Source organism: Neodiprion fabricii, chromosome 1 (genome assembly GCF_021155785.1).
Source record: "Neodiprion fabricii isolate iyNeoFabr1 chromosome 1, iyNeoFabr1.1, whole genome shotgun sequence".
NCBI lineage: Eukaryota > Metazoa > Arthropoda > Insecta > Hymenoptera > Diprionidae > Neodiprion > Neodiprion fabricii.
In genome coordinates, this window is record NC_060239.1 from 31,271,738 (window position 1) to 31,372,704 (window position 100,967).

The 100,967-nt window shown below is 42.3% G+C and overlaps 5 protein-coding genes across 20 annotated transcripts; 4 read left to right on the top strand and 1 right to left on the bottom strand.

Moving 5' to 3' along the window:
* Nucleotides 1-2,778: 2,778 nt before the first annotated feature.
* Nucleotides 2,779-29,598, bottom strand: LOC124180845 (dorsal root ganglia homeobox protein-like). Of its 4 annotated transcripts, none has more exons than XM_046566735.1 (5): nucleotides 28,674-29,598; nucleotides 15,010-15,241; nucleotides 10,882-11,087; nucleotides 7,791-8,131; nucleotides 2,779-4,238 (listed from the first exon to the last, which is right to left on the bottom strand). In XM_046566735.1, the coding sequence occupies exons 2-5, from the start codon at nucleotides 15,110-15,112 to the stop codon at nucleotides 3,758-3,760; spliced, it is 1,131 nt and encodes a 376-aa protein (XP_046422691.1). In that variant the 5' UTR covers nucleotides 15,113-15,241; nucleotides 28,674-29,598; the 3' UTR covers nucleotides 2,779-3,757. The 4 variants fall into 4 exon arrangements, with proteins under 4 accessions (XP_046422691.1, XP_046422672.1, XP_046422682.1 ...); XM_046566716.1 differs by having other exon boundaries at nucleotides 2,779-4,262; XM_046566726.1 differs by lacking the exon at nucleotides 28,674-29,598 and adding an exon at nucleotides 15,965-16,316 and having other exon boundaries at nucleotides 2,779-4,262.
* Nucleotides 29,599-40,223: 10,625 nt separating this feature from the next.
* On the top strand, nucleotides 40,224-72,437 carry LOC124188173 (cGMP-dependent protein kinase, isozyme 2 forms cD4/T1/T3A/T3B). Of its 3 annotated transcripts, none has more exons than XM_046580674.1 (10): nucleotides 40,224-40,717; nucleotides 51,472-51,638; nucleotides 65,725-65,944; nucleotides 67,682-67,745; nucleotides 67,963-68,135; nucleotides 68,315-68,461; nucleotides 69,304-69,750; nucleotides 69,866-70,165; nucleotides 70,352-70,414; nucleotides 70,501-72,437. In XM_046580674.1, the coding sequence occupies exons 1-10, from the start codon at nucleotides 40,260-40,262 to the stop codon at nucleotides 70,664-70,666; spliced, it is 2,205 nt and encodes a 734-aa protein (XP_046436630.1). In that variant the 5' UTR covers nucleotides 40,224-40,259; the 3' UTR covers nucleotides 70,667-72,437. The 3 variants fall into 3 exon arrangements, with proteins under 3 accessions (XP_046436630.1, XP_046436633.1, XP_046436632.1); XM_046580677.1 differs by lacking the exon at nucleotides 40,224-40,717 and adding an exon at nucleotides 46,388-46,951; XM_046580676.1 differs by lacking the exons at nucleotides 40,224-40,717; nucleotides 51,472-51,638 and adding an exon at nucleotides 52,447-53,652.
* A 2,612-nt stretch (nucleotides 72,438-75,049) lies between these two features.
* On the top strand, nucleotides 75,050-82,041 carry LOC124188172 (piwi-like protein Ago3). 4 transcript variants are annotated; one of them, XM_046580670.1, is made up of 13 exons: nucleotides 75,948-76,220; nucleotides 76,389-76,477; nucleotides 76,579-76,945; nucleotides 77,092-77,247; nucleotides 77,390-77,588; nucleotides 77,668-77,981; nucleotides 78,082-78,361; nucleotides 78,520-78,867; nucleotides 79,166-79,416; nucleotides 79,542-79,692; nucleotides 79,805-80,005; nucleotides 80,188-80,379; nucleotides 80,523-82,041. In XM_046580670.1, the coding sequence occupies exons 2-13, from the start codon at nucleotides 76,435-76,437 to the stop codon at nucleotides 80,850-80,852; spliced, it is 2,832 nt and encodes a 943-aa protein (XP_046436626.1). In that variant the 5' UTR covers nucleotides 75,948-76,220; nucleotides 76,389-76,434; the 3' UTR covers nucleotides 80,853-82,041. The 4 variants fall into 4 exon arrangements, with proteins under 4 accessions (XP_046436627.1, XP_046436628.1, XP_046436626.1 ...); XM_046580671.1 differs by lacking the exons at nucleotides 75,948-76,220; nucleotides 76,389-76,477 and adding an exon at nucleotides 75,050-75,071; XM_046580672.1 differs by lacking the exons at nucleotides 75,948-76,220; nucleotides 76,389-76,477 and adding an exon at nucleotides 75,188-75,468.
* A 389-nt stretch (nucleotides 82,042-82,430) lies between these two features.
* Nucleotides 82,431-91,637, top strand: LOC124188171 (insulin receptor substrate 1). Of its 5 annotated transcripts, none has more exons than XM_046580664.1 (10): nucleotides 82,431-83,595; nucleotides 83,685-83,830; nucleotides 83,988-84,282; nucleotides 85,816-85,932; nucleotides 86,996-87,262; nucleotides 88,188-88,597; nucleotides 88,781-89,202; nucleotides 89,336-89,744; nucleotides 89,880-90,114; nucleotides 90,330-91,637. In XM_046580664.1, exons 1-10 carry the CDS (start codon nucleotides 83,211-83,213, stop codon nucleotides 91,310-91,312), a joined length of 3,669 nt encoding a protein of 1,222 aa, XP_046436620.1. In that variant the 5' UTR covers nucleotides 82,431-83,210; the 3' UTR covers nucleotides 91,313-91,637. The 5 variants fall into 5 exon arrangements, with proteins under 5 accessions (XP_046436620.1, XP_046436622.1, XP_046436623.1 ...); XM_046580666.1 differs by having other exon boundaries at nucleotides 82,432-83,595; nucleotides 88,784-89,202; nucleotides 90,330-91,636; XM_046580667.1 differs by lacking the exon at nucleotides 85,816-85,932 and having other exon boundaries at nucleotides 82,432-83,595; nucleotides 90,330-91,635.
* Nucleotides 91,638-92,511: 874 nt separating this feature from the next.
* Nucleotides 92,512-96,904, top strand: LOC124188174. Of its 4 annotated transcripts, none has more exons than XM_046580679.1 (7): nucleotides 92,512-92,796; nucleotides 92,877-93,032; nucleotides 93,492-93,641; nucleotides 94,265-94,425; nucleotides 94,528-94,630; nucleotides 95,920-96,362; nucleotides 96,565-96,904. In XM_046580679.1, the coding sequence occupies exons 2-7, from the start codon at nucleotides 92,882-92,884 to the stop codon at nucleotides 96,781-96,783; spliced, it is 1,227 nt and encodes a 408-aa protein (XP_046436635.1). In that variant the 5' UTR covers nucleotides 92,512-92,796; nucleotides 92,877-92,881; the 3' UTR covers nucleotides 96,784-96,904. The 4 variants fall into 4 exon arrangements, with proteins under 4 accessions (XP_046436635.1, XP_046436636.1, XP_046436637.1 ...); XM_046580680.1 differs by having other exon boundaries at nucleotides 92,881-93,032; XM_046580681.1 differs by having other exon boundaries at nucleotides 92,922-93,032.
* Nucleotides 96,905-100,967: the final 4,063 nt, after the last annotated feature.

Below are 100,967 nucleotides of genomic sequence, written 5' to 3' on the forward strand. Positions count from 1 at the left end.
CCCCCCCCCCCCTCCCTAGCTGATAGCGAGAAAGCAGGCGATGGGGTAAAAGTGAAAGACAGAGAAGAGCGCGGGGAGGGATAAACCATGATGTCGTTGATTAATACGGTTTACCAGTAAGTGTAACGGAGTGTGTAGATCGCGTGGACCACCCTCGAGTTTCCCCGCGTCATCCCCCCCTGGGGCATCCCCCACCCCCGACTCCCCCGAAAGAGGGCCAACCGGAGCCACGTGCCGATCAATGGCGTCTTGTCTCTGGTTGGTGGATCCCGTGCCGCGGACCAACCCCTCGATTCGCCCTCGCTTCAACCCCGTTGAACTCCGGTGGGAGGACGTGCCGCCGCGCCGCATCTCACTTTTGCGAGGAGCATTGATTCCCAACAACCCTCTGTACCCGGAGGACACGGGGGCGCAGACCGGAGGAATTCGATGGTGGAATATCTGCCTGCTCGTGTCCTCGCTGGAACCAAAACGTTCTTTGGGGTTCCGGGTGCGGAAGAGAACTTTGATGTAGGATCCCAACAGCAGAATTACGTGGGATTAAAATTAGGGTGGCCACACACCTGGAAAACCTGGAAGTATCGGGGTATTTCAAATGGGTCGTGGAAAACCTGGGATTGTGGGTGGATTTTTAATTTGGTTGTGGAAAAAACTGAAAATATCAGTCTTCTATCGTGGGAATTAGAAATAATTTTTTGAGGTAGCAGGTTAACTTTGTTTCGTTGGGAAAAACAATTGGCTTAAACTGACTTTTTTACACATCATATTTTTCGTCAATTAGATTTGAATTTGAACTGAATATAAAGTTTAAGCTGAACGATTTAGATTTCAGCGACTTACTAGAACTAGAAAAATGTCACCGAAAAATTGGATTTAGTTCCTGGAAAAGTCATGGAGTTTTTTTCTCAAAAATTTATGGCCACCTTAGAAATTAAGTGGACTAAATTTATCCAGATTTACGCTCGACTCCTGGAAGTATTGGATCATTTATCTGTTTTCTCTTGAAATCTTCTCGTTGCATTTTTTTCAATTTCTTTCGTATCTGTATTTATTGTGGTTTCTTTTAACCGAACTTTTATGCGTAACTTGATATGCAAATTCCTTTTTTGCATATCCCTGAGAGCGCAGCGTTATCGGAATAGCAAATCGTAGGGCTGTAACGTAATTAGGTCTGCAGGCATTCGAAGCAAAATATTTCCAACATGAATTATCGGTGGGCTAATCGTGTAACAAACTTTCGTTTTAAACAAAGTGATTGACGTTTTGGCAAAATCGTTTTTCACATAGGTGTGCACCGTGTATTTTTATAGTGCCAAATTCGATTTAACTAACTATTATAAATATACAGTTTTTACTAAAGCAATATACCAGACACAGTTCCAAACGTAAAAACAAGCCTGGGGGTCTCGGTACGTAAATTTCGATGTGTATAATTCGGTAGACTTCTCGCACATGCAAGAGTTAAATCTCACAAGCATATGATAATGCGAATCGTCGTCTTGCATCTTATTTAGAATGAAAAAAAAATTCCAACAAGTACAATCTGCCGAAGATTCAATCTGATGGAAAAAATTTCATCCGATAAATCTAATCGAACCATCATATCGCCGAAGGCGTGATTTCCTCGTTCAGCACTCTCGGGATTAAAATATTTCCGAATAATAGTGTACTGTTTCAAAAAATTTACACACGTTTCGTAGATCCCAGCTAACGTGAGGCGGTGAGGGATAACTCGGATGTATAATACGCAAATTCCTGTGACCATGAGATTAATCCGTTCTAGAAAAAATCGATTTAAGATAATTGGAATAAGCGCGTGCGTGTGTGATGAGATGTACACACTTCAAAAGCTGGCAGATTGTTTATGCAATACAGATGTACAACGATTTTGGACTAAAGATAAACCTTGCGGTTCCGACTGCAGCGCGAGGCCAGAAAATTATTCGATGGAAATCTCGATTCGATTGTTTATTTTTACACGCGATTTACATTCAAAGAGAATACACGCGCGTTTCGAACGTGGGTGCCTAATTTGACAGCGATATTTACGTACGCGTCACGGATGCAAACCTATTAACGACGCCCGACTGATCGGAGGAGGTTAATTCATGATTCCGTATAGACAAAATCGAGGACGTGACTCTAACACGCGGTGGTTTCGTTGCCGAGAATCTCATTAACACCACTCCAGCAGTTAAGGCTGCCAAATTACAATATTATAATTGTTACGAAGCAGAACCTGTTCGATCATGCACAGTTATTCGTAACATGCGGCCAGCGTTGAATTTCGATGAGTGAGTTAACTTATTTATACATTGCGCTTCTGAATCTGCTTTCCATACGAAAATCGACTTGGACGTGACAGTGAAGGCTTGAACGTGCTGATCGAAGATCAACGTACGAAAATTTGGCGAGTTTAATCTAGAAATAAATGGAATATACTTCGTTTGTGTTATTACAAATTTCTTCTTCTCACTTCAGATTATCGACTGCTGGAAATTGATTATAATTACGCGGAAACAAATACTCGGTCAAATTTCAATCGAATCAACCAAATAACAACCGAATTAAACTGTTGATTCATTTATCTCAGCATAATTAGAATCAACCACTCATAATCGGTAAGGTAAATTACGTAATTTCAGAAACGGCAACCTTGATTCAGAAATCAACTCTGAGAACCAAAAAAAAAGAATAAAAAAAAAAACGTGTAGTGGAATGGAAATGATTTGTGACTCGGGTACATAATAATATTAATAAGTAATGAAATTGAAATCGTTTATCACGAGAACAAGTTTATTCAACACAACTACCTTAATAATCAGCTATAATATCACTGCCTATATTCATATATTTTAATATATTTTGTTTTAAATATATATTATTGAGTTATTCTTAACTTTATGCATTTACGAATACAGTAATACAATATACAGGTTTATACGTGTGTAGATTTCCTACAATCTTTGGCGGCTATGCTATATTGGTTGTTTACGATACGTGTGCCGTGCCTCCGGGCAGTGAAGTATAGTATTATATATTTAACTTTGATTATATTGAATCTCATTTCGATTAACCTCACTTCGTTCTTGCGGAGAAATTAATACAATTTCGAACGGCGATCGACTCCGTTGTCAACATCGATATACTATCATAATCGTTTCTATTAGTGTTATTATTTTTATTATTATTATTATAACTATTATATTAATATTTCTTACGTATCTCTACATATTACTATCACGTTTCTATTCGTTATACGAACCTATGCGAGGTTTCAATCGTATTGTTTGTAACTTTGCAATTTTTGATCGGATAGGTACTGTACGCACGATCATCGACAAAAAAGGTTGGCAAGTATCACGGAATGATTCATATTTGCCAAATTGGAATTATTTCTTCGCTATACATATATATAGTCGATCGGTTAATGCAAACCTTCTAATTGCGTTGAATTTTCGTTGAAAGAGAGAAACATCGTTGAAAAACAAATCAATATATACAATATTGTCCGTCTCTGAAATTGTACATGATAATATATAAAAATCACATTGAAATTTCTTTACGAAAATCGAGACGTTTTTTTCTCTTTCAAAATATTATAAAATCGTGAACGCGATCATTTTTCGCGACGGGATGTTAAATTCTTTCGTTCTCATGCGATTCATAATTGGTTTACGGAGAATGTTATCACTGTACAGTGCATCCCGCGTACAAATCGTGGGAAATCGTGGGATTCGGCGGTGGGATCTACGATCTACGGATCTTCTTTGGTCGACGGTTGTATTTGGTGAACGACCGAGGGTAGGTGATGGTGTTCCGGTCGTCTTGAGAGACCCAGCAACGGGGGCAGGAGGGGCAAAGGCAACGGTAAGGGGAGTCCGCCTGGGAACCCGGCGAGGCCCCCCAAAAGCGCGGAGGCGGTCGAGTGTTCCTGGGCCTTCCTTCTCAGCTCGGCCAGGCTGCTGCTCCTGTGGAGATCGTTGCTTCCGGGCTTGCAGCATCCGCACAAAGAGGCCGGCCACCCGGCCGGGGACCACGATAGCATGTCCTGAAGGCTGCCTGGCCGGTGATCGCCGCTACTCCACAAAGACGGGGTACCGGATGACAAGGAGGTCGGAGTGCTGCCGATTTTCGTACCGAACAACGGCGGGGAAAATTGGGCCGCCAAGTGTGGTGGGAAAAATAATGACGGGGGTGGTTCGACCGGCCTGAAACCGGCGGCTGATCCTAGGTTACTGAAAAACAGAGACAAGGGGAAACTTTTTTTAGCCAAATTAAATTATGTCTGCTTCCGATATTGTTGAGGCGTTCGGATTATTGTATGAAAAGTATTTTCCACCGTTATGCAAATATTTTTTGTATAACTTTTTTTGTCGTTTATCATACAGCGTCACGTGGCGGGTGTCGCGTTGCTTGAAAAGCTTTTCAGGGTGCGCTGCGGTCGGCTCGTCTACCCGGGGATGGTCCTCGTCCTTCGGCTCGTCACTCGCCGAGTAGCTGGGTGAAATTTATACTCGCAACGAGGTCTGCTTCGCATATATAGATGTACGTGCGCAGATATAACAGCGATACGCGGCTCGTTGGTTCCGCGGAACGGTTTCCAACCGAGGCCGCTTTGAAGCGAGGGTGATTTTCTCAAATATTAATCGCAAATATTGTTTAATTAATGTAACGAGGCAGGTAGGTGGCAGCTAACGGCGACCCGAATCGCGGTTCCTGTACACAGAGGGACGGGCTAAGACCGAGGAGGCGAGGCTCGTGGCGCCCAAGTGGTCGCCTAGGAACGGGAAACGGGCGGAAGGTGGAATTCCAGAGTCGGCGGAGCTCCGAGGCTCGAGGGATGCGAGGATGAGTAGACGGGAGGATAAGGGAGGCTGGGACTCTGAGCCGTGGTAAGCGCGATAATTACAGGCAATTAGCCGCGTTCCGTTCGTGAGCTTGTGCCCATTTTCACCTCGCGAGTATACGTGTGTTTGTTACCGTGGACTCGCGGGGCCCAATCAACCCTCTTGTAATTAGGCATGGAAAAGGTACAAAGACCCCGCTTGCGTAAGTTTCAAACTTTGCGGACACATAGTTTTCGTTATCATTTGTAACCGACACCTTGCATTGGTTTCTAATTGTAAGAAAATCAGCACAGTCCGTAATTCCATCGTTTTAAAAAGGATACAAGGAAATCATTATTATTATTATTGTTATTATTATTATCATTATTGTTGTTGTTGTTGTTGTATTTGAAATTGGGTTCAAAGATGAAGCTAAGGTTTCGAGACGTTATTTGTATCGGTTGAAGATAATTATTCCTTTCAGAAGCCTATAAAAATTAATTTTACACGGAAGATTTCATCCTCTCAGGATTGCGGAATATACTCGAAAGTACGTCGTCGTTGGATTATCAGGATTTATCTTTGAAACGGAAAATTTGGTACCGGCATCGAGATTTACGAGTACAAACGGTGTATTAAAAGTCGTACGGCGAGTGGAGATCGTAGGGAGAAGGGAGGAGAAGAGCGGGGGAGAAAAGTATATTTGAGAGACGAGAGAACCGATGTAATGACAATCCATTAAAATCTTTATTTAAAATTCAATGATATTAAACCACCACGAGTCGGCGCCGGGTGGGTTGGTGGTGCCTCGCCGCGTGCTCCACCAGGGGGCAAGTTACGAAGGGTCTGCTTAGGGGAGAGCGTATACACGTGTACGCGAAGATGCACAGATGTGTTATAGGTGTACGGGAATATTTACTCGAATTTCGTTGTGGTGGTGATGCGTACGAGAAAAGTGGCGAGAGACCGAGTGAAGGAGAGAGAGAGAGGGGGGGGGGGGGAGGTGGGGGGAGAAAAGGAGAGGAAAAGTACCCCCAGTCCGCAAGCTCCGGGCGCCTGAATAAATGACGAGGATATATTTACGGCGGGTGGTTTTAAATAAATTACACCCGTGGAGACGACGGACCGGCCTCTTCTTCAACCTCAACCTCCCTCCCCTTCTTCTTTTCATCCTCTCCCTGCACCTCGAGCTATGCTACCAGCGACCGCATCCCTCGCGGTTTACCTACAGGCTCCAATGTGAAACTTATTTGGGATAGGAATATTCCTAAAATTTTTCACCAAATTCCGTTAGCCTCAAATTCCAGGGAAATTAAAATTTGAATCAGAATTGATATTGGAGATTTTTTAATTTCATAGAGAAAACCAAGTAAACCACCTTGATTGCATTCATTCGCAAGTACGTAAATTAAATTCGTACGTACCTTGTCCCGGTAAAATTAAATAGGGGGAAAAATAAGAAAAGAAAATTAGAAAATAAAATCAGGGTAAATTAAAACAATATATATGTATGTATATATATACATATATACATATATGTATACATATATTCATATTATATATATTTTACTCGACTTTTGTGGAAATTGTTTTCACACGTTAACGTAATCGGTAGATGCGGAGGTCTCGACGAGGTGAAATTGCAAGATTTAAACATCGCGATGTAAATTTGACAAAGACTTTCGCTCCGAGCGTCAGGAAAATTTCCGCCGCTTACACACGGCCCCTCAGTTCTCGCGCGCCATCCGACGCCCTCCTTCGTCTCCGACACCGATTTACATGACGTCGGGATGCCATTACGTTTTCGTATCTCGCTCGATTCGTATTTCACCCCGGTTCAGACGGGAGACAAACCACCTTCGGAAGTTCGAGACAACGACTTATGGCCTTTCTTCGATTGACTTTTTTCCTTACACTATTCATGCGATCTCGACGTCGAATCGATAGAGTCAACCGTATCCCATTGGTACAGAGGTATACGTGCCAATTCTTTCAAAACTTTAAACTAATTTTTTAAATCATTGCCGCGAGCTGCGAAGTAAAAAAATTGTAAAAATATTGTGTGAACAAATGAAATTAGGACTTGGCATCGCCAGGTTTATAAAGTTCAGATTAATGCCACCGTGCAGCAGAATTGGGTGCACGCGTAAAAAAATTTAATACGTGAATCGAATAAAAGAGACACCAAAAATAATTGGATCGTATGTTGTTTTTTTTTTAAGCTAAACGTTAAATGGGCCAAATATGGGAGGTTGAAAATCGCAGCAATATGACGTTACACGTATCAAGGTGTATCCATGTGTTGTGTATTCTAAAAATCAGTGAAATTCAATTGGTATTGTAACATCTGCAATTATCGTTTTAGATTAAGATTGAGAAACATTATTTCATTATTCCGTGACTCTTTGGCGTAAAAGAAATGAAATTTATACAGAATCGATATGTTTTATGCATACTGCATTCTCACAAAGTATAAACGGTAATATTTATAGGTTCTACGATTTATATCAGTGTTAAAAATCGTGGAAAATATTTCCAGTATTATCCACCCCATCGAGCCGTGATGATGACAGATTTAGAAGGTCAACCGCGCGGCCGTCGGTAGGCGATGAAACACGATACAGGGCTCTGACCGTTCTTCCGGAAATGAAAAGATCCGTACATTGGTACATATAATACACATAAACCAGGCAGAGGGAGACTAACGAGGCGTCAATTACGATTGCCTGGCAAGGGTAGAAGTGCGAGGAGTATGAAGAATAAGAGGTGGCGGTGCGGATTACACTGATATCCATACAGCGTATCAACATCGGTTCTTGGATCCGTTTGGCGGGGGGGTGGAACGCCAGGAGACGACGTGGTTAATGGCTCGGAGCGCGTTTCCGGTCTCGGCGAAAACGGAGATGGTTTAAGGCCGGTGATATTTCCTAAAGACGTATACGGACGGGGATAAAGGCTCACCTCTCAGTCGGGGGTCCAAGGACCCCGACGGTGCCGACGGTGCTGGGGGGCGCGGGCTGCGCCCTGATCGACGTCGGCGTCGGCGGCGGCGTCGCGGCGCCCCCTACGGACGACTGACTCTGGGGCTGCTGGGGCCTCGGGCTGACCGACGCCGAGGTGGTGCTCGGACTCCTCGAGCCTCCGTCCGGACCGACGTCCTCGCCCTCGGCGCTCGCCGCGTCGGGCTCGTGGCTGGTGGGCCGTGGTGGCAGCCCGGGATCCGAGCCGCCTTCCCGCTTTCTCTGCTCTTCCTTCAGCCGCTCGCTCTTCCGCCATTTTGCCCGTCGGTTCTGGAACCAGACCTGGGGACACGGGACAATTATGAGAACCGTTTAATCCGCATCCTCCTTATCCAATTGTAAGAATTTGCCGATCTCCTGACTCTCTCTCTATCTCTCTCTCTTTCTCTCTTTCTCTCTGTACGTATGCCTAAATAGTTGGACGTGTGTGGTTATCTTCGTCGGGCGAAGCCGGAGCAAGGCTCACCTGACGTCGACTGCATGGTTTAATTGCACGCCTTTCGGTATATAATACGAGCCGCACATGCTCAACGAGCTGAAACCCACCGCTCGCTCTTCACTCGTGAGTCTTCCTTTAGATTCCCGAGTCTTTTTAACGAGGCTAACTTGACGTAATATCAACTGAAATAGACTTTTTATTATACGAGTCAGGATCCTCCACTTTACACGCGGAGAATGACAAAAAGAATTGTTATTCAGCTGCTGTTAGACGCCACGGCAATAGGCTTCTTCTCCGCATCGACGCTATATTCGGACAATCTATACGGCCGCGTTGCATGCTATCTTGGAAAAGACATTGATGTTTGCTTCAACTAATTTGTTTTCCCTCTAAGAAGTATCTCAAAAAATAATACGGAATAAGTTTTGAAAGTTACCCCCATAAACCGCAGTCTCGAAAACTTTACACAAGGCGTTGTACTATATTTGAAATCTCACATATTGCGAATTCGTTTACGACACGCTTTGATGAGTTGTGAAAAATCAAAATTTGCTAGTTTTTGTTTATCGTTGACTCTTCAATGCCTCTAAAATAAATTTCAAATTTAGGAAGAGTAAAGTTACTTTTACAACCTGCAGGCAGCTGAACCCTCTTGCGGCGTTCGGTCTGTGCCGAAGAAAATTGCGCTTGAAAGTAAGAAAGAGAGTAAATGGGGCAGGGAGGTGAAAAAAAATGTAAGGAAAAAAAGTTAGGCCAAGTTGAATTGCAGTAAATGCGAGAGCTTTTTTACTTTACGAAGAGGTACTATATTATTCCGAGAAACTCGCATGCGATCCCGTATAAGTATATAACTATAATGTAGGTACGTATAAGACCTCTGTCTGATCGTGAACGTCCGTCTCTCTCCAGCTTGGAAAATTTATCGGACGGGTGTTCACCCGGCCGAATCGAATGTTTCAAACGTAATGTCTTCTCAAATTCTTATTTTGTTTTCTTCTTTCTCTTAAACCCGTGCAGCCTCGAAATGGTTTAATAAAATAAACACGAGAAGCGGGGGTCGGGTGGTCGGACTCTCCGCAGGCAGCATCGCAGACTGGGAATAGGGGTGGGGGTTATAATAATATCCTAAGGGTTACGGGGCAGAAGAGTAATACCCGGGAACAAAGCCGCGGTTCCCCTGGGATCTTCGAGAACCCCTAGCTCCATTTTTTTCAATACGAATTTAATCCTAAATATGTCAATAACGGCTTGGCTTGCCGCCGAGTCTATCCACGCGCAGACACCATCCCCGAAGCAGTCTCCTAAGAAGATTTCTTCCCGTCAGTTTGCAGTGGCAAAAGAAACGAAAAGATATTTGAAACAACAAACGAAGAGAAAAGAAAAAAGAACCACACCTGCAATTCGACTAACGACGAATCGACTCGTTGGCTCGTATACGTATACACGAGTTGAAAATATACTCTTCTTCGTCGCGAAGCGGCTGGATGAAGTAATTATTTTAAAAAACTAGGGATATAAACGAGTGGATGAGGTCGTGAGAGGCGCTTTGGACGGATTCGAGTTTGCGTCACTCCTGACGCGAGGAACGTGCCTCGTCGGCCCCCAGGAGGTTCTAATTGGAGCGGGAGAGTCCGCGTCGCGAATGCAGGAGCCGCGCAAACCCGACAGCGCTGGCGGTGCACGCCACTGTTTGCCCATTATTCGAGATTCCCTTTGTCTCGGCTAATGAAACAATGAGGCCGCCCTTCCCCGCCAGCCTATAAACCTGCAGGGACCCCAGGCTGGAGCCGCGAGGCTGCCGCCGTCATGCGGCCGTGCGGGATTCCGCGTGTGTACGGAACACGCGAGAAGCATATCGCGATTTTCATTCTATTTACAACCCGCCGCATGATACTCCGACATAATTGGCAATTGTACGCCTGTTGCCAACCGCCGATCGAATCAGTATATAAATTCGCTGCAATATAAATAAACGGCCGGCCCCAGGAATGATAATATTGCGTTGGTTGGTTAATCGCGGTGGATTCGCCGGCGAACGTGTACGCTTTACGAAACAGCTCGCAGCACGCGAGCTGTTGGCAAAAAGGTGAAAATCAACGCCGCGGTAAATAAGCTATTCAACAAACGTTTTCTGGACTTATTGCAAAATTCATATCCATTTTATCGTTGCGAAGAACTCGTTCCAAACTAGTGGTGGAAATTTTCAGAGCGTAGACGTAACGACTTTAGTTCGTTCCCGAGTCGGCAGACGGTATTTGGATTCTGAGTGTGGGGATAGCGAGGGACGTCATCTCCTAGAGTGCGAAGCCCAGCGTATAAAGTAATCCGGAAGATTACCGCGGCTTACCTCGTCAAGAGATTACGTCGGGTCGAGGGTGTCAGCGACGTACCCCCGGGGGTGCCACGTCCCCGACTGTACCTCAGTCGATTCGTGCGTTATACGCTCGAGACGTCGCGCGTCGCGACGCCGATATCGGCGTCTGAATTTAACCAACTTGAATAAGCTTCTCTAATTACAGATGTCGAGGACTGCGAGCGGCCTCGGAGTTTCCTTGTTTTTCAGAAATTAACCTTTCGAGGATGCTCGACTCACCTGGACCCTGGCTTCCGTCAGGTTAATCTTCATCGCGAGATCCTCGCGTGTGAAGACGTCCGGATAATGCGTCTGGGCAAAGGCCGACTCCAGCTCCTCCAGCTGTTGCAGAGTGAACGTCGTCCTGTTTCTCCGCTGCTTTCTCCGCACAAAAGAATCATCCCCGACACCGTGAAGCGCCGGATGATACGCCGAGTAGCTGGTGTCTGCAACAGAGGTTTAGAAATAGTCATAAAGCGTGGAATAATCGCTCCTGCATAAACTGGGCTTTCATTCTTGTCAAGAGGCGGAAGAGTCGCGTATTCGCCCGTCGACAGCCGCGGGATGCGTCGATGGGGGGTTTTAACGGGCAATGAAAACGCGTGTGAAAGGAATGAAGAAAAAATTTACATGGTAGAAAAGGCGAATCTGCAAAGCCAAACACGCACCGCGGGATTGGCCAATCGCCGGATTCGAGAGGCCGCAGCAAACGCAAACGCGAGAGAAGGGCGGACGCGGCCGCGTTCATCAATGATGCAAGGCAATCAGCGCAATTAATTACCGCCCCGCTAAGCCCAGCTTAGCAAAAAACACAAATTAATTTCCTAAACTCATAAAAATTCATGACTCTTTCCCGACCAGTTCTCTCTGTGCAACCCTCAATCTCTGATCTTCATCCCCGTGCCTATTTTTTCTGTCATCGCACAGCGTGTCACGGTAAAATTATACACATAACGCGCACTTCTGTTTTTCACAAACCAAGTTCATCAGCGATTTGAAAAGCCAGAATTCTTAACTGCCCTGCGATTCTCCGTGGCGTTAAATTTGCACATCACTACGCTTGAATTATAATCTACCCGCGTGTTTATTTTTTAAATACGATGTTTTTTCCCCCTTCCGTAATCGAAAATTTTAGATTCAAACCGGTTCTTGGAGTGATTTGATAAAGTATTCAGGGGCGTTGATTTCCAACGCTTATTAGCCATCCGTCGAGCTGATACCGGAAACGGAATTCGCGAAGTTTACAGCGTGCGTATGTATTGTGGTAGATATAGATATACCTTAGTTTCTACATAGAAGCGGTGAGTACCGAACACGGTGGATACGATTACCGGTGTTTGCTAAATATCTACACTCAGTAGCGTTTGGGCTTCAATTAATTAGGATCTGTTTACTCAATTAGGCAACGAGTAAACAGAAATAAAATTAAGCAGCTTTGGTATATACAAGTAGATATTTCGGTGTCGTTATAAATGAATCTTCCCCGGAGTACTCTTATGTATGGATACACGGACGTTTGTGGGTGTATGGATATACATATACATATATAATTTTCCGCAAATATTGTCCTCTACCCTGACACTCGCGTCGTTCTCCTTTTGACGACGTTCTCGGCATAATTAACCTTCTAATTAATTGCCTAACGAATTAATTAGCTTTATTTTCAAACGTTGAGTGGCGTTGCTGTTTTCCACTCCGTATCGAGCTTTAAAAATTATTCTCCCAGACATATCGCAGGTTGGTTTAAACGATCGACAGAATGTAGAATCATAACGAACGTGACTAAGAATAGTAAACAAATCAGGTATAGACAATTATCGTTTCAGATTACTCGATAAGAAGTGTTTTTCTAAGACTCGGCGATACCGACAGATGTAGCCAGCATCCTGAAAATCTAATATACTACAGAAGCAAAACAAGGTTGCACCCATGCCCCGAGTGATAGATGTTAGATTAGAGTTTCGAGAGTAAAGCTCCACCGGGATACGGACAGCTCGTGGTACTCATCAAGAGTCGGTTTGATCCAATTTATTAACCAACAGGGTGGTGCGTCCCGACCGTTATCTGCCATCCTGTACGCATCTTTACAGCACGTTCAACAACAACTGGCCTCGCTAATGTCGACTCACGGATTTATCATCGAACGTTTCAATCGAAGGAAGGGTACATTTGGCGATCATGACCCAGACGTCACCCACCGCAATCTGGCCCTTGCGGGTAAATACCTTTTAAATCGTAACCAGTTCTATCCATTTTTCCCCCTGTGAATACGGCGAGAAAGGTCGCGCCGCGTTTGGAAGAACCGGAAGGCTGAACCAACCGGAGGCTAGGGTAACATTTGGGGTTACTCCGGCCCCATACCCGAGTCCCGAGTAGCGAGATCCTCGACGCGGATCATACGTGTCTGTCTCGATTTGCCCGGAGGAGGATATACGGGTAGTATGAGGATGACGTCGTTCGTCAAGAGGTCCTCCTTCACGTCGCGGTAGAACTCCAGCTCGTCTTCCTCGACGTCTGCAGACTTTCGGTTGATTTAGTGCATACGCCGCGTCGTCGCTGGTCCGGATTCCGCCGAACTTCGCAACGCCTCGTAATTGCCTTCCGGCATGGTAGTAAAGAAGAGGCCAAGTCTTCTTTACGACCAAACTTGAAAGTGAAAACCTGAACAATGCAAACAGCGGGTCCCGAATCGAATGGTAACTGTGCGGGCACCATGCAGGAGCAAATCTAATGATACCCCGACGCTCCAGGGGTACTAATAGCACTAACGATGTAGTTAGGCGTCGGTGTGTACGTCGGACGGACGGACGAGCGAACAAGCGAACTCGGGGCCGGGGGGCAGGAGGGCGCACCGAACGAACCCACTTACCGACTTATCACGTAGTTACCTAATCTGTTTATCCCGACGGGGGGTCCACTACGCGGCCCGAGGGTGCCTCGACGTCCCTGAGGGGCCCCTCTGCAATCGTCGCCCGGTGGCTGACGTCCTGGCCACCACGTCCACCGCGTTTTCGCCCGTCCATCGGTAAAGGATGCCATTTTTTATCGGCAGCCGGGTGCCGATGACGTTGGGTAACCCGGGGAAAATTTGTCCTTATTTACTCTTGTCGCTCCTGTGCGGTTGGTTTTCAAGGGTGATGTGGGAACGGGATTTTCGTGACGAACAGGACAGTTGGATTCCGGCGAATCAGACCTAGACACTACGTACGATAGGCTTGTATGTCGGTGGAAACTTGACGAGTGTTAAGTCACTCGAGCAACTTCGGCTCTTAAGTAAACTGTAATTACACAGTCTGCAAGGTGCTCGAAGCTCAAGTTGTATCAGTCGTTTGGTGATCAATCTTGCGTTATACCGCCAATTAGCCTACAGGCTAAAGAGCCTGTATAGCTCGTTCAACGTAATCCGTCCAAGCATCAAGCGGATCAAACCGTTCCTACTTCACAACGTTGATCGTAGAGACAACACCACCGCGCAAATTCTGTAATTCAATTCACTGTTCGAAAATAGTGAAAAGCCCTGCTTCGCTACACTTTCTTAACGCCTACCTACAATCCTTCTGCACTGGGAACGCATAATCTTATTGTTGCAGAACGAGCAAGTCGCGAATAGCCAAAAGTACCTTTTGGGACCATAAATGGGACCGTTTACCTACGCGTTGCGGATTCGAATTAAGGTAATTTGAAGTTCAAACAGCGTGGTACCTTTGACCCGGGGCAAATAGACTTGTAAATGATCGCTCCTTGAACGGATGGCGGTGGCCCGAGCTAACCGGCATTTCAGTCCTGAGAACCGTGGTTGCGCCCAGGACGTACACACATACCTACCTAGTTTGGGAAGAAGTTAGTTTCAAGTGTAAAACTAAGTTTGCGATCGTCCAGTTTGCACCAGCCACTTTGAGTAACTCACTCGACCAGTAATGTGACTTGCCCGATGTGTTTCGCGGGCAGCAACCGGTTGCCATTCAGCTATACATACACCACGTTATACGCACACGAATAATATTCTCCATCCCCTGCAAACTTTTTATTCCGTGAGTGATAAAAATTGAAAAGTGGTTTGACTCTCGCCTTTTTCGTTATAATCTTACGAACCCCCGCAGCATCACCGAGTCAGGCTCACCCTCGTCCAATTATCGATTATAGAATTGGAAAAATTTGAACCCGAGTATCGTAGTTATGTACACAATGTACAATGTACGATCTACATACACACATATAAGCACGGGAGATTAGATGCACAGATTACACACGCGTATAACAACACGCGTTTACAGCTTCGCCTTACACCGAGAAAAGAAAAAAAACAACAAAAAAAAAGCAACTAACGGGATGGTAATGCAGTCCCACCGGGGGGTGTGAGTTACTTACAGGGATGCGTCGGGGCGAAGGGGTATTCGAGGGACGGCGGCAAACGGGGGGCCTGAAGACCCGACGGGCAGTGGTAGCAGAACATCCCGCCGGCCCTGGCCATCGCCACCCCCGTCGCCCCGGCCCCCGTCCCCGCCCCCGCCACGGCCACCTGCGGCTGCGGCTGGGGTGACGGCTGTTGCTGCTGCTGTTGCTGGTGGCTGACAGGCTGATGAGCTTGAACTGAGCCAATCTGAAACAGCGGAGGAAATAGCATCCGGTTATCATTGTTACAAATTCTCGCGTCATTGTTATTTATCAGGTTAAATACGTCATGTACACGAAATCGGCGAGGAACGCCGGGCACGCGCGGTTCGGTTATGCGGAAAACTAACGACAAGCGCTTTGCCTTCTTTTAAGAATTATCGCGACATTCGTTTGCCAAACTTGCAGGGAATTTTCGTGCATAAAAAACTTGGTCGCGCAACTTTTTTTCCATGTGATATCCGATAGACCAGATTTTGTTTCTTAAGTTTTGTAGTATTTTTTTTTTAATTTTTTTTTATGAAAAAATCAACTTTGGATTGATTTGGGATAATATAAACTGTGATCGCATTGTTCATTGTTCCTGTATCGAAATGTTTCGCTCGAAAGGACAGTGAATTCATAAATCAGAGTTATTGTTCACTTGGTTACTAAATACGTTTTTGTAATACGGAAAAAGACGTGAAAAATAATGAAACCCCGTATACAGTGCCGTAATTGAAAATAGGGCTATTTTTGATAAGATAAGTAATACTGTAGTAGCATTCTTCGTTTAGTTACTGTGCAATAATTAATTCTGATCAGTAAGTTTTGAGTCACTTTTCTCACTTTTTTGAAACGACTTGACTACTATATGAACTGGTATAGAAAATTTTTGGATTCGCGATAATTCATTCATTCATTCAACAAATCTATTTACTATGATACTCACAATCACAAACTATATCTCCTTCTTTTCTTTTTATCATCTCGTCATAACCGCAAGTCTCGTTATTCAGAACGAAGAGAGCCATAGGCGGAGAAGAAAGAGGAAGCGGAATCCACGGTGGCAATGAAATATCATAAATACTAAATACATTATCGCGGGTGGTGTGAAACAGTTGCGGTTTGTGAAACATCGCGGTAGATTATAATATCGTCAAGGAGCATCGCTAGTGAGTGACGGTTGTCTGAAATCGTGCAATTACATTTCGCGGATGAAATTCAACGTGAAATTAGCGAAGTGAAAAGGGTTCCTAGATGGTAAAATTTTAAGTGGCCTAGTGCAGAGTAAAATATACAGTGAAAAAACTCGAGTGGTCGCGGGTTGAATAATTATCCTTTGTTTGGATCACTCGAAGGTACTGGAAAAGGATAATAGAGCGTGTCGCGAGGTTCGATAACCTCGCCCATCTTTACTGCGATGATCGCAAGCGTAATAATCGGCACGTGAATTCACGACGCTGCGGTTCACCGAGAATTCCTCCGTGATTATCCGCGTCATTGTTATTGCAAGAAAATCCTCTGAGATGCGAAAAATGTGGACCAGGTAATCCATCAATATTGTATCCTTATTCATTCCCATGTTTACTTTTTATGAGGAACCGAGTTCCACCAGTTGAAAACATTTTTTTACATGTCAACTTTCCCTGTGCAATAAATTACTGCATCAGAGATCCTTTATGACTGAGACAAATTTTGCATCGTTCAGGTATTCAATTATTGCTTGTGAGATTTGCTACGCGTAAGGCTGGGCACAACTAACTGGTCCAGCTGGAATGGTTATAATTTTAGACAAACGACCAAAAATTGACGTTTGATTATTTGCGGTAACACCATTTGTTGGAGCTTACCTTCTACGCTAAAGTTTGCAATTTTCAAATCTGCCTAGATGACTGCGAATGAAAACATGCGACCGATGTATTGTTTGTACCTAATAACGTTCGCGAAAAACGATACCGCGTCGGTATATTCAGGCGAAGTAAGGAAACCGTCGTTATACGTATAATCCCAGGACACATGTGGCGATGGTAAAAAATTGCGAACTCGACAAAGACGACGACGTTGCAGGGATCGTGCTTCGGTAAAAATCCATCAGCCCAACAAGATAGTGGCAATCTCCGTTAGAGGATTGTAAAGCGAAGCACCCGCCTGAATAATGGATATCCAAGCTCTTTGCCTAAGCAGGCATCAGTTATGAAACTTAATAAACGACGAGTTATCAATTTATAATGGGCAGGCGGTTCGCTCTTGGCAGGCAGGGGCGTGCGGAGCAACGCGACGAGCTTATTGTTGAAGCCACACGCAAACGTTTTCAAGCTGCTAGTGCTGCTGCTGCTGCTGCTGCGGGAGAGGAGGAGGAGGATGAGGATGAGGACGAGGACGAGGACGGGAGCTTCGCCGTACACGCATACATCCAAAGTAACGTAACGCAACGTAACCCAGCGTAAGTTGGCCTAACGTCGAGCGGACACATGATGGTTCACGGTGCAGGCAACCTGCGCAAGTGCGAGGAGCCGCGGAAATTCGGAGATGCCCTGCATCCTCCGCTTGTGTACAGCTCCTGTCGAGCATCCGTACAACACACTTGCACACTTACACACACTTAGACACGACTAATGCCAGGCTGAGCTCTCATCCCGTGTGGCAGCGGCAGTAGCGGTGTTGGTGGCTGTGGCGGCGGTACGAAGGGACAAATTGAATTTCAGATCGCAGCATGCTCCGGCAGGGCGAGGGAGCCGCGCTGAGATGATACTAATTGAAATTTGAAATTGACATTAGCGAATTATTGCCTCCCTCTTGCGCAACGCAATTAGGTCGGCGTGTCGGATATCAAAAGTAATTGCTCCTAAACTTAACGAAATCTAACTACGATTTCTATATCAATTTCGGTTTGTGAGGAAGAAAAAGTAGGAGACTTTAAACACGGTGTGTGGGACGCACGGCACTTGAACGGCATAATTTTGCGGATTCTGGATACGGTTAGGCGGTGATCTTTACGCTGCTCGCAGTAGAAAATTCAAGCGTTTATTACGGTGCTGCTACAGTTTCTTTAGAAGAAGGAATTAATCGTCGCGGAACTCCGGTACGCTCAGTTTATTTCGCAGCCGGAAAGGAAGTGTAAGAGCTTGTCGCGTCAACGAGGTTTCAAAAGACCAAAAAATAGAGGGACGAGACACTCGGCTCATGCCCCTATGCATAAAGGGGGTTTATATTAGCTCCATTACTCCACCGGCATTACCATTATACGCACAATCCCTTAATTATCACCCCGGCCATTCTAAGCACTCTCGAATCCCAAATTTAAAAAACTTATATTTCATTCAGAAGTATAACGGCCTTCGTACCGCGCGATGTAGAATGATTATTCGCTTCGAATGCTTCGTTCGGAAAAAAAAAAATTAATTAATAAATAAATTCCAGAACCGAGTGACATGCAGAAAAATCGTTCTCTAGAACTTTTACGGCACTGCAAAGTCTACCGAACTAACATTGTGCCAATAATGTCGATAGCGTTGCAGATACACGTATCACGATTCAATTTTTGCGATTATTTCAGGGAATCGATTTCTTACGGAATATAAATATACGGTATAAAACCCGGCGGCATAGATCAGAATAAATTCAAAAGCACGCAATGCTTTACAAATGAGGATAACATCGTCATGTGTATTAAACATTCCCCAGACCGTTCGTACAGATCTTGCAGTAAAACGATTTCTCTGCATCGATCATCGCGAGTTTTTCACCCCTCGTCAGGCTTACCCTGTAAAAACATGTAACGAGTGCAGGAACAAGTTGCCAATCGAATCTTTCCGGATCACGCGGAGCCCCTCAGGGTGGCCGTTCGGGGCATGTATGTACAGCCAACGCTTTACACCGGAGAGAGAAACGTCGAACATACGCGCGACCAGAAGGGGGAAATGTAGCGAAACTAATCCGAGCACCCCGGGCACCCCGGGCACCCGGGGTCCCCCCCGACCGAATCCCTTCGGGGCCCCTCGCAACCCCAACGCAACTTCTAAGTGCACAAGAATATAATAGGCTCGGCATGTGTTCCTCTTGTGTTTGCGGTTTTCAACCACTCGAGCGAATCATTATGCCAGTGTTTTATTGCGCGATCATCCGATTGTTGTCAGAGATCAGGCGGAAGGGTAGGTTTCCATTTTGTTTCACTGTTTACTCTGCAGGTCCCGCTAAAGCAAATGTATGCTCCCAGAGATTTGTTAATTCGTAGCGGTTTGCGGCTGCGCTTGATCCGGTGTATAACGTACATATATGTACCTACCTGCTGCTGAAACCTTTATACATTCATTTGCCAATTTTCATTCACCCCACGCGGCAAGCCGACATTTGTAGATAAAGCTAAGGATGATACGGGGTGGAGTAAAAGTAAACGAATATAATATTGCTAACAAATAACTTTGTATGTGTAGTTAAAACCGATGTCGATTGATTTGCAAGTTTTTTACTGGATACAAACACGTAACAACAAATAATTTTTTGTTCTCGACGGTCTTTGAGTTATCAGTTTACTTGTTTTATTGTGTAATTACTTCAGTTAAATTGGATCGTCTCCACACATCGGAATTGTCTTATTGCATTGCGTCGCGATGAGTATAACCTACAGGTCGCCGTTTTGTCTCAGTTGCAAAAAATTGATCGGCTTGCGCGGTAATTTCCCTGGTTTCGGGATTTAAGAAGCGAAAGTGAACTCCTTTCGCGGATGACTGTGAGAGCCGGCGAGTCGTGTTAAGATCGTGCTGCGGTCATTTTTATTAAATTGTGTCATCAGAGCGCGCGCCAAGCGTGCGCTACTCGCTGGGGCTGACATGCTGCATCCAATTCCATCCATTCATCCATCCAACTCAATTAATTCCACTGAACGCGGGGCCGGGTGGTTCCTGGTTAATAAAAAGACGGGCCTTAATTAACTCGAAGCTACGTTGTTACAACAATATTGGCTCTAATGAAATCTTGGTTAATCTCGTCGAGAATTTCGTACAATGAATATATAGAAATTGATTTAAAACTTTCGGCACGGTCGCGTTCGCGGATACATACCGACGTTGTACATATTATATATTATATCATCAGTCGCGGTAAAGTTGATTTTGCGAAATTGGCAACTCGGGCGAAAACTTTCTCCCGAGCCTCTCTCTCGCCGTTCTTTTCACCGTTCAACTTTTTCTCCTCCACCTCCCCCTCCTTCTTAACGCCCGACGCGCGGACCCGTCAAACAATTACACGGAATTATAGTTTTAATTAATATCCGAGACGTTTACGCAACACGCCCTGTTTGTTTAAACCTGCGGTGAGCACCGCGACAGAGATGAACGTGGCGAACGCGCCCGTCGCATTTGCCATCGCGTGCCAAATTATTGAATGCTTACGTCATCGGGCGTTGCTTTGCTCCGAGCCGACGCCAATTATTCAATTAAAACGGTGCTAATTCACGCGACGCGGAATCTAAACTGATACACGTCGTTCTCGTCAGTCGCTTGACATACTACATCTCCTGCCGTAACATACCGCATATGAAATTACCCGCACTCCGTGCGCAGCCCTCAATTCGTGCATAAAATCATATCGTCCCGAATGACTAGACGTTGTAAGCTAAAGCTACAGACAGTTTCGCACAGGAATTACAATTTCTAAATTTACAGGATTACGCATGATGGTTTATAACGGAATCTCCGCTACGCGTTGCAGATTTTACAATTCATTCTGATTGCCCACGCGGATAACACAACGCAAACCGGTATTTTTTTTTTTTTTTTTTTTCTGCAACATAGTTTTCGACCAACTAAATGCAAGTCGGCGATACAACGCGTGTTTCTTCATGAGCTCCGATTCTCCGAATCCGAAACAGCGCTTAGATAACTCTTCATTATTTTTCTATCTAATTTAAAGATTGGGGATTTCTTTCTTCAGATATGGATAGTCATTCTCCAAAGACGGTTGTATACAAATATCTCGACAACGAGAAGAATTGAGATTAGCAGTACTTCCTGGGACACAAATTGTCGATAACAACGCGTAAGTAATGCCGGCGCTATACCGTGACATTCGTCAATCGTCACGAGTATGTACGTTATTTACGATCCTTTAATCATTTGGCTCAAAGTCGACACTATGTAAAGTCGTATATGTAGAGGGCTTAACTTCTTTATCTTATCTCTACAGACGTTGTATTCTGGTTCGAGCGATAAGGTAATACGCACGAACCGACGCGGATGTATAATAGATGTGAAATTGAGAGTCTGTATCATTCACTCACGCCCCGATTGTTTGCCAAACGGCATTACTAGCCGGTTTTTTGTACGATGCACGCACACATAAGTGTGCACGAATGTATTTATTCAATGCCAGCGACCATAAGTGAAAACGGAAGGGGATGAATGGCCACTCCAGCATTCGCGAGATATTCATCTATTGTTAAATCGGGCAGAATCCTATTTGGAAAAACAGCGAACGACGACACGTGACCATCCGCTATGCGTACGAGAGTTAAGTTTCGCGTCATTAGGAGGAGGGTGCATCGCATTAGGGCGCTATAAATGTATGGGCGAGTTCGCAGGGACGGAACCGGAAGCGGAACCGGAACAAGATCTCTATCCAGCGCACCCCATCAAACGCAACGTTCCTCGATGTGTCGTCCTCGCCTCCGCGAGTTGATACCAGTCAAAGCTACCCTTCGACAATTGCCGCCACTTCGTTCCACTGCATTACGTCCGTTGCCCATACGTCAATGGACACTCGAGCTCGAATGATCGGGCATCCATGGGGTGGCCCTGACGCTTCGTGGGGGACACGCAGCCTGTAATATGACGTTCGAACACTTGACTCCCGCTCCATTAAATCTCGCTCGCGGTAAAATTCGTGTGGCTTTTTTCATCGGATTGTGCTTCGACTACGGGAAAGTATAGGATGGGAGAAAAGAGAAGAGGAGAGGAGAGGAGGGCTTCGAGAGCCAAGATACCGATTCCAACGCCAACCTTTACTTTACCAATCACACCAACGCCCGATATAAGCGCAGGTTCGTATACATGTGATATGTTTATCTACTTGAACGCGGGCTATTGATCGGATTAGTCTGTCAATTTACCAATTTGTAGAGATGAGTTTGTTTGGTGGACCGCCAGCAAAACTGCACTCTGCGCCGTGCAAAATAACCTCCCGATCTTTTTAAATTCCACGAGAAGATACGTCCGAATGGTGTTGCACACCGGTGGATCGCGCAGCCTCTTCTCTCCAGCATTGCTCTACGTATATAATACATATACCTATATACATAGAGAGAGAGAGAGAGAGAACTGGGCTTGTCAAACGCGAATGGCTTGAGGCAGAGATTCAATGAGCTCAATTGACGCAGCGAGCTGATGGGCACGCTGATCGTATCGGTTCGATGATTACGCGCTCGGTCGCGATGATTGAGTTACGAGTGGAGGCAGGATCGTTCTCTTCATGCCACGAACTTTTCGCGACCGATCGAGAATCGCCGGCGATTATTCCGGACAAGCCTAGTTCGGACCATCAAAGTCCGGACCTGATTACCGCCGATCACGAGTATAGGAAACAACCTACGTAGACTGCAACAGCGTAAATCAGTAGCGTCTACCTACGAACAAAAGCTCCGCCGGCACCAAAGCGCAAGTTCCTGACGATTCCGTGTCTTCGAACCGACTGATTCGACCCCGATCAATGGGTTGTTTAAAGTTGAAAGTGCTCGAGATCCTCCTCGCGTTTTCTCGTCCCGGTCTTCCGGAGGCGCGGGGCTATCCGATATACCGAGATATTGACTCGGTTCTATGCATATGATAGTATTACCAGGTGTGGCGGGAACACACAGAGATGAATATATTTGGATCGAGGGTTGACGGGTGAGAGCACGGCAGCAGCTACGGGGGCGAGAGGACCCGGACGCCTTTGCCCCGAGGGTATCATCCATCGAAGCCTCGAGCGCGCTGCGCCGATCGCTATATTCCAATTGCCAGTCCGCCGCTGCCTCTGCCTACTGTTTGATATGCGCCAATTCCGACCAATATGTCGCCTTCTCCTACACACATACATGTGCCGCGGTATCGAGGATGCCACTCTACCCGCCGACCGAATTCTCGGTGCAATCCGTGGCCGATACATTCTCCGTCCTAGGTCTCTCGAAATGTAGAAATGCAGAAATGCAAACGCCCCAGCGTTAAGTCAAACGATGCTAATTGAAAATGTACATTTTTTCATCGACGCTTGACCTCTGCCGATTAACGGAATATACTTTCATTAAACTCTGACATATACGCATATACCTTGATGTTTTTGGTCCAGAGAGACTGAAATTCCAGCAAAAACCGAAACTGGTGTGTGTGATTTGTACGGTGTAAGGATGACGTGGCTCGTCAGTGCGCAGAAACTGCAGACGTACGAAGTATCTTGATTTCCGAAATGCGAATCAATGTTCGTAGTCTTTAGCTGGTCTTGCAATGGTTTAACTTTTTCTATAAAGAGAACTGCGATGTACATTGCGTGGAGTATCATCGTGATCCGCTGTTTCAAATTCGGGAAACAATTTTTCCATGCAACGAGTTCAAGTCGTTGTAAAACGTGAAAGAAATTTCAGCTACGCGTCATGTTTGATAAAAATTAGGACATAATTTAATTGTTCAAACCCTGTAAAATGTCATACAAACTACCGAATGAAAAAGAACTCGCGTTCAAAGGGAATTACAAGGATAAATTGACGGAAAGTGGAGGACGTGTCGCACGTATGGGAGACGGTCGATCCCCGTTCGGCTTAAGTTTCTCGCGCGTAATACGTGAGATGTAAAGGGCGGGTAATGTAACGTCGAATTTCTTGCAAAAGGTGAAGCAGGCGGTCAGGTGGAAGCCCGAGAACGTGCCGGGAATGAATGGGGCGTCCATTCGTGAGAGTCTTCTCGCGGGCCGTCAGGGTGGCTGGCTGCCCGCTATGTTATTGCACGCCCGTAAATTTCACCCGGAAAGCGATTTAGCGAGGAAGCGGGTACGATAAATCTTGGACAAGTCGAAAAGCGTAAAACAGCCAGCTAGGCAGGCCGACGGGGACCTGGTGGGGGATCCTCCTCGGGGTTGGAGGCGTGGCGGGATTCCCCGAAGTGTACGCCGCACTATCCACCCTGTTAGGGGTGGATATGTGTTCGCTTAGCAGGCAGGTAGTCTCGTTGAGGTGAACTTACATTCTTACGCGCTACCCCATCGCCTAAATTTCCTACCGTTTCGCTCCGTTGCCCTATCATAAGGATTTATTCCATATCGTCCGTACGAGGGTCTGCGTATAATGTACCTAAAAGCAGTCCGCAGCGAACTAATGTTATCAGCTTTTTGGTTTTTTACTTCGATTATTTAAAATTTTTCTTTTTCTCTTGTTTGTTCAACCGTTTATCCTTAGCGCTTAAAAAGTCGTCCGTATTTCCAGATCAGATAACAGGAGTGTATAAAATCGATTTCTCAATAATGAAGAGAAAGGAAATAAAATTTCGTACCAACAGTTCCCTTGGGACTATAGACTAGCTGGCTTCGCTGTCAATCAATCGCTGATCCGAACGCCTTATTCAATTCCTGTCTTCGATCTTTGTCCAACCGCATAATTCACCCTGCGTATTATATTTTCTTACTCTCGTTACCTGCATTATTGTTAGTTGCCCGAGGTGTTCGATTACTGTTCTGTCCTTTTTTTTCTTACGAAAACGTATGTTTCGTTAATACTTTTTATTTCGTCAGTTCTTCCCAATGCCCTGCTACTATGATATCGCGTTGCCACAGCAATACAACGTTAATAAAATGAAGCTTTTTCTACGAAAAACGTCGAGCAAATAAATTTCCATCAGACCACACAAAGAGCACATCATTGTATGCTGTAATATCTTACGGTCGGGCTTACGGCGTGTCTCTGCTAATATTATCCATGTTTATTCAAGTCCACGCCTGGACATCTTGCCCACTTACAGTAACTACATTTGTGAGAACAAATCAACCCTTTAATTGTAACGGTGCTGACCAAGTTACCGCTTAATTCAATGTATAATGATGACGCAACCGCTGAATTCGTCGGCAGAGCGACGCGTATCACTCTCGTCGATAAATTATACTTGACCCAAAGGATTTTTAGACGTGTATTACAGTCAAGTAGTGAATCAGTACATCTGGCGTGATGGACGAAATAGAGGGTCTCGTAAAAGATGAGAAGATGGAGATCACGGTAGAAGGTTTTCAGCGGATCGCTGCGGAGTTTGAATGGACAATCTCGTCTCTCGGAACTACAGATATATTCCGTGAAATTTACTGCCTGTCAGCCTGCAACACCGCGTGGAAGTAAAACAAATTTGATCGCTCTTGGTATATGAATGACTAATTGACGACCACCCGAATTGATTTTATGTCTGTTTTTGGCGCGGCCACAATACACGTAATTTCGTGGAAATGTTGTTCTAGCGTATTCACGTCGTTGCTAATTCACAGGGATGACTGTACATTCTGCATCCATGCCGAAATCTTCGTCCATGCCGCAATTCTCCATCCATGTGTCTACAAATTCATATAAATTACACTCGCATCGTCGCCGCGATAAACAAAGCGAAGTTATTTCACTGTCAGTAGAAATTATTATTCCAGAATTTCCTGAATATTATACTTCTGCACAGAGCATTTCAAACGAATACGTTCTACAACATATTACGTATATTGGAAGCTCGAATCGCGCTTTACAAAATCGCGTAAAATTGTACAAACATGGTATAATTGTTGTTGACATACGGTACGAGATAGGAGGGAGAGAAAGAGAGAGAGAGAGGCACGGTAAACTTTACGAGAATCGTCAATGCCCAAAGTGATTTCTTCATACATACGATGAATAAACAAAAGCACTTTGCCTCACAGTGCCGGATAGATTTTATATACTTGCTACGAGAAACGGCGAGTGGTCGTACATCTTTGATCGGCAATGAAAACGACATCTTTACAGCGTGTAATTGGTCTCGGGATAATTTAAATAATAAAGAGCGTCCGCGAGGCGTTGACACGCCCAGTACACGATCGAATCGCGAAGATAATTCGCGTTGTTTCGCGATTGGACGACGCGTCGACGTAATTCAAGACGATCCTCGTCTTCGTCCCCGTCTTCGTCTTCGTTCGCACGATTCCCGGTGGCTGGACACGACCGCGAGGGTCGCCGTAGCTGACAGTTTATTAGAATCAATCTTGATACAATTTGATCGTTCCTAATTCAATATTCAGATGCGTCGTTCCTCCGAGCGTCCCGAAGACGCAAAGCGTTGGACCAGCGCCTCGGCGCAAGTTAAGGGCACCGTCCTCCAGGGCGAAGGGATCGGCGGTGCCGGGCACACTTGCCTCGGTCGTACGCACACGCATGCTATATGGGTTACATACGTACGTCTAGAGGAAGTCAGCGCACCGCGCAGAATAAACGGTCAGTGACGCGCTGTAATGGCCGACATCCTAATCCTAGCCCCCTACAACTTGACGGTATACATGCCTACCGAAGACCTGCACGGTGATAATATTACTGCATGTGCTTTTCGTCATTACCAGTGCTATATCCCGTGTAATGAGCTTCCCGGTTCTGTTAGGCCGGTGTTAAACCGCCCGACGTTTCAGTCCGCGCCGATTCCTCGATCATGTGCCCGATGGTCGTCCTTTGCTCTTTGCGTAATTTTTCCTCGAACTGCACCCCATCCTCTGACGAGAAACTGGGTACGTACATGGCCAGATATATTTAAGGCACGCAGAAGAGGGGGATGCGGATATTCGTTCGAAAAGACGTCGGCTGCTGCGTCCTCTGGAACGGGTACGCGGACCGGATGACGTCACGGGTCGCGACCCCCGATCGCGGTCATGTATGTGCGGGTTGAGAAGGGGCGGGAGGGCAAGACGCCCGCAGCTGCCGCCCTGGCTGCCAACGCAATAATATCTAATTAATGTATTAATGAGGTTAACTTGGCAGGATTGGACGGCAGACAGCGCGAGCCGCCAGCTTCACCGTTGGCGGTTCAGTACCGTCTTATGCTCCTTATTCTTGTTGGACCGAATTAAGTTTAATCAGAGCGAAAGTGTCGGGCGCGTGTAGAGTCGAGTGCTGAGCGTCGACAGGGCCGCAGGGCCCTTTTTAACGCTGCTCGAACGCTACACCCGGCCGACCTTAATTTCTGGCATTCCCCGAGTCCTCGCGTTCCTATTCACGCCTCGCTGCGGGCCCTGCATCTTGAAAACGATTTTTATCTCTACGAGGGTCGTTGCATCATTTTCGGTAAAAAAAAAAAGAAAAAAAAGAAGGTTTATTGAATTTGAGAATTTCTCCATCGCGGTTCTTCTTGGCAGATGATTTATACCGTCAACCTTTCAGTTGACATTATTAATATATTGTTACAGCGTATCGTATCGGCTGACGTCACGAACGTCGAACCAATCGCAAAGCTTGACGGTGGCGCTCAACTTTCCGAAGATATCCGTTATTGTCACCTCTGCGATGTTTGACACGAGCTCTTTTCGCAATTTTCGTCACCCTTCTTGATCCAGGCTATTCTAATGTGGGAAGAACAAGTCTTCGTATTAATTGGTCTAGCCAAATTATTGAAATGCTACGTCTGTATCGATACAGCATATACAACGAACACCAAATCATTCTTACAAACTTGCATTGTAGTGCAGTAAAAATGACGAGGCGACCGTGTATCCGAATGAAATATTATTAATCGAACGGGTTTTTCGTACGATGGAACATGACGGCAAGTTTTATGTTACCGATGCAAAAGTTTGCAGGTTTTCCAATCGGTCATTGGCTTTTTCGTCCCTGACTGTCGTCGGTGAACTAAAACTGTAGAGACGGAGGCTGAGCCTTTTCTACCCTGGAAGAAACGCGACGCGGAACTTTTGACAAGCTTTCTGGCAAGCTTAACCGTAGACAGCTTCCTGGGTCCCCAGAGAGATTCTTCCGGAGCTGACGAGAACCCGTTCTGACAGCCGCCCTTATACCCATCATCGTCGACCCTCTTTCCTCGCGTTATTACATAGGCCGTAAATAGGCCTGCCTCGAGCGGGTATCGCGTTGCGCCTGTCCCGTGGAATCGTAATTCGGTTTGAAAGCGACCCGGCGGGAATCGTTTCGTTGCCGTCGCTCAAATAATACGCGATACAGGTACGCTTTTGGTGACCAACGCCGTATTTTACCGGATTCAAACTTCGTCCGTAAAAAATTGTATCAAACTCGAAAAATTCCAAATGGTATCAATTATGCAGCGTGTGCCCTTGGTATCGTTCCCGAGATCAGGTTGGAGGATACAAATATATCGTCTGTCTGATTTTCAGCTAACGAGAATGTAATTAGCATCGTAACGGTAATTAGATTATACGTGATCAACAGCCGTTGCAAAGAGCTCGCGGAGAACGCCCCGCAGGGTGATTTAAACTCCGCAAAAGTTTGCGCGTTAATTGAGGGGTTCGGCGCTGATTCAGCATTATGAAAATCGCTCCCACCTCCTCTTAACAGTCGCCATTCGCTTTACACACATACTCTCGTCTCTCCTTCCTACATCTCGAAATTCCTTCTTCGTCTTTCTTCCTTTCGGTAAATCGTTTTGAGAGAAAGAAATCAGAGGCTGGGTTTGACGGCCTACCTTGACCAGTGGCGGACTGTGCGTCGGAGGATGGTAGAGTCCTGAGGGAGGGCTCGCAGGAGGCCCAGCGCCCCCGGGCGAGAGTGTGCCGCCGCCGGGGGTGAGAATTCTGGATTCGTGGCTGAACAACACCTTTGCGATCTTCCCCTCGGGCCAGGAGACGAGGACCCGAACCGCCGCGTCTTTGGACCGCTATTATATTCGTCCGCTACTCGATCCTTGCGAGTGAAAAAAGATAGACCGTGAGTCGACCGCAGGATAAAGCCGGTCTTGGTTTATTCCTGCACTGAAAAGTCAAACGCGTTTCAACTCTCCCGCGGGCAAGGGGCGTTGCGGTGCTTGTAGATTTTTGCGACCGATTAATCCGAAACGATGCGTCGATATCTAGCTACTGCACTGTAGTCGGAGTCGCAGCACTTGTCACTGATTAGCCGCTGATCGAGTCCCTGGACGTTGAAATGTTACAGGCACATTAATGAAACACTGGCTCTAACCTGGCCTCTTATACGTGAGAAGTTGAATTGTCTAAAGTCATAAGTGATAATTGTCCTCGAGAAAAATGTGATTCAGCCGTGATTACGAGTCGAGTTCATCATTGGTTGGACGATAGTGCGTTAATCCTCTTCCTCGAACCGTCGTCCGCTCCACCCCCGATTTCTCTCGTTTACCTCGTTCCTCTTCTTGTTTTGCCAACCAGGGGGTGGTTGTGGTTCGACCTCTGCAGAGACGAGCCTCGAGGTGGCGTTAGCGAAGTAACGTTAGTATCGCGCAAAACAAAAGCACCGTTTACGGTCGCGTTAAACGGCGTTGTCACAGCAACTGAGTCTGCGAGTGACTGAGTTTTGAGGACCCGTTCCCCGCCGACCCGAGGAGGATAGTTGATCCGTGAATTCTACGGTTCGCCGTATTCTATCGCCGCGTTGCCGGCTGACTCTTGCGTCGCGGATGAGGCTGGCAGCACGCGATAGGCGGAACGCGCAAGCGCCTCTTCGTCCAGGAGGAACTCAGGGCGGAGCCCTGGCCCTCGTAAGCGGGGGTGGACCCACGTGGTTTTATTGGGCAAATAACGTCAGCGACAAACACCCCTCTCGATTGCCAGCTTCCCTCTCTTTTTCCACGCGTCAACTTCTCTCTCTCTCTCTCTCTCTCTCTCTCTCTCTCTCTTCCTCTACACCTCCGCTGGTGGTCCTAACCCCCCTCCTCCCCCCCTCCCTCCCCCACCGTTCGCCTTCTTCCTCACCTCGCGATCCTCGCCGCGCAACCGAGTGATAGTCGTCCCCGTGTAAATTGTATTTACCGGGATATCCAGAGTGATTCCGTGTATCGCCGTGCGCCACCCGACATCCCTGCCCAACCCGACGCCCTCCGTCGCCCACCCTCCCTGCAGACTCACCCGGTACCCGACGCTGTTTCAGATTCGATAACCCACCTACACACCCGCGGTGATTGTCACTTGGGAAGAAATTAATAAATCCCCGATCTCTCTCCCGCAGGCTCGGGTTACATCCCGGATTATATAGTTACATTTTCAAACACTTTTGATTCTTTGAAGTGGTGTTATACAAGGGGATGAGAGATGCGGTCGATATTACGATTTATACGTTCTTGTACTGGATCCTGGATCACGATGTTTGAAGAAATCTCTAACCGTACGAAAAGTGCAGCAGGATTCGCGTCGAGTGATTTCAAACAAGACGAAAATCAGCGTGGCTATGAATTCACAGAAATTCGACGAATGAAAAAAACCCTTTGCCGCTTCGCCCGTTGATCGAAAATGATAGAATCATTAAAAGTGCAACCGATTAATCACGGATGAAGGGTGTTTGGCCGATGCAGCGATGCAGGAGTATTCGGATTTCAGAACAAGCAGCTATTACACCCAGCTATCGTTCGAGAGCTTTTGATATAAAGTCTAGTCGGGGCGCGCATCTCGCTCGTTGTCTCATGGGAGACAGAGTCGGGTTTCAGCGGTAGCTGGAATGGACGGGAGTGAAAGAGAGAGAATGAAAGAGTGAGAGAGTGAGAGAGAAAGAGTGGGCCGGGGGTGAGGAGGGAGGAGAGAGGAGAGAGGAGAGAGTACGGCCGAGTTACGAGGATAATCCGGTTACGCGGTGACTGGATTACACCACGCCGCGCTTGCGAGCCGCGAGTGTGTTGGTAACAGCGTCAACGTCGTCCCTAACTACATCGCCCTGTACCTGCTGGTGGAGCCGCATCTTCCGCCCGCCGTGGTATTCGCCCAATTACCAATTTCTACCTGTCTCCACCGCGTGGGTCGTGATAGAACCTTGTGCCAAAATTAATCGAAAATATCAGAGGTACATCGTCGCAGGTCGCTTTTCTTATACCCAGCTTCCACCATCTCCGAATCAACTTTTGTCACTCGTCGTCAGAAGTGCTTGAGCAATGTATTGCTCAGGCGATTTCCAACGCTGTCTTTGCAGTAGTGAAAGACGTTGACTGGTCAGACGTTCGGACCATCGCGTTCTCCGTTCTCTTTTCAATATAGATGTGTGCAAATTTGTGCATCTTAACTGGATCGTCGATCGTAATGAAGAAGGGGAAAGGAAGAACGAACGGTGCTGGAAAGACTGATTCGTCCCGAACAATCTCCCAGGAAAAGTATGTAGGTACTGTTTTGTGTGAAAGATTAAACGCAACACCGAATTTGAACTATCTTCGGAAGTTGAAAAAATTGAGTGCGCCTCTTTTACTTCAAGTTACAACGCACAAGTTTACCAAACTTCGTTTGGCGCCCTTTTTAACATCGCTGCTATTTCACCACTCGAGAGGATATTCTATTTCACCGCTCCGGACGATCATACCCATCATCTCACCACGATTTGGATTTACTCAATCTTGAAAAGCACGTACTTGCCGGAAGATGAACACCTAGTTCTAGAAATTGAATCCACTGTTCGAAAGATTTCATTCGTTGTCAGTTACGCCGAATCGTGATTCTCGGGGACGTCAAGTGAAAACTCGAGCTAATTTGAGTCGTTCACTTCGTGTATATTTTTCAGAAGCACAGCCATCAGAGGATTCGGGTTTCGGCGGTACAGTGTGCTGTCACTTTGAATCCGTGTACCTACCTACACGGGCTACCCTTTGAAAACTTTCGCGTTCGACTGTACTATACGAGTATCCGCCAAACGTTAACTCCGTTAGACCGCACCAAATTACCGCCTAATACGATTTACGCACTGTGACACGCATTAGACGCGGTCCACGCCAACTGCCAACTGCAGTACCAACTGCTGAAACTATACATATATATATATATATATATACACATACAACGTCAGTCTGACTCGATCCTCCTAGATCCCTCGTGTTTTCATCGCGCTGCGCTGCAAGTGGGCGTGAAATATTACTCTGCAAGCTCCATGATTTCGTCACCCTTATTTATAATAATATCATACTCGTGATTGAGAAATTAGTGTGATGTTCGCTGCTGCCGGTGACTGCGACGAAGTTAACTGTGCAACAAATAAACTCAGCGTGTCACCTCAGATTAGCCAAAAACCGATGATGTACCGAAAGCACCGATTTACATATCACGGTACTTGCACGCAAGTATATTATACAAGTAGGTGACAGGGGAACGAGAAAACCGAAGATGACGAAGAATAAGGAGAGAATATAAGTGAAAGAGGAAGATACGAGGGCGTCGGTCCGTCCGTCCGTCGGCGCCGCGGCGGTGGTGGAAAGCGGGGGTGGGCCGCTAATATATAAAGTAGCTTAAAGTAGAAAATTGTGGAAGCGCCGTGATGCCTGGTGATTGCGTTACCCCGGGCTTTGATTTAAAATGCAACGCAGGCGGGTAAGGGTAGATCCCGGCGTTCGCGGAGCCATGTTGCTCCTCCGTTCCTGACGGTGGGGCGAGGGTTGACTGTTCGGGGCGTGGGAGGAACTCCGGAGGGTAGTTAGGCTGTAGGGGTCCACGTTACGACGAAGAATGGGAGGGAGGAAGAAAGAGAAAGCCGGGGAAGTGGGAAATGGGAAATTGGTGGAGAAATTAGAGGAGGTATACAGACCGACTAGATGTACCTGCCTACCACACCGATGAATACAAAAGGCAGAATTTAATGTAACAGACCTTTTTGCCTGTCCGCGATTTTAAATACCAGTTAATGAGCTTGCAGCGCTGTTGTCAGAAATGATACAACTTCCGGCGAGGTTTCGTTACATATTTATGAGAGAATATGAGTTTTAATTTGAGATTAACCGATAGAAGATGTACCTATGAACGACGAAGTAACGCAACAATCGTCTATTTTTATATTCTTCACAAATCCATGAGGACCAGAATTTAAAGTGACAATTTTTTGGCTGCCCGTTCATCGGGCTTTAATTTCGTTTTCAGGAAAAGCTGGCTCGAAGCCTCGCGTCCATTGCGCTGCAGTGACAAAAGCATGCAGCGAGAGCATTCGGAGCAGTGGCCAAATCGCGTTTGCTTCTTCGCACGCGAGTTTCATAAATCCGCAGAACCTGAGAAGCTGCGCCGTTCCTGCTGCTGTAGAGGAGAAGAGAGCAGTGAATAATTCGGCGTCGCAAATTGCCAAATAAGTAAATAAACGAATAAATGAATAAATACGGAGGTTGAGAGCGGCTCGCGGATACAAAACGCTGCCGGTATACGGCTGCTAATTTGACGCTCAACAATCCGGGGATTCCCAGAGGCTCGAAGTGTTAAGTCTCGGCTCGCGATGAGTTTATCTCGCTTCGAGAAAGTCTCTGATGATGATCGCGCATCTGAACGCTGCGTGCTGCGCCAAGCCGCGAGTCGGCGTTTCGTAATCGCGCACAATTCCTGATTGGGCGCCACTTAGACGGTCCCGTGGGTCCTGCTTCCCGCATCCACGTCTCTTCCACGCCTTCGGAGAGCCGTTAGAGTCGGTAAGTTAACCAAGGACCTTGCGCAAAGTGGCATTGGTCTTATTCCGCTGATTCTCGTGTTCCGCACAACGCCGTGTATAAGACACAAGGTATCTGGCGATTACCCGATTATTTGCTAATTGAAATCAGGCCGCGGGATCCAAGATCCTCGAAGCTCAAAGGATTTCGGGGGAATTAAGAAATTACATTGAACCTTTTTCCCGACCGCGTCTAGAGTGATACGTTTGTATGCCTACTACGTACGGGATGTCTACTGCACCTTAAATATCGTTAAATCCTGGAACTCTCCTGGAAAACAAAAATAATTCCTCAAGTCCTGGAAAAGTGTTGAAATGTTTTTATTTATTATGGAAAATTCGACGTGATTAATTTTTGCTCGAAAACTGCGACATTTCATTTCTAGCACGCGTTAGATTACATGTATAGTAATAATAAATTTTAGTAATTCACTCTGTATACAAACTACTGTATAAATTGTTTTATTCAACACGTAACCAACTTATCCTATCCTTAAAAATTGATAAGAAAACGAACTTAAGGTCCTGGAATTTTTCAATTAAATATCCCGGAAACTCCTGTAATAGCCCTGGAATCTGTAATAAATTCTCGATTTCATTGGACACCCCGTACGTACATATAGTACATTCTTGGCAATTACTCTCCTTAGATCGTCGCATTGCCGAGATCGTTTTCCTAAGTCGTCTCGCAGCTAGCGCGCAGCGCTCGGCAATATCTATATTTTACAGACCGCCTCAATTCCCTACTCGAACAGCTGTCTTTTTAATACACGTTGAACCCTCGAAATCTGATTAGACGCTGCAAACATTCCATTTTGCGGAACGTAGGGTCGGCACTAATGTGACGGGAAGAATGACAGGAGACAGACGGACGGATGAACGAGCAGACAGACAGTCGTTCTGACGGAGAGGCCGACGTACGGAACCGGCTCAAAGCCATCGCGCCAACACTTGACGGTGTCGATGCAAGCCGTGTAGTAAACGTACGTGTCTCTCAAAGTTCGAAAGCTGCGAGCTTGGCGGAGGGCAGACGCGAGCCAATCTCGTCTTCGCTTTCATTCTTTTCCTCCCATCTCCCAGATCGTTCTGAGCTTCTCGTACTCTTGCCTCGCGATGTTGCCTTACCCCCGTTGCATCGCTGTAACTGCAATGACGCGGCTGCGCGCCAAGACGGGATCAACGAGAAAGCAAAAACAAGAGCAAAGTTCTCAGCGCCCGGATTGAACAATTTCAAATTCATAGCTTTTATTATATAGATGTAACCCATCAGCAGTCGGCACCACTTTTCTGGATGTCGGTCTTTCAAAATCACGTTTCGGACAAAATTGCGACGGATATGTTTTTCGGAGGGATGAAAAGCTCGAAGATCGTAGAACACTGGATGGCGAATGTTTGGAACGTCGTTTCATCGGATTTAGTTTACCAAGGCAATCGGTAGGTATATAGAGTTTTTTGACGAGTACTTCGGGTTTGACACAAAAAACCAACTGATCCCGTCTTCGAAGTGTCGAAGGTGATCGTTATAACGCAATGCCGTTCGAAACGCGAGTGAAGGTTAAATTTTCTTCGTGCTTTATCCCGACGTTCTGAAATCTCTCGAATCATTCTGCCAGTCTCCGTTCGATCCCAGTGGGAAAAATCAGTCTGACGTTATGGGTGACCTTCGAGTGAATTTTCTGGCCCTCCGCCTCACCTCCCTTCCCCCCTCTCGCCCTCTCTGTCCTCCCTGTCAATCCATAACCGTGGCTCGGGATGCGATCCCTCGCTTTCCTCTGCCGCCTTGAGGGGATGGGTTCCTCCCGGAGGACGATGAGAGTGGAAGTGGGAGGAACGCGAGGGTGGAGGTTGAATGCAGGAGAGGTTGGAGCCTGCGGACCAACAGAATCTCAGATTCGATCCCCAAACCCGCGACGAGATACAAATTGTCACTTTATTTGTTCTACGAGAATCGTCGCCGCCCTTCCCAAAACTTTGGCGTCGTTGTGTTGCAATTTAGAAGATAAGATGCCGCGAGCCTAATACGTGAAACAATTTTCTGCTTCTTCCTTTTTAAATTTGGATTTCCACGCCAGGTTGCCCTGGCAATATCGTGCAAATACCACTTTTATCCAATTATGCACAAAGGCGAGTGTGCGACCCTGAATTTCCTTTTACCTTCTTCCATTTTTAACATCAAACACGGCACACCCCCACGCATGTACGTATAAATATTTTCAAAGTATATTACAGGCGCAAAGAAAGTGTTGAATCTCGGGTCTTGCGACCAATTAACTCGTGTCTGGCTGACCTCGGTGCGGGGGTAATTGATATCGCGCCACCCGTTTCGTACCCCCTTCTAAAATCCCAAGAGATCCCATATCCCGGCTAATATACTCGTAATCCGATCCCGTAGACAAGCCGGTGTTCCGCAAGCTCCGCAACGATGCACTGTACGCGTTATACCGGATTACCCGAAACGTTTCCGAAACACCTTGCGCAACCGCTGTATTCAGAATCTATAGTTTTTTTTTTTTTTTTTTTTTTTTTACAAAAAATAAGCGAAAGAAAAAAAAATAAGTACATACAACAAAATTTCCGTCAACTCCAATAAGCGATACGTGTAGGGATCGAAATCCGTTTGACGGTAATAAAAAAAAAATCAGAAGCGTGTCCAAAACCATTCGTCCGAACACATCGGTCCGTGGAAAATGAAACTCCCGGTGATTTTCCAACCCCCAGCTATACTATTTCGTATTCGTTCGACGCCGTTCTAACGCCATGCGCCGACGGAATTCTTTGAAAAACTACTTTGCAAATTGGAGCTGGGGAGGGCAGGCGGGGCTGCTGAATGAATAATAAATACGGTTATCGTTTAGTTGATATTTTCAGGGGCGGCGGCGGGGTGAAGGGGGATTGAGATCAAAGCCTCAGCCCCGGGGGCCTTCAGGCCGTCTCTTTCCGTTCTCCATTCTTCGTCACGTCCGAGTTTTCGCGTTCCCGCGTCGCTTCGGCCTCCCAGATCGTCCGGGGCGCCGGTACCACTGATCGAATTTTCAAACGAAATTCGCTACGAAACTCGACGATTTCGGTAGCATGCGGAATCGTCCCTTTATCACCTGACGTATACACATTTGGAGGGCATCCGAGAATCAACGCAATTCGGTTCAAGGCTTATTTTATACCGTTGATTAATACTGCGGCAATCACCCATGACTGTAACGAGTTTTTTAATGGCGTCGACAAAACTTCGGATGTGACACGCTAATGTCGTGGGATTTCAGAAGTTTCGTACGACCACCACGTAGGTATGTGGAGTCGCAGCTTATCGCTCGGTTCAGAGCTGATCGCTCCTGTGGTATTTGATGCTTCTCATGAATTTTGTTCAGGCTGCAGAATTGGAGAAACGGTGAAAAATGAACGAGCAATTTATAGCTCCGGGGATACGCCATATGTGGTATACGACCATACGTTCTACGATTCGGCGCGTCTAATGGACCGTGAAATCTTTGAAAAATGGTAACCCATTTCAGAGCAATTTAGTCATCGCTTTGTAGACCTATGCATCTACGTATTATGTATTGCTTGATATACTCTGCAGCAAAGGAATCAGTGGATCACTTAGAGCCTTGTAAAAAAAAAAAACCATAAAAAACATCTCATCACAAAAATTGAACCAGAAGCTTTCTCCAGATTTCTTTAGCAATCATCGCTTCCAAGTCACGTGACACAAAAGCATAAGCATGAAACGTCGAGCTTTGAGGTCCTCTTTGCTCAATTTTGTTGCTCGTACGATGACTTTTGACACGGAATTCTGAATTGCAAAGAGGACCAGGATAGCTCTGGGTGTTGGGGAAACATGTTCTTAGGGATTCGTTAATTTCTGAAATTATAAGAAAATTCGTATAAAGCTTTGACGTTGTTGTTGCGGCCGCGTGTGACGGGTAACTGAAACGGTTCGGAAGATATCCAGTTCGGTGAAATTTGGGGCTTTGACGAATCGATGTGGAAAAAAAATTGAATTTCCGAAACGGGGAGAAGTGACGATGCGGCAACAAGGTTTCATTCGAGGTTCTTTAGCGGTCGTATCGTGGGTGCGTCGGGTGAGACAGCGCGGGTAACGACGATAACAATGCCAGAAACGATAATCGAATTTGAGCTTGGCGGCTTCAACGCTGATTGTTGGGGTTCGCGTAGCTATCGCAACGCCTGATTGGTCGGCTGGATGCCTACCGTGCTGGATAGACGGGACAGATGGATTCCAGTAACGAGCTAACAATGCGATGCAAATTGGTCGACTTGCTCGCTCGCTCATTCGCGATGGTGTTATTAACGTCGGTATGCTATTATGAAATTACGACGGTAGCTCCGCGCGATCCGCGCTCTCTATAACCGTGAAGCACCACCAGCTACCCTGGCTTATGTATATCCATTACACGCCCTTTCGCTCCGGGCGTTCAATCAGCTAACTTCGTCACTAGACAAGATGCGACGCCGGAGACAATGCTTCAACTTTACAACGAAGCACGCTCCCGGGCCTTCTGCTTCAGCTTCCAGGATTACTTACGCGTCTTATTCACCTAGTTATGTAGCTACCTTATACATCCACGCAAACACCTGCAGGAGAATAAAAGCGTCGCTGAGAATCTGACGAATAACAATTGTTCTATAGTATTCCAAATCGGCCATTTTTACATGATTTTAACACTGACAATTTTTTACAGTTTACACTAATATTTTTATCATGATTTCGAAGTGATCAGCTGATTAGTTTTACTATCGCCATATTGCTCGCGATCAGCCATGAAAACTTCCATATGACCGTGGGTTGATTATCAACGTCAAAAGCACGTAGCGAAAATTGGAAAACGTTTTTCAGCCATAAAGTATAATTGGATTTAATTGAACTGTGACGTTATTGTCTATTCATTTACTATCTACATCCGTGCATAAATATATGACAAATCGATACTTATGGTTTTCGGTCATATAAGCAACGTCTGGAAGCATAGTATTATGAAAATTACTGATTCATGTATTGCAGCTACGTATAATATATATACCGGGACAATCTCTTGAAACTTGAAAATCAACATATATATATATATCCCTTACGAAAATTCAAATCGACCCGAATGTGGCGTGGATATATTCCATAACATTTCGCCGAGTTAATTGTGACCGCGAAGTGAAAGTTCTGTCCATGGATATTTATAAGTTTATGAACTACCGTGACTCAGCGCGTGTACGCATCTACGTTATGGCGCCGTAAATACACTCGATAGAGCTACTTCATGACGTTTGTATAAATCGTTATCGATCGCTGAGTTAATTACATATTATGTCGTTGGAATGCGATGTCGAGATGTGATTGCATGTACATTAACGGGGTTTGGTTGGTGTGTTTCGAAGAGGCGTTTGATTAGATTAATTTGAAAACTAGTTACATTCTTAATCTCAATCCAACGATAAAAACTGCTCATCGGGCTGCTCATGGCAGTTCCGATATAATGCCGCAAAACCATTTGGCGTTTGAGGAAAGGTTTACCGTGATCCAAATAGCTGATTAAATTCTAATATCTATAAATTACTAATTATTATCAGAATACGCTGGTGTCTTGTACAATGCAAAGAAACACAAACGTGGAGATAAGAATGATTTTTGCAATTTTTGTACAATTATAGCATCTCTAAAAGTAAATAGCGATGAGTAATCTATATATAATCACCTATCGATAAAATGTCTCCGGATTTGATATATTCGAATTTGTTCTTTTCTGGAAGCGATCGGTTTTTCCACGATCTACGCAGCATTTCTTCGATTGCTTGATCTTCGAACTCTTCACGAGCGACAATCCCCACAGAAATAACTCCTTCATACCAAACAATCGACCGTGCTGTTTCCTGCATTCCGCCGTTTATTATTGCTTCATTGAAAACTTTCGGTCTGGTATCGACGAAATTCTCTTTCTTTATTATATGTACATTATTTCTATAGTAATCGGCGGCAACGGGATTGGATCGGTATTCCGAAGGATAATTCAAGTGGGCATTATAAAGTAATAAAGATTAACAGAGATAAAAAATAAGAACACTTTTATTCCGCAGAAGTTTTTTCAAATCCACTAGCAAAACGTTCATCATTCGTTACATTAATACCAAAACTTGCATATCTCTATACGAATTCCTGTACAGCCATAAACTGGTACAGCATCTGCACAAAAGTGAGCGAAAGTGGGTGGTCGAATCATATGCAAACAAACCATCAATCCTCTCATCCTGTAAACCCTATCAACGTAACTCGTTGTATTACGTCATGAATTCAGCCGAACGGCTGATGTCTTCAAACTGTATCTAAAGTTTCCTTAACGAGGAGGTATCAGCTGGAAAAACGATCTTTCTCGTTCCTAGTCGGTAGTCGGAGAAAATTTTATTAAGCTAGGCAGGCACCCACGGTCGACGCAGCGTTGTTTCTAACGTTAGATCAGCCCGTTGTCGCCGCTCGCGTTTAAAGATCCCGCGATGACTGACGGAGCGAAACTACCTTACCGACCAAGGCGGAAACGCTTCCGGCTGGGCACCGCCAGAGGCCTACCGAAACGCATGCGCCGTGGACAGTGGCCGCCGTCCGCGGGCTGGACTTGTACCAACGCAACAGGTCATCCGTCGCGGGAGTAAACTGGCGATTGAGTGAATGAACGGAGGCGAGTGTGGTCGTATCGGCGACGCCTGTGTGTCTATGCGCGTGTGCTTCGACTCCTTGTGCTTCTCGTCGACGCAGCAGCGGCTGGCCGACGAGGAGGACCCCTCGCAGCTGGCCGCGTCCGTCGTCCCGGTGACCGACGGCTCCGCACCTCCACCGACCGGGGTTCCGAGCCCCGGAGATTTAACGATGAGCACCCTACGGGAACTCCAGGAGTTGCTGCGCGTTAAGGAGGAGCGAATCGCCGAGCTCGAGGCCGAGGTTAACCGTCGGGATGTCGAGATTTTGGAGCTACGGAGTCACCTCGACAAATTCCTGAGCGTGCTGCCCTTTAAGTCGCCCCTGACGCCCGGGAAACCTCAACCGAGGAAGCAACGGGCCCAGGGAATATCGGCTGAGCCTCCTCTGCAGGTCCTGGCACCGCTGGTGGTCATCGACAAGAGCGACAGGTTGGTAAATCATCGCAGATACATCCCAGCGGCGCGTCGCCCTTTTAAACCCGAAAACTCTCCGCCCCCCCTCCACCCTGTTATTAATTATTGTCTTGTTATTATCACGACTGCATTACATCCAGACGTGGTTTCTCGCCGCGCGACAGACAGAGGTGCAGATATAGACAGCGAGAGAGAGAGAGAGAGAGAGAGAGAGAAAGTGTTTGTGTGCGTGCGCCTGTGCGCGCATGAGAGACAAGGAGAACGGAATGAGATGCGTGCGTATATCTGAGGAAATATGAAACAGGCGCCAAGCGCCACCGGAGACCAGCAACGACGGGGACGTAACGAGGATTCGACGTATAAAACGCAGCGCGTGGTGTCGATTTATTCGGTTTTGAAAAATTTGTCAGACTAAACCAAGAGATTGATCGTTTTGCAAAACAGCCGACTTACGGATGTCCGCCTATTGCCACGGCTGCCGCTCGAAATAATTCATGTAGATGAACAGGGTTTTATTCAGATTTACGTTAGACTTTTTTCCCCGATTGTATTTGAAATGTATTTTAACGGACACATTTCGATTAGGTCGCTACACAATACGCAAACAAAAACTATGCAAAGTTTTAACAGGACCGTGTTTGTCCATCCGTCATTTTCACCAGGGTAATGCCAACACATGTGTGGGTGTGCCCGGTTCGCCGCCTGACTTTGATTAGCACCTCGTCTATCTCGATCCTGACATGCCCGAGTTACTCACTTGCTACTACTGCTACTACCACTACTACTTGTTGCAGCGAGTTGTCCGAAATAGCGTCTACTCGCCGAGTCGTCTAATTATGCGAAAAACATGTATAAATAATCCGAGTAATCGAAATAATTGGTCGCTACTCACGGCTCCGACGTTTAGAGTCCGTTCAAGGAATAATGCACATATGTATACGTTGACGCCGTCAACGCGAACGCGGCGAGGTGGCGGTGATGCCCCTGCGATTTCCCTGTCAGGGGGTTAAAGGTCACCCACCTTTTCACCGTTGGCAAATTGTTTGGAATCGCTCTCTTGTAACAACGTGTGTGCCTACACATCTAGGCGGTAGGCAGACAGCCGGGCGAAGGTAGATGGAGGAGGATAGGTATGACAAATAGCTACGCGTATTATAACACCTGCCGGACCCACTCAACCCCTCTGTTCCTCCCCCCTCGGCGCCCCGCTCAGTCGGCTGCGTCAAGTGCTTGTTTTGCACTTGCACTTATGCCCAGATATGCGCGTATGCACGTAATACGTGGTATGAGCACGGAGCACACGGATACCCGCTCCTTTACAAACGAGAACGCATGCGCCAGACGTCCTTGTGCGCTTTCTAAAAAGATAATAAACCGTACACGTAAGTAATATTTATAAATGAGATTAAAACTCGCGAATCGGTAAGTCGGCGGTAACCGGCAGCAGCGAAGGAGGTTTTTCTGGCTACGGAGAGAATCGCTCGGTATTCACGCCATGCGTTCTCAGGAGATTATGTCAAACTTTGTTTTTTACGCGTATCTAACAACTTTTACCAAGCCCTGTGCAGGAGACGCGACGCGTGGGTCAGTCTTACGTCACGTGCACGCTTCGTATCATTTTCGTACGTTTCTTACGGATGTAACGTACGTTAAGGACACGAAGCCTGTAGATCGCGGCATTTGTATTGCCCGAGGCGACGTCCTCGTCGTTCGTTTATATCAAGGGAGGTTCTTCTGGCCCACTTGCCGGCGCTGCCGTTGCCGCATTTGTACGCGCTGCACTTGTGTCGGTGTCGAAACCAGTCGAGTGACGTCACGTATAATTAGTTCTTTGATTCCCTTATTTCCCATCTCTCTCCGACTACCGATTCCCCGGCTCGCGCCGTCTCCGAATTCCCCCCTCCAGCCGCCCGCGCTTATCTCGCCAAGAGCTAAAAATAGATCCTGTCACGGCCACTGGCGACATTTTAAAAGTTAAAACCACTCGCACACACGGCCGAGGACCAGCCGGTGCTGCTGACTCCACGCCGTCGCCCACGTACGCAGAGCTCGGATTCTCACCTCTGTGTGTATGCCGTATGATTTTTTTTCCTATTCGTCTTTTTTATCTTACACACATGCGTGGATACCTATCGGCGGTAATCGCTTCGAGATGGATTCCCCGAGCGGTGGCGCCTTCTCGAGGTCAATCCAGTCGGCTTACTTCTTGGTCTTCTTTTCGGCGTGCCTTGCTAGTAGTTGGTACGCTTACATTGCTTGCCCCTCGGTTCGGTCGGTAAAGAAATTGGTTCTTACTCTAAACAAAGCTCGCACAGTTCCTTGTTGTTTCTCCGTTACGAAACCTATTTGTTATATATATATGTATATATATATTTTTTTTTTATGTTCGCTTCGATACGGATACGATCTCTGACTATTGCAGCGACGCCGTTGATACTAATAGTCGTTTATTATTGTTATCGGACTGAAACCTCGTTTTACATTCCAATGGCAACAGACGCGGTGTCAACGCTCTTTAACATCTAGTTCTTCTGGTACCGTGTGTACAGTCAGTTTTATTAATAATTACCATTACTCATTTATCAACGCACACGCGTATTAGTCGCTCTGCTCTGTTGTAATATCAATTCATTTTCACTACCTCTGCTTCACTCGTGCGGTAATTCAGCACTTACCGTAACGATATCGGCTTTGCGATATATTTGCTATTCGTGAAAAGAGAAAGAGCAGGGTAAAGGTCCGTCGTTGTTAGTATAATTGTCCAATGAAATGGAAAACATTTAATTGGTTATCTTGAACGTTTCTGGTAGAAGAATTTTAAACTATGTTGGATATCGCTCTGCACTACAAGTATCTTATACACGATGATTATCGGAATTGTGGAGAAAAATCTGTCTTTCTAATCACGAGTATTTTTTTCCATTCTTACTCGGTACATGAGACAAACAGTGGGGAAAAACTGCACGGTTTTTTCTAATCGCAATAAAACTCTACTGGTAATGATACTGATTTTCCTTGATGGAAAAAAGTCACACTGTCCGGTCAACGGATTGACAGAGCAGATTTATTACACACGCAAACTAATATACAACAAAGTCGCCGTCGGTGAGAAAATTCGTGCTCCCAACCAAGTGTCCACCAATCGATAACGAACTAAATCATTTTTTTATATATTCAGGCAACGAAATGATCAAAATCTTGTTTGACATTCGAATGATATCAAATATTTTTCTCGCGCTTACCAACTGGTACAACAGAGAAAATAAGATGATCTGATCATAAATTTTCTACGTTTTTATAAACAGACTAATATTTTCTGACTTTTGTCTTTCCTACGATTGATTTTTATTTCTAATATGATATCCAATATAATTATGCATACATTAGACCGAAGCCATCGCACACGAAATCAAACCTCTACAATCCACGGTTACTATGTAAATTCTATCTGAAATAATTTCGGATCAAATCTTAATCCGATTGACTATGTATTGTGGTTTTATTACGACCTCCAATTGTGGAAATAAGGCCTGCAGGTAACCACACTGAAGGTTAATGATTATAATTATCCGTGTGACAAAATTCGTCGGCTAAACTTCTGGTTTAATATATGCAGTAATAATACTGAGAAATGTCCATCAAATTTCGCTATTGTCTTGATTATTTTTACATGTTATTATCTTCTTCCCACTTGATTTATCATACATAACATATGCTTTCGGTTGAACCCCGCCGGAAACTGACAATGAGTCAATAAAAAATACGACTAATGAAATTACACACTTCGAGCATATAAATGGATATGAAAGTTTGTTTTAAATATAGAATTCAATGCTCCTATCAGCGTGGTTTTCCTGTTTAACGTTCATAATCACTTCATTTTTTATTTTTATATTCATCGCGAGACGCTAGACGATAGAGGAAAAAGGCTGATTAAATACGCGGTAAACGAGGTGGCGGCGGTTTGAATCATTACTTTAAATCATCGCTCGCAGAGTCGTGCATGGCGCATAGTTTCATTAATGAATCGTTAAAATAAATCCGATACAATTAATAACCGACGATGAGACTACAGCAAGCAACTGCGCGCTGTCATCATCGCTTATTGTTAAGCTAACGCTGAAAGAACGCGGGGCGACCAAAAATCCCGTTGCTGGACCGCCCCGCGAGATGTTTGTATTAATCGCCCAAAGTTCTCGCGGCCCAATCGAATTCCTTCGGGAATTATCGTTCCGCATACACGGCGTTATGTTGCAGTTTGCGGGCCGCACTTTGAAGGAATAAGTGCACAAATATATGATAGAAAAAAGAGGTAAACAAGCGAAGAAATGCAAATTGCGCAACACAAACTTGCAATCACCGTATTACTGTGTAATACATAGGTACGTATTATGCCAGCTACGGTGTATATAAGCAGCAGCGCAAACGACGACGTCCAACGCAGGTTGCGGTCTTTGCCCGGTATGGAAAAACCGCATCAGGAAGGGGAAGGAAAGCGGGGAGAGGACAACGCCGGCCGGCCGGCTGATTCTGTTCCTTGAGGCAAAAGTCGGAGCCGAGCTAATATTGCGACCCAGTACGTGTCTGGCTGGCAGTTATTCGGTACCGCACCCGCCTCCTTCTAAATAATACACATGTTGTAAATCCGAGCAGAGTACGCACCGCGTGTCAGATACAAGAGTGAGTCGCGTCACTGACAATAAATCAAAATCTCTGAAATTATCCCGCGGAAAAGTGAGCTTTGAAAATAAAATTACAGAAACTGATAGTGGCCGTGCCACGAAGAGAGTTGAATTGAATTGTTCGAATCATTTATTCTCTCGGAAAGAAATTTTCCCGTACCCCCTTTTTTCTTGTAGAAAAAAGAAAAGAGAAATAACTAAACAACTAAATTTCGTTTGAAGGATTCTGTGCGAGTCACGGTCAAAGAGAGCAGATTTTCTTCTCCCGCAATGTTTCCATCGCGTCAAAGTTAACCACTCTCGTCACATTGTCGGTTCGCTTACAATAAGTCCGTAATTCGTCCCGCGAGTAGAATCGCTGCACATCGGGTGAACGCAATTCGTCGACGGAACGACCGCTGCCGCCTTCGTCTTCGTCGCCGCGCATGTCAAACGGTCCTCGGTGGGCAATCGTGAGGCGTTCACCATGGCCGTCGCGGCCGCGAATCTAGGGCGTTGCGGCGTGTGACGAGAGAGCCGGGGGCCAAGCAAATCCCGCCGACTCGGCCGCGTACTTGAGAGGAGTTCGTGCGTTAGATACATCGACGAGATAGAAAAAAAAAAAGGAAACGAAATACGAAAAACGGCCGTCATTGTCCCGAAGCGTCGTCGTCGTCGAGGTGAAAGGAAGCAGGAAAGAAAGAACGAAAAGAAAGATCACCCGCGGCGGCCGTTGTTGAACTCGCGAACGAGAGAGGCTGGATAGAGTCAGGACACTCTTTTTCGTACGACGTACATACATATAGATATTGAAAATTATTTTAAAAATAGAACGCCGTTCGTTCGGCCCTACGCTGGCTGCCGCTACACCTCTTCCTGCCCGCCACCTCAGTCATCGACGCCCGCTCGTCCCGACGCTCGGCGCTCTTCCTACTCGTGACTCTACACCTAGCCGAACGACGATCGTCGTACATACCGGGACCTAAAACGCTTGGTACCTACCAATTGAATCCTTCGGGGAGCGAGCACCGAAGTCGGGATGCGCGCCTTTCACAGAAACGCGGCCGCCACCGCCGCTGCGGCCTCCGGCCAACGTTTCGTGCCCCAGTAACGGGCGGGACAAGGACGAGGATTTTCGGCCCGGCTCTCAACGCCCAGTCAGTGTCCCGGAGTTATTTCACCGTTCGAGACGAGGCACCACGTGTCTCTATCATTCATTCCTCGCTACGGAGGATCGGGAAGAAATCGGCGACAAACTGGAAAAGACTTGTGTTAACGTGAAGCGTGGACGGTCAGCGTCAACGAGTGTCATGGAGTCGGTCAGGGACTTGAAGAGGATCCTGTACGAGAGAACGGAGACCCTTCGACGGAGAGACGAGGCCGTCGAGGCCCTTGAGAAGGCGCTTGATGAGCGGGACGAAACTATTCGGTATCTGCAAAATGAGATCGACAAGTTTCGGCAGATCGTCGAGTACAGCATGTCCACCGGGCCCCTCGGTCCTGGACAGAGGCCCAAAAGGCAGGCCATCTCCGCCGAACCCATAAGGAAAGACTCCAGGCCCGTTGCCAAGTTCAGCAAACCCCAAAGGTATAATCGATGAGTAAAAGCCCGAAAGCGCCGGTTTTTTACCGATCACGTTTTCAAATCGTCGCAGTGACAATGCCGGCAGCCGGTATGCGAGATCCCTGCAATTTGTCGCTCTGTTCAAACCGTGTCTATCGTTTATCTACGTATGTATTCCTTGGCCCTTTGTTATCAAATCGCTTCGATGACGCGGACGGCGGCCTTTCTTCTCGGAAATTCACACAATCGCGTATTTTCCTCGTTATGCTCGAGGTTATCGGAATTGCATACAAATGCGACCCTGCGGAAACTCTTTCGAAACGGGATAACGCGGCCTGCTGACGCAGACGACGTCTCTGTGCCCCTAACATATCCGTTTTTGCGGCGCTTCCGTTGACGCATATACCGCACAATGCGAATACTAAACGCGAATATTATCCGCACAGTACCCATACTCTCGCCGATATTTGGTTATAATGAATGATGTGTAAATATTTATATGTATAATACATTTTTTCTTTCTTCATATTCATGAGATCTAACAATTTTTTTTTTTACAAATGTCTGGTATGCAATGACGATAGTATAACGATGACGATACTGAGAGCCAGGAACACTTGCATAGCTACATTTAAAAGCAAAAATGATATTCAAAAATTCGTAAATAATACTTGAAGCATGCGCCCAACCAACCGAGCGTTTCGCGGGCATAATAACATACCTATTTATATGTGATTTCTTTTTTTTCGTCTTATTCTTTCTTCATCTTAAGCGGTTCTATTCGCTCGTAGACACTTCACCGCAGGCTCTTCAAGGCTGCTAACACGAGTATCTCTATAAGTATACAGGCATGAATATATATAGCTATTCCGAGTATCTCCGATGGCGTAATATATTAACGAGCAAGTGTATCTGTGCGGAGTCCATTTAAGGACTATTAAATGTGAAAATCACGTCAACTCAACGCACATGGATTTCGCGAATGATCTGTGACGCCATCGCGCTCTATCGTTTTTATTATAAGCGCATGTATTTTATGTACAGGTGGATATAACGGAGAGAAGGGGAAGATCTGATGTAGGGTCTACATTTTTGCCAACAAATTGGAAATTTTTTACTAGCAATTATTTGGTGATTAATGAAAATCCAAATCATTAAAATCTTAAAGGCTGTATGACAAAAGCTTTCTTGATCGACATTTTCACAGAACATCGTAGACTTGCGCAAGAAGTAATCTCCGGGTCGTACTTTTGTCTATGGAGAAATGCTCACTTATTGATAATATCTGTATAAAAAAGCCGTTACAGATCAGAAATTGTTACGAACGATAGCGATGATGGAATTTCGTTTTTACTGTTCTCGAAACTTAGTCGCGTAATGGGAAATAATCGAAATTTATAAAAAATAAAACACTTCGAAGTGCAGATTACGCAACTTGTTTAATTGTGATGCTAATTAATTCGGCTTTACTACCAAGGGTATAATAACTGCAACTTATTGCGTTCACACGGTGGCGCGTATACGACAAATATGAGATACTCGCAATGCAATAATACCTACGAGTGGCGTGTCTAGAAGAAACTCAGATTATTTTTTTATTTTTTTTAGAAACCTTCCGTTAGGTGTTGGCTTGCTGGATTAATACATTCCCGTTGGACTCGTGTAGATTTATGCGCAGGTCTTTGTTTAAAATCACGTAAAATTATATTGCGGCTGGGATCCTCTCATTTCTTTTCTTCGTTATTTTTCTTTTATGTTTTTTCTTTTTTCCTGTATCAAGCTAGATTACAATCGCCCGGTATTATATGTAGATTGTACGCCGATCATCGAAACTCTTCGTGGTCGGTGTTCCGTCTAAATTGCAGCTCCGCGCGAAATTTGATATGGTGAAAAAAAATATTGAAACTGCTTGTTTATTCATTTAATCTGGAGAGATCGCTGTGTTTATTCCTGGCATATATCCGTAGTTTTATACATACGTGAACACACTCACATAACGTATAGTGGTTTATTCTTTCCGGGCAATGATAAGCGTCTAAAATTAACCAGAGTATGCTAGAGAAACGCAAAATTGCCGCGCAAGAGATCGTTGAGCGATAACCGCAGAAACATAACTTACGTATCCGCATATATCCATCGTCATCCAGTTTCTCAACATCGCGAATGACCGCGTACTTGTATTATTATACATGTCCGTAGGTTCATGAAAAATGCAATGATATACACGCAGGACTCGAGTTTCGAAACAATTCTCACGTATACCCTGATTCGGTTTATAGCGTACTGTGCATGCATAGGGCTCTCATAATTACGATATTAATTTCTCTCCGCTTTGCGTATAATATTATAGAGAGTTCAGGTCAGACAAGAGATTCAAGGACGTGGTGTGAAAATTTTTCAACTATCTGAAATCTCCAGAAACGAGTTTATTGTTCTCGGTAAAGCGTGTCGGGTATCGTACAGTATCAACGCCTCGCATTATGTCCCTGAAACAGACTGCGAGGAACTCTGCAAACGGTAGTTCGATTTGGTTTTCTAAATAAAGTGTTGACGGAAAAAAAGAAATGACAAAACTGTGGAAAATAATACAGTTTTTATAAAAATATCTCCAATTCCTTGTACTAGAAAAGAGAAAGTAATTAGGTAAGATACCGATTAGCGCCGCTTGAGTCATGAATAAACCCCGCAACTTTCGTTAGATGTTGCGAATTCATCGCCGCTTATCATACGCAGATCGGGATGTATGCGAGTTCGCTACTTTAATCCTTGCCAATTAATTATGCGGATCGCGATAATTAAAGAGACGCTACTTTACTGTAACGATGAGAGTCTTGAAAATCGGTCCGAGGTATCGAGATCGCTAACGACATGTAGGTACCTCCACCCCGTACATTAACCAATTATATTCGCATAATAAATTCGCGTCAATAGGCTGCAAGCTGTATGTAAACAGACTGCATGGCGTGCATTATACTTTGATTTTCACTCTTCGACTTTCACTGCTAGAGCAGGATAATTTGTTCGATTCGGTGAGCACGATCATCACACGACAATGCAAGCGTGTAATGCATTTGCATCACGCATCGATCGTCGCGAATTAAACAGTTTCGTTTGCTTCGTTTCAACAAGATTGTGCGAACAGGTGGTCACAAAGCGTCCTTGCAAGGACGCCGATTCTTTGGTAACGGTGCGATTGGTTATAGATTTACTTACTTACCTGTATATTTATTTACTTACTTACTTACTTACTTACGGCAAAAGCTCGGCAGCGTCTATTCAACCGAGTCCGTATCGTCGGGCCCCCCTTACGCCACGTTCGACTGAAATCCGTGGGCCCCACTACCTGGTGCGTTACAGCTGGTGCGCAGAGCGCGTTGCGCGACTAGCAATGCCGGTGATACGCCAGCTTTTCATGGCTCTCAATCCTCTCAATTTCGGTGTCTGTAGGGAGTTGAAGGTTGCCGGTAACCGGGGGGCTTACTAAGGGTACCTTAACGGTGGGGAGAAAAGGAAACGAACGGAGAACAAAAAAGGACTCGCTGTATTAACAGGTCTTCCGTGATGCAGGTGTAAGACGATGTTAGAACACGTTCTGCAATCTTTGTTGCATTATGTTTACACATTTTTTCATGCCAGTTATCAAAGTATGGTATTGAAATTATTGAAGTTATTGAAGTTATTTTTATCAAATCGCCAAGTTGAATGATCAAAAGCTTTAGAAACCCTGTCTTGCTGCTGGAAGATACGATAGTACAGAAATATGTGAACAAAATTTTGAGGACTGTCTAGTTCCGACTTCGTTGAGCATAGAAAGTGCTTTTTATATTCCCAATCTTTGTGTAGCTGATATGTGGTATCACGTACGTAATTATAAACCTCCAAATTACAATGCGTCAAGAATTGATCAAAAGTTTTATGGATTTCAATAAGTTCAAGCTTTGAAAGTTTTTCTCGAATATGATGAAAACCGACTGGAGGTTTCATGTTTTAAATTATCGAAATGTAACCTTAATTCTTTCACTCGATCAATTTGTTTCGTCTTTCGTGGATGAACAGTGTTATGTAAAGGACATACATATTGTAACTCGTCGTGTTTAAATGTAAGCCACGCACACTCTGTTAAACAAGCTCTAGCCAAGCGTGCCGTCTGTACGGAGTTCCTAAAAACTTTGAGAATTAGGTAGTGATTAAACGTGATGCCGTTTCTCCCGCAGCGGCAATCATTCGTGATTGTTAGTAGTAAACTAGAGTTTTACAACCGCACTTGTTTAAAAAAAATTGTCCATACAGTACCGGAGTTTCGGGATAATATTAGTTACACCTTTACCTGTACATATTACCACACATTATCGTACTCTTTAATTGCTCACTATGAAATGATATGGAACGATGAATCTGATACGGCGTATACAGATCGTATTGTAAAGATAATCAAGAGACGAGATATACCAACGGTAATACCTGTACAAGTATAATATCCATAGAATATAATTTAATTATCACAAGTAATATCTTGATGTTTTTCCATTCTTTTTACCATCAAGGTCACGCGAGCTGATCAAGGCTGCGATTTTAGACAATGACTTCATGAAGAATTTGGAGCTCACCCAGATCCGGGAGATCGTTGACTGCATGTACCCCGTTACATTTCCGGCTGGATCGGTAATCATACGCGAAGGTGATGTCGGTTCCATCGTCTTCGTCATGGAAGGTGAGTTATCAAGTCGTGACGTTAACTGTAAAATCCATATTTATACGATCAGTGTCACTTTCAACGTCATGGAAAGAGAAAGGAACTATAAGTGCAGTCGTCGCACGGTTCTCGCAATACCTACATTTATTCGGAAACCTTGAAACCATCGCTGCAGTGCAGTATAGGTTATCACAATCTTTTCTCCTCTCGCCAAGTAAATTCACACTACCTACATTGTACGTACAAACATGTATACTCGCATCGTTCGTTTATGCATGTTCGGTGATCTCGATTTTGAAAATGAATCCATCGTATCCAAAATAACGAACAAACAGAGTGACCCTTCGAAGGGTTGAGCACTTCTTAATCGTACAAAGATGCGGGTGTATGCTTATACACGATACCGCGTGTGCAGGCAAATTAAGGATTCGCTCGCTGGTTTCGTTATTATTATTGTTGTTGTTATCACTATTATATACCTGGGCAGCGCGAGAAATGCGCAGGTACAATGCGACGGAGCTTACCTGCGGAAATAACACGTGAAGCTCTCGTATCGATGCGGAAAACGACCGTGAGACCGAAGACTGCAGGCGGAGCAACGGATTTGTACGTACATAGACGCGAACATGTGGTTACCAGCGGATGTCGAAGTAAATCCAACTCGCTGAATGAGAACCGCTGTCCTTTCTCTCGCGTTAGCGAGCGGCGAGTAGAGCAGCAGTGGGAGCTGGTGAATAGCCGGCCCAGTGGTGGCTGGAGAGGGTACGCGGGGCAGAGTGGGTCTTCGCGGGCGTAGTTTTCACCAGCCCCGGGTCCCTCTGTCAGTGAAGTCTATACGTGCCGAGAGGGCCTACACCATGTCCGGCATGGCACAACTTGCAGCTCGTTGTCCTTGCCAGACCGACGGGTGACGGCTGACGCGGAGTGTAAGTCAACGTCGGCATCGTCGTCGTCGTCGTCGTCGACGATTTTCAGTGAAATCGAGTTCCGAGGTCGCGTAAACACCGCGTGGTGAGACGAGATACGTTTCTTTCCTAGTCGTTACCGAGTAAATCGAAAGTGAAATCATCCTTGGTCGTCGATCGTGTGTAAATCGTGTGATCTCTGAGTCGTCCGCAGGTTCGTAATCGCGTTCGCGCTGCTCGGGCGTCAAAGGTCGTGCGGATGACGTTTACTCGTCGACCGATCACTGCAGGTAGAACGGTATATCACAGCTGAATTTTGAATGACCGTCTTTTGTGCACCGCGTATTCCTCCCACATCTTGATGTACCGCTAGTCGGTGGTTTGTTCGCTCCTTTTCGCCTGCCTGACTGCTTGACTGTAACCGCCTACGACCTCCGGAGCCAACGAGCCTTGCTTCGGCCGTTCGCGCTCTTGCAGCTTGCACGACAGTGGACCTCGCGAATAACAAAGGAACTTGGACGATACTGGTGTAAGGCGGCTGTCGGGACGCAACCGGATTTCTCCGCCCGGCACGAGTCGCTGGTGATTCGGGTACCATCCGACACCGTGATACGAGCTTTTGGAAGAGAGGTTGGCGCAACCCACGCCGAACATGAAGGTCCGAAATTACCCGGGTCGCGCCGTCCTCGAGGACCCGGAGCTGCTTCTGGACCCGGATGCGACTCGAGGCCGTGCCATGGAATTGCTGTACGAAGCCAGCTGGCGAGAGTGCGGTGTTAACTGGACTAACACCTCGAGGAATTCGTCGGTGACACGCAATTCCGAGGGGGATATTAGGCAACCGTACGCCAAGGTGATATCCCAGCTCGAAGGCGTTCTTGACGGCGATTCCGCATCCCCTGAACAGCACCGTTCGCCCAGGTCGAGCAGCGAGCTCACCACCGACAGCGAAGCTTCGGACAATGGTCAGGGCAAGGGGACCAGGACGAATGGGAGCGGGAACGGGAACGGTCAGGGCGGATTCTTGATTCCTAGGCCCAGACTTATCGTGCCTGTTCACACCTACGCAAGGAGAAGACGGACCGGTGCTCCTCCTGCGAGAAGACGACCCCATCAGGAACGCGAAGGTATCGGGGAACGGGACGGGCCGTAATCTTTAATGGTAGTAGTAATAATCGTGGATCACGATGAAGTTTGCTTGGACGGGGCTACACGTTATACGACGGCGACGATGACGGGATGGGAGATGGGCTGGCCTAGTGCCAATTTCAATTTTATCATCCCGCGTCGAGTTTAAGATCCTCCGATTACGTGTTTGTCAAATAGAACACGAGCGAAGAATTTTAAGGAAAAAACTTCGGAGAAGACACGGAGAGTTTTTCGATCTTGGGATCAATGATTTTCACTCGATAAATCTACGCGGATATAAATCTATCAGTCGATCGGTAGAGAGCGGGAAATATTGTACAAGGTGAAATCGGAAAGCAACTCGACGATTTTATAGGTTGATTTGTGAAAATTTCTATATTATAGTCGATGAATAGTCAAGTTTATTCCAAACTGCGGGTATACTACATATATCCGTCTTACCGTTTAGGCAAGGTCGTTGGTACCTAAAATAATATTACTGGCGGTGAAAGTAGGAAGAATTCCCCAATATTAAGTATAATAAGTGTGAAACAGTATGTAGAAAAATATACTCGCTTCTTATTCGCAAGTGCAATATGTATGGAACATACATTTTTGTGTAGCCCAAAAAGATTCGTGAAATATCTGTCGTCTTTCAGAAGAAACTTGGAAGAGATACAAAAAAAATCGACTCAACTAAAGACCAAAGTTCACGGATCATCTTTCAATAAATCGCCTTCCTCGCGAGAAAAATTCATACCTTGAAACCGGTTGACGGTTTTTTTTTTTTTTTTTTCAACTATACCAACTAGTTTTAAAGTCTCAGAATTCGTGTAGTCGTTCGAATTTTACGATCATTTGCAGATTTTCGCTTGTTTAGAGATGACTTGTTATATGCATTGGTCATTCTTAACTTTCGGTCTTGCATATGTAGAAAGGTGTATGAAAGTTTTGAAATCGAAAGTTGACATCCTGTGCAGGTATACTTTATCAATTCCTCTGTTTATTATTTATTCAAGTATAATCGATTTCAAATAACGATGAATTCGCCTCCCGCGAATGTGATTCTCACGATATCGACGTACTCAAAACGTGACTGAGATGTTCTTGGCATCACGTACGCGGAAAACGCTGCGGGTTACAAAATTTATCGAAATTGCAGTTGCGGGAGAAGGACGCGACGTGTGGTCAAAATAATTCATATCGTCAGAAGCGCGTCAATTATGTTTCGAAAACAGGAAATGGAAATTTGATGAAGTTTCTTTCGAAACGTGTAGCCACTTCCGGCCCATGACCCGACTCAAACTGGGTCTTCATCTTTCCCCCCTCCTTCGTCTTCTCACTGTTTTTGCTTTTTCCTTTTCATCCCGAGTATTAAGAGGCACTCAACCTCAACTTTTATACCCCGATACCTTGTCTTTTAAAGTTTTCAACTCTTTGTACGAACCGTAACAACGCGGGTTCAACGGTATCATAAAGTCGGTCACAAGCCGTGTGTTACATGCAAGCGGCGAACTCTTTGTTCGGTTACACGTATTATATACGTTACTTCGTCGTCATGCCAGGCTGTCTACGGTTCTTCAACATCCTGCAGAGCCAAGGCGTACCCGGATAATTGGAGCGTACTTGAAAAATTTTCATCTTCCTTTTCTCGTAACCCTCTTTCGCCGCAGGGTCACGACTTTGTAATCGTTCTCACATATACGCAAAACGACCGTAGCCAAAACTTTCATGTAACACAGAATCTACGTCATATGTTAGACAAGATCGTTCCAGACTTTTTGTTTCTGCAGCGCATCTACGTTATCTGTCGAGTAAGATACGTTCCATATTTTTATATTTTTTTCTTGTTTTCTTTTATACCATACAGTTTTACCAGTTTCGCAAGCTTCTTAGGGTTTTTTTTTTTGTATACTCGTTCCACGTTGTTTTGTTGGAGAAAGAAAGATCGTTCTACCTAAAATGATACGGCGTCGCAGATCACGTATTTCCTGCATGGAAAAAATGAAGCAATGACGTAATTCCACCAGTCTAGTTAGAGATTATAATTATATGCATTCTCGGAAAGAAATCAGGTTCAGCGTTACTCCAGTTTTATTCTGGTCTTTAGAAAAGTTCTTTGGGTTAGAGATAAGCGTGATAATTATACTCGGTGTCGCAAGAAGATAACTCTACTTTGTAAATTCGATGTCTTGCTTTTTTTTCCCGCCTCAGTTATTTCTGTACAATACGAATCTGACTTGCCGGATTGTACGATGTACAGTCCATCGTATAGACGCAATTCTAACAAAGTATCTGGGACCAAAGTTAGCAAAATTCCTATCATTCAGACGTCGTATCTATTTTTTTAATGATCAGACATTTCAGCTACTCTTTTTAAAAACACTCCATATCAGAATGCATGATTAGAGTATTCGATTAGATGAAAAACCACGAATGAAATGAGAAAAAAATCGAATAAAAAAAAAGAAAACGAAACAACGTTATATGTTCCCTAGATCACGGCTCTCGATAAATTGCACAATATCTAGGGCGATATATATCCAGATCCTGTACCCACGAGGTTATTCGATAAATCTTTCAAACCGGCGCCCGTAACTCATATATAATAATATCCCTGCAAACTTGTGGAGCTGTCAGCGTTCTGAACCGATCTGAAAATAAGAATAAAAATAATATTGATAAAAAAAAAAAAAAAACGTCAGATATCAAGTTAACTTATATCGTCGACGACGATGAGGCGCAGGCGTCACTCGAGATCTAGACGGGTCAGATTACTCCCGACTTTGTCGCATGGAGAGGAGCTTGTAGGATAAACGCTGAGGTATGGATACGAGCCCTTGCTCTCCAATCTCCAATCTGGACTTCGCTTCTTTCTTTCTCTGTCGCTTTTTCCTTCTCCAGCTCTCTCTTTCTCTCTCTCTCTCTCTCTCTCCCTCTCTCTCTCTGGTAACCAGTTCGACGGCTCCAGAGAACAATTGAATTTGCCGGACAACGGGTCTACCACCGCGTTTATATTCGTCAGGCGTGTCGCCTCCGGCTTTGAAACGAAGCGAGCGAGCCGAAAGAGAACGATGCATGGCATACCGTTCGTGTAATATATAAGTACGATAGTCGGAGTGCGAAAAATCGAATGATTTGCAGGCCGTTGGTATCTGACCGTTACGTTATGCACGTGATATCGGAGAGAGGAAAAAAATATCGAGAGAAAGAGGCTAGGCATGAGGAAACAAATCGATTAGTTTTTTTTCAACGGGGGGTTCGGCTAATAGTTACATGGTACGATCAACCGACTGTCTTTATTCGTCATCGTTCGCGTTACGTTGCTCCGTAATACACCGTACACGTTACGTACATTCATCGTATACACTTACTTACTTACAATTAGTGGTTTTATACCTCAGAGCAGCTGTAGTTGGTACCTAGTGCAGGCGTTTAGCTCGCCGACACGCTTAACTCGGGAAAACATATCTTCCGGTAGAGTGTGAGATCGAGAAGATAACCTGATGTGACTGATTGCAACTAAATCCGTCTCTTACGAATGGGCGTATATGTCTGTAAAGTATATCCTTGGTAGAATCGCGCCATGGAGCGTCGAAACCAGTCGCTATTAAAAACCTTGAACCGCTGATTTGTCCCACCAGAATCGCTGCAGGTGAACGCAGTCACGTATTTATTATTAGCTGTTTTCGTCTGTGCGCGGGAGTAAAAAAAATCTCATTAACGATTGCCGAAATTAGCGGTTAAACGTTTGCCATTTGTTTTTTCTTCTTCCTTTTTTTTTTTTTTTTTATTCCGACCGGTTGTATTATTTATGTTCACGAATGTTGTATATATTTGCGTAAATGTGATTATACATACTCGTCGCGCGTATGTAAATAATAAACTATCATATACGACATACGTGTATAAGTAAATTCGGTCGTGTTGCGGTTAAATTTACAGTAAATTTATTCATCCTTATAATATTCTGATTTTCTGCTGCGGTATAAAGTATGCACGCACATCTTACAGGCAACGGATCGATGTGTCCAATATTCATCACGATTGATTATCGCCTCTAATCGCGAGGCCAGTTTTAGTGATATATACGATAGTCAAATTTCCGTCTAACCAAACCGAAGCGTGACTTTTTTGTCGATTCGGTCTGCGAAAGAATGTTGCTCACCTCTCTCGGGGAACAAAAAAGCAACGCGGTTCTTAACACATTCTGTATTCGTGTAAGAGTTGGAAAAAAAAAAAAACTAATCGATTTTCGCAGCAGGCAGAATTGCTGTTGCTTAGTTTTTGCCACCGCTGCAATACGGACGTACCTACCTTACACATAAACTTTCCGTGCATCACACTCTCGTGTTTTGCAATACACTCGGAACGATGACGTATAATTATATACAGCTACCGCTTCAGCACCGCATTTTAACATTGCAGGATAGCTGTGAAACAAATATATTTTCTTTCTTTTCGCGGCTTGTTACTTGTAGAACAGAAACAACTACTTTCTGCCAAAGGAAAAAAGATTGAAAAAATAAATAAATAAATAAAATAAAATTATCCCAGCACAATCGAATCGTGACGCGATAATATAGTCGCATTACAGCTCTTGGGCATTGCACGGCTAAAGTTATTATGAAACACGATACAAGCCGGACAGACAATGGCCAGCTTGACTCTCTGCAACGGAGCAAGGAGAACGCGTGAAGTGTCTTATTATATCTCAGGGAGCTCCAGCTCTCGAACGGTATTAAATTACGAGTTAATTTCAGTTCGGTTATAATCTGTATGCACGTACACATTTGTACACCTCTCGACGTGACGGAGAAGAGAAGCCTGCGTTATACACGTGGTTTGAACACCGCGAAGTCGCGTGCATCGATGCGCCATTAAAAACAAATCAGGTTTCAACGATCCTGCAGAAAATCTTGACGCGGCATCGGCTAATCGTCGAGTATACGCAAATGTAGGTGGCAATAGCTAGGCTGAGAATCATCGCGGTTCTGGTAACCTTTCACCAAGGTTGCGCGATTTCACTACACATATATATACCTATGTGCAAATATTGTGTATGGATAGAGGTGTTATGCGTAATTTTTACCCACTCATAACCCTGCAGCAGCAGTTTATATAATTTATAGTTATACCTACAACGCGCATCCGTACATTGAAATTATGCACGTTTTTTTCTTTATATCGCTCTTGCCTTGTAACGGCTCTGATCGTTTATTTCGACGAAATCCAGCAGCAGCGTATGTTATACTGTGACAGCCATACATTGGGTTTTATGAATTTTATTAAAGAATAATTGAATGCACCTTCTGTCTTTACACACGACTATATATTGTGTGATCGATAAACTCTCCGCCTTATCGGTATGAGCAGTTAGTTCAAAGTTCTCGCAACTAATTTGGGGTGGAAAAATAAATAAGTATTAATTGTAACTCTTACGGTTGATCTTTGAGCTAATTGGCGTGATAGAGTTTATTATTTGGCATCCAATTATTTTAATCCGCATCTAAAGTAAAAAAAAAGAAAAACGTTGGCACGAACCCCTGCACTTACACTGGTACGAAGAAAGTCGATTTTCAGTAGTCATTTTCTTTGAAGTCGATTGCTAGACTGAATCGGGGCTTAGGCCACTTGAAAGAGCATGAAAATCTCTAAGAAGTACTTTATTATTATTTTTATTAATTAATCAAATTTTGGAACAGTTTTCATGCTCTTCTGAAAAATCTTAATGCTGGCACTTGAACCGTTTTACCGTGCCACCGTTAAAATATACCCTTAATTAGCGACGGTACGATAAATTACGCGGGAGAGGAAAAATATTTTTCTATTAATACTATAAATACTATTTACTATTCATTCATCTGCTCTCGAATCTTTTCCGCTATATATATATACATATATATATATATATTTTAATGCTACAAAATTTATCCCTGCGCGATTGTGAATCAGCCGTTGACGTTTACGACCTACTAAAATCTATCTTGAATGTCGATACACTTGCCAGCCGCGACGTTTATACACGTCGACGTATTAATTGCGAATTATTTTACCATCCCGCCGTTTTACACGATTGTCAATTGTGTTTGTTGTTCTATAAATATACCTACTTGATTGATGAAACTTGTAACGTTTATATACACACACGCACGTATATATTTAAACCTTTACGTAGATGTACGAGATGGTACAGCAAGATTATGAAATATGCAGTTGTAATGAAAAAAAAAAACGGTACAAATCGATTGCCTCGCTATAACATTAAATAATTTTAATAAGGCGCGATATGTGTATATGTGTAATATGACGTAATTCGAGGTTTTTATCAAGTACACTAGCCACAGTGTGATACTTTTTTCATTCAACGCGTTACACCGCATCGTGTGCGCAACGAACCCTTCCGTCTCTCCTCGGAATTTATCGTATTATATATACGATGACACAGCGAAAGTCGATGTTTGCCTGTATAAAAAAAGTTGTAATACCTCGCTCTACGATATGCTGTATATAGCGTAAAAGAAGATCAACAAATTCCAAAGAATTGGGACATCGTGCATGCATGGATTATATATATTTGCTGCATGAAAATAGATATCTAACCGATGAAAATCATCTTAATATTCACCAGAGACACCGAATAAGAAATTAAATCGATAAATAACCCGATGAAAATTATACGAAAAGACATACCGTCCAAGTAGATTATATTTTTAGCGTTCACCGCGGCCTGAACACATTTGCGAAATATTAGGAGACGATGGATCGCACGAAACGGGCTCTCTACGTGCCGATCGGCCCCCGAAGAACGCAAGGAAGTGAAAGCAGTCCTTGCGAACAATACACGTTAACCGATGATAAATAGTTAGGTACCTATGTAACAGAGCACCACGTATAAGGAATGAGACCTCGGACTTCCCCTCACTGGCGCAAAAATTTTCTCCCAAAGGTTACGTCTGCATGTAATCCCCTCTCCCGTATAATATTGGCAAAACCTAATTTTGGAATCCGTTCAGGAAGCGCGAAAAACCTTCTGACTCACTCAATCGTGCAGTCGCAGTTTGGGGAACAAAGGTTTGGTTAACAATTGCGTTACGCGATACAATTCTTCATCACAGGTCAAGTCCAGTAGACAGTTAATTTCATGCTCAAAATTCGCCTCGGTTTTCGTAATATCTATTCAATAGAACGTTCTTGCAATGTTTTTATTAATATATAAACTGGCAGGCGTTATGCAGCGATGAGCGCCAATGTTATAGATAAATGCCAACCTACGTATGTAAGTACGCGAGATCCTTCGCTGGGTATGTGCTGTGTATTTGTAATTCTATTCTATATTGTAAGTTGCTGTAGCTGTGCTATGGAAGGGAACCGCTAGAAAGAAACTGGAGCTCGGTTATCTTGGCCTAGTTTTCCTCCCGTGATGTCATCGAAGATGGCAACTCTCTTTCTCTCTCTATCTCTCTTTCTCTCTCTCTCTTCGTACATGTACGGTGAATCCGCAAGATCCGACAACGTGCACTATGCATATAACGCATAGTATGCAATCTTGAGAGCTCATCTCGTAATCCGGTTGAATAAAATTGAGACCGTAATACGACACCTACGCAAATCCTCCTTTTGAGATTCTTCGTCGCACTTCTATAGGTATAATACAGATTCTTGAAAAAAATCTGCAACGGCAATCCAAGTCCGTTTCAATTGGATGATTAAACTGACCGCGGGATAAAATTAACAAGACTCCGCATCACGCCGGTCGCATTCAACGTTTCAACGCATCTCGGTCACCGTTTTATAGATTCGTTTAGCAAAGTCGTCGTATCATTACATTTTCTTTTTTTTTTTTTTTATTTTACTCGCAGCTTATGACTTTGACGATGGACCTCGAATAGGAGGTCATTCTCTGGTAATGTATGTGTTTAGAAATGCGTGTCAGGTCGATTGTAGGTATAATACGTATATGGATGTATATAACCCATATTCCCCGTTCATGATATTCGAAATGTTTACTTGACTTACTATATATGTAAAATATGTGTATATCACCCCGGACGGTGAATTCGGTTGATAAATATTCGCAAATGCCAATTAACGAGTAAATTAATTGACTTTATCATTGCGAAAGCTTCGCGCTGGATCACTGATAATTATAAACGCGATTCTAGTCAAGGAGTTGTTCAACTTCCGAGAATTGTTCCGGTCCGGGAAACTAGGCGGAAGCCGCTTGACTCGAGTGCCAGAACTTATTACGTCTATATCGCCGCACCGTAAACTGAGAATCCTACTTTACGGATCTAAACAATTTGAGAGCTTTGTATAAATTATTTTTTCTTCCCTGGTTATTGGTATGTGCGGAAATCTTTTTTATTTTTCGACGAATCTCGTAGCAATTTGTATCGACGTAGCGAATAGGAATAGGAATACATAATACCAAAAGTCATATCGAGCAGTGAGTCGATAAAGTTTGTAAGAATTTTATGACGTATACGTTGCTTATTATACAGCTGTCATAAAGAGGAAAACGTTTTGTTAGTCATCGCAGCTTGACATGTATAAGAATATGTTTGGTCAGGATGTAATAAAAATTCCTCAAACATAACCTGAAATTACGTATACGTTCAGTTACAGAATATTGCAAACGTGATGTATTCGTCGGTTCAAGAGCAGATGAAAATTACTTAAATTGAAGTTATTCTATTCGCAGAGACTGAGTTTAAACTCTAAAGATTGATCGACACCATGTAATTAAAATCCGATAGTTGAAAGTAGGGAATGAATAAAATCCTCTTAAATAAAGTATAACGTTTGACAAATGATAACCAATAGATTTGATAGACTTGTGTCCAGATCACAGCAAACTTCCATCTTTGTTTGTAAAACTGGGAAAAGAATTGGATTTATAGTTGATTCTGATAAACGACCTTCGGTTCGTTATTATTTTTGTTGTCATCGTCGTTATCGCGATTACTCCACTTTAAAAAAGGAGAACATTTTTTTTTCATACAACCTCATCTATATTTGCACATGTATGTCGTATATAACAATAAATCTCACAATAACCAAAAAGGTCGAAATACATAAGGAATGATGGATCTCGACACCGGCACAACACACTTTTATTTGTGAGCCCGTGTTATTATTATTATCATTAACATTTGTGTACACGAAACGAACGAAACTGAACAGCCTGAGGTATCAAATAAAGTTGAAACAATATTTGGGAATGACATCGCTTGAATCTAACTATCTTATTTGCATGCATACTCGTACATAGTACATAGTACATAGTACATAGTATCGTAGACGGTATCGCTGGCAAGCTGGAGTCCGTAATAACTTTTTCTTAATCCTTGTACACGTGTCAACACGTTTTTTCCGTGTAAGTAACGTACCATACATACTTCTTACATGCCGCGAAAGTATATTAATCACTTGGAATATAGGTATATGCATAAATGTTACTAATACGCGTCGCTTGTAATCGAGAAATTTGTACAGATAAAAAATGAATAAATAAATAACCAAACTTGTAGCGTTGATTTCTATTGCATAATATAACTTCACTTAGTAACAATTGTATTGCCCTCGATCTTGCTCTCCATCTTTATTATATGTAGCAGGGGGGTCTTGACGAAATTGTTTCGGACGGCTGTCGTGCGTGTATTCAATAAATTTCGTATCAACGCCAGACGAAGGATGGTTCATAGTTTAACGATAGTGGTCAACGTGCGTCGTATATTCTCTTGTCATATTCGATAAACGTTCATGACACTGCTGACTTATGTATAGATATATATATATATATAAATATGTGTACAATTCCTCGATGGGTATTGTTCAATCGAAAGAGCGCGTGTTTCCTTATAATTTATAGGTAGAATCTAGTAATATCTCGTCGGTAAATTATGCAGATTATTATACAGAACTGAAAGACATCGTTGTTGAATTTCTATAGTTCATCCATTTGAGAATCAACTCACGGATGTCACAAACTTAGAAAGTCGGGAAAGTCAGGAAAAGACCGCATAAATTTACTTCATCGCTTCCGTTCGCCAGCTTCTATGGGCGTACATCGACGCGCAGTCGGTAGACGTAATAATTAATATCGCAAAATTTACAACTGTTCAACTTGAAATTGTTACTCGTTAACCACCATAATACGATATAACAGGCGTCGTCGTCACCGGCGGTGCAAACGTATCATATTTTACGCGAGGCGAGTAAAAAGTAGCTATACTTGCTTAAAACTGCTCGACCGCTCCAAAAACTTATATCCTATGTGTACCAACGAGCATTATAAAACGTTGGTTATAGGTTGTTTATTTTCCACAGGCATCGTAACTTCGCTGCGTGTTTGCACAGCTTGAAAGGCATCACACGTATAAAGGGTTCCATTTAGCCGACCCTTTATCTCTGGCTTCTTCACCGCTTAACAACCGCGTCTTCATTTTTGTTTTCTTCTTTTTATACCTACTTTCCTTTCGTTGGCCGGTAACCACGTATAGGGAAAACTTCGTATTACAGCTCCGGTTCTTTTGATAACATTCTCTCTCTTTTTCTCTCTCTTCCTTTTCCCCTCCTCTCCCCCCGTACCGTGTTTTCTTCCTCCTCGCGTCTAAATAGCTGGTCCTTCTTCTTCTTACCGCGGTTATTGCCTTCACTTCCAACCAGCCCGGCTTTCAAATCCCAGACCTACCTCACGGTGCGCCTTATTGCTGTACATCCACTCTGCCGCTTATCTTCGCGGTTCTCGAATGGTTTCGATGGGTCCTATTCATAGGCTGTTAATTGTTGCTTGGCGATTTGTGGATACTTTTAGAAAAATTAAACCAGGCTTACGTCGTATAGTATGACTAATACCGCGGCATTGTATATGAATTTTATTCCATCACACATCGGCGCAAATTCGGAGATAATTAGTAAATGACACATAAATCGAATGCATACAATGATTTGTTGTAACAAGTTTATCTTGTAGATGTTCCAGAACAGTGACAAGCCTTGAATCACCAAGTACAGTGTTTTTGTCAACTGTAAACTCTCCGTATCAGGTCTTCTTCTTCGCCTGGTGAACTACAGTGAATAGGTCAATTTCTTTTTTGAAATCCTCGAATATGCGAGAATTGGTCAATTTGTTCCATTTGTTGAATTACTAACGATTACAGCGATCTGCACATGAAATTGCCTTTACGAGAGGTGCACGTTGCACAAATTTGTCAAATGTATAATACATTTTTATTGTTGTTATCCTCGTTCCAGTTTACGAAATTTGCTTATAAAATTGAGGCGAGCAATTTGAAAGTGGCACGATAAGAAATCTCTGTTAAATCGTTGAGCCGGCATTCGCCGCGATTTCGAGTTACCCAATTTCGCGTTACCTAATACAGCGCGCATGTATACAGGTACGTATAATCTATCTACCGCGAGTGGTAGTTCTTGCAACTACGAGTTAGTTCACAGAACACGTGCGTGCAATGAAGGAAGGAGAGAAAAAAAGAATAGAGTTTGGTCTTACTTTCATCGCGGCAGCGGCTGCCAATGTTTTATTATACGTGGAAGGTATATAAATTATATACGTATCCAGCTTTGTATATCATGCTCGGGCTGCAACTATAATTACACACACACACACACACACACACACACATACACACACGCTTATTTGTTGACACACGATTGGCTTCAAACGTAAGCAGTTATCTATTTCTCGGAACACTTTGAAACGTTTTCTTCACGGCAAACATATCCTGTAATAACAATCGGTGTATACTATTTTATAACGGATTTATCGCTATACTAGGTACGTATATAAAGAATTGAAAAGGATAGTGAAATTGAGTTCCTGCGCTAACGATAAAAAATGATAAAACTTGACTATATAATACAATTGAATAATTAATGAAGTGGTACGTTTTGTATCACGTTGTACTTGCAGGCGGATAAAACGAAATTGACAAAGGAAAGTGACATGGATTTGGAAATTTTCATAAATCCTTGCCTGACTATAGTTAAACTGTGTATGATTTATTTATTACCTTTTAATTTCGGATTGAAATTTTGTTTTTTTCCAGAGGGTAAGGTCGAGGTGTCAAGAGATGGGAAATACCTCAGTACGCTGGCGCCGGTTAAAGTTCTCGGTGAATTGGCAATTTTATACAATTGTAAAAGAACAGCCACCATAACAGCCGCGACGGACTGCCAATTGTGGGCCATTGATCGTCAATGCTTCCAGACTATCATGATGAGGACTGGACTTTCTCGTCAAACCGAATACACCGACTTCCTCAAGAGGTAATTTCTTATTATATACACACGTTCCCGTCTCAGACTTTGTTGAATTAGAATCAAGTGAAGCACCGTGACATCGGTAAATTTACTTAATAAAACCAGTTGTTATCAAAGCGGTGATTCTTTCATCGGTTAATTTATTGGCCTAAATAGATACACTTGTGTTACAATGAACAATTATTGTCCTCAAGTTGATAGTGCAAAACGTTGTTGAATTTACATTCGAGTCTAATGTATATATTATATATGGCTTATTCTTCCCATGAGAATAATAGTAAATACGAAAATGGCAAAAAGTATTTACGTATACTATATAAATAACATCCATTAGGTGGATTAGATTATAACTTGGATTGAGTTGACAGATTTACGCGGCAGCCAGAAAACGCGAGAAGCTTTGCACCCCTGTATAAACGCAGGAATGTTTACTGAAATTCAGGTTATTTTTCGATTGCGCAATCCGTTGAAAGGATACCAAAACGATTGAATGGATTTTAAAATAGAACACCACCCGCAAATTTGGTATACCCACATACAAACATTACCCTCCCCAACACACATACACACTGCTACTCAAAAAATGGCAGAGTCGCGGGGTCTGGACCGGCGATTTGACATGCTGAAAATAATAAATTGGGGACGGGCAAGCTCTTTGAGATAGTACGGATACGTGTATGTTATATAGATAGGGTGAGCCAGCTGTATAAATAGCGCAAATGATCTGCAGCCTCATCACTCTGCCGTTTACAAATTTTACCTTTTCACCTGACTGCTTTGTCAGACGGCCAACTTCGATTGAGAGTCAACGCACTCCTGAAATACTCGGAAATCTTTTTGTTATTTTTACTTCTTTCTTTTATCTTGCCGACATTGAAGCCTCTTTTTAATTTCCTTTTCGTGTTTTATGTCATTCCTTAGTCTTCACACACGTGTCACTTTGCGAATCTATATTGTATAGATTGAGCTTCTTGTGAATAAACATCGATTTTTTTTTGATTTTTCTTATTTAACGATTTTAATAAGGTATGACCACGATACGGTGCTAGTTGCGCGATATTTTTATTACGAAAATGTGTAAGGGAATTAATGTGAAATCTCAAAAGTGCCATACTTGGGCAAAATAGCATCGAATATATAAATTATTCAAGTTTCAGTAATACGTATAGACTGCAGAATCTGAAAAGGACGGGAATAATATAAGTATTATTTGATATGGCTACTTATTTCTTTTTTAACGTCTTAATTTTCTTAATTCAATTCAGGAACGTTTTGTGCCTAAATTCCCAACAGAAATAAAAATACTCAGATCCATAATTAGACGGTCATTAGTGAAGCAATGGAACGGCCGAAAAAAAATATGATGGTTATATTCGTGAGACACTTTAATATATTTATAACACATACGCGAAAAATACACGAGATGATTTATAGATTTGATCATTCGTTCTAAAATTTTCTTAACAACTTGTATCACTGCGTTTTCACGTAATAGGGCAAAATAGTTGTTTGCTAGATATTCAATGCAATGCTTTGTATGCAATGAAAAATAATGATTCTCGCGTATCGTATAGCATATCGACTTAGTTAGCGGGATTTTTTCGGTATGTGGAAAAGAAAGTGTGTTCTTTTGTATATTTGCATGTGTGAGCGAGCATGTAAAGTGTAAATGTACCAACGTAGAATTTTTATAAGCATATATGTCATTAAAACAATGAATGATTGATGGTTGTTTGATTTCAGCGTTCCCATCTTCAAAAACCTGCCCGAAGAAACCCTCATAAAAATCTCCGACGTTTTAGAAGAGGTGAGCATCGTAAACAATATTTTGGAACTGTAGGTCAAGATGAGGGAGTAATAACAATCTCTGCCAGAGTTGAAGTAGAATCAGCGGAATGGCTTTTGCCTTGTGTCGTCATATAGTTGTATTATCACGTTTTGGACGTAACTGAAGACATATTTTATAACCAGGCCGTCGATAACGCCGTGTTTTTTTTAACAATATGAATTGTTATTTATTGCAGACTTTCTACAATAACGGAGATTACATAATCAGACAGGGTGCGAGAGGCGATACGTTCTTTATCATAAGTAGGGGACAGGTGCGCGTCACGATTAAACAACCTGATACCACTGAGGAAAAGTTTATTCGAACCTTGAGCAAGGGTGATTTCTTTGGAGAAAAAGCTTTGCAGGGGTAAGTTGTTACCGTTTAATCATTTCATGCCCGCTGGATCACGGAATTTTTCCAAAAATATTATGCCTCAGAATTGATTGGCTTTTGGAAATTACCCAAAGTAAATATTCTCTTCTCTAAAAAACACGCCACGGCCTGTGTTTCGTGATGCGGAACTGATCGATAGTTTTACTTTCCAGGGATGATCTTAGGACTGCCAATATTATAGCTGATGACCCAGATGGTGTGAGCTGCTTAGTTATAGATCAGGAAACATTCAGGCAACTGATTTCCTCTTTAGATGAAATTAAAACTAGATACAGGGATGAGCAAGTAGTACGCACAAGGTAAATATCACGGAAATTTGAAAATTTATAGTATTCAATCATGGGTTTATGATCATCTCAAAATGCAATTATCTTGCCAAAGTTAACGCCTTACACCAATTACCAAACAATTTAGTGACTAATTAATAAAAAAACCAATATTAAAACCATGTTTCATGCTTAACTCAAGAAGTGTGTTATATTTTCTTTCTATTAATTCTAAGGATTGTGAAATGGGTAAATATGATGAATTTATTCTCTGTGTGCACTTGTGTCTTGACTTGTTTGTTGTCCAGCATCTTCCAACCTACTGCTACCAACCTTTGCTTATTTCCTAGCCTTAGTTCTTGCCAGTGGTGCCAAGTCTATAGGCTAACAGAGTCGTGACTAACAATATCATATCCTATAAAAATGGTGAATATGCGGATATAGGGCCTAATAATATCGCTAAATATAAAAACTCTCATCTACTCTGTACAAATTTGCATTCGCGGTACGTGTTACACCACGAAAGGCTAGTACAAATTTGTGCAGTACGAAGATATCCTCAATTTCTTTTTCGGGATAGCTGTTATCTCGGAGCATGTTTGTTGTGAATTCTTTTTCTTAATAATTTTTACACTTGAAACTGACACTTTTTACTACAGTTTTCCTGGAGTCTCGATTTCAGTAAACGCCTTTGCTTTAGTTTGTGAGATTTCTAGTTCAGAGTACTGCATAGTGAAATAATTATATGAGCTAGTACAGATGAGAATGGCATACTTGAGTAAAAGTGAAGTATGCAATGAAAGTGTAACCATTTTCGTGAATGTGATCAACGTGCTCAATATTTTCACACGATTTTTCTTTTCCTGTGGAAATAGGCTCAATGAGGAATTCAGAGAATTGCGGTTACAAGATTTACGTCCGTTGGCGACACTTGGTGTTGGTGGTTTTGGCAGAGTAGAACTGGTACAAATTGCCGGCGACAACAGCCGGTCGTTCGCCTTGAAGCAAATGAAAAAGTCACAAATAGTAGAAACTCGTCAGCAACAGCACATTATGTCTGAAAAAAAAATTATGGGAGAGGCTGACTGCGACTTTGTCGTCAAATTGTTCAAAACCTTCAAAGATAAGAAATACTTGTACATGCTGATGGAAGCTTGTCTTGGAGGAGAATTGTGGACGATATTAAGGGACAAAGGACATTTTGATGATAGCACTACCAGATTCTACACTGCATGTGTCGTGGAAGCTTTCGATTATCTTCATTCGCGAAATATTATCTACAGAGATCTCAAGCCTGAAAATCTTTTATTGGATAGCCAGGGGTAAATTAATATTCTCTCTTTCCAATTTATGAACATTAAAGTATGTACATCATAGTCCAATTGCTGTGAGCTTATCTATGCCAAATTTTCTAACTTGAATCAATTTCTCTTTCAGATATGTCAAATTAGTAGACTTCGGTTTTGCCAAACATTTGGAAAATGGAAAAAAAACCTGGACGTTCTGTGGCACTCCAGAATATGTTGCGCCAGAAGTAATTCTCAACAAAGGACATGACATCAGTGCAGATTATTGGTCCCTTGGAGTTCTGATGTATGAACTCTTAACAGGCACACCACCATTCACGGGAGCCGATCCCATGAAGACCTACAACATAATATTAAAAGGAATAGATGCCATAGAATTCCCAAGGTCTATTACACGGAATGCAACTGCCCTGATAAAAAAACTGTGCAGGTACGAGTTTTTAATTATAGTATAAATTATGCGCACACTATATTTAGTGTTGGTTGAAAAAATCGTATTCCGTAATGAGTCGGCGATGAAAACTGTGGCCGTGATTCACGTATTGAATTATAATTGAGTATTCTAAATGATAGATGAACTAAGAGCTATTAATATACTTACTGATTCAATTTGTAGGGATAATCCTGCGGAACGCCTTGGATATCAAAAGGGTGGCATTAGCGAAATACAAAAGCATAAGTAAGTCATTCTAAGATGGAGATCGAAATTAATTATCACCATTTTCACTGCTCTTTTAATTTTCATTCACTTTTCGCATCAACTAGGTGGTTCGATGGCTTCAATTGGGAAGGATTGCGAGCAAGAACACTGGAGCCACCAATCATGCCTCGAATTCGCAGTGCAATAGACACCGCAAACTTTGATGTGTATCCACCAGATTCGGATCCACCACCTCTTGATGACACTTCTGGATGGGACAATGATTTCTAACCCAAACTCCGTGATTAGCCAGAAGGCTCTCTATACAGTTGTTTACCCATCACTCGGATGACCGCGTGATTGGCAGAGTATATTTTTATAATTAATTATAACTATTGATTACTTGCCGCGAGTATTTTTTCAAATATCTCATGGCGGGTTCGACACTAAAGAACAGCAATTAATTGGACGGATTAACTTCGATCGCTTTGGCGTAAATGCTATATCAGGTAGAATAAAACTTGCCACAGTCACTTCTCTCATAGCCATTCCTTGGCGGCCAACTCCTGAAGAACGCTAAAGGATCTAGGTATCTTTTTTTTTCAAACCAAGTGCAGATGATGGCGTAATTGATCGATTTTGAATGCCAATCACACTTGATGCGACATCTCTGCGGCGGCAGCTTTTATGATGAGTTCTACCGTACCAGAGTTAATAAATATTCACGAGAATTGCGTATTTGCATTCGAAAAAAGTCGTATTCTTATATGCGTCTAAGTTTAGTATTATGACTATTTTTTCTTTTTCGTCGAAAAAACGTAATTACGGATGTTAAAAGCAATAGAATTTCACTGATTTCGTAATATATAGATATACTTCAACACAGATGATGTCACATTGTTGTAGTTTTAATATATGCTGTACTTTCGTCAATTATTGTTTAATCGAAAAAGAAAAAAAATGACCCAATCATTTTTGGTATCGCTGCTCAATTCGCCTTCAACATTTTTTCATGCAAAGACCCGATTGTAGGTCATCAGCTAGTGTCCAATCAGGGATGAGAGTGAGTCAGAACACAATTGAATATTAGTAAAGGATAGATTGCGGAAAAGACTTTGATATCAGCACAAGTCCAGGGTGAAATGCCAAAAATTAGCTATGCGGTCTGATGAATATCTAGGAAGCTTGCTTCTGTATTGTAATATACAAATTAGTTCCTTCATAAAATAGGCGGCAATAAGGAATCAGAGAAAGAAGGTCATTAAGAAAAGAACCACTTCCTTATTTATCGTATTCATGACTACCACCCAGAAAGTAGGAAAACGTTGATACGCTCAACAAATAACCAGGATTGTTGTCATTGTTTAAAAAAAATTACATTCATAAATATGTAAGACTTGTGAGTAATTATGAAAGAATCGTGGGTAGCAACTACAGATTAGCGCATGTATGAATCCCAAAAATATAGTATTCGGTTCTGAGCGATTATTCATAATGTAATAGGTATCCAACTTCAATAGATTAGTATATAAAATGTGTAACATATCTACAAAGTAACTCTAATCAGGGAATCAACAAGTGGGCCTATAGTGATAAATTTGAGGCCATATATACAGTCATAATCTTCTGCGCGTATTTGTCCATACGCCCTATGCTGTGCAGAGTTTCATTAATCTGTTGGGTTTAATTGTTATTGTTTATGTAAACATAATAATTATCTTCGAATATTACCAAATTTCTTTATTGGCTGAGCTACAAGGTTGGGTTTAATAGTGAGATTTGGAAATATGCGTAAACTTGCTTCCTTGAACCCTCCACTTTGCACTTCTTTTCTTCATTTCACTCATTTCGTTTAGTAGTAAAAATTCATGTTAAAATCATATACTTTTCTGCGAAATTCATATTTTGAAGAAAAGTGGTTACAGGATGGAGAGATATGGAAAGTTATTTTATGACATCGTTAATGCTAATATCGTTTATTCTTGTAAATAAATTGAATAATTTTACTAAGTTTAAAGACGACCAGACTGCAGCTAATTTAGAATGCTATAATTGTCTTTTTTTTTTTAAATATTCATTAACTATACTCGGAAAATTGGTGCATTACTACACTTCTGTAATCAAGTCTTAAATCATGCCCCAAGTTGTAAATTGATCTTTTTTTTTTTTTTAAACTATGTATAATTCCTTACAATGCAAACAGGATTTAAAACAATTGTTGGAATTCGATCGCCCACATTTCATTGCCTAAAGATAGAAATCAGAAACATGCCAGTGTGCTAAGTGCCATGATTACTTGTAAAAACTATGTACGCGCGCGGACATAAATACGGAAAAGCGTAAAATTAGCTCAAGTTAAAATGTTCTCTTGCCATCTGTACCGCGAGCTGCCGTTAAGAAATTAAAACACACAATCATTTCAAAATACCATCAAGTCTCACGCACAGGTAAATTAAATTATTTGTTGTTTGAATCATTTTATAGTTTATTATTGTAATTTCATTCTAAATAATTATTTGAAGTAAAAACCATGTAAATACATATTATAAATACTATGAGAGTATAAATGAATAAATATATATTATAAATAATTACGCATGTATACAAAATAAAGTTTTCATAATACGACCATCCACTGTTTTGGCACATAATATTTCATTCGAAATCAGTATCTATGTATAACGTATCATAATATCTAATTTATCGCTTAAAGATTAGCATTAGATTTTACAAAATACGCTAAACAATCTGTTATTGCTTATTGTTAGTCAGGGGTCGAACAATCAAAGTGACCCTAGCGTGACACAGCAATTTTGTTAAAACCTGGCATACTTTTAGACCAGTCGAAAATATTTAATACATATTTTGGTATACTGATAGGCAGTGGTTCAGTTTTAAGGGTAAAAACCATCCCATGTGGATTTTAATATGACATTGGCAGCTTTGACTAAGGTCAATCGAATACCACGACTTGATGTATTTTGTGAAGCCTTGCAACTTTTGTATAACATAGATTTTTGCTGAAAAGTTTTGTGTTCAACAATCCTCTAAACTAGTTGAAAGAAAATTGGTGAATCAGATTCGGGCAGCTTTACCTATAAATACCATGAATAATATTCTTGTGTAACTCGATATAAAAATATGAAAGCACACAATACTTGCAGACAAGCAAGCAAAAGAATACAGTGGCCATTGGTAAGGGAGATGTCGGACCACCACAGTGAATGTTAGCAATATATGAAACATAGAAGACCAATCATACAACCCAGAGGTAATTAACAGCCCACTTTTGGTTGGATAAAATTACGCCTCTTAAAAATTATGTTGCTCGTCTTTGAGGAAATTTTTGTTCTAGTCAGCTAGTCAGCTAGTATGATATTTATCCAAGTTTGAATCTTTCGAGAGGCTGGGATAGCATCAATAGATCGATAATAATCTTCGCGTTGAAATAAATTCACACTGACTTATCAATTTTCATTACATATATTTGAAAACTTATGTTATAGGTACAGTTTGTCTATTTGGTCTGTTTGTACCCAGGGCTACGAGGTGCCCTCTACAGAAAGCAGTAGCGAGCTCTAAGAAAAAGCAGTTGAAGCACAAAAAAAAAAAAATTGGCACTTTGACTTGTGACAAAATACTCTTTCATTTGAAAGTGATTTGATGTATAATATCAATGATAATATCTATTTTACAAAGTGTGTCCTAAAATCAAATTTTTTTCTAATCAAAATTAAGAAAAAGTAAAATTTAGACACAAAATCAAATGACAATTTCCTTTTTTATCAAAGGAATATTATCTATTTTACATATAGGTATACCATAGTCTTCAGTCAACGTGATTGGAAATCAAAAAAAAAAATATCAAGATGAGGGTGATAATAGTGTAAAGCAGTAGGTAGAGTTAACAATTAATAGTAAAACTTGTAACCCTAATTTAAAAATGCGGCCGGATTCATGTAAAAACGGTTCAGAGGTATACAGAGTCGAAAATAGCACATCTACCGTTAAAACGGTAGTCCTGCAGGCCATGGCAGTCCTGATTGCATTCGTTGCAAGGGTTCCTAGCTAGGTAGTAAGTTCACAATATCATGCTGAAAACATAAGAGTTAGAGAGCTAGAGTTAGTAACGTGAACGTAGCGAAATGTGGGGGGGGGGGGGGGGGGGGGCACTGTTTCGCAAATTTATAGTAACTGAAGTAATTAAGTTCCCAAAATACGAATATATTGTTCTTTATTACAATTTATCGCATCGTCAGATATTTCTAAAATTGCGAAATAACGATTTTTTCCGAAACGTGAATCGTTACGATAACGTTGCCAATTTCATCTTCATGACAACATTGGGTTCGACTCTTGATGCAAGTAAGCTGAAGGATTTATTTGGGCGGTTTAAATGATTAGCCAATAAGCTTCACTACACGTGCAACAAGTTTGAAGAAAACTTTGGTAAAAGTAAAAGGATGCAATATTGCTCACGAGTATGGGCCTATAAATTTAATTTTTTTTTTCACGTGATTGCTGATTTACATGTTCTTTTTTCTTCCTCACAACCGAACATCTTATTCAGGTTTCGCTCCTTTTGGAAAGGTCGTATTATCATTCGACCATGTCGTCTTTCAGTTTGTTTACTTCAGCAACGGTATATTATACGACGCATGCACAATTGAAGGCTGGCAGTAGAAGATCATGGACGGTATGTAATTCCAATGGTAATTCCTATACTCTTTTTTCTCCGGTACTTGATATCACTCCACACCTTCTCACGCGGTCATTCCGCAGCCGCTCTTCATATACATCAGTGCGTTCTTCCGACGCTCGTAACAAGAGGCGAGCAAACTCATGTTGGACGTTCGACGGTTTACGACGTTCACGCTCAGTAGATGACGGACCGTCAACAGGTCTAGACCGTCGCGATCGTAAGAGCGAGTTCAGAACTTCTTTCTCTTCAATTTGATATATATCTTCAGTCCTTTGATACACTAAGTCGAGTACCGTACAATCAGCAAAAGGAACTCACGGCTTCTAGCTGTCATCTGTTTGCCAGATCTCTTCGAGTACGACAGAATTGTACTCAGCATCACCAAGAACTGGTCAGTATTCTCACGATAATATCTTCAGTAATCAGAACTGCGTAATCGGTACGATGGCGTCGTGTAAGCATCGCATGCAGTTGCAAATATGTGATGCACGTCGAAAAAGCGTCGGTTCCATGCAGTGCGAAATCGGCATGCAGAGTTGCCAGTTACCACAAGCCGCCGACTCCACCGGCAGGCTGCGTTGGTAGAAATATACATATACTTAATTGTTATTATGGACAAATCCATAAGACTTAACTTTTCCAGTTTTTCTTTTTTCCACAGTGTAAGAGCACACACTACAGGTTCTACGTATGTTTTCAAATGACTTTCGTGGCGAATAATTCACGTCCGTTAACTTAGGCGTTAACTACTTTCAGGCGGTTACGTGATACAGTTGGATTAAGCTGGAAAATAACATTTTTCACATGAAATGCATTTAATTCATATTAAACGGAATAAATATTGAACACAGTAATTTTATACTTCATACATAAATATAATATTAGGTATAAAAAAACCGCGTCACAGTGTCTGTATCTAGTCCTCACTTCTCGGTCGATTCTGCGTACGAGAAGTGCGCAAAGGCCTGTCGAACAAAATTCCCGCGAGCCCTGATCTGTTAAGCCTGCCTAAATATTTATATCGGTGTATTTGTGTCTGATGACTGGAACCACGAAGTTGGGGAACGCTATAAAGAATTACATCACAGTGAAAGTAGGAACAGTATCATTTAGTTGTGTCTGATTGTAGCAAAGCTTTGAAAAGTAAGTGTATTAAGTTTAATCAGGACTTTCAAGCAATCGAAAGAAGGATGTTTTCTTGTAAACCACGTGTTATGCCTTATATATTTGCGGCGTGGGAATATGACGTCAGGAATGATTGTTTGAATCTGTTTTCATCTTTCAGTTGTTAACCTTCATTTTCGGTTATAGGTTATAAAATGAGGAAAATGGATCATAGATTTTTTGTACAAATCTAATGGAAATTTTGTTTCCTAATACTATTAGAATTATTCAATTGGGTAAACATGCTTTATTAGGATGATAAATGAAGTGAACAACTTTTAATTTAGACTTTATTCAGATCAAATTATTATGCTTCAATTTGATTTTTATCACATAGATATGGCGGATGAACGATTAAGGCCGATCGGACGTGGTGTTCCGATGGGCCGGGGATCACTTTTGGATATGTTGAAAAAACAGACCGGCAGAGGAGATACTCCAACCCCACCACCAAGTTTCACCCCAGTTGCCATTCCTAATCCGGCGACTCTGGCCCCAAGTTTGGGTCGTGGTCGTGCTGCGCTGTTAGGACTTATTAAAAAATCAACAGAAGGGCCAGCCCAAATTATTCCAAGTTCGGAACAAGCTCCAATATCGACAATTTCTCAGCAACCCGTATCAGCTCAAGCATTACCAATTTCTGAGCAACCTCCACAAGCTCGTGGCAGAGCTTCACTTCTTAGTTTAATGAAAAAGCAAACCCCGTAAGTCCAACATTGACTTATCCATTACGCTAAATCAATCAATTGATATTGAAGAAATTCATGATGATAAATAATACTGATTTCTTCAAACTTTGATATCTCCAGAAGTTGAATAACAATTAATTGGGCTCTAATTAATGAAACAGGTTTCCAGTGACGTCTCAAACTTCAATGCAATTCACCCCTGCAGGACCTTCGGGTGACTTACCAAATCAAGCAATCAGTGCAATGGCTAGTCTGACAATTACTGAGTCTGTTGTTGAATCTGAAGTGATATCACGTCAAGGTTTTGCTGGCACAACGTGAGTACAAACTTTTGACTCTAAATATGCCGAGCATTTGTTGAAATTTTCATCCATGGTTATGGATTTGAAGTTTTAAGTATAAAATTATACAGTTAATATTATATTCATGATCAAAACTGGTGCCTTCATATACTTGTAGAATTGATTTGAATGCCAATTATATACGCCTGAACGTGGACCAAGGTCGAGGCGTACATGAGTACGAAGTCAAGTACTCTCCCGACCTGGATTCACGTCCTTTACGAAGTAAATTGCTGTACCAACATTCAGTGACCCTTGGTGAAGCAAAAATATTCAATGGAGTGACTTTACACCTCGCCCAGCCATTACCAGAAAATGTAAGCATTCCATACTTCATTGTATGGTAACTTATGTCATATTTTTAATTGAGTATGATACTAATGTAGACTTATGTAGAGGACAGAGCTTCAATCAGAACATCCGATGGATGGTTCGATCGTCAAGCTAACGATAATTTTCAAGAGACAGCGTCGACTTGGTGAACTCCCCGGGCTTTTCAATGTTTTATTCAAGCGTGTAATGCATGCCTTGGATTTAGTACAAATTGGGCAAAAGCATTTCAATTCTAGAGCAGCTCATTCTGTGCCCCAACATAGGTTGGAATTGTGGCCAGGATATGTTACGGCCATTGATGAATATGAAGGCGGCCTTCAACTTTGCCTAGAGAGCACTCATAGAGTCTTGCGCACAGAAACTGTGCGTGATCTCATGTAAGTGAAATTTGAGAGTGTTATATGCGATATTTAAGATCTGTGGGGAATATTTTGTTAAACTGTCATCTTTGAATAATTTTATGTATTGTATTGCTAGCAACCAAGTGTATACCAAACACTCGTCTGGTCACTTTCGAGATGCAGTTATGAAAGAATTAATGGGTGTATCAGTATTAACTCGTTATAACAACAAAGTTTATCGTATTGATGATATAAATTGGGATGAAAATCCTCTTAAAGAGTTCACTTTGAGCAAAGATCCACAAAGTAAAATGAGCCTTTACCAGTACTACAAGAATCACTGGAATATTGAAATCAGAGACCAAAAACAACCTCTTCTGATACATAGAGCCAAAAAAAGACTTCCCTCTGGCGAGGTAAGACAGACTTAAGTCCGATATACTTAAGATTGTTTGTTTGTGAAATTAATCGCCTTTAATATTTTTTATTCAATATATTTTATATATACTTTGCGATGAAATTGTTTGGTATTCGTAAATAAAAATGTATTTCGTTTCGTTACATAAATCAAAAGCAAATTGAGGAAAGTCTTGACTTGATTCCGGAGTTGTGCTACCTGTCCGGCCTCACTGAGTCTATGCGACAAGATTTTAAAGTGATGAAAGATTTATCAGAAGTGACAAGAATATCGCCTGAGCATCGTGTTGATGTGGCCCACCGGTTCATTCAAGAAGTAAAGAAAAATGAAATTGCTCGCAAATTGTTGGCCAGCTGGGGATTGAACTTGGCTGACCATGTCGTTGCCCTTCCTGGAAGAGTCGTACCAACAGAGACAATTTTCTTTGGAAATAACAAACAAATCCAAGGTCAGGCTAATGCTGATTGGAATAGTGCTGCATGTCGTTTACCAATGCTGAGTACTGTAAGTTCTATGTTAATAATACATGTGACATTGCGCGCGCGTGTGTGTCATAGTATCGTGTATACATACAACAATAATATAACAATTTAATGGGTTCAGAGTTAGTTAAATTTTTTTTTTTTATTCTCAATTCTTTCAACTTGATGAAAAAAAATTTTACGCAAATAAATAATTTTATTCTGTTCAATCAATTAGTCACTAATATATAATTGTTTGACTAGCTTAATATTTCATGATTGATTTCTCGTCATTACCTGCTTACTATCAGCGAGACCTGATTTAGTCTCTTCCGTTTTAGCCTGGTCTGAAAAATTGGTGTCTCATTTACTGCCAAAGGGATTCCAAATCGGCAGAAGATTTCAGCCAGATGTTCCCAAAGGTCGGTGAGGCCATGGGAATGCAAGTTTCGGTTGGCCATCTAATTAAGCTAAAAGATGACCGAACCGAAACTTTTTTAAGAGAGTTAAGACAAAATATATCCCCGACAATGGAAATAATGGTCATTGTGTTTCCTACAAATCGCAATGATAGATATGCTGCTGTCAAAAAGTGAGTAGAAATGTTGATCAAGGCTATCATAGTAGATAACTGAATGTTCATAACTGAGCTGAAATTTGTTGATATTACTGTTCTTCGTTATCACTACTTATTTATTGTTAATAAATTTTTCCCAGACTTTGCTGTGTTGAAATGCCGATTGCATCTCAAGTGATAATTTCTAGAACAATAAATCGTCCAGACAAGCTCAAGAGTGTTACCCAGAAAATTGCGTTGCAAATAAATTGCAAGCTTGGTGGCACTCTATGGGCCTTAAAATCACCCATGGTATGTTCACTTGAAACATATAAATTTTATTACATTTATTCTATTCACCCTTTGTACATGACATTTTTCATCGTTGGCAAGTTAAAAATTGTGGTTTTATACTATTATACAGGATAATGTTATGGTCTGTGGGATCGATATACATCATGCAGGTGCAGGTCAGAGCAAACACGGAAGTGTTGCTGGTTTTGTGGCCAGTCTTGACAAACCTTTCACACGATGGTTTAGTAAAGTTTGTCTGCACAGACCTAATCAAGAGTTAATTGACGCTCTAAAAGTGTGCCTGATTTCAGCGTTGAAGGCTTACTTCAAGGTATCTAATGAATCATCGTAACATGCATTAATTATGAAATTTAACTACTGTGCAGTTACTAACTTTCCATAATTGCTTCTTACCTACTTTTCCAAGCAAAAAATTAGTCAATACTCTCTTTTTGGAAGACTGTATTACTTACTACTCTTACGTACATTACTTACTCACATACCCATTCTCAGGTTAATCAGCGTTTTCCTACTCGAATAATAATATATCGTGATGGTGTGGGTGATGGTCAATTAGAGGTTATCAAAAATTTTGAAGTGAAGCAATTAGAAGAATCCTTTGCATTGATTGCTCCAGACTATAAGCCCACGCTTACTGTCATCATTGTACAAAAGAGGATCAACACAAAAATTTTCTTGAAAGAGGTGAGAATATACCATGTGTAAATTTGTAAATTGTTACAATTTAGGTATCCGTGAAGTTCGTGTAGTACAGAATACCTGTCTTTGATTCATTGGCAAACACAATGAAGACTAATTACCTAAATGTTCTAATTTTTGTATTACAGGGAAAACGTTTAGCTAATCCTCCTCCTGGAACAGTGGTGGACCACACAATAACACGTCGTAACTATTACGACTTTTTCTTAGTTAGTCAAAACGTTCGTCAAGGTACCGTTTCACCGACTCACTACTTGGTTATTCATGACACAAGTGAAATGAAGACTGATCATGTGCAAAGACTGAGCTTTAAACTCTGTCACATGTACTACAACTGGCCAGGTACTGTTAGAGTACCTGCCCCTTGTCAATATGCGCATAAACTTGCATTCCTAGTCGGTCAGAGTATACAGATGGAGCCTCACCAATCGTTATGGGAGAAACTTTATTATCTGTAGAAACTCGCGCCTTTCCACGAGCACAGAGAAATTGGCGCAGTTGCCCATGATACACGTGGATACAAAGTTCATTAGATTTTTTAAGACGTTTTTTTCAGGTTATCGCACATACGTGTATCGTACATACGTGTATCGTACATCTAAACATCTTTGAAGCATCAGCTTTTCTCTTCAGATAATCCGCGTCTTCATTTAGTAGACTACGAATTCGTTCAGTAATGAATCTTAATGCAGTATTATCTGAAAACAATCTATGTTTCAGTTTAAGTAGAGGTACTTCGTTACAAACTCATATCTCCGATATGTCACACAGCCTTTTTGTCAGGTAGACCAGACCATTACGTGTTGCATAAATACGTAAAGCCAAATTACAAGTGATTCGTTTTTCTTTTCCGTTTTTGTTATTCATAATTTTACTATTATTTAAAAATTATGATCATGTTATTATGGCATACAATGCGTAAGTGTAATGTATGCCACTTACTGATTCCTTCTACTATCGATTCTTTTTAAAAAAAAATCGAGCCATGATAAAGCTTCGAGGCGAAAATCTAGCATTTCTAATCCATACGTAATACTTTTAGGTTATAAAAAAAATTAATTTAAATCAATTTCGTCAGAGTATCTAAATTGGGATAACTTGAAAAAAGTTCTGTTGTATTGATAAATTAATTTTATTTCTCCAACTTCTACACGTGTCGGATAGACCCAGATAACGCCAAAACGCTATACCAAATATTATGGATATATATAATTGTTGTTACCCAATGCTAAAGCTTCGACTAAAATCGTTGATAAGGCCTTACTTATCTTGACATGTTTTCGGAGTTAGGATAAAGATACAATGTTAGTATTACGAATTAACCGTGAACGTAATTACTATTTCCTCGTTTGAATTAATTGTTGTCGAAGAGTTTTATTACTTCAAAACTTGTGTAATAATGTAGAAACAAAGAATCTCCATTATTAAAGGTCTAAGAAAGCTAATTTTCGGTATGAAGTGATAATCCAATTTTCCCTGCTCGCGAAAAAGTCTAAAATATATTTTATGTAGACCATCTAACTTTTATACAAATAAATAAATGCATACTAATTTTATTCTATGCAATGCTGTTCACATGCGTGTAATGTTTCAAAGGGTAGAAAGCATTTCCAAAAACAAGAAAATAAATGGGTTTGACTGAGCCTGGAAGTCACAGAATTTCTAGATGTTAAAAGAATTTTTCAACAAAATTGTAATGCGTTCATTTTCCCACGTAACTTCTGATCTGAATCGTGAAGTGGAATTCTTTCCGTTGCATGACTTGGAGAATCAGAGTGCGAGATTTATTAAGTAGAATCAAAAAGTGTGATCAGAGCGATTGAAGATTCACCTCGTCCGGGAAAAAGGATCTTCAATTTAGCCGTGCGAAAAAGACGGGCAGACGGTACTGGGAATAATTTTACACGGACGGTCGATTTCCCGAATACATTATCAACATTCTTAATTCCGGGTGAACAATTCCGCCCGAATACACTGGAACACGATGGGCCCATGTGGCGTATAGCTAGTATCGCATATCCAGTCGCTGCCTTCGGTTGAGCGACTGGCGCCTGCGTACAGCTTGTTTACAACTGCGGAGCTTAACCATACACATGACCTTTCCAAGATGGATACGAACGCCTATTTTATTGCCTAGCGTGTAATTAGAAAATCTGTGCGTACCGCGGATCTGTGACGCGCTGTTTTGTACCCGTCGTAAGCAGTGGAACGTCGTGTCTAGTTTCTTGATTGTCATTGATAATGCACGAGGGTTTGCGGATTCAAATTCGCTCCAAATAAGGAATTTCTGCACTCGTCAAATTTTCACCTCGCGGCAGATGTGACCACTCTATGCATATTTCTCGAATATACCTTTACGAGTGTTTTTATTCGCGGGTGGATGTTACATGTGTGGAAAATTATATCAATTTAAATATATTTAGGTATTTGCCTCACATGTCTCTCATTTACCTTACACACAACGTGTTTTGGTATTGCCTCGTATTGCGCATGAAAAATTACCCTGCCCTTGGCAGTAGCCTATTTACTCGGCAAGCATTTTACGCAAGTCGCGATTGTGAGTTCAACCACCCACCCACCTGCGCGTATCGTCCTGCTATTGCTGTTCCTCGGTACAACCTGCTTTATTCAAAATTGTACGAATTTTTGATTCGGGCGCGGCTTATGATTGGGAGCATGTAAACCAACACCTTCGTGCATGTGGAACGGCGGCGTGGAATGTAAATGGTGCTCCTCGTAATCGCCCCCGCGTTCATAATCCATCACGAAGAACGCAATTCCTAACCTCAATTCGCTATCCTCGATCCTCGGGCGGGATGTCTTCGGGCAGGAGCCCAGTTTCCCCCTCGGGTGGTCCGGTCATTAAATCCGGTCACCTACGGAAGCTCAAAACTACCAAGAAGAAATATTTCGTACTTCGCGGCGAAGCTCCCGGATTTAGCGCGTGTTTGGAGTATTATGACAGCAAGAAGAAATTTGAGAACAAGCAGCTTCCAAAACGAAGTATATCATTGCACAGCTGTTTCAACATCAATAAGCGCGTTGACACCAAATATCGTAACGTCATTGCTCTTTATACCAAAGACGAATGCTTCTGCTTGATTCTCGACAGCGAGAAAGAACTCGACGATTGGTTAAACTCCATGCTTCTACTCCAAGGAGGAGATGTTCCTGATGGCGAACAACCTCGTCCTACCTTTGGTGAGATTCGTTACTTTTTTCTTTCCCAATTTCATTCGGCAAAATTAATTAACTTATGTACAATGATCTCTGTTTGCATCAATTTTCAGAACACGTTTGGCAGGTCACGATGCAGAAAAAGGGACTTGGAGAACGCAAAAACATTCAAGGACCATATAGACTATGCCTAACCGATCGAACATTAAGCTTGGTTAAAATCGGAGCTAAGAACAACTCAGACTCTATTGTATTTTCTGTAAGTCAACCGGTCTTGATATGATCATCGTTTATCACAAATATCTTTGTATCTCCCTCTTGAGATTATCTAACATTGATGATATTTAACATGAAAATATTTCATCAAATACAAATCTCTTATTTTTCTCATATTCTTATTTATTTCTTTCATGCAGCTGATGTGCATCAGGCGATGTGGCTACATGGATCGCATTTTTTACATGGAGGTGGGCAGGTCAGCAGTCACAGGGGTAGGAGAATTTTGGATGGAAACGGAAGATAGCAACATTGCGCATAATATGCATGCAGCTATTTTAAACTCTATGAGCAACACTAGTAGTAGTAAAGAGGAAGTTGGGCCACGACCGAGAACACGCAGTTCCTCTGCGAATGAAGCTAGCAAGCCAATATCTGTACTTCAACGTCGCCAAACTCACACTGGACAAAAACTGCATGGCTTTTCTCCATCAGGTGAGTTTGGAATTTCAGAATTTTTTGACCTTTTTATCCATAGGAAACCATAGTATAGTGTTTATGAAAGTTTTTTTTACAGTTCATCGCAGGATGCCACTTTATAGTTTTATTGGTGTGAATAGTTTTCTAATGACGTGCTTATTTGTGTGCAACATGTTAGAGATTATGATTAACTGTTCTAGTCTAGATGTATTGAATTTTTGGTAACATTCAATGTTACCATCATTATTTTTATTATTCTGATGATGATGATGATGATGATGGCGATGATGATATGACAATGATGATGACGATGATAACCATGATAACCATGACGGACTCTGCTGCAATAGTAATAATGATAAACACATTAAACCTTCCCATACGTTATTTATGCTGAGTACATACCTTATAGATTAACAGTTGCATTATTTTGTTTTTGGGTGTTAAACAATAGGATTTGTCACCATCATACTTGAAAAAAGATTAATAGCAAATCGCGATCATTTTTTGTTTCATTTTTCAAGAATTTGTCACTTCATTCACGTTTCTCAATTGTATGATAATTATATATATATATGAGACACTTTTTTCTGAATTTTTATATAGTTGGTTAGAGCCTTGTCTTATATTAGTGCAAAAACAGGATACTGAATGTATTTTATGTATAATTGCGGTAATTAGGACAAATGTTTTTCGATTTTACTGAGGTACAGCAAAGAAATTATTTGAATGTGAATTCCAATTTGAATCCTAATAAACCATTTTTTTTATAAGATGGTATATGCTCGTTACTGATCGAGAAAGGTAGGACAGGTCAGAGAATTGCATTTAAAGTTTTAATTTATTTATAAATTGATAACTTTGTTGGAGAAGAATGAAAGTAAGACCCGAGACAGTTTCCTATAATCTATAGTATGATTACAGTTGGCAATGAAAACTTATACCACAGATTCTTCAAATTAAAGTTATCGAAACCCTGTCAAAACACTAAATTGGTAACAGTAAATTCGACAATAATCATCTGTGAACTAGTATTTCTTCATGTAACAATTCTGAGGTAACTTAGTCACTTTCCAAATGTTACTTTTTTTACTGCTAGCGATGACTTGACCCCAACTAGTGATGTCTCAATCACATTTTCACTGTGTGTTTTTAATTCCATTTGAGTGGCAACCAGTAAATGTTTATAGGATGTAAAAGATAAAAGTGATTACACTCAACTTTTTGAGCTAATGATATTACCAAGCATATTGGATCATACTGATCTTTAAAATTTAGACAATCTAATTTTTCGAGTTTGAATCAAACGTAAATTTAGTTCACTGGACACTAATTAATGTAGGTAATACAGACATGGCTTTTTGAAGTGTTTTATTTCTCATTGGTGTAAATCTAAAATTTAGCTTTGCGGTGGACCATGATCAAATTATGAAGCGCACACACTTTTGTATTGCCTATGCCATGCATCAGGCGTTGTCTCAATTTATTGGGACGAGGCACAGCACAACTTAGCTTTAGAGTAACACACCTGGGTTACGGGCTTTACAGAGGAACAGAAGACTTGCAAGGAACAAGTGGATCCGTTGAGGGAGCTGAACAACCCTGCATCTGCTCCTTCACAGAGTAGTCATTCACAGAGTATCTCCTCTTCCAATACACTCACGGGTCTGTTTTCTCTCACAGTAGTTGTACAATCCTCTCTTCTAAAATGTCGAGTTTATTTGAGATCCAATCTGCTGATGCTGGTGGTGATTATGGACTTATTCAATAGTTCGTTGCTCGATGCTTGTTTACCACCAGCGTATATGGATCTTGAATAGACTATACATATATTGATCTAACTAGTTTTTGCTTTTGGTAACATCGCTGAGTACGGGAATTTTTCACTTTTGAATAGTAATATTTTGCTAGAGTGTGATTATTTCCATGCTTGGCAGTCGTTGCTTAGAGCATGAACAGATTCCTACAGAATTATAATCGTATTTATTGATGTTTGATATTATTCACAGGGTTATATGTTCTCTTATGTTGATCTTTACACAAAAATGGTATCTGGTGGTTTTGGTCTTGGTTATCCAAAATGATTTAATGAATTTAATGTGTCATCACAATCAATCATCACCATTTAAGTTTACTTAACCATTTATGTGTAACCCTAAATTAATTATTCATAATTAACCGAAAATATTTTTTGAAACTCATGCAATTTCACTCAATTTGTGGTTTTTTAAGCTTATGCTGAATTTATATAAAATTTTACAACGTTTGAAAGACGGCTACTGCAAAACATTTGATTAATACAATTCTGTATTACTACATTAAATGATCTAAGCTTTCCTTTGATATTTTGTATTTTATCAATTCATAATCGATTGCCAGGGGTTAATGCAGAAATTTTGCCTACAATGAGACAATATATTTTCCGTCAGTCAACGAAACATGTGCCAATAATTGTATTAGTCTTGCGAAATGTGAAATAAAAAGTTTTCAACAGGTGACCAATGGTAGAAACTTAATAAAGATAGGCTGAAGTATATTTTTAAACACAAAGATCGTTGGTTTATGTTACATCATTATCGAAAATATATTATTGCTTATCTGTAATGTGAAGTATCAACGTTGAGTGTTGTCTCATTGTGGCAATGAATGTTAATGTCATTGTGAGTGATGGTGGATCGAACTGCTCTGCAATCGAGAGTCTCGAGACAGTTAGCTGTATGGTTTACAGCGCTTGCTGCTGCTGGGACTGGGGTTGCTGCAGGACATACCGGGAGTACCTTGACTAACGCCAACAGCACCGCGAATAGACGTCGTCACTCAGTTGCCAGTCATCCTCACCCTACCTCCTCTCAATCTAATCAAATCACAATCACCACTGCCTCGACCACATCTACAACAGCTACCACCACATTATCCCATCAGAGAACCTTGTCGCTGCCCCTAGCCGCTGCTGTTGTCAATCAATCGCAACCATCTAAAAGATCCGTTTTACGCTGTATGTATTTTAGTTTCAATGTAAATCAGTTTCACTTTTTTCTTAAGGTATAGTGCAATAACGGTCGAAGTTGCTGATTATATTAGAAAAAATTTTTATTCCATGTTTAATTGGATGATAGCATTTATCTACATGATTGGATGTTTGGTAGTTCCAACAGTTGTGAAACTTGTTAGGGATATTTAACACTGATCATAAATTGTTTGGTTTGTCAAAATTGTTCAGCAAATTCATCACAATAATAATTATAAATGTTTTTTGTTTCGCATTATGTAATATTGTTTGTATTGTTCGCATTGTGGTATTGTGGTGATTATTTCTAGGTAAAGAACCCGAATAACCAAACATGTATTTCAGTGTTTACGTCATATAACCTCTGCATGTGGCACAACCTGAGAAATTTGCACAAAAATTATTTATGGCTGACATGTATCCATAACATGTAAATAATTGTGGTATTCGTTTTTAAAGTCTACAGTGAGGGTGAAAGTTTTCAAAGTCACTCACATACTAATGAAAATTTTTCTTTTTCAGTTTATGCAATTTTAATTATAAACATTGAAGTTAAGCAAATTTTGCTACCCAAGATTGTATAAAAAAATATGACGAAATTTAATAAAGTACATGAAATTAATTAAATTGTCATGCTATTTAATATTTTCTTACAGTGGCGCTTCTCTCTTTATTGCTAATCACCAGGCATTTTTGTGATATATTTTCTTTGTCCAATAACTGTTTCTACTTCTTCAAAGTAGCTTTATTCCTTTTATTCAATCATCTGATCTAATGCTTGTTATAAACATTTAATACTGTGTATATTTATAAATGCAAGTAAATTATACTGAGCTAATGCTGGGACAGTGTGCTTTTTGAGACCTTATATTCTTCTGCTATCCAACTATAATACTAGTAATATTCATTACAGGTACAACAGGGCGTGAACGATGTGACAGTCTTCCGTCAAGAGCACGTACGTCAAGCGAGGGTCATCCTACAGTTATAATGGGTCATCCAAGAGCAGCTCACCTTGCACCCAATATACCACGACCTCATTCTATGTGTGGTAAAGGATTGTCCTATTCTCCACCAATTTCTTCTATGCCAATAAGCCCTGCATCTGGGGCTTGTTCCACTGATTCTGCGGGCTCTTCACTTTCTATGGATGACGGAGGAGAAAGCATTTTGGAGGAAGGGCCAGCCTCAAGATATGGTCATTCACTGACGCCTGATGAACCGGTTATTATGGAGGAAAATGGTGATGACTATACTATCTGGTCGTCTGGAAATCCTCAACATAAATATTCACCTCTGTTCAAGTCTCAGTCACCTTCTCAGGTAAGTATGTTACATTATTTTAATGGGAAAATAAAAAAAAAAAACTCCCAAGTTGACAATTTTTGATTAGATTTTAACCGTTGTTTTGCAACATCTATATTTTGTTTGTAGTGTTTGGAAAGTACTCTAGTTCACTTGACACAGAAATATTTCCAGATTACTAATCACCTCTTTTGTTGACAGCAGAGTTCTTACATGGAGATGTATAGTCCTTGTGGCTCGAGTCCTGGCAGGGGGGGAGCTTATATGCCTATGAGTCCTGCGACCAATGCACACTCACATTCTCGAGCCTCATCCCTCGTAGAGGAAGTTACTACAATACCTGATGGCTATGTACCTATGGCACCTGTTGGCGACGATGGTTATGTTGATATGGATCCTGCCAATCCAAACAATGGTCATTTTCCTGATGATATGTCTCAACATGGAGGCAGCAGTTGTTCAGTCACATCTGGGACTCCCAGTACAGATTTAAGGTTCTCTGAGTATCACTTGGACAAGGTGACCAGCTATCTTGCACCTGGTGAGGACTTACAGTCCAGGCCCACCAGAGCGTACTCTGTGGGGTCTCGACCAGAACCTGCCAACAGACAACGCAAGAATCGGTAATTGGCTTATATTTGTCCTATTAAGCAACTTTTCTTTATTGTTTTCATTGTACTCGCACATGGTTTGTGTAGTCTAAAATTGAACCGAACAAATTCAGATGCTACAAGTAAAAAAATACTTTGCCTTTAGACTGGAAATAGCGCAACAAGAGTCCATTAGGGTTCGAGCATTTTCGGTAGGAAGTCGCTCAAAGAGACCCGAGATTGGGAGGTTAGCAAACGTGATTGCTACTCCTTTGCCTGTTGGTTCGGATCACTCTACTTCAAGCAAGTCTAACTCCGCCCCACTGTTGTCCAGTTCCTGGGGTCACAACTCTGGTTGCTCAGGGGCATCAGAGCGCATGGAGGACCTTATGGAATTGGATTTTACAAGGCCTAATGCTCTGTCACCTCTATCTTCTCCTCTCTCCTCGTATACCCAGTCCCAAACGCATTCATATTCCACTGCCACTGACACCAGTTCCTATGTCGACATGTCGCCTGGACAACCACCTGTATCTACTACTGCCTCCTACGTAGATATGAGTGGTCTAAACAAGGTTAGTAATCAATGTAAATATCAGTGCATTTTCTCACTATGTTGAGCGCTAGAAAATTTTCTTGATTCATAGTAACCAGTTTTATTTATTTTTTCATCGATATACTGTATTACATTTTGAACTTATCTATTGCAGGCGAACAGAAACAATAATAACAATACCATCACTGCCAATCACAATCACAGTCATACACCAGCATCCTCTTGCACCCCCAAACCAGTGATAACAACACTCAAGCCAGTAGAAGAGGCTGAAGGGCCTTATCTAGAGATGGGAGGTGTGAGTGAAAGCTGGCACAGACCTGATTCAAGTCCTAAACAAGTTCCATCTCCTGTCAACGATGACTACATGCAAATGAACGGACCTCCAGGTACAATTTGTTTTAAAACGCAAAAAGTTTGAACAATTCGAATATATCTGAGAATGCTATTTTTTGATTTGATTAATCAAATTCAAAATGCCTAAGATGTTTTCACTGCACTTAAAATATTCACTGTACAATTGTTTAGTCTTTCTTCAATGAATTTAAACTCTCTTTAAGAATCCATCGAATTGAAGTTTGAAACGATTACTTATTTACTTCAGGGGTAACGAGAACGGCACCTGTCGATTTGCCGCAACCTAGACGCCCACCGGAAGGCTATGTAGAGATGACGTTTAAACCGAGACCGAGCCCCGTCGCTACACCTGAGCAAGACTATATTAATATCAATATGAATATCGGTGGAACTGGTCGTAATAATCGCAGGCCAAGAGGCGGTAGTCGGAAGGAAAAGTCTCGTTCTCAACCGATTGCGATTCAGGCCGGAAGTAAGCCAGTAAAAGCACCAAGTTTTTTACCCCTAAATGGGAGTCCGACAACCGAAAGCTTGGCAAGCACTCCTGCCTCGCCGCCTCGGGCTACTCCTACCGGTTCTTCTGCGACGATATTTCCATTTTCTTTAAACAGCCCGCAGTCGCCGATAAAACCGTTCACTCCCCAATCCGAGATCGGGAAATCTTCAATGATCGATACGAGTGGTGAATACGCGGTAATGCGACCCACTAGCAAGCTCTCTGTAACAAACTCTGTTTCACTTGTGGATAGTTCGTTGCCTAGAAAAGGCAAAGATGTGAATCCACCCAATTCAACGGTCAAAGATACTGGCCACTTATCATCATCTTCAAAAATTTCTCAAGACCAATCGGTGGTCCCTGTAATAACACGGTTCGCTGAGTTTACGATCTGTAAACCACGACTAGTTACTGCCTCTCCGACTGCTACAAGTCCTAATACCTCTGTGTTCAAACCAGTGCAAACTAAACCGTCGTCTCCTAAGTTATTTGACGATACTCCTACCCCGACACCCACACCAACTCCAACCCCCACACCAACTCCAACTCCTACACCCACCCCTTCTCCTCTCGACAGTGAAGGATATGAAAAATTACAACCAGGTGCTAGTATTCTGCACTACGCTAGGTTGGACCTCCCGGAAGTGGACGGGGTGCCACCAGTTTCCCCTATACCACCCCAGGAGGGTTTCAGCTATGCAGAAATTGACTTTGCAAAGCTGAAACACAACTGAGAGATAGCTTGAATGGCAAATACACGCTATTTGTAGATACTACACACTACTGAGTTACGTGATTCGTATTTTGATGATTTGTTACTGATTGTATGCAACCAAAGCATGGACAGATGATGGAAAATAACACAAAACCACCATATTATCGTGGATATATTATTGCGCTTTTTCGTATAAATTATGAAACGCCTGAATACTTTGAAGTAAGCATCATTATACATATACATATATACATACGAAGCATCTATACATAAGTAAATATATAAATATGAATATATATAATATACATATTATTATATACAGTATATATAATAATATTAACAATTAATAAACGTATAATATAAATTAATAAAAGTATTTATTACATCGTTATCAATCCTCGCGTCTGTTGTAATGTGATAACCACGCGCAACAGAATACACATATGTAATATTAAGATGTATGCTATACATATGTATATACCACCTAATCGATTTCCTTATCTTATTTTGGTCGTTAAGCCACGCGTTCGCGATTATATCTATAACGATAAGTATCGTTTGTTGGACTAGTTTTATCAGTTTGATGGAATACGCTCCGATCTAAAAATGTTGTTTTGGTTAACTTTTACGGGATGGCGACTCATGAGATTTTTACTTTGGTTCTCAGCAGTTGGTCTTAGGGCGAATGAAAATCCGTCTACAAAAGAAAGTGAATGCATGCGGCCGGTAGTAACGACCGTCTACAACCACTCGTAATTAAAATCACCCATACTGAAGATGTGATCTAATTTCAAGTCCACTTTGAAAATAACAAGTACCGCGCACAGCTAATCCAGGAGAAATAAACACTGTACTTTGGTCACGTCATTTTCATTGACAATTAAAAACAACCAGAAAAACCACTGAGTGTTATGGAGATCCTGGTTATCTGTAAATTATTTAATTTTTAACCATGATATTTTTGAAATATGTTGGAATTGTTCACTGCCCATCAGCATTCTTGTCTAGAAACATATGCCCTTACACCAAGTATACATTTTGTACTGGCATCAAAAGTTTCCAAAATTCTGAAAGTAATGCCTATCATCTGTAGTTATGTGGAAATGATCCTCTGCAACGATTGGATACCTCTTGTTCACCAAAGAATTATATGTATTTAATTATTGTCTTACATTGTATTGGAGATACGATTCTTCACTCTGAAAAATTATAGAATTCTGAGAAATCCCTCGATTGCCCAGCCGCTGGGCTGCACCTCTCGTAGAAGGCCTTTTCTTCAATCTTGCGAGTCTGATTACTTCGGGAAATGATATATCATCGCGTTACAACGCTTCTATGTATGTAATACTGCCGAAGGAGAGGGAATGGAGAAATGGGGGGGAATGTTCACCTAGTTTGCGGATCGTCTTCCGGGTTCGCGGGAGACCTTGAACGTCGCTGAATCGCTTCGAGCGTGGGCAAAGTGAGCGAAGAGCCGTTTGACTGACTTTTGCAACGCGACAGGTGTTTTACATTGATTATTCCGCAACTTAATATAATTAAATACGTAATATATTTTATGTCAGTTACTTTTTATTGTTAAGGAAGTATGAGTAACATTTCCGGTACCGGGGTATTTTTGATGTTAGAACTTTTCGCATCTACGTTCGCGTGGCCGATTTTTGACTTTTGGCCTCTCACTCCAAGTCTACCTCTCAACACATTTGATCTCTATGACGGCGGTGGTCGAGACGCACGTGGTGAGTCGCTATCTTTTTGTCTAATAAACATTTGGAACATGCGAATACTGTGTTTATTGGTTCTGGTAGTATTTTAATATCCTAGAGGGTTTTTGAAATCGCTTCTCGGAAAGAGCAGTTCTAAAGCTTGAAGGTCCATTACTTTGCTAGAGAATGATGTAAATGTATTCAGTAGTAAGTAGGGATTGATCGATGATTATTACAAATTTATTCTATCACATAATTACTCACATAATTACTGTACAGACTGCTGATGCGTTTAAATCTCAAAAGTATTTCTCTTAGTATGTCAATGTGAATCAGCTGAGAATATGAGGGTCAACTGTGTAGAGTAAGCAGAATGTTGTGAAAGTAATTTTTCAATATTCTTATTACTTGACAGTCTTAACTTTTAAGTAAGTGGAAGTCTGAATGACAGTAAATTCGTAATCATAACGTCAAAATGTTCTTTTTTTTTAGTATTGAATTTTTTTCCTATACCTGTCGAAGAGGAATGTTTGTCCGAAGACAAGCGCAGGGTCGGCATCTGCATGAACACCTACGAGTGTCGCATTCAGCAGGGAAAATCCCATGGCCCATGTGCCCTTGGTTTTGGGGTTTGCTGTATTTGTAAGTAACCAAAAGTTATTTGATATCACGTAAATACCTACATGTATACATAGGTATGTACATCAACGTGTTCAGATCCCGTTCAAGCCAATATCCAGCTCTGAAATTATTGGAAAATCGAAAAACAAGCAACAGACAAATGAATAGCGGTAAATAACTGACAATGAGACTGAAAGTTGCCAAACTTGTTTCTAGGATAAATATCAAGACATTATAGACTAGTCAATCAACACTCGGCCTTATCGACTGTTACAAATACAGTTGCACTATTCTTACAATGGATAATATAAAAATAAAGTATATAAATGAGTATTTAGTTTGGATCACCTTTTTGGCTCTATTAATTGAAACAGTTTTATCTGTCGAATTCGTCTTGCTGCCCTGTCGCGAACGGTATCTTGTGTTACCATACAAGTTCACGAGAGAGCTTGAATTTTTACACAGTTCTTCCGAACACTTAAGGCTTGCTGAAGCTCACTATCTTTCCGTAATAAAGATGGGTAGCAAAGGACATTTCTTTGGTATAAACTATCGCTGCTTTAACGGTGTCACCGATTTATATACGTTCATTTGGTATTTTACAATGTAAACCTTCTTTCCTCAACAACTCTTTTATGTTATAGTTACAACAAGCTGTGGCGAAGAGGTTCAAAATAATTTAACCTACGTCACGAGCCCGGGATTCCCGAACTTGATTAACCAGTCAATGAACTGTTCGTTGACCGTTAAAAAGATAGATCCTCAAGTCAGCCAGCTACGGATCGATTTTTTACACTTTAATATCGTAAGAAACTATATTACAATTACTAACCTACGACAAAAATTTTCTTCTTGTTTATGAAACTAAAGCAAACCCTTGATGGCATACATACTTGATGGTTTTCAGGGCCAGCCCAATCGGAGAACCGGTATCTGTGACGCAGACATAATGGAGATCCGCACCGGCATCGGAAGCCTGAATCTCTGCGGTTGGAACAGCGGTCAACACAGTGAGAAGCTTTTATTATTCCATTTATGTAGGCGTGGAAACCGACATATACGCTTAAATTCCATCCAGATATATAGATATGTGTTAAAGAAGTGCGTCGTTTTGATAGTAGGTCGGTGTATGGGTACAATTGGATTGAGAATCTATCGTATGCAAATATAATTACACAGATTTTTTTACCCACATAAACAACGTCAGCGCGGTTTCAAGAACGAGCACAATTTTTTTTTATTCCACAAAGGATGTGCTGTAGCAGCCAACGTTTCACTGGTTCGACGAATAAAAAAGGGGCACAGATGTCACCGTTCCGAAAACCAGCCCATCGGGAATTTATTCGGTTGTCCTCCCCTCTCAATCCTACATGTAAAACTCGACGTGAATGAAATTCAATCGGGACATTGGTATATTCCTTGGTTATATTACCAGATGCATGTGATAATATCGAGAACAATTGAAACTTAATCGACCGGTTTCTAATGTTCTGGACAATTTTTTTCACTTCTTTGTCAAACCAACAAAACCTGCTGCATCTTGATTACATAAGTCGGCAGATTTTTTTATTTAAAGTCTTACTGATTACACTACGTGTAGTACGGCCTCCTCGTACTTAAGATTTATTTTGCAATTAAAAGTCATCAGATTTTGTAATGTAGAAACAATATCCAGTGCTTCGAGATTTTTATTCACCGTTCAGATTGCTTAGCCGTCTTCCCGTGAAAATATCCGACTAAATTCACGAAATAATAATTAACGAACTTGTAACGCTGCACACTGCAATGGCCAATTGAAATTGGTTAACTTCGGTGTGCATCGAATTCACCGCTGTAAAGAAGATTATTTTTAGACGGTATGGTGCCGTGTTCCATTGACGAGCCGTAACCGTGTCAGATTTAACATTCAATATTCCACATTCAACGTTTCGCGTGCTCTCCGTGACCTATAATATATATACAAGCTAGTCGACACCAAGTAACCGTCTCATTCCCCAGGGAAAAAGTCATTAGCTTGATATTTCTTGTCACTTAGTTGAAAAATCGTGTTGAGGAGATTGAATACGATTCCAGCATCGGAGAATTGAGTGTTTTGGAAAAAAGTTAACTGCTGGTTAGACCAAAGAAAAGAGCCATAAGCCTGACATTTCCGAATGGCCGTTTGAGCAGCGACGATTTTTACTTGACTGGATTTGAAGAGGTCAGAACCTTGCTGCAATGACATTTAACTATGCTATTCGAATACCCGTAGTGCGAAGATGTGTACAGCTCTCTCCTAACAATTATTCACTCTTCTAAGTTTACGTCGACGTCGACGATGGTCCGATAACGTTGAACTTCCGGCTACCATCTTCGTTGGAGTCAAGGATGTGGGAGATGCGGATCACGCAGGTCGGTTTCGAGCAAAGGGCTCCCGCCGGATGTCTCCAGTACTACGTTACTCCCAGAGGGACGTTACGCACCCTAAACTACCTACCTAACGGGCGGTACCTGGCTAGCCAAGATCATCTTCTGTGTGTCCGTCAGGAGCGAGGCATGTGCAGCATTTCCTATGCTCCCTGCGCAACGGACTCTTTCCGCATCGGTCCTCCCCGATCAACCGGACCTGCATCAAATATGGGGGGACTGGAGGGTCAGGTGGCGCAAGGCGAAGGCTCCGGAACTGGTGCTCCCGTTTTTGAAAGCGCATCGCGATGCAGAGATCGCGTATTGATTCCTTGCGACTTCGAAGAATTCATCACGGTGAGCTCCATTGAGCAATCATCTTTTAGTCAAGATCTGAATTGAACTTTCTGAATTGAATTAGTGAATTCGATATTATGGCTGCGACAATTACCTTACACTTATCACCTCCTAAGGAGGAACATATCTTGTCTTCTACTCTTTTCGGTAGAAGCTGAAGATGACTTCTACGTTTGTACGTTCAGCTTGTTTCATTTTTCAGCCTGGTAACGACGGTGCCGGTATTTGTGATCTGGAACACTGTGGTAATTCGTTGTGCAACCAGAGCGAGTTGGACGACGAGGGAAACTGTCGAGTGGAAACATCAGCGACACCATTTCACATTCGAGTAGCTTTTGGTCCCGGCGAGGACAACGGTCTCTCATCCGAAAACAACGTGGGCATGTGTCTAAGTTACGAGCAGCTGCCATGTGGCCCTTGATTAACCGAATGAAGTCTGAAGAGATGCACATCGCAACGTGTGGGGGCATCGAAATTCGACGCTATTGACTGATAATCGCGTAATTTCTATGTATAAATAAAAATATTTATTTATTAATTAATTTACTGATTCTTGAAGATACATACTTTGATTTCTCGCTACATCCACCGCGTTCGAATTGAAAACGAGTATCCAAATGTCGATAATTTTAGGCACGACAATATCTATACAAAATCGCATTGACAGATTTCTGAAGGAAACGTTGGAGTCTCTAGCAGTGAGTGGATTTATTGGCGCACTATTCCGACGTAATTTTGCGAGAGAAATCGATTGGGCGCAGTCCCAATACGCTGCGATCAACGCATCGAAAGTTACGGCCAAAAAACTAGAACCCGAATTTTCGACATTTTTCAGCGGGTGCTTTTTCGCTCGCCATTTCTCTCCTGTTGGTCCTGCGCTCTTTTCGCTGCGATTTCTGAGTTCCTGAGGGTCCAATTGGTCAGATAAGGGTCATTAAAATCGAATCTGAGACCAAAAATTTTTTGCCCAAAAAAAAAAGTAAGGCTAACCCCTTTCCATTTTTGGCGAAAATTTTCGCGATTTTCAAAAGTGCTGGAATTGATTAATTGTGGCACTATTCCGACGTAATTTTGCGAAAGAAATCGATTGGGCGCAGTCCCAATACGCTGCGATCAACGCATCAGTAGTTACGGCCAAAAAACTAGAACCCAAATTTTCGACATTTTTCAGCAGGTGCTTTTTCGCTCGCCATTTCTCTCCTGTTGGTCCTGCGCTCTTTTCGCTGCGATTTCTGAGTTCCTGAGGGTCCAATTGGTCAGATAAGGGTCATTAAAATCGAATCTGAGACCAAAAATTTTTTGCCCAAAAAAAAAGTAAGGCTAACCCCTTTCCATTTTTGGCGAAAATTTTCGCGATTTTCAAAAGTGCTGGAATTGATTAATTGTAGCACTATTCCGACGTAATTTTGCGAAAGAAATCGATTGGGCGCAGTCCCAATACGCTGCGATCAACGCATCAGTAGTTACGGCCAAAAAACTAGAACCCGAATTTTCGACATTTTCAGCAGGTGCTTTTTCGCTCCCTATTTCTCTCCTGTTGGTCCTACGCTCTTTTCGCTGCGATTTCTGAGTTTCTAAGGGTCTAATTGGTCAGATAAGGGTCATTCAAATCGAATCTGAGACCAAAATTTTTTTGCCCAAAAAAAAAGTAAGGCTAACCCCTTTCCATTTTTGGCGAAAATTTTCGCGATTTTCAAAAGTGCTGGAATTGATTAATTGTGGCACTATTCCGACGTAATTTTGGGAGAAAAATCGATTGGGCGCAGTCCGGATACGATGCGAGCAACGGATCGAAAGTTACAGCCAAAAAACGAAAACCTGTGTTTTCGACGTTTTTTAGCAGGTGCTTTTTCGCTTGCCTTTTCTCTCCTGTTGATCTCACGCTCTTTTTGCTGCGATTTCTGAGTTCCTGAGGGTCCAATTGGTCAGATAAGGGTCATTGAAATCGAATCTGAGACCAAAAATTTTTTGCCCAAAAAAAAAGTAAGGCTAACCCCTTTCCATATTTGGCGAAAATTTTCGCGATTTTCAAAAGTGCTGGAATTGATTAATTGTGGCACTATTCCGACGTAATTTTGCGAAAGAAATCGATTGGGCGCAGTCCCAATACGCTGCGATCAACGCATCAGTAGTTACGGCCAAAAAACGAGAACCCGAATTTTCGACATTTTTCAGCAGGTGCTTTTTCGCTCGCCATTTCTCTCCTGTTGGTCCTACGCTCTTTTCGCTGCGTTTTCTGAGTTCCTGCTGGTCCGATTGGTCAGATAAGGGTCGTTAAAATCGAATCTGAGACCAAAATTTTTTTGCCCAAAAAAGAAGTAAGGCTAACCCCTTTCCATTTTTGGCGAAAATTTTCGCGATTTTCAAAAGTGCTGGAATTGATTAATTGTGGCACTATTCCGACGTAATTTTGCGAAAGAAATCGATTGGGCGCAGTCCCAATACGCTGCGATCAACGCATCAGTAGTTACGGCCAAAAAACTAGAACCCGAATTTTCGACATTTTTCAGCAGGTGCTTTTTCGCTCGCCATTTCTCTCCTGTTGGTCCTGCGCTCTTTTCGCTGCGATTTCTGAGTTCCTGAGGGTCCGATTGGTCAGATAAGGGTCATTAAAATCGAATCTGAGACCAAAAATTTTTTGCCCAAAAAAAAAAGTAAGGCTAACCCCTTTCCATTTTTGGCGAAAATTTTCGCGATTTTCAAAAGTGCTGGAATTGATTAATTGTGGCACTATTCCGACGTAATTTTGCGAAAGAAATCGATTGGGCGCAGTCCCAATACGCTGCGATCAACGCATCAGTAGTTACGGCCAAAAAACTAGAACCCAAATTTTCGACATTTTTCAGCAGGTGCTTTTTCGCTCGCCATTTCTCTCCTGTTGGTCCTGCGCTCTTTTCGCTGCGATTTCTGAGTTCCTGAGGGTCCAATTGGTCAGATAAGGGTCATTAAAATCGAATCTGAGACCAAAAATTTTTTGCCCAAAAAAAAAGTAAGGCTAACCCCTTTCCATTTTTGGCGAAAATTTTCGCGATTTTCAAAAGTGCTGGAATTGATTAATTGTAGCACTATTCCGACGTAATTTTGCGAAAGAAATCGATTGGGCGCAGTCCCAATACGCTGCGATCAACGCATCAGTAGTTACGGCCAAAAAACTAGAACCCGAATTTTCGACATTTTCAGCAGGTGCTTTTTCGCTCCCTATTTCTCTCCTGTTGGTCCTACGCTCTTTTCGCTGCGATTTCTGAGTTTCTAAGGGTCTAATTGGTCAGATAAGGGTCATTCAAATCGAATCTGAGACCAAAATTTTTTTGCCCAAAAAAAAAGTAAGGCTAACCCCTTTCCATTTTTGGCGAAAATTTTCGCGATTTTCAAAAGTGCTGGAATTGATTAATTGTGGCACTATTCCGACGTAATTTTGGGAGAAAAATCGATTGGGCGCAGTCCGGATACGATGCGAGCAACGGATCGAAAGTTACAGCCAAAAAACGAAAACCTGTGTTTTCGACGTTTTTTAGCAGGTGCTTTTTCGCTTGCCTTTTCTCTCCTGTTGATCTCACGCTCTTTTTGCTGCGATTTCTGAGTTCCTGAGGGTCCAATTGGTCAGATAAGGGTCATTGAAATCGAATCTGAGACCAAAAATTTTTTGCCCAAAAAAAAAGTAAGGCTAACCCCTTTCCATATTTGGCGAAAATTTTCGCGATTTTCAAAAGTGCTGGAATTGATTAATTGTGGCACTATTCCGACGTAATTTTGCGAAAGAAATCGATTGGGCGCAGTCCCAATACGCTGCGATCAACGCATCAGTAGTTACGGCCAAAAAACGAGAACCCGAATTTTCGACATTTTTCAGCAGGTGCTTTTTCGCTCGCCATTTCTCTCCTGTTGGTCCTACGCTCTTTTCGCTGCGTTTTCTGAGTTCCTGCTGGTCCGATTGGTCAGATAAGGGTCGTTAAAATCGAATCTGAGACCAAAATTTTTTTGCCCAAAAAAGAAGTAAGGCTAACCCCTTTCCATTTTTGGCGAAAATTTTCGCGATTTTCAAAAGTGCTGGAATTGATTAATTGTGGCACTATTCCGACGTAATTTTGCGAAAGAAATCGATTGGGCGCAGTCCCAATACGCTGCGATCAACGCATCAGTAGTTACGGCCAAAAAACTAGAACCCGAATTTTCGACATTTTTCAGCAGGTGCTTTTTCGCTCGCCATTTCTCTCCTGTTGGTCCTGCGCTCTTTTCGCTGCGATTTCTGAGTTCCTGAGGGTCCGATTGGTCAGATAAGGGTCATTAAAATCGAATCTGAGACCAAAAATTTTTTGCCCAAAAAAAAAAGTAAGGCTAACCCCTTTCCATTTTTGGCGAAAATTTTCGCGATTTTCAAAAGTGCTGGAATTGATTAATTGTGGCACTATTCCGACGTAATTTTGCGAAAGAAATCGATTGGGCGCAGTCCCAATACGCTGCGATCAACGCATCAGTAGTTACGGCCAAAAAACTAGAACCCGAATTTTCGACATTTTTCAGCAGGTGCTTTTTCGCTCGCCATTTCTCTCCTGTTGGTCCTGCGCTCTTTTCGCTGCGATTTCTGAGTTCCTGAGGGTCCAATTG

What these genes read in the sequence shown, in the direction of transcription:
- LOC124188171 (XM_046580664.1), top strand. Translation starts at nt 83,211, where the DNA reads ATGTCTTCGGGCAGGAGCCCAGTTTCCCCCTCGGGTGGTCCGGTCATT. An exon ending in CAGACTCTATTGTATTTTCT is followed by an intron (nt 83,831 to 83,987) that starts GTAAGTCAACCG and finishes TCTTTCATGCAG; the next exon opens with CTGATGTGCATCAGGCGATG. An exon ending in TAAAAGATCCGTTTTACGCT is followed by an intron (nt 87,263 to 88,187) that starts GTATGTATTTTA and finishes TATTCATTACAG; the next exon opens with GTACAACAGGGCGTGAACGA.
- LOC124188174 (XM_046580678.1), top strand. Translation starts at nt 92,882, where the DNA reads ATGAGTAACATTTCCGGTACCGGGGTATTTTTGATGTTAGAACTTTTC. An exon ending in TTTTGGGGTTTGCTGTATTT is followed by an intron (nt 93,642 to 94,264) that starts GTAAGTAACCAA and finishes TTTATGTTATAG; the next exon opens with TTACAACAAGCTGTGGCGAA. An exon ending in TTGGAACAGCGGTCAACACA is followed by an intron (nt 94,631 to 95,919) that starts GTGAGAAGCTTT and finishes CACTCTTCTAAG; the next exon opens with TTTACGTCGACGTCGACGAT.
- LOC124188173 (XM_046580674.1), top strand. Translation starts at nt 40,260, where the DNA reads ATGAACGGAGGCGAGTGTGGTCGTATCGGCGACGCCTGTGTGTCTATG. An exon ending in TCTCCGACGTTTTAGAAGAG is followed by an intron (nt 67,746 to 67,962) that starts GTGAGCATCGTA and finishes TATTTATTGCAG; the next exon opens with ACTTTCTACAATAACGGAGA. An exon ending in GAGCAAGTAGTACGCACAAG is followed by an intron (nt 68,462 to 69,303) that starts GTAAATATCACG and finishes CTGTGGAAATAG; the next exon opens with GCTCAATGAGGAATTCAGAG.
- LOC124180845 (XM_046566716.1), bottom strand. Translation starts at nt 15,112, where the DNA reads ATGGCCAGGGCCGGCGGGATGTTCTGCTACCACTGCCCGTCGGGTCTT. An exon ending in CTTCGCCCCGACGCATCCCT is followed by an intron (nt 11,088 to 15,009) that starts GTAAGTAACTCA and finishes CCTCTGTTGCAG; the next exon opens with ACACCAGCTACTCGGCGTAT. An exon ending in CTTGGACCCCCGACTGAGAG is followed by an intron (nt 4,263 to 7,790) that starts GTGAGCCTTTAT and finishes GGCTAAAAAAAG; the next exon opens with TTTCCCCTTGTCTCTGTTTT.
- LOC124188172 (XM_046580670.1), top strand. Translation starts at nt 76,435, where the DNA reads ATGGAAATTTTGTTTCCTAATACTATTAGAATTATTCAATTGG. An exon ending in GAAACTGTGCGTGATCTCAT is followed by an intron (nt 77,982 to 78,081) that starts GTAAGTGAAATT and finishes TTGTATTGCTAG; the next exon opens with CAACCAAGTGTATACCAAAC. An exon ending in AGATATGCTGCTGTCAAAAA is followed by an intron (nt 79,417 to 79,541) that starts GTGAGTAGAAAT and finishes AATTTTTCCCAG; the next exon opens with ACTTTGCTGTGTTGAAATGC.